Below are 105,690 nucleotides of genomic sequence, written 5' to 3'. Positions count from 1 at the left end.
CAGGAACTTTTCTTTGCATTTTTTGGATAGGTTTCCATTGTAATACATGTCTTTCTTTAGTATTGGGCTCTTTATCTTTAACTTTGGTGACAGTTGGTTTCTCCAGGACTATATTCTCTTGACTATCAGCACCAAGTTGTATTAACAATATAGCACAACTAGAAAACATCAAAATCATATAATATTCCTTTAAATCTAATTTAACATAATGTACAGAGTACTATACTATAACTGTTTATATAAGCTTAGTTTATATTATTATGTATTAATTATACACACACCAAGTCACAGAAAACTGTATGACATTCAGTTTATCCTTTGATATGAGTTGATATACATTAATTCTGTAAAATACTAGAGTATTTTTGCAGTAGGAGATGTATAAAAAGGGAAGAACTATGACCAGTCTTACCTTTCATGATTATTCATGACAGCTATTGATAATGGTGTGTTACCAATACCATCTCGTGCATGTAGATTAGCATTTCTCTGTAAAAAAAAATATAATCATAAATATAAAAATTCTCAAAAAACAGGAAACATTCATACTATAACTGCACAGCTTAGATTAATGTTGTGTTTTCTGATACTATATATTACATGTAGATCATATTGAAACAAATAAACAGTATATAAGATTGATAAGGTACCTCATACCCTTTACTAAGAGTTTAAAAAGCCCTTGAAACAGAGCTTCACTCTTGGGTATAATACTACTTTCCCTTCTCTATCTCAGGCTTTCTAAACTTGGTAAAATCTCATCATTAGTCATTATCCTATATTAAAATAATAAGAAGGGTCAGTTTACCTGTATAAGATGCATACAGCAGATTGTGGCTCCTCTACCAGCAGCTCTATGTAATGGTGTTTGATCAAATATGTCAGGTTCATCTAAATGAGCATCTTTCATTGCTGAGGTGATTAAACTCAACAGATCAATAGGATCTAAAGTACTGTTGTCTTTGTGACTGGAATAAAAAGACAAATAACTTGAGATACTTTTGGACAAGAGAAACATGTTGATTCAGACTCATTTAAAATATATCTTGTGATATCAAAGAATGACTACATGTATATAATGTAGACAACTTCTACACATAATCAGATCAAATAAAATAATATCAACATTATCTCAATATCACCAAGCAAATCATAAGCCCTCCAAAAAAGGCAATTTAACTAGATCCCTTTAACTTTTGAGAATAAAACGATAATAAAAATCATACCTCTTCATCTTAACAAATACATAGTGTAGTGGATATCTGCCTCGCAAATCTTTCAAAAATAAATTAGCACCCTTCTCCAAGAGGAACTCTTCCAAATCAGTGCTGGAATTAGCAGTACCATGATTGCCATTTATAGCTAAATGTAAAGCTGTTCTTTTACTATTATTGATAGAATTAATTTCGGCACCATGAGATAATAATAAAGTTACAAGACGGATTGTTCTACTTTCATTACCTAAAAATAAAATTCAGCTATTGATAAAAAAAACATAAGCTAGTCTTGTAAAGTATCTTTTGAAATGTGTCAGACCCTAGAGTAATTTTTATATTTTTATTGAATTCCTTTTAAATTTGGTAACCTCACTTTAATCTTCTAGTTCTAGTTCTGTTCATTGGAATTACAGTACTAATAAAGCTTTCAAAGGAAGTCAGAAGCCCAGCTCACATTTAAGCCATAGAATACTTTCAAATGAAGCTTGGAATATAGTCAATACACATTATGATATTAAATTACAGGACAATACTCACTGCGATCTTCAACAACCAGATGTAATGGTGTACTACCATCAGGATATGCAAATTTGACATCAGCTCCATTCTTTATCAATAATTCTGTCAAATCATGATATCTCTTACTAGAAATATACAAAATAAATTCAATTTATAACAATAGTTCGAATTCAAATGTAGAAATTGCAGAGATCATTTTAAAAAACATCATGGTACTTACCCAGCAGCTATCAATAGTGGTGTTGTTTCTGTTTTACCAGAAATATAGCTTATATTAGTTTTAGCTCCATTTTCAATCTATATATATATATAAAAAAAGAAATATCTTATTCTTAAGTAATCAATCATGTTGTTTCTCAGCAATGGAAATATAATTACTTGCTAAACATTATCATCTATTTATGGTAGACAAAAAATGCAATAATTATACTTAAAAGAGATGAGGCAACCCCATACAGTGTACAATAAAAAAAATATTTCCAGGGTCAGAGGTATTACCCTACTATTTTTCTATTTACAATTGTTAAAAGATCGTTTACGTGCACAGTCTGTAGCACAAGAACGACTAGATGCTTTTTCCATGGCATCCTTCAAACCTGCATCACTGACAAGGGTAAAGTGGGTTGAAGCCTTGATGCAGTTATTTAATGTGGTTGAATATCAAACTCACAAATTTGACAATTATTAATAAATTTATAAGATGTATACTCACCAGTAATTGAGCAAGAGGAACGTTATTATTATAGACAGCACACACTAATGGTGTTTCATTATTAACATCACTTAGTTCCAGATCTGGTTTATATTCTAATAATAACTTTAAATAGGAGAATAGATGGCTGGTATCTTTACAATTATTACCTGCTATCATTCTGACACTAGACCATTTACCTAATAATCATAATAATATTTGTATTATATAATGTAAAGAACTCTGATAGGTTTAGCTGAATGCAATATAATAATAATATTCAACCCTTTGATTATTCAAATCAATCAATAGAGTTATACTGTCCATACTAAATTTTAAATCACTATTCCTTTAGAAAAGTTTATAATATTAGGCTACTAACCAACTGAAGAGTAAACCTTTTCTCCTTTATCATTTATTATCATCTGTACTGTATCATTAATGTTAGCTTGTAAACAATCTAATAGTGCCATAGTAAAACTAACACAATTCTTATATTGTTCTTCTAATATTTCTTTAGTAGTGTATCGAGCATTCTAAATAGAAATAAACTGTAGTGTATAAATCTTACTGGTCAGCCCATTACAGAGTTAATACTTGAAGAGAAAATACAATGTATGGTTTCAAAAATGAAATGAAAGGGAGAATTGTATCCTAACATGCCACATAATACTGGGATAATGAAGCCCAGTTAAATGACACATAAACAGAGAAAAGGCAAGTAATTTCTTTAATATACACCGAACAATGCAATAATATCTTAACCGAGGTTAATGTGAGGCATAAAATTAAAACTAAACAATAATTCTAAACTTACCAAAGTACTGATAAAGCGGCTTACTGCAACTAGTAATGGTGTTTTACCAGAATGATCAACAATATGAATCATTTTACGTAACATTTCAAACGGGTCATCATCTTCATCTAATTTCCCATCAACCTCCATTTTCTCTTTCCCACCACTCTTCTATAATATAGTATACATTAAAACTTAACAAATGATTGAATACATGAATAAATTAATGAATGTGCTACCTTTATCAATAAGCACCTGAACTACTTTAATTTGCAAGGAAAAGAATACAATGGTATAGCTTTAGTTTGTAAAATATATATCAACTACTTTTCAATTTCTGTTTACAATTTCTAGCTACAACAGAAAATTTGCTTATCCAAAGATAACTGATATCAAAAAATATTTCTTTTCCTAGGGGGTTTTCAATGCCATAAAAATTCATATTGTTTAAATTCATTTGTTGTATTTGATATAGCAGTTGAAAAATCACTTACCCTTTTAGCTAATATCTGAATAAATGCACCCATATCAGAACTATCAGCATGCTGTGCCATGATATGTAATACATTCTTGCCTTCTTCATTAATCTCAGGTGATATAGTACCTCCTGATTCTACTAAATATTTCACTAACATTGTGTTTCCCTATAATAATTCAATAAAGTACACAAAATAATGTGAATTTATAATTCAATATACAGTGGTGTAACCTATTTTCAGGGATATAAGGATTCAACACCGAAGTTAAAAATACGAAATTTTTTTTTATGTCTTCGATATTCGATATTCTACAAAATAATAGAAATTGGTTTGTTTCGATTTTCTTTATGAATCCCATATTGACCCATATTTCATGAGCAACCAATTCGGCAACCGTGGCAGAATGCGTCACCTATTTTCGTGTACAATGTTTGATCTATAAATAAGTCGAGAAAAAACACGTATGGATACCGGGTGGTATAATTAACTTCTCTTAGTATTTATCTTTAATATCAATTCATTATAACTAGTGACAATTCCTTCAAAGAACCACAATTCAAAAAAAAAATAGTGACTGACAAAATAAGATACGTAGAGTGATTTATTGCTAAAAGTCACTGAAACAACATAAGAATATAGCCCACTTTGTGTTTCATAGAACTTTTCTGCTGATACAGAATCCGCTAGTTGATCACGTGACTTCATTCGTTGGACTACATTCTAAGAGACGACACTTGGAATTCCGATTACCACTTGGGATTATAAGGAAATTCGGCTGATAAAAATGGTGACGTTTGGTAATAACTGAAATCCGCCATTTTGTATTTGTCAAAGATACATTTATACATTTTACCTTGCTTGAAACTACTGGATTCATTCTACTAGCTGACATTGTAGAGATAACCCAGGTTTATCAAAACAAGCAAATGTGGAGGTCACACATGTAAATTATTAATCATTTCCGTAAATGCACGAAAAATAGGTTAGCATGAAATTAGGTTACTTGACTGTACTGCTAATATAAATTATAAAAAGATTTATTTTTTAGTAAACCTTCAAAAATTAGAAGGGATTGTAAAGAGGTTTTCTTAATTATCTATGTGTATCGGGGACACTGATAGCATCAGTTTATATTCAGGCGTCTGTGGGTCCTGCAATTCCACTTACGCAAAGAGTTTAATGATGTCACTAATAAAATATGCTATATGATGTAAGGCATTGACATTTTGTTCAGAAAACCTCTTTACATTCCCTTTAAGTAAATTCCTATTCATAGCACACACTCTTAAACATCTCCAATATAAACAGTTCACCTATGCCTATCATATGATATTCTTTAATGATTAATATTTATTATTTATTGAATTGTAAAATCATTTTCTGTAGCAATATGATGATATTTCATACAAAAGATAGTTACTACAAGACAAACGATATCAAAAATCAAACTCAAATTTGCAATTAATCTGGAAGTATGATCCTATTTACAACATATATTGTAAACTTAAAACTAAACATTATTCTTAGATCTTAATGGTCAATTCACATCAAAGAGTAGAAAACATACCTGATTGATAGCCAACATTATAGGTGTTTGTCCTAAAGTATTTTTAGTACTTGGATCACAACCAGATTTAACAAATATTTTAGCCAAATCTACTGTTAACCCCATTGTATCTTCTGATGCTTTATGTAAAGTCTGCAATGAGGAATAATATAATCAATGAGTTATTGCTAGGTATTTAAAATTATCAACTCATACAAGCAGCATAGACAATGCTGAGTAGGAAAGAGTTGGATACATAAATATTCTTACATGAATTACTGTAATTCATTCTTAAATAGAAAAATATATAGGCTGTAAAATGTCTGACACAAAACTTCTGGTTAAATCTTATCTTAAAGAATCACTTACCCTTCCTTGTAAATTTCGTTTGACAGTATTACTGCACACTCTATGCAACTAAAAAAAGGAATAAAAATCTTAGTAAGAAAACAAAGCCCATTCTTTTTTATTATCCCCAAAATACTTTTTACCCCAAAAATTAAGATCTTTTAACACAGCTATTGAACTTTCATTAATCTTTAGTGATATCAAAACTACAATCTGATTCCTCTAAGAGATTATAAGGTACATGACTTACAGCATTATTGCCATTTACATCAGCTATAGTTGGGTCAGCACCTTTCTTCTCTACTAAATACTGTATTTGTTGTAATAAACCTTCTATTAAACAACTACTGGCAGCTAGACATACTAATGTTTCACCTGGATAATACAAATTGTTAATATTAACAGTCAATCCAAATTTTCAGCTCTTGATCATTCTGATTACAGAACATTTAGATATACTTTAAATACTTTTGTACCTGGGAAATGTTTTCTTAACAAAATTACCCTTGAATCACATGTAAACATATTTAATGGCAAGGAATATAACCTTTATGTTTTAAATTCCAAAAACTGTGCCACTGAAGAAGCAAAAATAATTTCCTTAATTGTTTTATTTTCAAATAGGCAATTGCATTTTTTTCTCAAGTTAGCACCATCACACATTCCTGACAATGGAAATGGAAGTTTAGATAGTCTTTTACTAATGCCATATCTTAATAAGCACCAGCAATATAAAACAATATACTAACCAGTATCATTAGTAAAATTAATATCAGCACTGGTTTCTGATAATATAAAATCTACAATACCAGCATGACCCTTCAAAAACGCCAAACTCAAAGCTGTAGCCTACAATAAACATAGTTGATCATATATAACATATCATTGCATCAATTACAGAGTTGATGGATAGGTAGGGTCAGAATTAAATTAATATTATTAATGGCTAGTGTTTGTAATGCAGGTATATATTTCTATAAGCATACATGACATGCATTGATTGGTTAAAAAAAATGGCAATAAAATGTGACTGCAGTAAAAAAAACTTGTTGGATTGCAATGGAGATGAAAAATGTCATAAAAAAACGAAACGTAATCGTAATCTTATTCTAGTTTGATTGGTTAAGTAAGAGTCTTCTTGTAAGAGACGATCTAATAATGATCTAATCAGCTGTCCCAATTTGTTTTTCTAGTAGATACTCTCAAGATTTCTTGACAGTTTGTCAATTGTTTTAACAAAGCTAAGCTTGATTCTATGTTAATCTTACCTTCCAATGATTAGCTACAATAGCATCAGCTCCACACTCTTTAACTAAGAGTTTCATTAGGAAATACCAGCCAAATGCTGCTGCATAATGTACCAATGTATTGCCAGAAGAATCAGCTCTATTAGGATCAGCACCAAGATATAATAAATAGGAAGCTATGTGAGTGTTACCATTAATTACAGCATGGGTTAAAGCTGATCTTTTATGTTTATCTGTAATTAAAATGAGGGTTTATCATGCTTAATGTTTAAATTTGACTCAACATAGTTGTACATTCTGTAATATGGAAGGCAGTTGGTAAGATTGTATTTGCCAGTTATGTAAAATGAATCTCCAGTAGAAATTTTGGTCTTAGAGCCCTTCATACGAGCCAGTTTATGCAGGTTTTTAGGCAGTACTAGATATTTGCATTTCAATTTTCAACTTAATAACTTCTGAGAATATTGTATAAAAAATCACTTTTTAAATGTAAGAAAAAATATCCGTCAAAAAGTTAATGAGGTTCTTTTCTTTTTTCAGTTGGGTTCTGTAAGCAAAATATTCCAATGTAAAATTCACGATTTTAATACTAGTAATTAGAGACAAGAAAAACTTCTGCTAATGCTAGATCAGAGTAATCATGTTGTGAAAGAAAGTTATTTAGATAGTAAAGAAAGCTTACCTAGTAATTCTACAGTAGCTCCAGCTTGGACTAACATTCTTACAATATCTAATTGACCTCGACTAGCAGCCACCATCAATGGTGACATTTTAAATTTCCCAGCTGATAATTGTTTATTTAGATTAACACCATGTTTTACTAATACCCTTACAACTTCCTACAATGTACAGAAAATTATCATCACATTAAAACCATAAAAAAAATTTCACCATAGAATTCAAAACAGATCCTTTTTTCTATAAATTTCTGCAATTTTTTGTCAAGTAACATAACAGAAAAGTTCTTTTCATGTAAACAACCTTGCATTTAGTTGTTTCCTTTTATAAAATAATTTTAAAAAAAATTGCCTATTTATTGATATAACACACTCCATTCAACAGAAAAGGCTATGAATCAATTTTGCTAGTCAGATACAAGCCATCTCCTTAGCTCAAAACATAAAGTACTCAAACAAAAAACTTACAGGATGATAATATTTAATAGCCAAGTGTAAAGGTGTGAAAGACATTCTATCAGGTCTATCAATACCAGCTGTACCCCATTTAGTCATTACAATATCTCCTTCAAAACCAGATTCTATAATATAATAGGTTTAATTGATACCATTAACTCAAGAAATTAAGGTGCACATAAAATACATTTTCTCAATTAAATGTTGACAGGTGTGCCATTTTGTAGGGTTGTAGGGTTATATGTCAGTAGTCTTCAGAAATACTAGAAATGTTTGAAAATTGCACGATTCCTTCAAAATATCTCACACTAGGAATTTCATTTCTTATTTCTGTAGGTGTCTTTCTAACTTTCATATAGATAATTCTGGACACACACAGGTTTGAAGGCTCATATTTCGACAGTGAGCTTTGAACACTATTACTAATTAGTTTTAAAAAACTAACTTTAATGAGACTAAGGTATGATAACTTTATAAGTTGGACAGTATAAGGGAATTCATATAGCTTTAGTAATCATCTTATTGTACAAAATACATTACCTAGAGCCTTTCCTTTCTTCATTAGAACATCAACATTGGCAGCTCTACCAGCAATACATGCAATATGTAAAGCTGTTTGTCCTTCTTTTGATATTTCAAATGGACTGGCACCTCTAGATAAGGAAAAGATAAAGATCATACTAAGACATCAAAGCTTTCCATATTAACAGCTGACCTCTTTTCTTTTAGAAATTGAAATTGAAACGAAGATTTCTCATTCAATCTTATCACTCTAATCAACGCTGATTAACTTAAACAAGAGAGACTTACTTATTTAGGAGAAATTCAATAGGTCCAGTTCCATCACAAGCTGCAGCAAAATGTATGGGTCTTCTACTCTTCTGATCCATGACATTAATATCAGGTTCTATTGACAATAACCTGGATAAATATTTAATGTTAGGATTGATAGCTGCACAGTGAACAGGAGTTATCTGGAAGATAAAGCAAAGGTATTAGCAATTACTTATCTCGAAATACTGAGATCACAAGCAAAAAGTTCATAAAGAAATGAAGTTTAAAAAGAGGCTTTTCAAATGAGGGACTAAGGTATTCACTGAACAATGAGGAAATGCAAAGGAAGAACCATTTGCTTATTTTTTTTTAATTACCATCCAACAACATGTACATGGATTACTATACACAGGATCCTAAGAGTTTTTTTTGTTCGTTTCATCATACAAAAGTGTTTAGTCCATTTCAACCTCTCAACACATTTGGAAAACAGGTTAAATAGGTTCAAAGGTACCTATTCATCAACATGATCTGTCTGGATCAGCACTCTAGGTTAGCAAAGAAGTGGTGTAATTCAATCCTTAACTTATGTTCATTAACTAACAAGTTATCTACTTACGCCTTGATTTTCCATTGGTTTCTTTCTCACAGAAATAGCCATAACATTTTGTCTTAAATCTTCTTTATCAAAACTGAGTACTTCTTTATGGAGGAAATTAAAACCAAAACCACCTCTCTTTTCAGCTTCTTCTACTAGTCTAGCTGCTAACTTACGATGTCCTAATATAACTACTTTATTGATATCATCTATTAAATGACCAATCTACAACAAATAAACTTGTTAACAAATGACAAATAATCACCATCTTACTAATCATTAGTTTTCAAATACTTCAAATCCAAGTACCATGCAGTGTCGTAACTACAAATGCAGTATGCCGAGTTGAAGGAATAATTCAAACACACAGAAAATGGAAATTTTATTTAATAGTTAAAAATATAAATATAATATCTGCTAAATATGTGTCTTTTTTGAAGGAAGATGATGCGTTTTTAGAAAAGCGCTCATTGGGACCTTACACACCCCCAGATCCCTAGTCATGTTTGGAATTTCTACCTAATTGTCAACTCATGATAAAAAACAATGTAACTTACCATATGCTCTTTATCATAAGATCCACTACTATGTTTTATAACAGAGGCCATGACATTGTCAACAACAGACCAATCACAACCATATTGTATTGGTAGAAAACAATATTCCTCTACACCAGGATTGTACTCTCCATCCTATAATTCATAAAAAAGTTCATCCCACTTTCGTCAAATTTTTAAGGCTTTTCCAGCCTTAAGAATAATAAATCAAATTGAACAGAAATCTTCTTTCAAGCTTTCTAATGTAAATTTGCTCTCAAATCATGTAATAAATCTACTACACAGATATAGTATGTCACCTTGTCCTATAGAGAAATTTTATTCTTCAGATCCCAGCTCAAACCCAGAAAACCTTGATCATTAGACTCAAAGTACTCACATCTTTAAAGGCGTCATTCCCCTCACGACTACCTCGACTTACATTCAATTTACGCACATTTCTTACTCCTAAATTGACAGGATTATAACTGAAATTCAAAGTATTCATATGTTATCACCTTTAGACTAACAAAATTTCGTACAAATCAGTTAATTCTGGTCAGCTATGTTCTTGTTAGTCTTTTAACTTGTCAATTTCATTAATGAGATAGTCAATCACCAACTTGCAATCAGATATATTCTTACACTAGTCAACTCTCATCATAGTACCAGTAAAATTACTTACGTTCCAGTATCAATACTATGTAGTAATGGTGTGGGAGGGGTGTTTACTTTTCTTTTCTTACTACATATTATATCTTCTACCAATAATTCTATTATATTTTTATTACCATTTCTAATAGCATAATCTAACGCTGTATTCCTATTTTCTTTACTTCGCTTATAATTCACCTGAAATAGACAGTCATCAAATTAAAACATGTGCTTTTATACTATAGAATATTGTAAGCTGTCATCAAATTTCAAATAAATACTTTGACTGCAATTATGAGTGAAGATGTCTTATTCAAGGTCAATGGACCATCTAGATTGGAACCCACAGTCGCCATTTTTAACGACTGTGCTATAGAACCTCACAAAGGTCATGACATGTAAGCAAGTCGACAATGGTGTATTATTTAGTACAGTCCAAAGAACAATTACATACATAAAGAGGAGAGCATCAGTATGTTTTTGATAAGATAAGCTGATCAATCATCATTTGCTTTCCATTGCTTTACTTACACATTCACTTTTTGAAATATTTGTACAAAAGCAATTTAGCTTATGTGTCACCAAATAGCAATGGCAACAAACCCACTGGATAACCTTACCGTGATATGGCATCATTGATGAAAGAAGAATCTGAGAGTTAACCTATCCTGCCTGTGTGAATTCTGGACTCTGGACATTAAATATTTTGAGATAATGAGAAGACATACCTTATAAACATTAGGATCTGCTAATAAATCTTTTAACATAGATACATTATCTAATATTGCTGCTCTTATAACCAATTTACTCTGTATTGGTATTGAAACAAATGGTACTTTTTCTCTAAAATAATGATTGAAAGAGCCAGCATTAATTATAGTCAATTATTTTAAAAATTGGGAATTTTTTATTAATATGAATATTGTAATTATATTTTTTATAAATTCAAATTCATGAAATTCTGATTATTTATCTGTGAGATCTTTAATTCTAAATAAACAGACAAAATGATGCCAGTACACCTCTTTACAATCAAACACAATAAATAATGCTTCATCATTCAAAAAAATAATACAACTTACTTTGTCTCAAAGAAGGGGTCTTTTTCCAACACTTTGATTTTAGGATTTGGTTTTAACTTTCGGTCAGGACCTTTCTTCCTTTCTGTCTTTTCTTTAGGTTTTTTGGCTTTACCTTTAGCCTTTTGATTTTTTTTCTTTTCTGAAATATTGATATATAGGTTGGTATACAATTTCTCATGAGAATCTTGTGTTCATTTAATATTTTAACAATGTACTGAAGACAGCAGATGTATAGTTATATTTACTATGACAAATACTGAAATAAACCAACCTTTTTCTTTTTCAGCTTTTGTTTTTCCTCTAACTGTGCTCTTCTTCCCAGTTCCTTTCTTAGCTAGAATAGACATAAAACATTACATTACAAAGTTTAGGATTACTTTAGTTATTATTCCTGGTGAAATAAATATTTATTCATTATAAAGATTTTGATTTTTTTTTACTTGTATAGATTTACCTTTCACAGTTTCTCTTTTCCTTTTCTTAGCAGGGGATTTAACATCTTCCCAATCTGTAACAGAATATGAAAAAAATATTTATTCTATTAACTATTCTTCAAACATATCATATGTCTTCCTTGAGGTATAAGACAAGCTTTCTTCCATTTATAAAGATTTAAGAAGCCTTCTTCCCTTTGTATATTGTATGTGTATAGGGAACACTTTATCTCTAATTGCACCATCTGACTTCTGTAATTCAAGATATTACAGGAAAATGTGACCAGACTATGCTGTCACTTTAATCTAGTCAATTTTTTCTGGATTTACAAGGACTGTGGATGCCAGAAAAAAAACTATAAGTGGTCACATATATTAGGAAAGTCGAGAAAACATTACAAGTTTCTTACCCTCTTCCTCTTCGTCTTGATCATCATCATCCTCTACATCATCATTTTTAGTTAAATCATCATCTATAGGAATTCCATTCTCTACTTTAATTGCCTTTTCTAAGACTTTTTGAGCAGTAGCTTGTTCACTTGCTGGTAATTCGTATGTATCTTTAGCTACTCTTTCCATCCTCACATTAGTCAAAACACAAGCAAATTCTGTATGATCTAAATAATCCAGTTTGTAGATGTTGGGATCTTTCTCTAATGACAGCCATTGGATACGAAATCTCTTGGTTGTATTCTGTACATTTTGTAATGCACGGCATAAATAGAAAGTTTCTGAAAAATGAAAAAGATTTAAGTGAAAAAATAATTGTCTAAAACACATAGCTTGAAAAGATAATTCAAATTGGAAATCAACTGACATATTAATCATGTAAATATTGGAGTACAAATTGATAATTGACACGTTACATAATACTTAGCTTAATTCAGTGTTCATAAAATTAACAGCTAATGAGAAAGAAGAAAACAATAGAAACTAACCTTCGGCTCCACGAACGGCTATAAATGTCCCTTTTTTGTACAACACAGTTATCTCCTCCTTAATCATTTTTGGTTTGAGTAAATGTTCATCTATAATTGGTGATTGAAATCTCTCAATCTTAATTCTTTGTCTTTTTAATGGAGATCGTGGATCCATTTTATACACTTTACGTTTCTGAAAAAAAAATTTTGTAACAATCATTTAATATGCAAAATATGATAAACATTTGTTATTTACAGCTCTAAATTTTTTAACACAATTTCTTTTGTTCAAGTTCAATCCCTATAATGAGCAGTTAACGATTATCATGCTTTTGTATTCTCATAAAAATTCTAAATATATTTAGGAATTACCTTTGCAGAGCCTCTGCCCTTGCTGGTAGATTCTGTATCTTTCTCAGTATCATCACTATCCTTGCTAGTACCAGCACTATCTTTATCTTTATGATCCATCTTAATTTCTACCTGTTATCACGGTTATATAACTACAATGTAACATACAACTTGTCATTTAATATTAGGTACTGGTACCTGAAAATCATTACATTTACACTGTCCCAAATCCACATAAATTATAACAAGTGGTTGCCTAGCAAGATACGCCCACTTTCCTCATACATTTTCAGTATATCAAGGGCAGTCACCTATCTGTCAAATCATACCAAAAATCTAATTTGTGAAAGATATTGTTGATTTAAACAAAGACACATTATTTAATAAAATTCTGACATAAACTGTCACCTCTATCGCCAACAAATTTTGATGAGTTTTTACTAAGTCATGGGCAATAACTCAAATTCTGTTGATGGAAAAATTGTCAAATTCAATCTTTGACTAAGATCTCATCATTATAAATGATCATACCAAATTTCATTTAAATCGGATGAAAACTTTAGTCTCTATTGTGTTCACAAACAAATTTTGACACGTTTTTCATAAGTCAAGGGCAATAACTCAAAAACCGTTCATCGAAAAATTGTGAATATCAAACTTGTCCGAGATCTCATCAATATAAATGTTCCCACCAAATTTCATTCAAATCAGATGAAAACTGTAGTCTCTATCGCGTTTACAAGCCAATTTTGAAGGACAGACAAGGGTGACGACAATAGACGTCCACATTATAATGCGGGCGTATAAAAATCATACCTAGTTTCATCAAAATTGATAGAAACACTAGCTTCAATTGCGTTCATAAAGAGATTAAGTCACAGGCAATAACTCAAAATAGTTCATCAAAATCAGGCATAACATAGTAACACTTGACCTATCAAATTGATTCTAAATCACAAAGACTTGAAAGTCACGACTAGTGCTCAAATTAACAAAACGGTAATTTTGGCGTCTGCATATTATACAGATTCACTAATGTGGAATACAAAAAGATAACCTAATGAGTACCAATATTGCCTTAAAAACAATGGGACTTTAGAATATTTATCATTTGTTAATTGTGTTGGTGTTTGTTTAAATTCTGAGGGTTCAACCACTTTTTATGGTGTAAATTTCAGCATTCCAGCAATATCAAACCAAATGCTCATTAAACTGTACAATTATGCAAGATAGTAAAATGACACTTAATACAGATAAGAATATTTGAAGCAATTAATCAGATATTATTATATAGTATCCAACTGATTGGCTAAGGTATATTATGTGGCTTTTCTAAACCATAGGTATCTAAACTTATATTATCTAACTTATATTAAGTCACAAGCAATAACTCAAAAACTGGCATTGAAAAGTAGCCAAATTGCAAATTGTGTAAGACTATCAGAAATAATAAATTCTCCAAAATTTATTGAAAACTGTTGTTTACAAATAGATTTTGAAGAGTTTGAACTAAGTCATGGGCAATAACTCATCTGTTCATTGAAAAATCTTGAGATTTGACCTCATTTTAGATCTCCATCTGATTAATCACATGATTTCATTCAAAATAATCTGAAACATCTGCCTCTATTCCAGCCCCCGATAGCCAAAATTAGCAGGGTTGGCTAGTTGTCCGGCCAAAACCCAACCCTGAAATCAGCTTCCAGAGGCTGGAATAGAGGCAGATATTTTGGACTACATTCAAACAAGATAAAACTGAAGCTTCTGTTGTGCTCACAAGAAATTCTGATCAATTATGTACATGGAGGACGGCAATGTACTAAATAGATCCAGCTCCAGCTAGGGTGGGGTCCGAGGGTCTGGACCTGGGTAGCAGCAAGTAAAAATTAAGCCCCAGCAAAACCTTCTTCAATTCAGCAGATATTGATTCATTTGAAGTGTCTTAGTACAAAATCAAAGATTTAGATTTTGGTACGTTTTTGGCACATCCAAATTGTCAGAAATGAATTCTCTGGGCCATTATAAATTTTTCAAAATTGTCTGAGCACAAAATCTGAGCCCCAGCACCAATTCATTCCTGGCGATGGGGCCAACAGTAAGCAATTTAACAGTAAATTCTGCACCATTTGGGCTAATGAAGATGGGAATAAGAAATCCTAAGGTCACTGTACTATATTGTTGGTGCTAATATTTTAATTCATATAGAATTAGTCAGTGATATGCAATTTATAAACTTAAGACAATGTGACAATAAGAAATGTCATTACCTACACATGATCCACTAAGTGTCATGTAAGAATATTTCGGATTATATTGTGCAACATTTTAGATAAACAATCGCGTGTTCTTGCAGAAATTTAAAAGGATAGCAAGTCTGAGCAACAATGAAATGCATCATTAACGAAAACACAAGCAACTATAACTACTAATCGATATGCACATTTGCGAATCGTGTCTACAATCTACTATGAAACCAACTAATTACCGAAATCAGCCGGCGTCCACAATCACATGGTCGCCATTTTCAAAACTCTTCTGTTCTCCTCCCGATTATAATTATTAGACAATACAATTAAGAAATTTTCTCATTATTTTCACAAAACGCATTTGATAGAACATATGCACTGAGAAAATACTTTTCTGATTGTCTGAAAATTTTATAGGGCTGAATAAAATAAGAAAAATGACACCAGACAAAACATGTTCATCAAACTCAACAGCCATAACATAGTGACACGTGACCTATCAAATCGATTCTATATCACAGGGACTTGAAAGTCACAACCAGTACTCAAATTATTATAACAGTAATTTTGGTATAGTTTACAGGGACACGTGTATCTGCAGATTAAACAGATTCACTAATGTGGAATACAAAAAGATAACCTAATGAGTACCAATATTGCCTTAAAAGCAATGGGACTTTAGAAGATTAAATTTATCATTTGTTAATTGTGTGGGTGTTTGTGTTTTTTTAAATTCTGAGGGTTCAACCGCCACTTTTTATGGTGTGAAATTCAGCATTTTAGCAATATCAAACCAAATTCTCATTAAACTGTACAATTATGCAAGGTAGTAAAATGTCACTTAATACAGGTCAGATTAATTAAGCAATTAATCAGATATTACCTTAAATATAGTATGGGACTGACTGACTAAAGTATCTTATATGGCTTTTCTAATCCATAAGTATCAGACTGCTCGGCTTAAAGATGGGTTCCCTCATTTTCATTTATGAAAATCAGAATGCTAATACTTATATGAATAGAAAGTAGAAGTGTTTTAATGACTTGGAAAAATACCAGTTTGTCTATAATTAATTCATAATTAGCTAAATTAGAAGAGAATTAACAGCAGAATTCCAATGAGTGACTGATCAAAAAAGGTCATAAAGTCTTTTTTGGTTTATCCAGACTGTACATACAGGACATTATATGATTGGTTAAAACTTAAATTTTATGCAATATAAGAAAATTATGATATGATAAAGAATACATGCTAATTCATTAGAAACACCAATTAATCAAATAGTTTGCTTAATTTGACACTAAAAAATAAGGAAACCCATCTTTAAGCATATATTATTTGGCTTCCATCAGCTACAAATAGTGGCTCATCAAAAAAAGCTTGATTTATTCATAGATTTATTCAACAATTTACATTTTAACAATCACATTGTGTCAATAATATCACAGGTTTCTGACAACAGATAAATACTGTTTCCACTTCTAAAAAATTAACATTATTATATATCCTTAACAATCGACAAGTTGGCTTAAATAACTGTTGATCTCTCTAGATTCTTTGGTCAGTTACTGACTATTTTAATAACAAGTTTTACACCATGAAATGACATCGTACTGTATCACATACATAATTTTATAAAACATTTGAAAGGCACAAAACGACATTTCTCATGTTCTCCATATATTATATACACAAGTTAAGTATAAATAGATAAACTCTATCATCAATTTAATTTAGTTCAAATGCATATTTTCTTCTATTGAATCTAATATTTCTTGATTGACTGAAATCTGAGAAATATCAATATTGTTTCCAATTTAGTGTTGACTGACTGTAATATGCACTTAAAGGTTAATTCAGATATTTTAAGTTGAGATCACATAGTAGCCAAAAAAAACTAAGAGAAATAATATAAAATATTCACCACATTAAAAAAAAAACAAAGAAATAGCTGTTCAGAAATGCCCCTGAATGTTACAATATATTTTATACAAAACTAAATTGTAATCTAATTCTAATTAGACTGGTTATTGAACAGACAGGTTCCGAAATAATTTAATGGTACATGTAAACTTAGATTACATGGTTATTTATTTGATGTTCATTAATCTAGACCAGTTCTCTTATCAGTTTTTGAGTTATACTACTACTACCAGCTAATACTTGCTATAATGTGTAATCATATTGAATACACACCTCTTCTAACTAAATCTCTTGTAAATCTAGAATTCTCAGTAACTTATTTTTTTTCGTTTTTTAAATCTAGTAAAATTATTTGTAAATGTAAAATGCTTTAAAATATGTGCTTACATTTGAAAAGCAAATGGACGGAATGCAAAGACAATGGACGGATTTTGCAATATATTATAAATCTTGTAAAATATCTTTTCTCTTAAAAAAATAAAAGCTCTACAGATTTATACTGATCTAGCAGAGTAAATAAAAATAAAAATTTAAAATGGACGGAAAAAAATATTGAGCACTTAGCGCCTTTTAAGAGGTCTACCCTTTATATCTTTACATTTAGGAATATGACGCTCTGCAGCAGTGGAATTAAATCTCCTCTCACAGTGAGGACATTGAATATAATCAGGATTTTCAGCAGGAGGGAGTGGAGTGACTGTTCGAATATCACCACCTTTCTTTTCTATATCACCAACTTTTTTAGCATGCTGTATAGTTTTCCTAAATTCATCATGTTGTTTTCTCCAATCTTTCTTAGGCTTGGACTGAAATACAAAATAGTTACCTGTTAATGATAATAGTCACATTATAAAATGCATAACATTAACCGACATTTTAAGCTTTCCATTCTTTAAACCATGCCTATGCAACCAGGAAATGTGCTTTATGTAAATTGGCTGATAAGGAAATTGATGCAGTTAAAAGTTGCAAAAAGTTGTAACTTTAGTCCTACAACAGATGCCTGCCAAATTGCCTATAATGTTCAATTATAAAAATTTAGTTTGAATTGATAAGGTAGATAGAAAAACAGTGGGACACCATAGATTGCAATTTGTACATTCAGATGTATAAAGATGATCATTGAAAATTTTAAAAATATATCAAAGCGAGCTCTCATCTCTTTAAACTTCTATCATAATTTATTGGGTCAAATAGAGAGGTAAATTGTTCAAGCATATCTCATTAGATTTATCTTATAATGTCTCTGAAGTTGAACACAAATGAAGTTTAAGGATAATTGACTTTGACACTGGTTAGGATCAGTAGTTTCAACAGCCAAATTAATATATACCAATGTATTTGTTACTAAGCAACAAGTAAATAATAACTGATATTGTATCCCAATTAATCAATACTTAAATAACCTGCTAATTAACTGATAGCAAATATTCATCAAACTTCCTTTCCTATATTTTATTTTCATTATTTATCCATTTTTAATACACTATCAGGATTGCAATCTGTAGCTTTATCGTTGGACTTTGATGAAATAAAAAAGGAAAACTGTTGAAACAACTGGAATGCAAATACTAAGGAAAGGGAGATATTGTCAAGGAACGGAAAAATGTTACATGGATATGTAATCCATTGGGCTCATGCTGTTAAACTCTATAGAAATTAAACTTACTGGGGTTGATTTCTTCTCAGCTTTCCAATGAAACTGATTGGCTTCTGTTCCCTCTAATCTCATTTTTACAGGATCAAATATCTTTCGTTTTTTATTAGCTGTTTTACAAGCACCTTCATGTTTCTGAAGGCGTTCTTGTGCAAATCTTCTTCCACAGATTTTGCATTCCTTCAATTTGAATGATTGAGTATCATTCTGAGCTGCTTCCTCAGCTGCTTGTCTATAAAAATCCACATCAGGACCAGCAACTTCTTCGAGCTCCTCTGCATTATCTGCTGGTGGAGTGTATGTTCTAGGAGGAGGTCTCCTAGCATTTGTCCTTGGTTTAGCTGGTGGATGAGGAATAAAATTTTGAAGTTGAGATTCCTCTTCTTCGGCAGCTTCTTGTTCTGCCAGAGCCCTGGCACGTCTCTCTCGATCTTCTTTAGCACGACGATCAGTCTCTCTTTTATCCTGAATTCTTCTTTTTTCTTCTTCTCGCCTTGCTGCTTCTCGCTCTAACTTTGCAATTTTTTCACTTTCAATAGCTGCTCTCTTTTCTGATTCTTCTGCTTCTCGCCGTTCCTGAAAAATTGAATATTTTCTCCTGTAATATATAAGCTTATGAAGTGTGAAATTCAATGTTGGTACATTAAACAGTTCAACCATATTTCACTTACACTTATTAATAGCTTTTATATACAATTATACCTATAATATCAAAGTACATGAGTCCAGTTTCATATGCTTTCAAAGTGTAAAAAACTTACCTTTTCCAATCTCTGCTCTTGCATTTTATCCAGTTCACGTTGCCGTTCGGCAAGTTCAGCCAATAATTCATTTTGTTTCGATAACAACCTTTCTTCAACCTCTTCTCTTAAGCCATCATCTGATTCACTACTTAATCTCCTGGTTTTGAGAGCCTTTTTATAAAGTTTTTCTTCTTTCACTCTCATTTGTTCCAGCTTCCATTTATGAAAATCAGACAGTCCCTCTATTTCTTCAATTGGGACCCCCATGAATGAATGTTTTTCATCATTACCAGTATTAGAACCAGCATTGGAACCAAGTGAATCTCGTCTTCCATCATTACCAACGTCATTTTCAGTATCAGAGCCAAAGGAATCCCTTCTTTCACCACCATTATTAGAACGAAGTGAGCTTCTACGCTTTAGATTTTCTAATCCAGCTAAATCAGGTTGAGAATCACTATCATTGACAGGTGAGCTGCTACCTGCGGAACTTAATTCTCCATTTACATGTGAATCTACAGGTTTCTTTGAACCTGATGGAGCACTATATGACTTTATCTTATTGTTTTGCTGATCTTTAGCAATAGGGGGTATTAGAGGAACCCTCTTCGGAGGCATATTTGCTTCGTTTCCATTTTTCCTTGCCAGAGGTGGCAACAAGTTATTTCTGTCTTTTCCAGCACTACGTTTCATTAGGTTTTTTTCTACCATAGGAACAGAAGACCTTCTTGGAGCATTTACTTTGTATGATCTTTTATAAAAGGCCTGAATTTCAGCCATAGTTTTACGATCACCACCTTCAGAACCATCTCGAACAAATTTTCTCACAGGTGATTCAGGATCTTTTTTTATACCACCCATTGGTTTTTTCTTCGTGGGAATTCCTGTTGGCCTATTATTAGGTAGAGGCTTTGTTCTTGGAGCTACTTTTTCAAAAGTTTGTCTTTGTTTCACTTCGTACATCTCTATAATCACTCGTTCTTTATCTCGCATCATTTGCCTATGGAACTGTTCCTTCATCAGTTCAAGCCTTGTAGGCTTTTTACTAACCACAGCAGTCATACCTCTTTGTAAAAGGCGGGGCAGCTTAGAGAGTGGGATACTTCTTTTGTTCCCAGTCATAAGTTAATTCTATATATAGGCTTCTGAAATAAGAAATAAAAAAAAGATCAGATTTTGCATAGTCTTAAAGATAATTTTGCTTACAACAATTAACATATAAAAATTGATATCTGCTTGTTTTTACTGAAAAAAGTCATCACCATGAAACAAAATAGATAAGCTTTGAGAATCCTTACCAACCATGTTAGATTAGACATATCTGAAATTTATTGAATTTCAAGAGTCAAAAAATCAACAGAACAATTAATATTAGCTTACAGGTAGCATTCTCCATCACTGAGACCAAATTTCAACAAAATCAACCTCTATCGTACTAACAAGCTCTTTTGACAAATCTAGATAAAAGCAATTATTCAGAAATATGTGCTTTTTTAGAGTTTTCATCAATGTACATTTAGCCTATCGGTACCATGTTTACAATAATAATAATGATCACTTTATTAGGGTAAGAAATTAGGCTAAAAAGCCTTTTTTGCATTACGCCCAACACAAACCAATTGAAAGTTGAAGCAAACAAGATCACTAGATCAGGCAGTGTTATATAGTATTAGCTTTATAGCCCTTATCGTTTGAAAAATTTTGGGAAATGACATAACAATTTATTGGCATGTATTACAGACATTCATAACAATCAAAACATAACATAACATAATAGTAAAATAAGATCTAACTTGTATAAGATCTTTAAATATGAAATTGACAACAAAAAAAATCTCATGCCTTTAAAGCCTGCTTTCTTCAATTTCCTTTAAAATTAATTTGATACCGATCTCGGTATCTTTAATTTCAATCCTGGACAGTAAGCAACAAAGCTATTTGGAGCTTACTACTTGAATACTTAAAGAAACTTTCAGGAATATCTGTGTTTGCAACTGCAATGTGGTGCCATTGCGAAGTTACATCTTCTTTCCTCAAATTCTTTCAATATGTAATTAACAAGTGAAAAACGTCACAGAGAAAATAGTGACAATCGAAAAATTTCACAAAAATGTAACCATAATTACCTAGGAGACATTTCGAGGTTCATGCTATATCCAACTAGATATATGTTCAGTATCGCTAACTTACTACAAATTAACATAAATCGATAACTGATGGTATTTATTTACTTTCTGATCGTGAAGATTGTATTGGAATGTAATGTGTCGGCCATGTTGTTGACATGCGCCAATGCTTGGTTACGTGATTGTTTTTAGATCTAATTAACCAGACGGGATTGGTCCTGAGATTTTGACGACTGTTCACTGAGATAATCCGCGATAAATCAGTTGTCCAATTATGTCAACTAGTATATTTACACTATAAACTGATCAACATGTCATTAGAATTAATTATATTTATATTAAAAGGCCTTTAAGTGGTTTGTATGAATTCGACCAAAAAACTCGATTGTCCAGTACGAAATTATTAACGAATATTACGTATCCTATTATACTCATAATGGTCCGTACCCATTGATTAGTTGCAAAAGACATTCATAATTAAAATTAATAATAATTATAATTACAATATCAATCCTCTTTAATTTTATCATAGCATAACATTTGAATATTACCCATCTTTAGAGGCGTACTGAACAGACTTTTTTTTACACTTAAACGTGTTTTCCTAAGCTTAGAGTGTACATCGACATAGTTTAGTTTTTTATGGTATAATATTGATAATTTAATCAGGATCTTTTAAAATCTTAAGCACATATTTCTACCTCTTTACAAAGCTTTAAAGAAAGCACAAACCAACATTTGCAACAGTAGAGATGGCTTTAGTTTTTCATTCCTATTTGCTTCTACTTACATTTGAATGTCACCTATATATTGCTATTTGTGGTGTTGTCATACATTAGTGAGATGTATTTTATTACGAGCTAACAAAGTGCAAGCATGAAAATGTAACATGTAATTCTAGATGATAGGCCTACAAGGATATATCAGGTGTATTTCACCTCTTTAATTGAATATATGCTCAATCTGGCCACCGATTTCAGAACAAATTAATCAGACAATTTTTCCAAGGTAAAATATTTCCTTTCCAGTTTTGCCAAGTGGTACGTCATGTAAAATAAAGAGTTTAATATCATTTTATTTCTCTCTTATTTCTTCAAGCTATCTATCTTTTATTAGACAGAGAAATACATTGTAAATCATTGGATTAGTCAGGAGATTGGGGTGGCCATTTATCTTGTGTATGAATTACTCAAAATTTCGAAGAAAATATGCCATTGAAAAAGTGTTTTGGTGATTTTTGTTCACAATGGTGGTCAGATTGGGTATTTGATGAGTTATAGAGGTGAAATAACAATGGTATCTTTCGGAATTTTTTAACAAGACATGGAGCTGTAATTTGGTAACATGATGTCTAATAACTCTATAATATATGAACACAATTTTATGGATGATACTTTCGTCTTTAGCAAGCATTAGTAATTGTTATCCATAAAATTGGTTCATATATTCACACCTCAATTACTAAATGTCACTTAAGGAAACTCTATAATGATAATGTAGAAATATCATGGTCTTAAATTTGGTACTCTATGAATAATCTTGAAATAAAAAGTGTTAATGTTTTTTCTGGGCCACCCCATGTTCAAAAGCAGGCAACAAACCAATTTGTCAATTCAAACTACAAAAGTCGATTCCAAAGTCAACAACATACAATATAAAGAGAACAGTAGCCAACCTACAAAGGAATTATAAACACAGAGCTATATTGTAATACAGATTGAAAGAACAAAATCATAAAAATTGAATTGCTTTTGTGGAAGTTGGCTACACCATTATGTCACATCATATACACAATAATACAATTAACATGCCGTGATGAGTATAGCAATTGTACTAAATACCAAGGTCAACAGTAGTCTACAATTTGTTCAACTAGCTTGTATTTTTATGCATATTTTTTCATCTCAACACAAATATTACAACAATATTCTTTTAAAGAAATAATATATTTTTTTAATACCATAAATATATTTACATAGATATTCTTAAATGAAATAAATCTTCTTACTCGTATTTGATTAAGAACTTCCTTAGCAATTGTTAGGTTTTATAAGATAAAGATTAATGTAAATAACAACAAAATAAACATAATAGGGGAATAAATAGGCTAACTGGTTTACAGTTTCTATAAAAGGACTATATCTAAATTTATCAATAAACTTTTTACACTACCATAATAACACTTTATTTAAATGAGAGATATTAAGATAGTTACATAAATATCATGTCAATCCAATCTAAACTTCTAAATAGTTTCTGTGTGTGCTATAAACTATTTTCCACACCTTCCTCCTATTATTTGATGTATGAGGTATGTAGGACTTACAGTTTTGCATTATGAAAAACCTCCAACTTTAAAGGCATGCCACAGTTTTTGGTAGTTTTCTTGGTCAAAAAACAATTCTGATTTTTCATTACATTTATCAATGTCACAAATCTGGACAATTTGTGGAATCACCTAAATCTTTCAAAAGCTGAGAGCATCGTGGACTGAGGATATAAATAATAAGACATAAAATTACATATAATGTACATAATAGTTTTCCACTAAAGTAAAAGTAATTTTCTACACATTGTTTACAGTTGAAATTTATGAAAATGATAATATTAATGAGCATGTGATAATTAGGAATGTTTCATATATTGATGCACCATGGTTTAAGTTCCATGAAACAATACTTGACACAACAATAACAAGGTTATTCACTACTAAAACAGTGATCAATGCATTAGTTGCAGAGTTATATAGAAATATGAAAAAGAACATTTCTAATATTTAAAACATACAGAAATTCCCATCCAATGATAACAGCCAAAAAATCCAAAACAATACCTGGATCCTTGTCTTCCCTTAGTACTCGAAATAACTCAAATCAAGACAAGATCGTCAATTGCAAAAAAAAATAATACGTCACACAGTTTCCTAGTAAAATTCTAGATGTCCTATGCCCACACTATTTACATACCTAAAATGAGGATATTCAGAGCCAAATGACATGACAAACATGTCACTAGCTGAATCGACCAAGTTCTGAGTTGCACCCCTTTGCTAGAAATTTCAATGATAATTAGTTTCTTCAAGCAGTTTATACATAGTTTAACCTAACAGACTCTGTGTCTAGTCCTTTTAGTAAGTTATAAGTAAAACACTGTCCTCTTCTCCCCCAAGTTGTATTTTTGATCTTTATTTGGGTTGATCAACCATTATTCTTTCATTAATCCTAATGTTTGGATTAGCCATAGGATCTAGGGATGGGTCATCATCTGTCATTTGACGTCCTAATTTAGAAAATATTATCACAATCGTTATAAAAGAGATTATTCCAATTCCCAAAACAACTATAAATTTCTTCATAACAGCATTTGGATCTTTACGTTTGCCTTTTTCTGTAGATCTGAAAGTACAAAATATAAGGGAATTTAATGAAAATTTAAATAGAGTTTGGCATGCCTATTCTTTATTGAACTTTTTCGATTTCTAACTTTTGGGGATGGCCATCAGCACCTGAGTTTTACTTTTCAATTTAATCGACTACATGATCACAACTAAGTTGACAACCCAATGCTGTAATCTCAGTTTGACAGATTGCGAAAGCCAGAAAAATCCCAGCAAGTGTCCAATGAAGCACTCATGTAGTCACAGAAATTTGAATTCACAGAATAAATAATAGTAGCGCCAACTTAATTAATTTTTGTGTTTCTTCAAATGTCAGTACAGAGAGTAGTCCTTCGAGCTTTATTTGGTCATAATCTTTGCAATTATAGTTTTTTTCTCCAATAGCCTAATATCCCTCTCAGCTATATGAGTATTTCAAAATCCACTTCCACTTTAACAATGATATTTTCCGGGGGATCGTTTTAACCCAAAATTATAGACAGACAAAACTACTTACTTGAACCATTTAGCTAACCAGTTAAAAGCTGGTCTACGTTTATATTTATCTTCATCATGATCATGTGATGTATTAAACATGACATCTTCTTTTGTTGAATCAAATAATTTTCGGGGATCTATGAGACATAATAAGCATTACAGTTACAATTGTCATCATATTTTATAAACTTTCACATGAAATAAAAGTAATCACATTAATGCCAATGAATGGTGATGCATTGTCAGAATTTATTTAAGAATAAAAACAATACAATCTTTCTGCACCAATGACAGCTGATCATCAAGCAAAACCGACAAGTATCATCTTTGCATAGTAAGAAACCCACAAACAAAAATTGAAAAGAACTGCTAAAAATTTTGCCTTTAGTCAGAAAGTATGACGACAATGTACTTGGTGTGGACATTAAATTAAAACTGTGAATGAAAAATCAATTTATGCAAAATACCATTTTCATTAAACAACAAACAAATATCACATCCAGGACGGCATCATAATGTTGTATCATTACAGGTATGTAAACTAAATTTTGTATACACTTACTATTTGATAATAAGCTCTGAGATCTAGAACTGGCTCCAGCATCTACATTAATAACACTGTGAGCAGAAGTTGGTGTACTGCTGTATGGTGGAACCTGGGCACTGGGACGAGTCTGACTAGGTGTAGATAATGGTGTAGAGGATAATGGTCCTGTTTCACTTTTCTTTATTGGTGATGGTGCTTCTGGTTCATCAATCTTGAAAAGAAAAAGAAATTTTAGATACTGAATTCTATATAGAATACCATTAAAACTTTATCAGACCTCTTCTGGTAAAGTGAGCAAGCCCTGCCTCACAAATAACTTCCACTATAGTAATTATAGTAGTAAAGCTTACTGCACAAAATAACATTCATATGAAAAGGGTGCATAAGAGAATAAGAATAGCTCATAAGTGATATAATATTAGAAATTAAAGGGTTTAGATATAGTTGATTAGCGCAATTCTTCACGTTCAAAATAAACCGGTTTAACCCTTTAAAAAAACATATAATAATGTAAGAAAAACAACAATCTTTTCTGGCATCTTTGGTGGATCAGAGACCAAACCCAAAACAGAAATCTGTATCAATACTTAGGAAAGTGTGGTAAATATAATGTAGTAGACAAATATCACAATATTGAATGACAGTATAATTGATTCCTAGGTGTATTTGGAAAAATGATCATTTATATGAAAGTCATTTGATTTAAGAATTACTTACCAAAGGCATTCCTAGTCCTGCTCTGGCCCAATTAACTCTAGATAAGAATGTTTTAATAACATCAGCAATAGGTGAAGCCATATTAGCAGGAGGAAAGATACCAGTATTACATGATGGACAGGTGTAACCAGCAGGGGCTGTATTAGGTGGTAAACTTCTAGCATACTGGTCGAGGCATTTCCAATGAAAAATATCTGAAATGAACATCATAAATTCATTGTAAATTTACCTACAGGTCACATTATAATCATGTTCAGCTCTGAAGGGCCATTGAAATAAATCTTTTATCTAACCCTTCACGCAGCAGATCAATTTGGTCGGTTGCTCATTGACTGAATATGTGCTGACTTAGATGAAATCTAAAAATTAAGCTGAACAATGATAGGAATATAAGTCTGCTACTACAGGAAGGGTTCGATGGTAGATTCACTTCAATAGCCAGTAACTCTTGTGGGCTGAAGACACAGTAAAATTTGCCAAACAAAAAAAACAACAAAACGAAAGACCAAACACATAACAGATATGTATATAAACAGATAAATATTGATCTCATAGCTAAAATGTTGAAATTCCAGAAGCACGTACCATAACACACTAGGCGTACACATTCTCCCGCATTTTCTCCATTTAAACTTTGATTACATAATTTACAAATAGGATTGTAATCACTGTCTTGTAGCCATTGTAGATATGACTGTACAATACACTGGAATTGTAAAATTTTAAGAGATAAGTATATCAATAAAGTGAAATTAGGACAAAAACATAGGATATTAATCAATTATATAGATAGTTAAATTCATTTGCAAATTTATCTTCTAATTAAACTGTCAAATTGAAGTTACTGATCAAGTACATTTTCTATTTTGCAAGTAATAAGAGTTGAAGTTTTAGATGAACACATCACTTTGAATGAGGTTCATCTGCGATTAAATAAATCCAGAAATTTTAATCATACCTAAAAATGACATCTCTATTTAATAAAAAATAAGCTTACTGTTCATCAGCAAAAGTTACTTCAATTTGAAGAGACAACAATAATATAAGGGAACAACAAAACTGCTGCCACTTGCGTCACTTACTGCAAATCCTTTTTATTCAATTGCAGACAAATCTATTTTGAAAACATAAGATAACTATCCATTGCAGTATGATACTGGTCCCCGTGATTAATAAGGAGTTTATACAAACCTTTGGATGATTTGCAACTAAGCAGTGTTCACAAACATTCACTCTATGCTCAAAACAAAATAAATTGGTGACCTTCCTCTTAGGGCATTTACAAAGACCCATGTTGTTAGATAAAATTTAACTTAATTTGCAGATGTCTAATGAATCACAAAACAAGTGGCATCTTTCTTTAGTCACTTCCGTTTGACGTGCGGCAAGGCCACGTTGGCGTATCGTGTAAAGCGAATAGTTTATCAACGTTAAGGTCCAGATCGGATTTTCTGCTATTTTACAGAATGACCAATGTTGTAAAATGCAATTATAACGTATTGGTTAGTTTTGTCACTTCTGATCACAGAATAAGGCGAAAAAGTCAAAATAGTTTCAGCTGTCAATAAACTTCGTCTCCCTTGTTTTGATGTTGCAATTTCGTTTGATTGATAAATGTAGTTCAGTGACTAAGTCTCTTTTGTTCAAAACCATTCATTTGGATTAAATGTGTTAAAATTCCAATCATACGAGTGTTATATCTAAAAATTAGACTAAGGCACACAATCAAAGGTAAATTTGGTGACTTTGATTTTGTTCATTAAATCTTTAGTTCTACCCTCGAATAGTTTTGAAAAGTAATGTACACAGACCGAACAAGATATCAGTAAAGGGAAGCAACTCCGGAAACTTTACTAGAAACTAACTTCCGGTTCAATTGTAAACAACACGTCGATCCACGATAATACCAAAACTCCGATTTAAAGTAAAGTATATACCGCAAAAATGAAATGGTTTGATGGAACAATAACCCAAGCGGTTCAGACGTCAAAATCTCGAAAGTCTGTTTTCATCGTTTATATATCTGGTGAGTTGAAACAATTTGATGTTGAATATTTGATTCTCCTTCTCTCTCTTACTCGTTACTGTCTGTCGAAACTTAGTAGAGTGAGACTGAGGCATAGTGGTGAGGGTCTGATGACTGATGTGACAGTTAGGAGAAAAAAATGTAAATATATTATGTTTCAAACAGTTTACTGCTCCTAAAATTAACCTAAATGCCAATGCCTTAGATAGTTGTACAAATGCAAGCTATCATGTAGTCTAGTTTCTAAAGGAAATTCATAATTATTAGCTTTTATTTTCATATAGCCACTTCAGTTAGGGTTTAATGACAGCCCTCTCAAAGGCCTAACCTGATAAACACTGGGTCACAAAATGCCAGTATAGAGAGGGTAGAAATTTTATTCGTTAAAGCGAACGCCATTGAGTTGTTTGACGAATTTTCAAGAGGGCTGCCGTTAGACCTGAACTGAAGTGGTTATATAAGCTTATAAAAAAACGGAACGAAAGTTTGGTCTAATTTAAATTGGACTGATCATCATATGAAATAATAATTGAGCTTTATAGTTGGTATCTAAGCAGCTATAGTGGTCCTTTTTTAAATTTATGAAGGATTTACACTTTTTTACAGGTGATGACAAAGTTTCAACAGAAGTATCTAAGACTATAGAAGATAAGAAAATAGAAGAATTGCAAGATGAAAATCATTGTGTTGCCGTTAAAATGCAAGCCAACAGGTAAAGCTGATTTCACTGTCCACTGAAGCACACATCTAGTTGGGGGAATGGGGTTTATTTTTAGCACAAATTGATGAAGAAACATTTTAAATTCATTTAATAGGACGATGATGTAATGATGGACTATGTGCAAGCTCAAAATTATGAATGCTAATGTATAAAAGTTGGTATAAAATTAATATCGTATCATTGTTTCTTTTTGATTTGCCATTCGACACCATGTAAGTACAAATACAAAATCCTTTCAAGTTCTTCAACAGCCATTATGTTCTCTGTATACACAATTATGGCAGAAACTTTGTAAAAATAAATGAATGTGATTGTGATGTCAATATTACATTGTGTTTATGAAGAAAAATGGGTTTTACTTAAAAATAAATTGAATTCCTTTCTTTTTTCAGCGAAGACTGTGGATTCTTCTCCCAAATATGTATCCTTATCATATTAAATACAATACTAAAAGCACTTTTATTTGATTTTTTGATCGAGTTTTTCACTCCTTAACAATTTTCACTAGATCCAGTAGTTTTGGTACCATCTATATTTTTTATTGGTGAAAATGGAGTACCATTAGAAGTTGTTGGAGGGTCTATTACTGCCCATGACCTACTTTCAAAGATGGAGAACGTTATTGAGGTTTGATATAGCTATTAATTGTGGTGCTCAGTTGGAGAGTTCTGAACAGGTTCCCATTCTGGCTTCAATTTTTTCCCTTCTATTTCGTCTATTCCTATTCCGCCATTTTGAATTCTGTCTGCACATACAATTTTTTTGGCACACATGGAAAGCATTCTGAAGTCTTTTCCAAATTGTTTTATTGAACGTGCAGTTTATTCCATGAATCCTGAATGTGCAGAACTCTCGAGAGATTTGAATTGATTAGTTATTAATAGGATATAGTCCTTTATTTTATATTTTATGTTGAATTTCAACTATCTGTATCATTGTTAAAATGAGAGTCAAATGTTGGTTTGACTACAATTTAAATAAAACGTAATGGTGAAAGTTATGATATGCATAATATTTTACCTTGCTGATTTTATGGATGATGTCATTATTGATAGATGACATAATCACCATGAACTATATTTCTCTATTTCATAAAAAATAATTATTGTGTTGTGTCCACAATCAATAAGTTAATGGCTGTATTCCATTGATATTACAGCCTGCATAATCTATCTTTAAACACCATTATGTAATATGAATTATGGAAACGACAATTTATATAAGAGATTGTATTGTCTGTTATCTGTATGTCTGATATAGAGGAATTTATTGAAAACTGGTTCTCATTAATTACTCTCATATTCAATACATGGTTATTTTAGTGTTTATTGTATAGTGTTTAATATGCATAATTAATGTGTTAATATCTGTATATAATACAGGGTATTATGGCAATAATAGATCAATATGAGCAACTATAAATCAAATGCAAAATAAATTGATTTTAATAAAAGGATTGTTTATACAATCTGTACAATTGTCATAATATTGAATAAAATTTAGAATCTGACATATTTCAAACTTACATTTATTTGACAATTCTTTTTACCCTTTATACATTGACAGTAGCCGTCTGATTTCTGTGATACTGAGTAATTGTAATTAAAAGTAATTGTGACAAAATTCTTAATGCTTCCCAATATGAGAATTCTTTGTTTCATTCAGACCAATAAAGGAAAAATACCAGCTGAATCTGTACCTGGTTACAAACCACCACCAGTAACAGCTGCAACGACAGCATCAACATCGCAGGATGGTGCCAGTTCATCTGCTGCTACTAATACATCAACATCTACCACACCTAGTCCTACAAAAAGTGAAGATCTCTCCACAAAACTTTCAAAGTAAGTTGTTTGTAAACAACATACTTATCACAACTTCTATTCTGATGTCAATTAGTACAGCTAACCCAACAAATATGACCCTTTTCATTCTCAGATGTGATACATGTATATGGTATTCAGCATGGCAACACTCGAATTTTGCATAACCCTAGCTATCTACACAAAGCTCAACCATTAATGAGTGCATCAAATTATTTCAGAGCTGAAGAATTGATAGAAAAGAGGAGAGAAGAGAAACTGAGGAAAGAGTTTGAGGTTTGTATTCATTCTAGATACTTGATAATTCATAAAATAGACACTCATTTTGGGAGTTTCTTTACTCTTCTATACCAGGACAAGTACTATCAGATTCTGTTAAAGGGCATTCAGCCTAAAGAAAAAAACCAACTTGCCTATAAAATTACAGGAAAGAAAAAACAAAGAAGAAGAAAAGAGACAGCTAGGAAAAGATTTACAGAAATTAAAACAGTTTCAAAAAGAAAAGGAAATGCAAGAAGTACAAGAACAGTTAAGGAAAGATAAAGAAGCTGACAGAATTGCTCGACAAAAAGTGAAAGAACAAATTGCTAGAGATAGGTAAGTGTGGATTCTGACCATCTTGCTTTCTGAAGCATTCCGCTCGTAGATGTTAACAAGAAAATCATTTCTGCAAAATAATGAATTTTTGTTACCTATCCGTTGTTTTTGATAAATTACAGAGCTGAGAGGTCAGAGAAATTCAATAGGGAGAAGAAAGAAAAAGAAGAAAAGGCTAGTGAGGCTAAAAAAGCTAAATTACAAGAAGAACAGAAAGCTGCTGTTGAAGCCGAAGCAAGACGAAGGTAAGTCTCTGTAGTGTTTGGTTTAGGGGTACTTGTATGAGTTTGTCATCTTGTGATTGATGCATTACATGACATCTGATGTCATGTTAGCTGATTCAATAATTTCTATCGATCAACATTTCTTGTAAGCATGAGGCAGGCTAGAATTTTCATGGGAGCTGAATGAAATTTGGTATGCATATTTGAAATAATGAGGTTTGAGCAGCCCCGTTGTTAGGGTGGGGTCAGTGGGGGCTGGGCTCCAGCAAGTAAGAATTTAGCCCCAGCAAAACCTTGTCTAGTTCAGCAGAGAGATTGATTCTTTTTGTCTTTGTACAAAATCAAAAAGATATAGATTTTGTGTACGACTTTGAAATTGAATATTGTAATAAACAAGAACTTTCAGCTTTATTTCTATAAAATAAGATTTCCTATCTATTTTAGTGAAACAGCGAGAATTCAGTTCCGTTTACCTGATGGTTCTTCAATACCAAATAGTTTTCCATCTACAGATACATTACAATCAGTGTTAGATTTTATCACACAGGTATGTCTTTATGCTTGGGAATTTTAAGTTTAAAGGAAAAAAACACATCACTGAACTAGAAAATTGATGGGCAATATCTTATTTTAGACAGTACTTAGAACCTGGCTTAGGGCAAATTTCTCTCATTTTTTTTAATTTTTATAAAATGATTATTAATAATACAACTATTAAAGACATTGTCCATCGATTAGACAATTTGGCATGTTTATAGCTTTGCTGGCCTTTGAAAATAGTTGACATATTTTTTATGATGTTATTGATTATGTTGTAGAAATTGATCAATATATTAACAATATAGTCTATTTGTAGCATGTTGGTGGACCTGTAACATTATCAACTACATTCCCTAGAAGAACATTTGAAGACAGTGATATGAATAAAACATTGATAGATTTACAACTAGCACCTTCAGCTGTCTTAATAACTGTTCCTGTAAGTTTTTACACTAATGTTAAAAAGAGGAAATTCAGTTTTGGTGTTCCTTTAAAACAGTAAGATCATTCTGCAACTGTCAGCTACAGTGATGTAAATAGAATTTAAAAACAAGTACTTGATATTGGAAGGCAACTATCAGATCACACTCTATAGACATCATGTTCATAACATTAATATCAACTCAAGGAGGAAATAAAATTATGATGTGACTGAAATTTTTACCTTTCTTTATGGTAAGGTTGTTCAGAATAATTTGGATTCTAAAATAGGAATTGGTGTTTAAGTAAAATCTTTGAGTTAACAGCATTTAACATTCATTTCTTTTTTGTAGAAACGGTCATCTATTGTTCCAAAAACACCAGGAGGATCAGGAGATATTTTAACTCTATTGTTGGCGCCATTCATGTTCATATTAAATCTGATTCGGTCTCTATTTGGTGGGTCATCAGCTAGTTCTTCTGCTTCTTCTTCTACTCCTTCCTCTTCTTCTACACAATCTTCACAGTCAACAGCTAGTGGTGGTGATCGGAAACAAAATCAGTAAGTTTATATTATCTTTCTTTAAGGGATAAAAATCTTTTATTACATCATAATTTCAGTCCTGTACCTGTGAATATACATTATAACCTATTTTTAGTTTTTGAACTTTAAAGTAGGAAACTGCTGGCTTTGGTGTTGATATGTACTATTTTTTGAATAAGCTTATTTCACATTGATGATTTTGTTCAGCTGTTAATTGAAGATATTTCTTCATTTATTTCTTCAGAGCATTTAAACGACAGACAGACAGTAATATTAAAAGATTTCGTAATAGTCAAGATGATGATGATGAAAATGCCACTTGGAATGGAAATTCAACTCAGCAAATGTAAACAGAGTTGATAATATTTTATTATTTTGTATTACTGCAATATCAGCATGTTATTTGGTGAATCAGTGGAATATCTAGGGTTGTATCAATAAACAGTTTATATTGTACAGTCCTATTACTTTATGGACTAACTAATTATTGATTTCCTATTTCAATATTCTAATTAGCTGGAATTACTATTTGATATTAATGATATTAATAAAATACTGAGGCATAAATTGCTCATAATAATTGTTTTAATAACTAAACAACAGTAATAACAACTGTAATAGATATTAATTATTCTGGATATTGCCTCACTTTTGCAAAAAAAAAAATAACTGTTCAAGCCTTTTCCTTTCATGGTTACAAATTATTTGCCTTTTTACAATTTATTACATAAAATATCCTATCTTTATCTTCAATCTATTTTAAATTGGAATAATTTATTCTTTTCTTCTATTATTAATAGCTAAAGTAAATATATTTTCTTCGTATTTTTAAATATTGATAGAGTAGGTATTTTAATATTCATTCTCTATTTTTTGACAAACTGTTTTTTCAACAAGGCTGCCAAACCTTCTGCTTAACTTGAACTATTTTTTACTGCTAAACTTTTTTTGAATAATTAATCATCAGTTAGTTAGTAAATTTGACCTTTCTACCTTAATGATAATACTGTATGATTTATTTGAGTAAAATCTGCTTGAAGATATCAGATCTTTAGAATAAGGGATATGATGAAAATCTCTAGATAATGATTGAAGATTTATGGTAGAAAGTGTTTTGTGGCAAGAATCATTATACAAGTGAATTTTACAATCAAACAATTTTGACATTAGTTATATATCTTATATTTTCCCCAATTAATTAACAAGAAATGTTATTGAATTGTGTGTATATATGAACTGTTGATGTATATTTGTTTATTTTATTTAAGTATGTAATGAGAATTTTTTGGTGGCTGATGGGATTAGAAAATGTGGTGTATAACATACCTAAGATTAAAATTTCAGATATTAAGATTAGTAGCAAATACCAGAAAAATAGAATTGTTTAAAAAATAAAATTAGTATATCTGGTATATTTAACCGTTGCATAATTTATAGTTAGTCTTTATGTCGCCTAAAGAAATGTCATTTCTTTATTATGCTACAGAAACATTGAATACTTTAGTCATGTGCAATTACGGCAAATAAAGGCTTTTAAACCATTTTCAATTTGTTCTACTTCATTTGCCTAAGATGTTAGTTGAGAATTAACCAAATCCAGGTAAAGGATTAAACAGAATTCTATGTCCATAGTTTGGATGAGGGTGTGGCTGCTATAAACTATATTCGGTTGATCTTTATTCTTGTGCGAGGGAATAACATGGAAATTATCTAACTACTTAAGGGTAGTGTAAAGGACCATACAATTAGTGGTCTAGATAATAAATTTGTTCAGCTACCTTTGTCAATATCTAGAATTCTCTGCATGAATTTGCGTTTTGTGGTTAACCAAGAAAGAAGTGCTAAAGCAACATATGAATGTTACAGAGAATCTGTCTGGAATCAAATATGTTGTCCCTGTTAACTTAAGTTACATCAGACATGCCTGTGAACTGTATGTTCATTACATTATCATCTGTTATGAAAAAAAAAACAAAGAACTATTCAAACAAATCATGCTATTTTATTATCACATCCTGTTCATAATAATCATTAGTTACCATAGTAACCAATATAATCTCACAGCAACATTATAATAGTTGCACCAACAATACATAATACTTTGATTTCAATTATAGTACTGCTTGATTTCAAACAATTTACAACAATGGACCCATATTACAGGAATGATCTTTTTATTTCTCAAATTCAGACAATACTAGGGCTCATTTCATGGTCAATTTACTTATATAATTTTTTTTCAACCAATTACCATGCAAAATATAAATTAAATGTATTCAGTCCAAATATCTCCATTTAAGTTTCTTTATAAATGAGCTATAAATCAACTATGAATTTTGATTTACTTGCTTGTCAAAGGAATGGAAAAAAATATGAAAAGGTTTGCTTGAAATCAAGCAGTGTATCAGTTTATTTATAAGTTATAGGTTTCTTTGGTTCATTCAAGACAGTTATAAAATAGTGAATCTGTTCTCTTTTAAAGATACATTTAAGGAGTCAATTATTCCTTGATCACATAATTGTACAAAGGTTGTAATTTTCACCAAAAGATCAAAAAGGAGTGAGTTGCTATTCTTCAACCAGTGCATAATACATGATTAGGCTGATGAAAGTTTTCAATGAATCTGGGTCAGAGCCTTTAGGATTGCCAATAATAAATATGAATAAAATGTCTTCAGGAATATAATTTAAAGATTTGAGCTCCTTATAGGAGAATTGACTCTTGCAAATGAATATAGAGAACAGGTCAATAGCTCCAAGATCAGAAATATTGTAGGTTTAAGTATTATAAAATTCTCACTCCAAATCTTTCTGAATCCATCCGTCACTCTTATCAAAAAGCTTAATGATTTCACATAATAAATAAGAATTATTGCAAATCTGTGCACCACCATTTTGACACCAAACTATCTAAAATAACATTTGAAAGATTATATTAGCAATTCTAACAACTTGAAAAACTGGTCATAAATTCTAACAGTGTAACCACTAAATAAATAAATAATTCTTCATATAGAATGAATAAAATAGAATGAAGCTCAAGCGGTCTAACTACCGCAAAACAAATTAAGAAATATGTGAGTAACTAGGAATGAAATATCAAAGCTATATTATCAGTCAAACCACTATAAAATATTCTACCTTCACCAATATATACTACTTCTAACTACATCACATTCCTCCCAAAACAGTTTATATTCAATCTTTAACATTAATCTGTACTGGTTTTTTATTACACAATGCAAGTTTAAATCCATCATAAAGTATAGACACATGACAAATTAAAATGTGAACATGACATATTCTATCTAAAAATGAGATGTTTGAAAAATGCATACCAAAAAGTATTTAACAATTCAGAACAGTATTTTGGTTCTTTAACAGCTTGGTGTGTTATAATTTGAGATGAATTTTAAACTATAATTTCAGACTAAAAATACTAAACATATCTACTTTGGTACGTTACTAATATTAACTGTTGGGACTAATCTCTATCACAAAATGAATATATCCATAGTGTTTACTGTTCACTCTATTTCAAAAACAATTAGTAAATCTACTAATAATAAAACAATTAAAAATCTCACAAAACAAATTGTGCATCTTAAATATCAACATAATGCATAATTATTGCAAATTCTAATAATAAGCTTCTTTGATTTATAAATGACATCAGTATGGAATAATATTTAATGGAAGGTATAGAATAACCAATAACATTATATTCAAACAAAATATAATATATTCAATAACTGACTGTATAAACATGAATGTGACCACAAGTTTTATAAACATTGAACTTAATACAACAAAACACAAATATAACATAATTTTATTTTAAATAATAAAAATTCAGATTCAATTCTGTCCAATATATTGTAAGAGACATGGATTTTTGGTTTGAAATGATCAAAATAAATTCATAAATCAAACAAAAAAAATAATGATATCACAGTTACAATTTGATCAAAAGAAAACAATTTTCACCAAATTTAATATAAACATTCAAAACTTAGGAGATAATAGTTTCAATATTTTGAATGTCTGTCATTTTGAGTCTGAATGTTGTTATATATAGGGGGCACTTACTCCATAGCAATCACTAGTATTATGTATGTGTGTGGTTGCATATAAGAATAGCTGTCATAAGTTTCTTATGCAACTGGGTACTCAAGACCATTATTCGCAACCATACACAACTGATAATTGCTTTGGAGTGAAATGGTCATGTTTACGATATGGATTAGTATATAAATTATCTCATGACATTTATTCTGATGTCAAGTCTATAACTTCATCAAAATCATGAAATTGATGAGCTTGTGAAATATCACTTCCTACAGATCACACTATCAGTGTTAAAATGACAATTTAAACATTTAATGATTTCACAACCACTTATTCATTAGACAAATTTATCTTAAAAAAATTATTTGTCATTGAATTTTATCACAAACTTGAAAATTAACTCACAATGGATTTTACATAAAATTATTTGAAGACAGTATAACGTTAAATTTTGACTTAAATCAATGGAATGCTTCTTAATATTGGAATAAGTCAGTAACTGAAGATTAAAAAAAATAATAACAAATATCATAAACTGAGTGTCAAAACAAAAGGGAACACAACAATAAAACAACTCTTTATCAAATTGATATATTTGGTCTTTTATGGTTCTAATAGTCATTTTAGATGCATAGTTTAAGAGAAAAATACTGCCTTACATAAAATATACACTCAATTTATATGTTTGAGCAACATAAATCTGCTGTAATTTCATTTTCTTCATATAAAAATAATTTATTTGGTTATATACAATTATGAAAATAATCTGATTTTAAGCTACATTCCTGAATATTTTTATTCACAATGAAATGGTTGTCTCTATTGTGACTGTACAAAAACAGAATCAAAATTAAACGGTATTCATGAGCTTCTATTTTACGAAATTCAATGAAATTGTAAATTAATCTATTTCACGACGTAACAATTTTGTAAAATTCTTTAAAGCCAAGCTTTGTCTTTTCATTTCTTGAGGGTCAATCTTTAAAGAAGTGAATAATTAGGATTGAAAAATTGTACACAGCAATGTATGAAAAAATCAAATTACATTATGATCTTATTTGTTTTTTTTTAATTCACCTGTTCTTTATGTGCACATTCTACTTGAAAAACTTTGTCAAGAGCCAATTGTGTTAATCAAAACTTCAGGCTTTGACATGACATGAACAAAAACTGTGGAAATGTTAATTGTAAATAATGAACACCATAATAATACCTCTATAAATATTATCTAAACTATATTGTGAAATTTCTATTCTCTGTGCATTGATCAATTTTCAAAAAAAAATTATGTAAATTTTTAATGAAGGAACAAAAATAATGTTCTCTTGTAAGCTTGACAATTTTCGTTCAAGTTCTAAGTTTCATTACATTCAAGAAAAATAATGGTGATCACTAAAATTAACAACCATCAGCAGGTGATATGCATTGTAAAATGGAGTTTTCAAATAATTTCTGGTTCAAAATATACATACAACATAATTCAACAATGGCAAATATAAATTGAAAGGCAAATAGGAAAATAGAAGATCTTAATTACAATTAATGATTGTTATTAATTAAAGATTATTTCATGTGATCATGGTTTGTTTACAGTTATAAATCTACTTTCCCAGGATTGGCCACCAATTCCATTTCATTAAGCAATAATCAATTGATATTCCACTTGCGGAGGACTTTTAGCTTCATTCTTTGAAATGTTCCTGTACGTACACAATATTGACAGACTGAAACCTGCAGATTCAACCACCATGACACAGACACATAGAGTAAGTGAGTGAAAGAAACCACATTTCACAGTTGTATAAATATAGCTAGGTCCTCTACACTGGTATATATCCCTGTACCTAGATTATATTTACTAACTGGTTGTCATATGTGCTGTATGTATAAGTTATTATATACATCAAAATATAGAACTAACTAATCTCACATCTAATAAATATAAAATATCTAATTCTCAACTCTATCTATACAACTATCACTATTATATTAAACTAGCACTATCACCTTATAATCGCAAGGCTTCACAAGGATTTTCAAAACAAATTTTAACAACACAAAAAAATCTATTACCCTCACAACACATTAGATATTTGATAAATATTAACCTTTTTGTAAAAACAAACAAAATAATGAACAGGGAGGGATTGGGGTAGGTAATAACATTGTGTTTTCTCTGGCACTTTTTTCTGTGACAATATGATTTCTTTACAACATAAGGATATAAACCTTTAATTTTTTAAAATTTTAACAACCAAGAAGAATTTGCAAATGATAAATACTATCAATTCAAGAAAAATACTTACTAGTTTATTTCTGATGGTTAGATCAAAACCGGGTTTATTAAATATTATCTTGATAACATTATATCACATCAGGTTCAGAGACGAATCTCTTAATATGCTTTGACTTTCAAACTTATTATTGGATTTGATACACAATAGGTTTATAGTGAATAACACTATTAAATCCAGCATTTAAAGTAGACGATTACAAGAAAATTTTGAAATGGTATACTAAGCATAATATAAGAAGAATTAACTTTTATGAGTGACAATGTTACTAATAAATAAATTTGAACACAATATATTTCATTGCAAAGCTGAGTATGTAAGTTAATGATGGCAGAAGAATAATTAGTCAATTCAAATAACATATTTTATGAGCCTATTTTTCTAATGTTAAAATTAACAGGATTTTGAAGCTAGATTTTGTCTTTTGTTAATTTTTATTAATAAATCTAGACCTAAAATTTGTATAAAATGAGTAAAGCTTAAGATATGTGGACGATTATAAATAAATAAAATATATATAGTTGTTTACCTTCTGATTGTGTTAAATACTACCCCTGTCAAATACTAGATATAATATCATAACATATATATATATACTGTTAACATCTTTAGTTAATTTTATATTGATAACCGCTTGAATTCATACCATACAATCAAATAGATATAATCTTACATAGCAATTGCAATTTTAAACTCATTGAATATAACTTCATTATTATCATCATTATTTTTTAATTAGTATATTTTTAATCATTATTAATAGTGGATTGCAGACTAGACTCTTTACTAATAAAACTAATTTGATTGAATGGAGACAACATAACTTATTAATACTTTGTGTAAAATAAATAATTATACTGGGGCAACATGTTAGAATCATCATAACTTCTATAATATTCTATAATAAGTTTAAGAAATCTGATTGGTGTTTGTAATGATTGCACCAATATTGCCCAATCAGACATCTTAAAATATCATACAAAGAATGAAGAATGAATTCAAATTAATGTTTCTTACAATATATCCCTGACTATTAAACTACATTTCTTACTCTAACCTAATCTGTGATATATCTTTAAATGTCATTTGGTTAAATTATAATAATATATTATAACCCTCTTTTATTCTATTGTGATAGAAATATAGAAATTGGTGCATCGTTGTTAAGTGTAATTAAAAAAATAAGTTAATGATCCCTTGGACAATCTTTTTAGGCACTTTCCTTTCTCATATCATAAAGCTGTTCAAAGTACATATGGCACAGACAAATTGTTCAATTCAGAAGCATAATCCTCTTTTTTTGGCATTTTTCTTTTTTCCTAAACAATTATTTGAAATTAGAAACCATTTTGTCACTATCACTGACATACCACTTTTTTTTTTTTTGTTACAAGAGATTCTCAATCATAAATAAGAAACAGTATCCAGTATCACAACCAGTTTCTGCCAATATCATTAACAAATAACGGTTTCCATCATTATCACAACCGAAACAAATGCAAGAACAATCTTTACTGAAATTCAACCACCTGAGATTCATTGTTTTGATTAAAGACGACCAATTAATGACTAACAAATGATATGTGAAACTACCAACTTCTATATACAATTTGAACACTAATATTAACAAATTCATTAACAATTTTATAAAATTTCTTTACATCTTTCATGTTAAATCTTCACAAATTCTATTTCATTAATTTGGAAAAGTGGCCTGATCAGGGAGTATCTCATATTACCTAATTATGGTAAGTAAAACATCATATTGAAAATTACAGAACAAAACTACATCAAAACTAATTTTAATAAAACTACATTGTGCAACTACTGAAGATAAATTCTAATATCTAATTTAATCCAAGTCATATCTAAATCTATCTGCGTTGACATTGTTGATAAATTGTTGGAAAAGTATACATTCTTTTTTTTTATCAATCCTTATCAAAATTTTGAAGTTTAGAACACATTAGAATTTCCCTTGGCATGATAAAATCCTGTGGCTTTACCAATATAATAACAAAGTAAACTCTACATGTTACCCATCTAATGTTTTCAATATCCATTGAAATAGATTCATATTTAAGGCAAATTTTTCATCTATATGGAATAATTGGTTAAAACAGTTCATTAAATTTCAGTTCATTTCTGAAACTATCATTATATATAACAACTATTAAGTAAAAATATAAATCTAAGCATTGAGTCAGCATCACAAAACATGGAATTGTCGTAATCTCTTAACATATTCATTATTTCTAACAAAATTCTAATATAATATAACTTTATGGTAAATATAACTATTAATTTGTAGTTTCAGAGGTTGATTTTGAGACATCAGTACCCATTAATTCAACTGGATCTATAGTGTAAGGTTTAATATTAACAGGATTTTCCAAGTCTACACCATTTTCACGAATCAATGGATTTCTTTTATCTGCCATTTGTAAAGCTGCCCATTGAGCTGTTCTTGCTCGTTTAATATGAGCTGTAAGTTCACTGATACTTGTTGCTAAAGCTAGAACATCTGAAATTTAATTTTTGATGGTGGCTGAATATCTCACCTAATCTAGTAAGTTCAATTTTATAATCAATCTTAAGTTTATATATTACATTATTAAACTGTTACATTTGTACTTCATTAAATTGTTAACAAACTTAATTTCTACAAATGACAAGGCTTCATGGACATGGTCTAAAAGGCATTAATTCACACTCAGTCACCTCAGTTTTGAGTTTCGGTCGATAAAGCAATTAAAATGAAACTTTTGCAAGACTTTACTGTATAAAATGCTGAATAATTTCTGCTGCAACTTGACAACCTACCTTTATCTTCTTGTTGCCGTGGTATACCTGCTCGATGTCTATTAGCAGCATTCACAATTTCTTCTTTTCTCCTGGCTTGTACTTTACGTATACCTTCTAACCATTTCTCTAAACTAGACTGTATATTTGGATGGATAGTTATACTTCTTAATCTCTGCATTTTATCTATCAGTGTTATGATCTAAAATATCATCGGAAGTAAAATGAATCAAAGAAATAAAAATAGAATGTCTGAAGATCTCACAGCTGAAACTCTAAATACAAGATGATTCAAGTTCTGTTTTTACTATTTTCTATATCGCTCTATAATTGATGAACCAAGCACTATTTTAAGAGTGAAAATATTTTGTTATTTTTCCCCATGTCAGCCTCTGCATCTTGATTCCCTAGATTTGAGTCTAAAATGATACCTACTCTAGCATGTTCTCTGAAGGAATCTACAATCAATCTATCAACTCTAGAGGGATTAGATGGTAGTCTAGGTATAACAATATTATTAGCACTGGACACTTTCTTCCCTGGATTTTGTCTTGCTAACTCAGCTTCAGTCTTCTTTCTTTCTTTCTCCACCCCTTTAAATTGTTCATAACACTCCTCTAATTTAACATGCAATTCATTGGAAGGCCCACTTCTCCTGAAATAAAATTAACTTGTATGTATTTAAAAACAAACCTGCATTTTTGCTTAAACTAACATTGAAACCCTTGCTATGGAACCATATTTCAATAACCCAGTATTTGGAAGAAAGCAGCAACCTCATGGAACATGAACAGGAGCCATAAGTCAATGACTTAAATTCATTATGGCTCATTGTTGTTATTAGTCTCCAGATATAACTTACCTAAATTGTCGGATTCCAGGATAAAAATAAGGGAAATTAAGTACTTGTGGTGGAACATCATATAACAATTCTCCCATAATTGGTGCTACACGACCATATGGATCAACATGAACATAATCTAATCCATCCATAGACAAGGCACCGGGAGGATTGATATTAACCAGAGGTTGGTGTTGAAGATGGGGTGCTAATGGAAAATATGGATGAACTGGAATAACTTTACGAGGATCAACACGTCTTTCTGCTCTACTTTCTTCAAGATATAATGGCATTAATTCAGGTGGTAAAATATCAGTTGATGAATCAAGTCCAGCCGTATCAGCTGACCAACGATCACAATGTGGTGAACTGGTATAATTTGATGATCTGTAACGCTTGATATAACCCTGAGCTCTTAAATGAGCAGCAATTTTCTCTCTCATATGTTGTGGAGTTGATGTATCCATTGGTATTTGCATGGGCTCCTTTTTGATATATTTTCCAACATTTGGACTGCCTAGTTGAACACCAGCTAAATTCTGTTCAATTTGAGATAATTGATGAGGGAATGGACTTTTTTCTAAACCATTACCAGTGTTATCTGCTCCTGAACTAGGTGTACTAGGAGTTGACCAGCTGTTATTACACTGTTGTATTTGTAGTGATGGTGATTGGGTATTGACATGAATTGGATGCATAAAGTCACGATTATGAAGATTTGAATACATTTGACTTCTAACTTCATTCTGAGCCATCTGAGATTGTGAACTGAATGGACCACGATTAACCATGGGATTTGAACTGACAGGTTTCATTGGGTTAATAAATGACCGATTGTTCATATTCACATTTTTTGGGAAGTTTACGATGGAATGTGGAAGAGGAACTTCATTTTGTTGAGAAAACATGTCTTGAACAGTTGATTTCTTTTGTGCTGTTTGAAATTGATTATCCATAGGAAAATGAGACAAAGATCCAGAACGATTAAAATAATGGTCGGAGAAACTGGATTTATCACACTTATTTGTTGCTTGAGAGCTGGTCAGATTGTTAAAAGTTTCAAATGAATTGAAAGAAGAAGAAGTAAATCTCTCATTAAAATTGCTGGTATTTTGCTCGTTGAATAGTGAATGAGACGGAGGTTTGAATTCATCATGTGATGTTTGATCCTGTGATAAAATATTCTGGAATATATTAGAGTCCAATTGTGATTGAGAATTTGATGACAGATATGGTGAAAACGGAGATTCACGTGAATTTTCATCCCAAAATTGTGATAGATGACTTGATTGCTGTTCTAAGCTACCATATGAGACAGAATTACGGTCAGATTTTCCTGATGGGGTACCTTCACTTCCTGTTGACCATACACTGCCACCATTGAAACTTGGAGATCTGAAAGAAGAATGATATTTTGCTTAAAAGATGCCAATGTCTTTGTAATTGTATAGATTAAATCAAGAATGCATACCCAATCAGTTTGAGTAAAAGCTAAGATCATAAGAGTCAAAGTTGTCATCTACAGAAGTTAACGCCTTGATCTTGATCAACAGAAGTCAAACCATCAATCTGCAAAGGTCAAACCTGATTCTGATTTTCAGACAGAAAGAAATCAATGAAGATACAAGAAACATGCAAATACTAGCATTTATATCACTATTCCAACATTACTATAACAAGCACTTACTCATCTAAAGAAAACACATCTGATGTGGTTTGAGATGGAGATTCTTCACATCGTTCAAATAATGGTGAAAATGAAAGAAGGGAAGACTCCTCATCAACAATTTTATTCACAAATTCATTAAATGCTGCAAACTTTTCACTTGAACAACTTGAATTCAGTCCGAGATTAGATGATGACTCTCTATATGAAGAATAATCAGAGGTTGAGAAATCTGCCAATGATGGTGAATAAGGGTTATCCATTGTCCCATTTCCAGGTGGTTTTTGATCTTCTGTGAATTGTGAAGAGTACAATGATAATGTTGGTTGATGCCAGTCTATAAATGGTTCATTTTGTTTGCTGTTTGATGATTGTTCATTGAATTGACCCATTGTATCACTGCTTGTTGTCACGCTTTGGCCCTGTTGAGCAAAGAAAAGTTGTGGTAAATAACCAATCAAAAAATTCCTAATTATAAGTAATATTTAGCTACTTCTTTGCACTATAAGCTTATTTAATTCACTTGTGCAATGCATGAAAAATGCTTTCGTCAAGGCATTTTATTACATTGAAAGTATGATCTTTAATTTTCAGATTCAAATACATGCTGGTGTAAAAGCAATGAATAAGTATTAGAGCATAAAGTGTAAGCTTATATCTCAACACTATGGTTCAACAGTATCCACACTTATTTAACATCAATGTAATAATTTAAGTATGGAAAAAGATCTATATTACAATACATACGGAACACATAAATGTACATTGGACCAATTACAAATTCTTCTGGTACAAACAAATCAACATTTTAGTACAAACCTGTCTGTTTATGTAAGGGAATCTTGAAAAATCTTGAGCATTAATATCCCCTCTGCCATTATCTGACATCAATGTAATGTCTTGATTAGCTGATCTATTCTGTGATATCAAAGGGTTGGGGTTCAATCTGTACCTCTATAATATAAAGTATTTCACATTCAGTTTATGAAAGAATCTAAACATCCAAAAATACATGGCACAATTAAAGTCAATTGAAGTCCAGTTAAGACAGTAAGCAAATCACTGAGCTGAGCAATCCAGCTGACACTTTATTACCGAGCAAACAGTAAGCTAATTCAACAATTACTAGAAATGTACGAAAATTGCATAATTACTTCAAAAATATCTCTAACTAGGAATTTTAGTCACTATTTCTATATGTACGTCTTTTCTATATATCTCAGAGTATATTAAAATGAGTCGTCATTTTAAAATTCAAACACTGATAATTCTGGACAGACATGAATTTGAAGGCTCAAATTTTGACAGTGAGTGAACACTATTACTGATTGGCTCTGCTAAAAAATGCCTTTTTCTCAGACTAAAGTAGGATTGATCAAAACAAATGGTGCACCTATCCCTTTAAATGAGAAGGATGAATAAAGGCATGTGTAAACTTAATTACTTTTGAACTGTTTAATTTTCATGTATTCAAAGATACAAATAAGGGCTCAGGAGAAACTTAGACTATTCTACAACTACTGCCACATTGAGTTAAAAAAAATCTTTTTGTCATTATATAGGCTATAAATCGCAAGCCATTTGTCTCCAAATGACTGGGTGCATACAATATAATGTTTGATGATTTTAAACTTGAAATGAGCACGCTTTCATTCAAGAAAATTGCATGTGAAAATGACCCACAAAAAAGGGTATATAATACAGGTTTCCAAATATTCATATAATGTTTTCATTTGTTAAGTTTAGAATTTCCTTCACCCCAAAGAAAACCTTGAAACAAACTCATAAATTTTCTAATTCATAAGTTCTTAAAATAGGGTCTGATCACGCTTTCTGAAAAAATATCATCACTGCTTTATGGATGAACACTCAGAACAGGCAGGGCCAATTCAACTTTTGTCAGCCTTATTAAGTAAACTAGCCTTATAATTTATCAACCAGCAGATTGATTGCAGTAAGTGCGTAAGAAAGTCTATAGTGAAAAAAGAAAGTTTTTCCCATAGAGGATTAAAGACAAGAAATCCTTCTTTGAAGGATATGATCCAATGAAAAATCTTTCTTTTATAGTCCTGTCATCTCAATCAGATGGCCCGCCATTTCTACTTCCCTATCTCAGCTGTCTGATCTTACATTATGTCATCATTATTTTGTCAGTTGGTCAGGAAACGAGATCAAGTAAACAAAGATTATAACCATTGAATATAAAAAATAAATGAGGTACGACATCATTATCACATCCTAACAAGTCTTACTAATTGTTTGGTTTCAATAAAAAGTAGAAAAGTTATGTCGGGAAGATCAACATTTTTTGTCACCTGTAAACAAATCGTTTGTTTGAGTTGACGTATGGCAAAGAATGCGACTGTCCCAAACAGCTGAAATCATCTTGACACTTCTTCTAATTTTCATATGGTGGCATCAAGTCGGTGGAAAATTAAATAGGGAATTTGTGCATACCTTTTGCTCCAGTCGGTTACCCCCAACCGACTTCATGAACTCTACCTGGCTGTTTTCATAACTGCTCTCCGGATGGGCAACGAGCGCCATGGACGATCATCGTGTTTGTGAAGTATGCTAATGAAGGGCTGTTACATTTCACCCCCGACAAAGTTTCACTTCTAATCGGTCGTATTTGATTCATTTTAACCGTAGCGTAAGTGACAAGGCCACGGTTGAAAAAGATTGGCTTTGTGTTTATCATACGTGATGTTTCGTATGATACTGGTTGCTAATTTGCCATTTTCAAAGTTCTTCATTGATTTATAATATTTCAGATTAACAAGTGGTTTACAATGGTCTTTTTTGTCACATGAAAAAATAATTGAAGTAAATCAAACAGGCCCTTTTGGGTTTCAACTTTGCTATAGTCAAAGGGAAATAATCCAATTTATTGATCAAAATTATCACTGACCACATTCATTTACTCTACTGTCAAAACAGCACTGTTGTCATACTATGCCCAGAGGAAATAATTCATTTTTAAAACACTGCCTGTCAGGAAATTATTGTAAAGCAAATTTTTGATTTAAATATAATCTCTTTGATTTTTTTTCTGTTTTTGATGTAGATTTATTGATTTCACAATACTTTTACATTGTTTAGAATATTAATCTTTTGAAACCATGAATTTAAATAATTTGGAATAAAAGCCTTTTATACACGTAAATCAATGAAATATGATTCAGAACACTGTAAGACGTTAGTATTCTAATTTGACCATTGCATTGTGTTTTCAGTCACAGGTTTGGGGCTAGCACAATTTCTCAAGGGTGGTGGGGGGTGAAAGTGCTCAACTATTTGACATGACAGCTCAATCAAAAGAATATATCATCCGGCTTCTGCATAAAAGAGACATGTTTCATCATTTTCAGGGGTTGATTTGGGTCTGAAATATATGTGTATAATCTTCAAATGTACCAAAATCACATACTTCATATAAAAATACTTCAAACTGAGAATTTTACTTTCTATTTTAATGTCTTTGTTATCACAGAGTTTAAACTTGGATGATCCTAGACAAACATGGATTTGAAGGCTCAAATTTCGATTGTGAGCTGTGAACACCATTACTGCTTAGCTCATTTCAAAAATCCAATTTCTGTGACTATGATGATTTGTCAATAAAATGGCGCACCTATCCATTGAGGTGATTATGACAGGACGTTTCTTTACTTCACAGTCCAAAAACTTCCAAGTGGTGGCAGAGGAAGTGTAAATATTTCTTAGATGAGGCCTGATGAGGTCTGAGTCTGGGTCTGGTCAATCATTATTCAGTCATTTATGATTTTGGAAAGTGAATCACAAAGGGGCATATTTTTTTCAGCTTTTAAGAAATAAATAATAATTTCATTTGTCTAGAAATAAACAAAGTACTAACTATCCGAGTGGAAAAACTGAACCTGAAATCCAAACAACATATAGGCGAAACCTTAGTAGCAACTAACTTTTCACATGAGGAATTATATCAATCATAAGTGAGTAAGTATTTCATAATGAAAAGCAGTATCAGGTGTAAGATTCTCGTCATATTTCCTTTTATATATATGCAGATCCAAAATAATATTACTCCCATAGGCCTACAACCAAAGTTCAATGATGTGTGCACCAGTGACAGAGAGTCTTAGGCCAAATAGTAGTCATCAGAAATTCTGGACAGTTTCCCACTGATGCCATCAAATATTTTCCATTAAGATTTTTCATAAAACAAGCCATAGTCATCATATTTAATAAATAAAATAACAATCTGATAAAATCATTATAACAAATTCATGTACATGTATCCAGGCCAGTAACTAGTGAGAGTGGTCACCTCCTAGAACTTTATTCGAACAAATTCTCCATTGAAGCTGAAATCAGTCTCTTTCAGCTATTGCCCTCCCATGCAAACGTGGTCACTCCCCTTGGTAAAATGGGCTGGTTACGGGCCTGCATGTACTTTGTTTACTAAAAACTTTAAATCATTTAATAAATACCAAATACCGCCATCAATGTTACAAGTCTTTGTCAATTAATTAAGAAATTGGTAGATTTGGAAATAGCCATGAAAGAAGATGAGATCAAATACAAGATAATCAAATAATAACATTAAAATTTTGAACAAAATGTAACAGGGTTTTCAATTCATAGCAAAAATGAAAGATTAAATCAAGGCTAAATAAAATGAATGAAACAGCAATACAATGACAAGAGGGAACTTTGGGTTTTAAAGATATCATATAATGCACTCCTTTAGGCATTTTTTAAACATACATGTATTTTGTGTGATAATACAGATCTCAGCCTTCATGTCTTATTTAATACCAATAACAACTTTTTCTTGTTATCCCTTTTGTTCCATTTGGTTTTATGGGTATTGAACAATGTTAACAGCTTTCTTTAAGCACATCAAATAAATTGTCATTTAACGTTTACCTACACAGAAATTTCATCACAATCTTCCAAAATATTTTAAAAGAAACCCTTAATATAAGAATGTAACCAAAAAAAAAATGGTATTCCACGCTTTAAAGCACAAATGATGAATCAATCTAGAACAGAATAGTTCCAAATTATGAGTTTGAAATTTTCAATGTATCTACTAATTGATTTAAAATTCATCATCATCATCTGATAGTCTTTGTTTAGCTTTATCAACTTGGTCTTCAAGCCACTCTTTATGATCTTTATCTACAGTTATCTCTAAAGGAGGAACATCACTGGGATTTTTATAATTCTGAAAATCATGACTTTGTAAACTTTCAAACATGTGAGTGTCAGTAAAAGTATCGTTTTGGTTTACACTGGATTTTCTTGGCTTAACTCGAGGTTTTTCTGGAGATCTAGGACTTTCTTGAGTCTTTACCATTGTATCATTTTCTGCACGTGTACTTCTACTACTGGAGGGACGTTTATTTTTAGGTGGTGTATAATACTTGTATTGGCTTAGTTTGGATTGTCGATTGGATTTTAAGGTTCTTGGTGTAAATGGTTTATTTGGTTCAGTAAAACGATGTTGATGTTTATCAACTACATCTCCATCATATGTAGATTTTCTAGTAACTTCACTTAATCTTGAAACATTGCTAACACATGATCTTGCAGAACGACTTGAAATTGGTCTCATTGTAGTTGCCATGGCATTGGAATGATGCAGATCTTGATGATGTTGTAATGTTTTCTCCATATTTGGTTTGTTAGGATGGCTCATTGTTTGAGTTTGTAATGTTGTTCTCATGATACTTTGAACCAGTTCATCTTCCTCATCTTCTGGGTCATCCCACAAAGTTTCATCATACATATCCTCAGTATAACCATACTGCTGACCTGGTGTTGGTGTGTGCCTTGATAGACTTGTACATGATCTACTTCGCCCATATTTCTCGAATTCTTTCCTTCTTTGATTATCTCTTGCCTTTTGACTATTGACCATTGATTTGGGTGGTTTACTATCAATAGCTGACTTAGCTTTACTGATCTTTTTATAATGGTTTGACATATGATCTAACACAAGGTATTGTGTTGATAGCTTACTAGCAGTGGGTGATAATGGACTACTTCGCAAGCCCAAGTTGCCTTTTAAAGCTGCAACAGTATTCATATTTTGTTTTAAACGCATCACACAAGTATCCTGTCACTTAAAATAATACTTATACTAAAAAGTTTTTAAGTAAATCTGTACCTTATCACATATTTAAAAGTCAATGCATTTGAATGACAATGAAAACGTCAAGACATGTCTGAGCAAATAGGACAGGAAAGTCACTTTGCAGGATTAAATAGCAGGTTACAGTAAGTAAGTTGTTTATCTAGATCTATGCTAAAATCCAATTGAATAATTCCTTCAAATAAATCATCATGTGATAATATCGATTAGCGGTAACGTAACACAATATTTCAGTTACTTCAAAATAGCCTTTTCACAACACCTCCACTGTAAATGTTTTCAACTTGGTAACTATAAACAAATCTAGAAATGACACCTTTTCTATTGATACAAGCGACCAGCTACCGGTTGAACGACCTTGATCTTTATTGACAAAGTCAGAAGCGACCTTCACTAAACTTTCAGGTTTGACATGAAGCTGTGGGATTCAATAATTTTGAACCCATAATCTTGATTAGTAGCAATATATGTAGTTCAATACAAGTCTAGATAGGTTCCAGAACATGAACTACACCATATTCCATGCATTTACGGAGTTGGCATTGTTCTACCAGCCTATTCACTAACTCACTGACACTACCCGTACTGTCGTACTATCACTACTGCCTCACTACTCAGTACTCACAGTCACCACAGTGTCTCTAATCTACACTTTCTGACACAACTGTACTAACTCTTAGACTTAGGCTTAGCTATAAGATTATGCTAGCCTTGACCACCGGAAGATCAAAACAATAAAGCATGAACTCCTAGATCAATACAAGATTGATTTATTTTTCAATAACTTAAAACAATTTCAACAAACATTATAGATTGAGATTGAAATATATCGAAACTATTGTGCAAACTAGCAATCTGATTAAAATGGATCTGGATGTTCGATTTTGTGTTTGATTGGCAAGTGGCTCAGTCACCCACAGAAAATCAGGAATCAAATCATCCAGATTTATAGAAATAAAATTTCAAGCAAACAAAAACTGGAGCTAAGAAAATTTCACACATGGCAGCAGGCAATTTGATTGATGGTTGTGGAGATAACTTTGCTTCATATGACTGAATAAGTGAATAGCAATGATTTCTAACTACTCAACTGTTGACAAACACTAACAATAAAAATATTGATTACAAGAACAATTTTATGACTGTTTAATTTCATTTTAGAACTTAAAATCCAATATCCTTTCAACATGGCTTCAATTTTTAAAATAACTAGATCATCTGTTGGTACTTTTTGTCAGCTTAGAAATGGGGGATCAAGACAGTTTTCAAAATCATCTGTAAAACAGGTAAGTTGTAGAAATTAGGTTTCTAGTACCTACCTCTAAAGACTACATATTGTCAAGACTCAAACCAACCCCCGAAAATGGCGCATCTGTCCCTTAAACGTCAGCAATAAGCTTTTGTCAATTTACTCTAGAAACATGATATAGTTGGTTTTATTGGATTGGGTAATATGGGTAATCATATGGCAAGGAATTTATTGAAGAATGGTTATCCCTTGGTAGTATTTGATGTTAGTTCTGAATCTACTTCTGCTTTAAAAAGTGATGGTAAGTATATATAATCAAAATTAGCAAACACTAGACAATTATAATGGAATGAAGAACACTTCTTTAATAAAAAATAAAGCACAGAATGTTTTAACACCGTCATCAAATGAATTATTTTGTCTTGGATAGGCAATAATATGTTAATTAAAAGTTTCGTAAAAACATTATGCAGGCATTTTGAAAAGTGTTTATCATCACAGAAACTTTGATGAATTTGTTAACTATAGGGGCACAAGTGGCTAGCTCCCCGGCTGAAGTTGCCAGTGCTACCCATAGAATTGTTACAATGTTACCAGAAAGCTCTCATGTACAAGAAGTTTACACGGGCTCAAAAGGAATTTTCAGGTATGTTATTTTGAAATCATTTATAATTTATTATCCATTAGAGGACAAATGATTATCAATTGGTGGAATATTTGTTAATTATTTTGTGCAAAGAAGATTTAATCATAAAGAACCAAATAAAGATTATGCTTGCTTTTTGTTTACATAAATTACACACCTGTAAGTAGGACTGAGTAAGATAATCAAAATCATTGATTATCATGGCTAGGAATTTATTATTATGATTATCGATAATCGAAATACATAATCGATTAAATTTCAACATTATATTTTCTCCTGAGTGCCCGTTCACAAGTCACAATTTCTTGCACAGTTTCCACTCAGCAGATCATTACCCACATTAAACTATAATAATGGATCAACTCATCAAGGCAAAAATAATAATTCTATCACAGAAAGTTAACCCATGGAAATGATTTTTATTTCGTATTTAGAGGATTTCTCACTTAAAGATGGGTTCCCTTATTTTCATTGAAAATACTATTACTTATATGAATAGAAAGTAGAGGTGTTCTAATGATTTGGAAAAATACCAGTTTACCTCACATGTTCGTAATTAATTCATAAGTAGCTAAATTAGAAGAAAATTACCAGCAGAATTCCAATGAGTGACTGATCAAGAGAGGTCAAAAGGTCTTTTTTTGATTATCCAGACTGTACATACCAGGACATTTATGATTGGCTAAAACTCATGATAATTCATAAGAAACACCAATTAATCAAATAAGTCGCTGAATTTGACACTGAAAATAAGGAAACCTGTCTTTAAAATATTTCAATCGATTATACCTTGAAAGGGTATTCATTTTCACTTGTTTCTATATCACAGTGCTATTCAGGATAAAAGTTTATTAATCGATAGCAGTACTATAGATCCTAGTGTATCACAACATATAGCAGGGGAAGCACAGAAAGGTGACTCAGTTTATCTTGATGCACCAGTCTCAGGGGGTAAGATCTTTTATATTATTTAAAAAATAACTGTCAATTATCAAGTTTTTGCCTCCATTTTTTAGGATGACATAATAATGAGATCTTTTCTTCATGTGAAGCACATAGCAGAGAGGTGATATTTAGAAAGGTAATACCCATGAGAGAATATAGATTGGCAGATTTATGTAGTATTGGAAATTTTCTGATTAGACGAAAATATATCTATATCCACGTTCAAGTAATTGTACCAATAATTTAGAGTCCATATTTTCACAACAATGATTTTAATTTCTTTCCAGGTGTAAATGCAGCTAGAGATGCTTTACTCACATTCATGGTAGGGGGACCAGAAACACACTTTAATCAAGCAAAAGAATTATTATCCTTGATGGGTAAAAATGTTGTCCATTGTGGAGCGGTAGGAACAGGGCAGGTTTGTACATAATTTATTTCTATATTAGATCGCTCAACCTCAAAACAGCATGATAGTTGAGGTGTGAAGTTCACTGTATGCACACCATCTAAGGACTTAACCCTGACATTATTTATAATATGTTATATACATTGAAATGTTCATATCTGGTCATAACTTGCTATGAAAACTCAAGAGATAATGTCTTTTTAACATGTTTTCAGGCAGCAAAGATCTGTAATAACATGTTGCTGGGTATATCAATGATTGGAACATCAGAAACGATGAATCTGGGAATCAAGTAAGAAAAAATTACTAGTGAAGTTCACTTTTTATACACCCACATTATAATGTGGTCGTATATTGTCGTCACCCATGTCAGTCCTTCACTTTGTCTGTCCACTATTGGCTTGTGAACATAATAGAGACTACAGTTCTTATCTGATTTTCATGAAAGTTTGTGTGATCATTTATAATGATGAGATCTTGATTAAGTTCGAAGTTGACGATTTTTTCGATGAATGGTTTTTGAGTTATTGCCCTTGATGTGTAAAAACACATCAAAATTTGATTGTTAACACTATAGAAGCTACAGTTTTCATCGGATTTTAATGAAATTTGGTGTGATCATCTAAAACAATGAGATCTTGGTCAAGTTTGATTTATCGATATATAGTCTTTAAGTTATTACCCTTGACTTAGTAAAAAAAACTTCAAAACTCAATAGAAACTACGGTATTTATCTGATTTTAATTGAATTTGTTGTGATCATTTACATGTATATTAATAAGATCTTGTTGAAGTCAATTATTTGTTGAACAGATTTTTGGTTATCATGAATACTATAGAGACTATAAAGATTTCATCTGATTTAAATTTTATGTTAAATGTTAGTTGTGAATGGGATAGAGGTCAGAATTTTGTGTTTAAATCAACAATATCTTTGACAAATTTGATTTTTGGTATGATTGGACACAAACTGATGACTGCCCTTGATATACTGAAAGTTTATCAGGGAAGTGGCTTTATCTTGCTAGGCAACCACTTGTTACTTTTAAATTTGTTAGTTTATTTTCAAAAAAAGTGAATATGAAGGGGTGAAATGAATTGTTTCATTAATAGAAATAACTAGCAATATATCATGTTTCAATGGCAATATATCTGTAACTTAATGTTCATTCAATACATTGTTAGATTCACAATTCAATCAGAACTTCGTCCAAAATAGGCATAAGCTCTCATAAGATTCCATGGCATCTTTAGCTGTTGGAAAATTTTCATCAAAATTAACCTTAAAAAATACATTTAGATGCCCATCCTCCAGAAGATTACATCACATCACATAATATTATTTGTATTTCAGATTAGGACTGGATCCCAAATTATTAGCGTCAATATTAAATATGAGCTCTGGTAGATGTTGGTCTTCAGAAGTATATAATCCTGTACCTGGTGTTTTAGATGGGGTACCCTCTAGTAATCAGTATAAAGGTGGTTTTGGAACAGCTCTCATGACAAAGGTTTGTGCTATTTGCATTTTTATACGCACACATGGAAAAGTGGAAGTATATTGTTCGCCGTCCGTCCGCATTTCTTGTATGCACAATAGAGGCCATAGCTTTTATCTGATCTAGATGAAACTTGGTATGCATGTATATATTCATGATATCTCGGTCAAGTTCGAAATTGGTAATAATCCGTTAAACAGTTTCAGAGTTATTGTCCTTATCAGTCACTCATTGGAATTCTGCTGGTAATTTTCTTCTAATTTAGCTACTTATGAATTAATTACGAACATGTGAGGTAAACTGGTATTTTTCCAAATCATTAGAACACCTCTACTTTCTATTCATATAAGTAATAGTATTTTCAATGAAAATAAGGGAACCCATCTTTAAGTGAGAAATCCTCTAAATACGAAATAAAAATCATTTCCATGGGTTAACTTTCTGTGATAGAATTATTATTTTTGCCTTGATGAGTTGATCCATTATTATAGTTTAATGTGGGTAATGATCTGCTGAGTGGAAACTGTGCAAGAAATTGTGACTTGTGAACGGGCACTCAGGAGAAAATATAATGTTGAAATTTAATCGATTATGTATTTCGATGATCAATAATCATAATAATAAATTCCTAGCCATGATAATCAATGATTTCGATTATTTTACTCAGTCCTACTTACAGGTGTGTAATTTATGTAAACAAAAAGCAAGCATAATCTTTATTTGGTTCTTTATGATTAAATCTTCTTTGCACAAAATAATTAACAAATATTCCACCAATTGATAATCATTTGTCCTCTAATGGATAATAAATTATAAATGATTTCAAAATAACATACCAGAAAATTCTTTTTGAGCCAGTGTAAACATTTATTATTCATTATAAACCATTACAGACTTTATCATTTCTGACAGCTGGTATTTGGCATATGTTACCTTGCGTGGCAAGCTATCTTTATTTGTCTAGGACTGACTTGTAGGATAGCACTGATTACAAGTTTTAGTAACTTCATCTGGGTAATGGTGGTGCCGATAGTCTTATAGATGATTAAGTGCTGTAGTTATGAATAGCCCATTCTAAAAGGTCAAATATATATATGATATTGAAAATTTACCTGTAAATGTATGTATAGTTACCATATTCAATCTGTTTATTTTTTGATAGAAACAATCTTAATTCTTATTTTAAGGATTTGGGGTTGGCTCAATCAGCAGCAATAAACAACAAGATTCCTACACCATTGGGTTCCATGGCATTACAGATATATAGAACTTTGTGTAATAAAGGATATGGGGGTAAAGATTTCTCAGTGGCTTATCAGTTTCTACAGAATGAAGAGAAGAAAAAATAAACACAATACTATTCCAATATTCATGAATAACAACCTTCTTGACAACAACAAGGAAAACTAATACAGAAATTTTTATACACTTCGTCATCTGAGAACCAGACTGTTATATGTCCATTTTTTTGAAAAATTGAGTTAGCATATCAAATGTAGTTAAGAGACCCCAGGTTCTATGTTCATACCAAATTTTAGCCTCCTAGTATCATTTTAAATGGGTTTTTTTTTTTTCAACTTAAAAAATTGTTCTAATTCCAACTTAGAACCACTAAGGAGAGGGTATTATAGGCAAAAGCCTGTTCCCTAATCCTATTATGTAAATTAATATTGTTTATACAAAAAAAATACTTAGAACCATAGTGTTTTATGTCTTTTTTTATCCAATGGGATCATATGAAAAGAAGTTAGAAGTCAGTAGTTTTATACTACTTGTATTTCACTTTAATTTGGATTAGTTTATTTTTAAATGGATTGTAAGTACATTATATGAATTGAAATATATATTTTGAGCATTCACTTGACTTTAATCAATGTCAATTTATGGATATAGAACAGTCTGGTATTTTCTTAGAGGTAATTGTTCTACCTCCTACTCTAATAATGTAGTAAATTTAGACCAGAAAGGACAATTATGCAAAGTTTGGCTTCATTCAAATTAAATACGAAAAAAAAATCTGTTTTGAAACTTGGAACTCCATTTTCTCGAAAAACAACTTTTGTGGATATAGAATAGTATGGTGACGATTTATTATTTATTGTTTGAGATTATATTTGTTACTATTTTTGGTAAAATCACACAAAGATATTTGTGCAATTGAGCAAAGGTTATCTGATATTGAATAACTACCAGCAAACAATACTGTATATTTATTAAGAAAAAGGATTGCATTTATCTGAGATTATAATTCATCAATCTCTATATTGAAACTTTGTGTATGCCAGTAAATCAAAACATCTGATATCTATTTCAATATTTATAGTGTCATATTTTTTGTCTTGACGACATATTTTGTAAAAATTTAATAAACCTAGTTTACAAGAAAATTGTCAATAAACTATAATATAAAAACAGTGCATTTAATTCTAACAATTTATGCCTTCCATAATATATCTTTGAATAAGAAAAGGTTATATCTACAATGGTATCCTATAACATTTTGTTGCAGTTCTTATTTGTTCACAACCATGTGAAATAAATATACTAAGAGCATTTTGTGTTCATGATTGCAAAATAAGAGATGAAAGGTTATCTAATTTAGATCAATGAAAGATGATGTAACTACTTATTTCTGGCTACATTATATACCATAAAATCTTCAGCACATATAACAGATCCTGTACCTAATATAGCCTCTGCTTCATTTAGTAATGTCTGTACTGAATCATCACCCTCCTACAATATTCGAAACAATACAAATTGATCAATAAATTAAAATATAAAGTGTTGACTGATATACAATACTTTCTAATGATTGTCTTCATCACAATGTCAAGCTGATACGAACTTTGTTTCATACCTTGACTGCATTAGCTACCTTTCTTGCACCACAGAAGTTAGTAAATGCAGCGATATGTTCAAATTGTAGGTTAGCGAATACAGCCTATCAGAGTCTTCAACAACAAGTCTGTAATCAAAAAGCCATAATGTTTACAGTCCGTCTGTTAAGGGCTATGATAAGTTCTGTTATGTTGACTTGAAACAACTGATGCCACCATATTAAATTTTATTCTACCCGAAAAACAATAACTGACTTACTTTTAACTGACATGAAAGAGGTTTATATCTCTGACTAAAATGTGTTAATATTAGTTGTTTCACATTCAAGGATTTTGCTAACTTTGCCACCATTTCTATTAACAAAATGTTAAAATTGAATAAGGAAGTATTATACTCTTTGAGTGGCATTGTGGAGAAACCTACCTTGACAAACTAAAAAGTCTCTATCAGATATAAACACCCTAAGGCTACTTTTGGATATAATGTTCATGTTAAAAATCTCTTGGCTGGAATAAATTAAACTCTGGTACTGGTGTGTCAAGATAGTTAAGTTCATCAGACTATGATTGCAGATCCTTGTTTTTGGTCTGAATCCTTACACGAAAGTTTTTCATATGGAAACGTACCACTGTATTTGACACTCTAAATTCAATTGATACAAATTACAGGCATTATGCTTACCCGGTGTAGAATGTCCATTTTCTATACACTTTTCACTCAATGAATTTTCTAGAGTTGCTTCATGTATCAACACGTCAGCATCTTGTCCAATATGTTTGAGATTCCAGGAATCTGTGCTGTCTCCCATAATAATAACCTTTCTACCTTTAATTGGTGGACCAACAACATCTTCTGGTTTTATCTATGAATATTATATATATATCTATATAATGGTATCTTTGAAATTTCACACCCAGATATTTACACTTACAGCACAAGTATTTGTCATATCAGACTGTCTAAAATCACATCAGTTTTTTTCTACCAATTATAAGTTATGTCTGACAAATTAAAAAACTATATAACAAATGCATAATGAGCGTCATATATAAGCGTTTTTATTTAAGCAAATTGTGTCAACTCGCTTTGACCGCTGATTATCATCTTAAATAAATAACCATCGGCATAACCGAGTTGCATGTTTACTTCTCAATAACTCCAATACACACATTATTTAATAGTATGTTTTTAAAAAAAAAGCTGGTAAAAATATATTTTTAATTCCTATAACCTTAGAATGAGTTCTCGAAATGTTTTTACTTGTTATCAATATTGCCCACCATCTTGAATCTCAAACAAATCGCACCAAAGCGCTGTTAGCCATGATTTGGTCGATTTGGCAAATCGCTAAAATAAATGTGTATTGTAGGCAAATTGTTGTAGATGCTTCGTTTATATAAATGCACAATTAGATCTGTGTCAATACAATTTGCTTTAATATAAACGCCTTTCATTCATCGAAAGTTTGTCAAATTCTAACTAATATAAATGATCACACCAAATTTCATTAAAATCAGATAAAAACTGTAGCCTCTATTGGGTTCACAAGCCAATTGTGGACAGACGGACATCATAATGTGGGCGTAAAAAAAACCCAGTATTTTCATGAAAATGATCACATACTGAAAACCATTTTAAATTATCTTGTTATTGGTGCTATGATTATTATGAATGAACATGTTAAGTAATATCACATAATACCTACCACAGTTCCATTCTCTAATGTTATTGTTTCTCCTGACTTTATTTTACCATATAATGGCCCAATAGGAACACCCTTAGATACCAATATTGATACATCTAGTCTGAAATTTCAGAAAATTGTTAATAAAGTGAACTATGAAGTAATTGGAAAGAGTTTATATTTTTCTTTTATTTTAAAAACTATTGTAAATAATTCAAACTACACAAGATGGACAAATTGAGACAAGATGGAACCAACACTTTATACAGTAAATTATATTATTTTTTTATCTAATAAAAACTTAACTCACGTGCCTGGCCGAGACTTTTCTTCAATTATAAATCCATATGATGGTATTCTGTGTTTTGTCCATACAGATGTCACGATGAACTCATCATCTTCAAATCTAGAGACAAAATCCGAACAGTAACAGAGAGAAAAGAAATTATTTTTTTTATTGCACATATTCATAATCAGAAATGCAGATCAAGATGTTTTGTGTGTCGTGTCTTTTATATCCATGATCTAACTAAATTCTTCTATTACTGTGTTTTGTGAGATCCAGCTTTTGACCAATAGCAATATAAATTGTAATAATTTATGCTAACCATTCACAAACACTGTTAAAAGTGGTTAGATAATACAAGTCAATGTTTAACAATAAACATTCAAGAACTCCTCATGAAATTAAAATGTTTAGCTAGTCATTTGGTATTTTTCTACAACTGCTTGCATGTACTCTGCCTCTTGTGTAAATAAAAAAAAAATCAAGTAGAGACGGGCAGTTGGTGCCCATGTGGATACCAACCACTTTCTGATAAATGTTGCCACCAAATTCATCTTGAGAAGAAAAAGAAAATTAATAGTAACCAACTTACAGATGTAATATATTATTACTATCAGGTACTATAGTTGTACCAGGTGTTTCATTAGGATGTAAGTCTTCATCACTAATATGATTTACAGGCCATGACTAGAATAAATCAACAAATAACATCAAAGCATCAGTCTAAAGTCAATCATTCTAAAGTATCCAAATTATTTCCAGTAGAATTTGATATATATAAGAAATTTAAGTTTTGAGCTACCTTTGTGAGTAAAAAATCAACCAGAGAATATTTTACTGCAGAAAATTAACTTACCTGCCAATCTGCTGGGTATTCATGATCTAGCGTCTGTAGTTCATGAACTGTATAATCAAATTCCAGTTGAGTTCGAGAGAGCTGAAGATTTATTCTTAATAACTTACGTAAACCAACTGGACCATATATATCAACTGGTTTATTTCTGCGTTTATTCTGACTGATGGTACATAGTAATCCTGGTAAACCAAATACCTACAATAATCAGAATATCTATATTCACCTTGTCGGTATTGAAATACAATACAGGTAACAATGTATTGTAATATACCATGTTCCAGGTAAGGGTGTACAGATTACATTTTAAAGGAGAACAAGTAATCATAAATTATTTTCTTCATTTATTATCATAAAACAATATTTCTGTTTTCTTATTAATTATTCTCTAAATGTTATTGGCTGTTTTACTTACATGGTCTCCATGTAAATGTGATATGAATATTTTATATATTTTACTGGCTTTCAACTGACTTCTCATTAACTGAGTCTGTGAGCCTTCACCACAATCAAACAACCAACATACACTATCTGTGATAGTAAAGAAATATAGATAACATCTTTGAGGATAAATTCTGTTTGCAAGCTGTTTCTTAAAGCAGAATTATTTATTCTAGCAGAATATTGAAAAAATAGTAGGCTAATGGTGATGTACTGGAGCAATTTCTATCATTGCACACTTCTTCTTGTTGCTCATCTTCAATTGCTTTATCAGATTCAGAAAGGTATGACATAATTTATCAACTCCATTTTATTTTGATTCCCTTCATGTATGCTGTAATTTTACTACGTTAAAGAAATCCAATATAAAATTTCTCACCAGTTCTAAATACTGTACATGATACACCCCTAGTAGGTGTAGGATAGGCAGATGCTGTTCCTAGAAATGTGATATCCATTCTTCAGCTACCAGTAACTATAAGAGACAAATCATATGATCATGTGTTAGGCATGGTTTGAAAGGACATGTTCACCATCCTTTTGACCTCCATCAACTACCTAGTTTGCGATATCAGCATCCGCTGGAAGCGAATGTTAACTTGTCATCTACCAACCAACCAACCAACCGTCCTTTTGACCAATTGTACCTTAGTTTCAGAAACAGAAACTTTTTATTTAAGTTAATTAGTAGTAGTATTAACCGTCCATAATGTGTTCAGAATAGAAAAGATAAATATAGAATAAGAAAGTGAAATTTCTAGTTTGAAGTAAGCTTATATTTGAAGGGATTATATGATTTCCGTGCAGTTCTAGTACTTCTGAAGATTATTTACATATATTACACCAAAATCAACCCCCAAAAATGGCAAACAATAGTCTTTAACCTTTTGAACACTGAGTGTAAATGAGATAGAACTTGCTCAAAATATATACGATCTTCTTAACCATATTCTTTACTTTACCATCATTTCTCCCTATACCATTTATGTCATGCCTCTGGTTCCAAAAAAAATTTTTTTTAATGAAACTTATCTCACATCTTAAAGTCAAAAGTTCAAAGTTCAAAGGTCACAGAGTCAAGAGATGCTAACAAAACGAAACTTACGGTGATGTCCAACACAAATATACAATCATCGTAAAGCTAACTTAATATTATGAAAGAAAAAGCACATTTTTGAAAGTGTGGAAAATTTTGTCGGACTCTACGCCAACCAACAGCTTTGAAAATATCCATCAGAGGCTGGAATAGAGACAGATGTTTCGGACTATGTTTTAACTATCCATGTCTTTTGAATACAATCTGAAAACAGGTTCTTTCTTTGTACCGTAGGCATAGATTAAAATATTTTTTTGTATTTGGGTGATTTTGAGGTTTTACAGCAACCTCAATAATAAAACATTGAGGAATTAAATTGTTATCTTCATATACCAGATTTACTTTGACATGATTGTCCTTTTAAAGATCAAAGAATGATTAAATTTTTAAGCCGCTGCCTTAAATGAGGCCATTTTAAGGTTATTTCAAAGAATTTTTTACCAATATTAATATTCACATAAAATAAATGATCAACCTACTGTCAACTAAAGTCAATTGACTCTTCGTCATACGAAGTCCTAACTCACTAAAGTTGGCTTGAGTATGCTAAAAACATTTAGATTATTTTGATTGGATGCTATTTATAGATAACTAATCATGTATATCCCATGATAATAAGATATCTGTATTAGCCGAACCCAATTTTGAAATCGTTGAATCAAACAGGCACCTAGCAACATCTCCGTAAACAACATGGCGGAGAAAAGAACCTGAAAATTATTAAAGTTGTTGTTTTATGATAAGATCCAGGGAATAAGAAGAAATGGCAAAATTTGTAATTGCAGGTAGATATATGCGTTTATGTTATATAATTATTAAGACTATTTAGATAGGATAGGACAAACTTACAGTCTGGAACTAGGCCTAAGAGTTGATTGGGGTAATAAAAAGAAAAAGGCTGACAGTGAAGACAAAGGCCTACTGGGGCCGAGGATATTCGCCACCCTCATTTTTTTTTTTTGCCACCCGTTTTTAAAACTTTAATTTCTCTGAAGACTGACATTATTAGCTGTTAAGGCTATAGCGTTGCATGCATTATAATGTTTTTTTATGTTCATTAGAAACGCTTATTTGCAATTCCTTTCAAGAAAATGTACCAAAATAACACCTACTTATAATTGATAATCGCTGTCCCATTGGATGGCTATTTATAGTCAACCGGTGTTAAGTCAATTTGGCCACCACTTTTTTGAATCACTTCTATGAAAATTAGTCTCGCGTGGCTCTGCATTTTTTTTTTTTTTGAGGCCCCGAAGCGTTTTTTCTTGACATTTTCCGGCGGATTTAAGGATTTTTTATATAGCGTGTGGGAGATCCCACCCTTTGAAGATTTTTAGAATCGGATTCCTAAAAACACGAATTCCGACATTCCCTGTTAGTTAAAGAAAGCTGGAGCAAAAGCTGAGGGTGGTAAAAAAGACTTTAGGGTGGTTAACAAGAATTGTCGGTGGTACACAAGAATCGTCAGGGGTAAACAAGTATTGGGGGTGGTAAACAAGATGTGAGGGTGGTGAACAGGAACGGAGGGTGGTAAACTAGACCTACGAGTGGTAAAGAAAGACCGAGGGTGGTAAACAAGAGCTGAGAGTGGTTAACAAGATCCGAGAGTGGTTAACAACAACAAGAGCTTCGGCTGGTGAAGAAGAGCTTAAGGTGGTTAACAAAAGTTGAGGTTGGCAAACAAGAATTGTGAGTGGTAAACAAGTATTGGGGGTGGTAAACAAGAGCTGAGGGTGGTGAACAAGAGCTGGAAGTGGTAAACAAGATCTGCGGGTGGTAAACGGAACGGAGGGTGGCAAACTAGACCTGCTGGTGGTAAACAAAAACCGAGGGTTTGCGAACAAGAGCTGAGGGTGGTAAACAAGAGTAGGTTGGTAAACAAGAATTGTGGCTGTTAAACTAGACCTACGGGTGGTAAACAACAGCTAGGGTGGTAAAGATAACCCAGGGTGGTGAACAATAGCTGAGGGTGGTAAGCAAGAGCTGGGGATGGTGAACAACAACTAAGTAGGTGAACTAGAGCTTAGGGTGGCAAACAAGAGTTGTGGGTGTTGCACAAGTATTGTGGGTGGCAAACAAGACCTGGGGGTGGTGAACAACAGCTATGTTAATGGAACAAGAGCTGAGTGTGGTAAACAAGAATTATGAGTGGTAAACAAGTATTGAGGGTGGTAACAAGTATTGAGGGTGGTAAACAACAGCTAGGTTAATGAAACAAGAGCTGAGAGTGGTAAACAAGTATTGAGGGTGGTAAACAACAGCTAGGTTAATGAAAAACAAGTTGTGGTGGTAAACACGAACTAAAGGTGGTATACAAGAAATGATGGCGGTGAACAACAGGTAGGGTGGTGAACAAGAGCTGAGGGTGGTAACCAAGAACCCAGGGTGGTGAACAGGAGCTGGGTATGTTAAACAAGAACCGAGGGTAGTGAACAACAACTAGGACGGTGAACAAGAGCTTATGGTGGACAAGAGTTTAGGGTGGTAAATAAGAATTGTGGGTTGTTAACAGGAACAAGAACTGTGAGTTAACACATATTGTGGGTGGTAAACAAGAGCTGGGGGTGGTAAACAGGAATTGTTGGTGGTTAACAAGAACTTACTTCCTTCAGCTCTTGTTTACCATCCCCAATTCTTGTTTACCACCCTTACACATTACTTACCACCCGTTAGTATTGTGTATTACCGTACGCCTTATTACCACCCTTACACATTACTTACCACCTGTCAGTATGGTTTATTATCGTACGCCTTATTACCACCTTTACAAATTACTTACCACCCGTCAGTATTGTGTATTATCGTACGCCTTATTACCACCCGTACACATTACTTACCACTCGTCAGTATTGTGGATTATCGCACGCCTTATTATACCTTAAACCTTATTACTTCAAATACATATTTCCACCCACCCCAATGCATCGTATTTACCACCCACATACATTTCTTACACATTGGCGATGGCTCCAACCATGGATTGATATTCTTTGGATTTTTCAACTCGATTTCCCCTTGTCAATGTTTGAGATCGGAGGGGCTTACTTGGAAAATACGTCTAGGATAAATGTGACACAATTTGGACACGCGCCTGCTTTGTCTTTTTTTTTAACCATTTACAAATCTTCATCAACCTTTTTTTTACTTACGTAAAGATCCCCCTACAGTTGGAAATCAAAAAATAGGAGTAGGTTAATGTCGCTGTCCTGACAAAATTTCCCTCATTGCACACTGCATGGCGTTTGCCCATCCTCAGTAGTCCATACAGGTGCAGAAATAGGACGTAAAACTTTATTTTATTTCATTTTTTTTTCTACGGATTTCTTATACAAACGTATGATGCTAAATTTCATAGCAACACTAACAGGACCATTTGGGATGTATGCTAATTTGGTGTAAACAAAAAGATTTTTTCTGCCACCCGGATGGCGAATAGTCAAATGAATGGACGTGGACTATTCGCCACCCGGGTGGCGAATATCCACGGCCGCCTACTGGGGCCTATGATATTTATTATTTATCATTATTTATTCAGAAAGTGTAAGATTTATGTTTTTTTTTTCACCCATTAGTTTAAAGTCTGAAAGTTTGAATAATTTGCCAAATGTATCTATTTGTAGGTCGGGATGATTGCCCATATTATGCTAGGGCAGAACTTCTTGGTGATAGATTAGTCAAAAATTTGCCAGATTTCAAAATTCATAAAATTGTAAAAACAGAGTCAGAATGGGAGGTAGGTTTAAAAGTAGATCTATGAAAATGAGCTTATAGTAGCTCACTTAACCAAACTTTGCAAGGATATATCTAATAATTCATTCCGATATCAATGTCAAAAGATTGTGTATTTTTATGTAAAAAATAAAATGCTTTTTTGGCCTTTTGATAATTTAAAATCAGAAGTTGTAAGTTTTTCTGATACATTCAAAGGGTAGAAAACATCTGAAGATAGCATACCATGATTTTGTGTAGAAGAAAAGCAACAAAATTTGACAGGGAATCAAAGACCATAAAAATGACCATGCATAAAATAACATCATTTAAACTTATTACATGAGCTTATAAGTCTACTCTTTTATCTTTCCCAGGATTGGATGACAATCACCTGTTCCGAAAGAGGATGGGAAACAAGAAAATCACCATTGGTATGGAGGGAACTATTAGACAGAGGTGGAAAGGGAGTTTTAATTGGTGGTGCTAATGAATTCCAAGAATATGTCAAAGGTTACTACAGTATCAGCTCAGATTTGACAAGTGACGATATGCGTAAAATTAGCCAAGAAAATAAGAAAATGAAAGCAGAATTAGATAAAGAAGAAGCTGAATTTAAAGCCCAGAGTAAACCACTTCATGTCTGTATATCAAATGCTAGCAGTCCTATCGCTTATCATCTGATAAATTCCTTAGCATCTGGTGAAACATTTGGTCCCTCAACAGAAATAACCCTCAGATTATATGATGAAAATCTTGAACACTCAGAGTTATTGAGTGGTTTAAAGATGGAGGCTGAAGATCTGTGTCATGATTTATTGAGAGGGGTTACTGTTACATCTGATCCTTCAGAAGCTTTTACCAACTGTAGCGCTATCATACTTATTGACAATCTTTATCAACAAACTGATGAATCTCGGCAAGATTGGTTGAAGAGAAATGCTGAACATTATACAAACTATGCTAAAATCATCAACCAAGTAGCAAAGAAAAATGTGAAAATTTTGATAGCTGGAAATGGTCCAATTAACCTGTGTGCAACAATGATGATAAGGCATGCTCCAAATGTTCCTCGCCAAAATATTACTGCCATGTCAAGAATGATTGAAAATTATTCTAAATCTGTGATAGGTGGCAAGTTGAACTTGAACACATCAAATGTTTTGGATCTCATTATTTGGGGGAACATTAACAGCAAGAAATATATTGATTTAAGTCAATGTAAAGTTAGGAACTATGATGGAGCAATCTGGGGTCCACCATCATTTACTCTGCCTGCTGTAGAAATGTTGCACGATAATAAATGGATTGAGGGTGAATATTTGGAGATTGTTCAACAGAGAAAAACAAAAGTTAGAGAAGCTTTAAATCATTCTGCATCTGTGTCTTTCTCATCAGCAATAATAACAATGCTTCAACATTGGTGGAATGGTACTCCAAAAGGACAATTATTTTCTTTGGCAGTTTGTTCTGAAGGTATGTTCTTTTTATATGTTATTATTTTGAAAGTAATGCAGCGTAAATGAGTGAGAACTATGTTTTACTTTACCACTTTGCTGAACAGATTTATTTTCAGATTTAAAATCATATGAGTGATTACTGAGAATCGATAAACAAACACTGATATTGAATATTTGAATAGATTATTTGAGAGTATTTGTTATTGATTTATAATTTCCAGGTTGGTATGATGTACCTGAAGGATTAGTTTTCTCCTTTCCAATAACAATGCATCCTAAAGGTTATTGGAATGTTGTTCAAGACATTGAAGTACCTACTGATGTTAAAGCTATACTGTTAGAAATTGTTTCGGTAAGCTTTGTTTTGTTTGGCATTATGAATTTGTCATGTAATAACTACACCTACCTTCATTTATCTTTGAGCTCTGTCTCAACTCTGGATGTCTGCCATTGGCTGTTCATAGACCTATTCTTCAGAATTACAGTTTTGATTAATATTTTATGATGTTTATTCAGAGTTATTCTGAACAAAACAATTCAAAGGGAATTGAATGATCGTTATAATCTTGTTTTATATAAGATTATGTTTCTATTTTCCTTTGTAATAATAATTCTTATGTCGCTTATGAGGACAATCTAAAGATATATTTTAATTATTTATTTGAATTTTATATCTTTTTTACAGGAACTACAAAATGAAATTGAAGAATTGACAGCAGTACATCTACCAGAAACTAGTGAAAATGAACAACAAGCTGGTGACTCAGTCTTGATACAGGATGACAGTAACCAAAGTGGAGATTCAGAACAAGTTGATAAAGATCATGGTGGTGATTCAGTACAGGTTGAAAAAGAAAAGGATGGTCTTTTAGAAGAGGCTGATAAAGAGAAAACTAGTGATGTTGATAAAGCCAGTGATAATAATGGCGATGTTGATAATAAGGACAGTTCTGGTATTAATAATGAAGAACCTACTGAGAACAAGGGGAGTGATATTTTTAACAATCTGAATAATGAACCAAATGTTGAAAAGAAAGTATTTGGATTAGAATCTGAAGAAGATAAGGCTATAAACTAGTTTCAATAATTATGTTTTCTGTGATAAAATATGTATATATCATTAAATATAAAGTTTGAAAGTATTTTGTTTTATTCGTCCCAATTTATATTTCTAAATTTCTAAAAGTAATGCTGTGGACACCTATCTTTTATGCACATTAATTCTAAGAAAAATTCTGAATTTCTACATCTGGTAGGTTCAGTTGTTTTATCCAAGGGAAACTAGTATAAGATTCTTGAATTGATATTAAATAAAATGCAGCAGTTTTTTAATAAACATATATTTTCACAAGATCATTTAGATTCTAGAGGGATGTTTCAAAATGTACATACAGCATTGTTATATTGTCTTAGTCTTAGATAATCCTATTTTTTAAGCCCGGCAATTTCCATTGATGACAAAAGATTCATTAAAATCAAGAATCAAACTACAAATGTCCCAGCTTTCATTAAGAAATTATAATTTTGAAAAATGAAGAATGGAAATTCTTAACTACTTCCTTTTGAAAATTACATACATGTGCAGTTTTGGGGGAATTCTTCGCATTTTGTATGGGACAAAAAAAAATTAGCCACAAGATAGATACAGTCACAGAAATTGATTTACCGATAAGAATAAAATTATGAATGACATTAAATTACTGTGGTCTGAATATCTATTTCAATTTTGCATTACTTCCCATGTTGAAGTCTGGATGTTCGAGCACAAACCATGTGGTAAACATTCAAGATGGCAGTCAAAAATAAAGAAAAGAAAAAACAACCCGTAGTTATAGCCCTTGATGCTGAAAAACAGAAAGAGTTTACACATAAAGTCAAGAAATTAAAAGAGAAGGTGATAGTCTACTTAATTTAATTTTTTTTCGGTTGCTTTGATACTTATGAGAAAGTTAATTTTGGAGACGGGAGTACATCGTAGGCCTATGGCTGAGTCTTTTCATCATAGCCAAAGACGCTTCTAATTCAACAGTTAAAAGGACAGATTCGGCATTTTCTGGTGTCAATCCAACCTTGCTGACAATTCTTGTACTACTCCACCAAGAAAATCATGCAGAATAAGTTTGGCATTATAAGAACCCTTATTTTACAAAATAGGACACAAAATATTTATCTCATAAGTTATAAGTAAGTAATGGTCCCTAGGCCTAAAATTACTCTCTGATTTCAACCAAAATCATTGGTCAAAATGATCCCAGTTGTACAAATTATAAGTATAATTAGAAGGTTATATTATTGTGATTATCAAAGATTAATATGATGATTATAGTTTGTAGTTTATGTGAAGATTAATGAAAGAAAAAAGACAGTAGTTTGTATCTTATCAAAGTGATGATATAAAATATGACATATTCAGAAGATCATAATTATTAGACTTGAAAATTTAATTGACAATTGCTCGTGTATCTATTTAATATGTATTTAGTGCGTTTAATGTTCAAAAACTGATCTCTAATGCAGGAGAAATTAACATTTACTTATTTTGTCGTCCTACACTCTTCAACTTCACGATTAAAATCAGTAAAACTGCATTTTGTAGTTTTGGACAAAGGGTGATAATAGAACAAGAATGGGTCGTGGAATATCGGGTCAGCATTTCCGGTTCTCCATGTACCTCACTTCACCATATTGAATTTAATTTAAGTAATTCACAAAAATCTCTTTGAAGTAGGTTTGTTTGGATGTGAGACAAGATGGCGGCGTGACAAAAATGCCAAAATGACACCTAAAATCCAAACAACGTACTGGCAAAACACTGGTTTAAAGTTATTTAATGTTAAAGTTGTTCAATGAAATCAAATATTATTTTGGTACTGTTTTGACTATTTTGAAGGGCTATTTTGACCAAATTCAGGTCCATTTTGGTTAAGTGCCAAGTTGGCTATAACCCCAATAGGTAACATAAATCTTTCTTTTTTGTAAAGAATGTTCATGATCTATTAGGTCAGCATTTATTTGCATCTGCTTTAGTTTTTTAATCCTCGGGACACTGACATATTGCCGAGATCACAGACAAATTTGTACTTTAGTACATATTTATTTAGAAAAATAAGTCCTCCTATTTAAAATTTTATATTTCACACATTTTACGACATTGGTTTTATCGATAGTTTCCTTTCTTAGTGTTTCATATTAAGTTTCTGCTATTTCAGTATGGAGGTGATCTTAAAAGGGACAGAGGAGTTATATTTGTTGGGCACATTCCACATGGATTCTATGAAACAGAAATGAGAAGTTTTTTCTCACAATTTGGAAAGGTTACAAGAGTAAGGCTGTCAAGAAGTAAGAAGGTAAACAAATTTTATGATACTTGTTGCATAAAATTTTTTTTTTTTATTATGAAATGTGTAATACCATTTAAATAGTTTCATTGTATCAATGGTAAAGTCATCAACAGGCAATGATATCTAAATTTCAGTTTAGAGCTGTTTTTCACAGTAAATTCTTGTACTCAAACCTGACATTAGTCATGAAAGGCTTATACACACACAGGAAGATGAAGTACTATTTAATAAATTTATTTTTAGACAGGAAATTCTAAAGGATATGCCTATGTTGAGTTTGAAGATGTTGATGTTGCTGAAATTGCTGCTGAGACGATGAACAATTATCTGATGTTTGAAAGACTTCTGAAATGTAAGGCTATTATTATTTTTAACCAAAGTGACCTACTGTTGTACTTAAAGATGGGTTCCCTCATTTTAATTTATGAAAATAAAAATGCCATTACTTATATGAATAGAAAGTAGAGATGTTCTAATGACTTGTAAAAATACTAGTTGGTCTCACATGTCCATAATTAATTCATAATTAGCTAAATTAGAAGAGAATTACCTGCAAAATTCCAATGAGTGACCGATAAAGAAAGATCAAAAAGTCTTTTTTTGTCTATCCAGACTGTTCACACATGGATATTATGATTAAAATACATGATATTTCACTATTAACACCACTTAATCAATTAGTTTACTTAATTTGACACTAAAAATTGAGGAAACCCATCTTTAATGTTTTTAAGTCTTATCTCATGTATCCTTATGATAATTTTATTCTAGTAGATACTATTATAATCTCAATGTTGGTTTTGAGCCTCACTTTCGATTGGGTAATCTTTCATAATTTAATGAAAAATACAATTAACAGAACACCAATGGAATGACAACTCTTATCTCTTCCCAAAATCATTTAAACTGGTTGATATTTATTTTGTATTGATAACTATTTATTTCAGGTGAATTGTTGCCTTCTGATAAATTACATCCAGCCTTATTTCATGGTTCACACAGAAGTTTTTCTAAACCTAAAGCTTCATCATTATCCATTGATCGACATAATTCAGTGAAAAAAGATGTCAAGTTAAAAGAATATCAGACTAAAAAAGAACGAATACAGAAGAAAAAGCTTGCAAAACTGGCCAAATTAGGTGTAGATTTGGACATTGATAGCATTATTGTTGTAAGTCATTTTTATTTTGTTGTCAGTTAACTTCTCAAGATTTCTTTTAAAGGGACAGATGCACTGTTCTTTTTGACAAACCATACTTCAGTCTTAGAATTCGGAATTTTTTAGCTAAGCAAATAAGTGATAGTATTCACAGCTCACTGTCGCAATTTAAGCCTTCAAATCCATGTGTGTCCAGAATTATCTGCGTTTGAATGTTAAAATAAAGACTTGTCATTTTAACATACTCTGTGATATATAGAAAAGACATATATAGAAACAGTGAGTAAAATTCCTAGTTGGAGATATTTTTGAAGGAATTATGCCATCTGTCCCTTCAATTTGTCCTGATGAAGACAAGATTTCTCATGGATTTTAATATCTCCAATTATAAAGACCAATAATTTGCCTTTTAATTACTGAAGGAAATCTTCTTTAAGTGTTTGTGATGAATTTGATATCTAAAATGTTCTATTATTTATTTAGAAAAGCAAGATCAAATCAACTGGAACAGATTTGAAAGTTCTTGTTGAAGATGAGACTGAAAAAGAAATAAGTTTTAAGACACCACCAAATTCAATTAGATCATCAAAACTTACTGGTTCTGGTAAGCGTAAAAAGTCAGCTGATGATACTCCTAGAACAACTAAAACTGGTGATAAACCTTCCACTCCAAAAAGCATAGAAGTCAATTCTTCTAAGAAGGCGAAGAAGGGCGGAAAGCTGGATACTCCAAATTCAAGAAAGTTGACTCCCAGTTCTGCAGAAAAACCAAGAAGAATGACTACGAGATCTGCAGCAAAAAAATTGACATTGGGTTCCAAAGATAAACTGAAAACACCCCCATTAAGTGGTAGGAAAAAGAAATAGGTTACTGGTTTGTGTGAAAAATAAAATTTCAAATTTAATAACTATTTTTTTGTGATTAAACTGTTCGCGTCAGTTTGAAAGCAATTTAATCATAATTAGATTACTATTTAAATGGAGACGCAAAATATCCTGAAGAAAAAAGAAGGTTAATTTCATCAAATTGTAATAAAATTGCTTTAAAAGTAGTTTGCATTCACTTAGTTTGACAAACCCTATTTACAGACTCTCCGCAGGTTTGCAATGAATTATGGGAAAAGTTATGCTGAATCAAAAAAATATCTTTGGGATCACAATCATTGACTGTCTTGTATTTAGGAATTCCCATCCGGCATGACAATTTCAGATACATATATTAAGAATGAAATGAAAAACAAAAGAATATTTACTAATATTTTATAGAAGATAAAAACAATCCATAGATGTATTAAGAAACAATTATAGTTAATATATTATAAAATAGAAAACAAGGTTAAAAATCACTAACAATTTATTAAATAACAATAAACATGTTGAATCCATTGATCAATGAGATTCTAATAGACAATGCATAGAATATAATGCTTTGACAAGACATTTGTTACACTTAGACTCAAAGGAAATTAGTGCTTCAATAACACGCACTTGCCCTGGAATATGTTAATACTAGAAATTCACAAACTGCTGCTTGAAAATTCATTTTTTAATTTGTGCAAATGCATTTTGACTGGTCTCTTTGGATTTCATTATGATCAGATATGTCACTGAATCAATAGACCTCATTTAGGATTACAATATAATAGCACACTAAGAAAATTACTAGCTTGGTTATTATACTGTATCGGTCTATACATAAACTACTCTCTGACAACATTGGTTTCTAAATAGAATTCCATAATCTCATAATTAAATTGGCAACAAATTTTTAAATTCATGTAAATGTTTTTTACATTGATAAGGGTATGCTTTGTAATTAACAATTGAACATGTATGATAAAAACATTGTAGTTAGAAGTCGTATTTTATACACTAGAATTCCTATCAGCTAATAAATGATTTCATATAAAAATTGACTATTCAATTTAGAATCACAGGGTAAAATGTTTAATGCCCCAGTTTAACGATTCTATGATCTGAGGTTGTGGTTAATTTTACATGTGTTCTGGATGATTTCTTAAACAGCTTATAAACTCTTTAGTATCCATCTTTCTATCACAAATTAAATGAATTGCCACAAACAAAGGAAACCTGTAAGAAATAACACAATTAATATAAGGAACAAAACAACTACAAGCTTACCTAATCAATTGAGATGGAAGTATAAAGAGTGGAAAAGTTCACAAATCATCCAAATTAATATGTCAATTACTACGACAACCAACAACTACCTAGTTTGCGATATCAGCATCCATTTGAAGCGAACGTTTGTCATCTACCTACCTACATACAAATACTCCAGAAAAGCACAAGTAAAGAGATCTGCTAAAATATAGGGTGGAGTTAACATAGTCTGTATTTGGTTTTGAACGTAAAACACCTTATAAGATAGCACCTGTTTCATCCTAAAAGTGCTGTAATCATTTAGCTAAATAAAAAGGTAATTTTTCTTACCTGGATAGCATATCTTTATCTTTTAACATTCCATAGATTTCTTTGGCTACTAATGGTCCTTGAAAACTCTGACCCTTCAATATCTCTTTCTCTAATTCATGTATTGTCTACAATATAGGGCATCCTATACTGGCCACAGTAATGTTCTTTTAGATTTTATTGAACCAACTAGTAAGAGTTTCAGGGAATGTGTGTGCAATTATTACACCAAATTTACTAAAATCAATTCAGAAATATATTAGTACCTTATCTGATTTCACAACATTTTCTCCAAGTAATCGATTTCTACCACCGTGACATGTAGCTACTAAATCTGCTATTCCACAACTTTCAAAAAATGTTGATGTTTTGGACCCTAGAAATATATAAAGTGAATGTTTTATTATGCAGTAATTTTCAATATTTTTATGATAGATTAGATACAGCTTAAGATATGTATTATTCAAAGGAATTATTCTTGATTCTTAACATTCATTTCTTGTTATGTAATCAAAAGGCACAGTCTAGTGTAGGGTCTAATGGTGAAATGTGCAAGTCTTATGTGACGTTTAATGCATGTGTAGCTTTGGAAGAAATTGACTATTTATGATAAATGAGGTTTCTTTAGACTTATTACAAAAATAATAAAATATTATTCATCAATCATAATTTTACAAACCGAACTAACTGGAAACGAGTTACTTAGTTTTTCTCAAGTATTGATATTAAAACTAATATTTTTTTATTATATACCTGGAAAGAATATCTCTGCAAATTTGATCATTTCCATCAATCCCAATCTCTGAACAGCAGCTTTAGTATTGTCACCTGATCCCATTCCATCAACAATACCAGCTCCTATAGCTACCACATTCTAAAATATAAAACAGTAGAACTTGCCTCAGCAAAAGTGTCATATTCTTGGCATTGCCAAGTATTACTACAATCAGAAACAGCTTGCCCGGCAGCTTTGATTTTACAGTAAGTAGTATAAATTATTAACCCTTTAGTCGTACACTTCTTTTGAACTTTTTGGGGCGATACTGACCAATATTACCAAGTTTTGTCAAAATCTGGCAAGAATCTTGCCATTCAGTGTTTATGAGCTAAACCTTGAAAGCATTTTCAAGAACAATATTAATAACTCCTAGAAAACATTTGTTGATTTTCAAAATGAGTGATGATAAACACTTTCATTAAATTTTGACTTCAAGACTGTTTACGGGCTACAAATTAAATGCGTTTAACAATCATACCAAATATTTTTCGATTTTTTCTGATTTTCAATAGGGTCTTGTTCGAAGTTGACGAACGGTTTTTGAGTTACAGCCCATGACTTTGTAAAAGCGCATCAAAATTTGTTTGTGAACACAATAGAGACTACAGTTCCCAATTGATTTTTAATGAAATTTGTAGTGATCATTTATATTAATGAGATTTTAGTCAAGGTCAAATTTTTGCCATTTTTCTATAAACTTTTTCGAGTTATTGCCCTAGATGTAGGAAATAAGGGACAAATACAATACAGACTAGAGTTTTTATCTGATTTAAGTTTATGTCAGAATTTTATGAAATTTTGTGAGTTGGTTTAAAATTGAAATCAATAATATCTTTGACAAATTAGATTTTTGGTATGATTTGACACAGATTGACAACCGCCCTTGATTTACTGAAAATTTATCAGGGGATTGGGCGTATTTTGCTTGGCGCCCACTTGTTGTAGATTGTGAAAGCATAATGTAACTTACCTTTAATGCACCACAAACTTCTACTGTGTCAGTATCTTGTACAACTGCACATCTAAAATATGGTGTTTCAAATAACTGTCTTAACAATTCACCGGTGTCTTCATTTTTACTTCCTTCATGGTTAAAAATTCAAAAATATCATATTAAACCAAAACTATTATGATGGACTATGACTCATCTTGTTAAAAAGTTTAATAAGTATGGTAGCTGTTAAACTGACTAAATCCTTGCTAATCGAATCATGCATTACATGTTTTTGGATGAATTTACAGATACCTTTCCCAATCTGAAATCATAATTATAATAGGAAATTTCAATGGTTCAGACAGTAGCAAATTTAATTGACCTATGCAAAATGCAAGGTCAATTCAGTTGAAGGTGTCTTTCCTCAAAAAAAGTAAGGCTTATTCCTTATCCTACAGTTTTAAAAAGCCTGTTAGATATATCCTCTTATTACAAATTATTACTAAGCTAGAAATGCTTTGTAAATTTACAAGGAATACTGAAACAGAATTTAATTTTTTTCTTTATGTACCATCAAAAATATAAAAGGCATATTTTGAGTTTGTGGTCTGATTAACAGATTGATAAAACTTTCCAATTGGGGAAAAATAGATCAACAGCCCTGTTACTTACCTATGGTAGTTTCACAAAATTGTTCATTAGCAACTTCTCCAGCCAGATTGGCACCACTTAATACACAGCATGGTATAGACAAGATTTCACTTATTTGATGAGAGATCAATTGAATACCTTTTTCATTTATAGCAAAGCCCTAAAATATATTGACATGTATACAAGTTTTATGGTTCTGCTGTGCATTGAAAAAAAGATTGCCAGGACACTAATAAGCCATCTACTATCTACATGTATATCAATTTTTCATATATGACCTGAAGCACAAAAGGCCTGCATCTATTGAGTGTCACATATATAAATGACAGAAAAATGGAAGAGAATATATTAATTGTTCCAGCACAAATGGTACCTTCATTTAACTTGAAGCATCTACCAAACAAAATGGACAGATATAAAAAAAAACTTTTGTCAATTATGAAGACTAACACAAAAGAAAGAATATTGAACAAACCTTAATTAATGAAACAGCTATAGCACTAGATTTAATTTTACCCTTTAACTGTTCACATATTTTTTGAACAAATTGATGTGGAAGAACAAATATGAGGATATCAGCATTTGTAGTTGCTTCTAAAATATCTGGTACAGCTATCTGAAATATTCAGAAAACATAGATTAAAGATACACCATATTCATTTCATTTTGTGAGCTGTGATTTGTCCCTTTGCGTAAAATGCAATTTGAAGCCACAATAGTCAAATAAGCCCCATTCATATATACAATCAAAAGTACTCAAATCTAATAACAGCAAATTGGGCTTGTTCTCAACTGCCCAATAGAATTATAACTCTGATTTTCTGTGTGGTCTGGGTATCTTAGAAATTGGTTGTGTTACAAATATGTTGAAAGGACTAGCACTAGATAGAGATCATATCCTGTCATCTATAAAAGCAAGGCATTTCATTGAAGGTATCCCTTTTAACTACATATTACATACCACATTTTCAGGTAATTTGACTCCAGGTAAATACTTAATATTTTCATGTTGCATATTAACTATCTCTGTCAGTTTTTTACCGTCCACCATCTCTTCATACATATACATGTTAATAATGGTGGAAAATACATCATTTCTTTGCTGTACATTATTACCAACTATTTTCGCTATTGCTGAACCCCTAAAATATTTATATTCTATTGATTCAATTAACTAATATGTTATAACAAGGGCCTGGCACATAACATGAGAAAAGAGTCTATTATCACTCATTGCACACAATGTTTACCACAATACTACTTAAACATAACATGCAGTTTGGTATCTGTGCCAAATAGTGTAATTCCTCCTAGATCACTCTAGCAGCCAGTAGCCTAATAGCTAGCTGATGCTTATTAGTAGAACACAATACATGTATATACAATGTTAATTTGACCTAACTGATACAAGAGTTATATTACCTACAGCAGGAAAGCTTACTCTGTGACAGCTGAAGAAAACTGACACAATTGATAATGAATACCTAATGTTAATCAAATAAAACTACTTTAGTAACATGCCAATTTTTTATCAGATTTATATACTATTATTGACTGTTACGTTACTGTGGCATTGGATATCTAAAGTGGCCTGTAGGCCTACCTGAACTTCAGCAAAGCAAAAGCATTAGCACTCCTATTAATAATTATAAAGGAATCTCAATACAAAGCAGATTGTTAAATGAAATGCTAAAATTCATAAACACAGACTACCATAGACAAAATTATTACATGACTTTTTAAGACAAAACTTCATTATTATATAGGCTATTTATAGCCATGGTAATATTAAATATGCAATCATAAAATTATAGTATCTACTATAGCTTATGCCTACCAATTTCCAGAACCCACAATGCTCACAGTCTTAGGGGCCATCCCTATCTTGTCTACTTATGATTCGAAGTCATACAATTGCAAAAAATCCTAATTAACTCCAGAACTAATCATGGAACATTCACAGAGGGCAAATAACTTGTCTGTCTATTAGCAGAAATCAACTTCCGGTTGAAGTCTTGCGTCCTTGGCCTTGTGGCCTTGCCCGGTTAAGGCCATTGTAGCTCTATTTAGGTTATATTTATAGAATTATAGGGCCTACACTACACATTATAAGTACATGTGCGTGCTAAAATATATCTCCTGCCAACCATTCAATTAGGCCTTATAAAGAATGCCTCGCATTAGGCGAGTAATATGGGCCTAATTAAGAAACCAGGTCTGGAATTTGGAATGTGAAACCAGAGCCTATATAGTTTGTATTGGCTCTGGTGAAACTCGTGCATGCACACTTTTTCAACCCTAACCCTGCCTGGTTTGTTTTGCTTTCAGTTCACGTGAATCGCTTTAGCATAATCATCAGTAGGCCTTTATGTTTATCTTTGTTCTTGATATCCGTTCGATTATATGATCTGTCTGAATTAAAGCTCAGAGATCTCATTAACAAATAATATGTTAAACAATGACATGTACTTCCATCATGACTAACTGCAGAGTTATATCCCCTGGATAGCCTTGATGAATTCAGACCAAAATAAGATAATATTAATTATCCCCCTTTGACCACAAATGAAATAAGCTGTGTTACCTATGGATATGCCCATTATTAGATTTAAATATTCTTAGGCCTATACATGTGCAAAATATTAGTCCAGTTTTTCTTGAAAAAAGTATGTTAATTATTCTCTCATTTAGGCCTATATTAGCGAAATATCAATGATTAGACTTAGCTTATCACAAACTCTTTTAATAACTTGACCTTGAATCAATCTTTGTAACCTTGACACCCTCTGTTATCAGCAATCCTAACAATATTCAAACATGGTATAAAGTAAAGACACTAAATAGATATAGTAGTATTAGTTACAGGCCTGGTGAAAGATAGAAGATAGTGACAACATGTCGAACGGCAACCTATACCTAGGATTTGATTTTAGTACACAACAGGTTGGTCAGTAATATCGATTTGACCTAAATCACTTGCTCATGAATTTTGTTGGAAATTGAAGCTAAATGGTAAAAGATTTATGCCTGCATTTCATATAGACAATTCATATTATGATAATTATAATCATTATAATAGCAGTGTAATACCACTTTCAATTCCTTTATTAAACTAACATAACAGGTTGACATAAGTAGGCCTATGTATCAGTAAACATTTGTGTAATGTAGAATCAATAGATCATGCAAGTCTTTATTTTAGATAAAGGTTTTGGCTATTGATGATCAACTTAAAGTTCAATATGAATTTGCAGTTAAATTTGATGTTGACTTACCTGAATACAAGTAAGTTAATTTTCATTTTTTCTTCAAATTTACAAACAGCTGAAAACCTCATGAACCTGTTAAAACTAAATCAACTTTTGGCTGATCTTATATTAAAAATGTGTGACTCTAGTTACTGGAAGTTTTATACTCTACTTTGCTGAAAATTTCCAAACAGACCTTTGTCCCCACTGTTTGTGTAAAATGCATGATAATCTATTTTTCTGGTCATGGAAATTGATATTTGTTGACTTTATTACATAAGTTGTTTTTTTTTACTTTAAAGGACACAAGGAGGGGCTCATATTAGTTCAGATAAAAGTACCGTAACAACCCCTACCATAATGTGGGTTCAGGTAATATGACAGTGTAATAGACACTACCTTTAGGTGGGAATAGACAAAGTCCAGTGAGGTGTATGTTGGGGGATTATTGATAGAGTTGAAAATAGAAGAAGTGAACACCTGAGGTACATTCGTTTCTACTATTTTCTACTGTATTGAAAATCCCACACCATACTTTGCCTCTTTGCGGCTTAAGTACACCTAATTCAATAAAATTCACATGATTGCCAAAATTTCACAAAACAGGAATAATAGGAATCTGTAATAAGGAATTAAGGATTTCAATAAACCCAGTAATTGCATACAGAATCCGATAAAATACAATTTTAGACAAACTTTAGCATCATATTTTCATTCTGATAGCTCTTTAGTATCAATTTAGTTTAACATCATTCACCAATCAAGCAAAGTTTCCTTGAAAAATTGTCATTTGAATAACACTCAAAGCATCATGAATATAGCTTATTTTCAGGCATTTGACATGGTTCTAGATAAAATGAAGAATTCAGATTTTCCATTCAGTAATGTAGCTGGAATATCTGGCTCAGGACAGGTAATATAAATTCATTAAATTAAAGCAGGAAATCAGGAACTGTCATTGACAAAAAAACAAATTGATCTGTGAACCTCATTGCAAAGATATTGTTCGTTTGTTTTATAACTTTAAAATTTATTTTGAATCTGATAAAAATCTATTTCAGCAACATGGCAGTGTTTACTGGAAAAGGGGAGCCAAAGAAACGTTGCAAAATTTGAATCCCTCAATGACATTGAAAGAACAGTTAAAAGTAGGTCAATACTTCATCCTTTATCTTATTAGATTTATCTTTCATATGAAAATCTGTTTTTTTTATTTATGTATTTGCATAAAGAACATACCTAGTTCAATATAATCTGATAAAACACTAGGTTGGTTTCATTTTACTTGAATCATTTAAGATTATCATTCCATTCAATACTCCAAAACATTTCTTTGGACATTTAAAAGGATTCAAAGGAGGTTTTGCAACATTTGTATGTGTTACAAAGACACTTGTAGCCTCAAAGTCCTTTCAGACATCTGTGTTTCCGCAAAATCAACAAAAACTTCACCAAACTCATTCAAAATGCTGTATGGGATGATTTATTTTTGTCAAATTCTTAGTTAACATGTGAAAGTGCCTGAAAAGAGCTGATTATTTTTAAAATGTTTAGACCCACTGTTAACTTTATTTTATAATGATATCATATAGAACTGTTTTAGTATTGGTGATTCACCTATTTGGATGGATTCAAGTACTAGAAAACAATGTGATGATTTAGAGAAGGCTGTAGGGGGAACACAGGTAAACTGTATTGTTTATTATCCTTCTCATTGTCTCAAATCAAATATATTTTTTATTATTTTTATAGATTGACTAAATAAGATATCACCTACTGCTTCTAGTACTGAATGAATAGTTTTGCTGTCCTCTGATTACTTTTGTTTACGTTTTTGATGCTTTTGATAGTCATAGACATACTAAAATATTATAGATAAGATATTTATGAACTAATGGTGTACAAACTTGAAGATTGTCATTGTGAAGAGATGAAGCTAAGTTCCCTACCTGAAAATTTGCAGGCAAAAACATCAAATAAAGTATAATCTTTTTTTATGACAGAAATTATCAGATATAACTGGTTCTATAGCATTTGAGAGGTTTACCGGAAATCAAATAGCTAAGATCTACCAAACAAAATCTACAGAATACACAAATACAGAGGTAATGTGATTAATTCTTTTGATTTTTGTTGTACTGTGTAAAATACAATTGGCTAGAGATTACCTTTGTAACATTAATTTTTTAAGACCAATGCAGCTCTCTGTTTTTTTTTTTCCTTTTATTGGCAACTTAACGTATTTTAAGGATAGGGATCTTATTATATGCAAATTCAATTGTTTTACTCTGATTACAAGTTTGAACTTTGTATGATATACTAAAGATTTTTATAACATTTTTTTTACAGCGTATTTCATTAGTGAGTAGTTTTGCTGCAAGTCTGTTGATAGGATTGTATGCACCAATAGATGAAAGTGATGGATCAGGGATGAATTTAATGAATATTAAGACAAGAGATTGGTCTGAGGAGTGTTTAAAGGTAAGAGTTACATACAATATATATAGTCTACATTAGACTCCTTTCCCATGGTCACAAAAAATCATACAATCAAAACTTTTTTCACAAGAAACTTCATGTTAAAGATTACAATTTCAATAGCTATTGATTGCAAAAATTTATGAAAGGTAGTCTTGGGTATTTATTGGTATTTTGATATGTTTATGCAAATGATCAATCATAATATGCAATCGATAGCCAAATTATTTTGCAATGATGTATAATTTTATTCAGGCTTGTGGTAAAGATTTAAGAGAAAGACTGGGCTCTATTGTTCCATCTAGAACTGTAGTGGTAAGTATGTTATATTCTACATAAGGTTGGTTTTTTATGATACCTGGTGTTTGGAAATTAGAGCTCCATTCTCAGCAGCTTAAACTAAAATAGATATGGACAACTGGTATTTACTGAAGTTTCTCTTCGTATAATTGGTATTTTTTGTGGCTTACATATGCCTGTACCACAGCCTTCATTTTTTTGGACTATGATTTCCAAAATAACGTCCGAAGAGCCTTTGAAACATTGTGCCTTAGCACGCTAAACCTTAACAAATAACAAATTTAAGATCTCTAAGAACAGGAAATACTTTGAAAATCAGTGAACAGCAATGGTATACCAAGCGAAGAGAGTCGACCGAATGGCTCAGTCAAATCGGATTTTGATTCTCATCTGTTTTACAATTTTCTTAAACAATACCCCTCAAGATTGCCAATGCCAACTTAAACAACATCTAGATGTGAGGAGTACGGCTTTAATTAAAGAAGAGAAATACTAAAATAAATACTGTACAATTGTAATAAATGTCTTAAAGTGAAAAAATGTAATAATTTTTATCTTGACAGGGTAAAATCAGTAGATATTATGTTGATAGATATGGTTTTAATATTGATTGTTTAATAACAGCATTTACTGGTGATAATCCTTGTAAGCTATTTTAACTATTATTTGTGGTTTCAGTCAGATGTACATAAACTCAATGATATGGCATTCATTATGTTTAACATCTATATTCACCTTATACTTTGTTCATATATGGGTCATAAAGGTGAAAGCCTGTTCCCTAATCCATTTCCTATTACATGTAATAAAATGTTGTTTACAAAAAAAATATTATGCCAGTTCTCTAGATAATTCCACACCTAGACATATGTTATCTATGTTTACCTCAAAATAGAAGTATTGAAAAATTGTCAGAAGAATTTTAATTTTGTATATCTCAACTCTTATATATACCATCTCTCTGGTATTATACACCATATTGAAACAGGATAATACAGTTAAATTTTGGACTAATTGTAGCATCTTTGGCTGGTATTGCACCAAAACAAGGTGACATAATAGTAAGTGTATTATTTGTCATATAAATAACAGGTATTAATCAATACTTTAGATGCAAGCTCATAAATCAAAATGTTGGGCCATGGTCTTTAATCTGGAGTACTAGTACCCCATAAAGTTTAAGGCCTAAACTACTTAAAGGTATCTGCCAACACCACAAGAGGGCCCCACTGAAGCTGTAAGGCTTTCAAATTGTCAGAATTTAAATGACTCATACAGTTTCACTGAAGTATGTACCTCTTTCACTTTGCTTATTCTGTAGATGGAATACCAGGGGCTCACAACATGTGCAAGCACGTGGCGCAAAGAGTACAAAAGGTTTGGAACTAGGCTTGTTTCAGAATCTGGCTTCCATACATGAGGAATCTATTAAAACTAATTTTCCTTCGGATTTAAAGATATTTGGCAAACACTTGATCAAAAATCAAGCAGTATTTTTACTTCATATATGAATCCAGATCAAGTATTTCTAGTCTAATACTTATAGACTATGAAAAATATAGAAGCATCTTACCAATAAACACATTGTTACTTATTACATGTACTTTACAGTTAAGTTTAGGTACAAGTGATGTATTATTTTTATGGATAACTGATCCCAATCCAGGATTAGCTGGTCATATTTTTGTTAATCCAGTTGATACCAAAGCATATATGGCTTTATTATGGTGAGTTATACAAATAATAGATACATGCCTTCTCGTTCATGTTTGGAATTAGATATATTTTGTAACAGTCATTGTTTTATGAAGAGAAAATTTAGTTTTACATACTCAGGCATGTGAAGATGGAGAATAACATTGTGACACAAGAGACTTTATTATATTTAGCTTTGTATGTTTATACTGTCTTTTTCAGTTTTAAAAACAGTTCTTTAACCAGGGAAAGAATATGTAAAGAAGTTGCTGATGGATCATGGAGCCAGTTTTCTAACAGTCTGAAATCAACACCAATGGGTAATAATGGTAATATTGGTATATATTTTGATGTTATGGAAATACAACCATTAGCTGTTGGTGTTTACAGATATGATGATAAAGGTCAACAGGTATGACTAGTCGTAAGGAATTCATATGTATGATAAAGAAACATTGGAAAGGAAATATTTGTTTTGATTTTCACTGTTGGAAAATTTATTTATATGTTCTAGGTTTTTAAGAGGATGATCTTAAAATGCAGATAATTAAAAACATGTTTCTTACAGTATCTGGGTCCCTGTGTAGACAACTTTTAGGCATTATAGAATGTGTCTCATCAAGATGCCCAATAAAACGCTGAAAAATTGATAACAGTTAACATTTCGATCATTAGGTCTGTGATCATTACATGTAGTACATGGATCATTTATAGGTACCAAGTTTTGATAAAGATGTAGAAATAAGAGCTGTTTTAGAATCACAAATAATGGCCAGAAGAAATTATTCTGAAATGTTGGGTTTTAATATAAGTAAGTTAATTCTCTCTAAACATTGAAAAGAGACAGTAACCTTAGTGATAGTCAGACTATGATCTTGAATAGTGAAGTTGATATACATAAGGCCAGTTGTGGACAACAGCCTGGTATGTTTCTCTTTGTAAATGAAATGTTTTTGTTTATGTTCAGGTTCTGGCACAAGAGTAATTGCTACTGGTGGGGCATCATCTAATGTAGAAATACTGCAGGTATTAAATTTTTCTGTTCCAAAGATATTTCACCGTGAAGTTTGATATTAAGTTAAAGTTAGTTATCAGATATATTTAAATGTAATGTTTTATATTTTAGGTGATATCAGATATAATGTTTTGTATTTTAGGTGATATCAGATATATTTAACTGTAATGTTTTATATTGTAGGTGATATCAGATATATTTAACTGTAATGTGTATGTAAAAGATGTAGTAAATTCTGCTAGTCTAGGAGCTGCTATTCGAGCTAAACAAGGTACTTGACATTTTTTTAAAAGTTGTAAGCAAATGAAAGTTATAAAACAATAATTACTTCATCAATTTACATGGAAAACCAATACATCAAAATACGAGAAATTGAATATTAATGATCTCTTTACTCGTTTAATTGTATGGTTTTATTACTTCTTTTAATTCAATTTCATTTGTAGGATGTATGGGAAATAAAAGTAAGTTTGATGATATTGTAAAAAATATTGAAGAACCAGTGTGTGTGGCTAAACCAACTCCAGGCAGTGATAAGGTACCATTAATTAATTCAATTTAATTACATTGTAAATAACTAATAGTACATGATCATACATGCCATATTGTTTTAGCTGTTGTCTAGCAGTTTAAATATACTTTTTCCAGAGATCATTTCTCATCTTGAACGGCAAAATGATGATTGTATAAATATCCAGTCCATTATCGCATACATTTAATAATATGTGTTAGCTATATGTCCAATTGTTGTAATGTTTGATGGTGATTTAACTAAAGCTTTGTATCTTTCAGATTTACAATGATATGTGTAAGAGATACAAAAGACTGGAGGAGGAAATAGCTAAGAATTTTGTTTGAAAACTCTTAAAAAGTCTTCCACACAGAATATTCCATATGTAAAAAGATTGTATATTGTATAACTGCTCATATAATGTCTGACAATCATGTACTTGCATTCACCAATTTAAACTACTACATGGTTTCCTGGATGTGAATGAACATATTCGCACAAGTATAATTTTGTTCTTTGTTGGACAGCAACCATGTATCTGATTGTTTTTCGTCTCTGCATCGTATACTTATAATTAGGTTATTCCAGTTGCTTCAATGATCTGTAGATTCACTGGGGTAGACTTGGTCTGTCAAGCTAATGATTAGTCCTACAAGAGGTGATATGGTGACAGTTGGAACCAGACTAAGAAGGTCACATTTTATGGGATGGCCTACCAGTGACAATACCCCATTGTCACATCTAAGACGTATTTCGTCTGAAAAACGGGTAGTGCTAGATTTGTCAGGCTAATGGATTTGAAATTGGGTCAGATTAACAACTAGCTTGTCTGTATGTAATAGTCATAATAATGATATAGATCTATTCCAACCTGTGTTGAAACCTTGCCTCACCACTCTTAGAACTGGACATTTTAACCACCAAAGGAACAAATAGTCATAAATTTAACAAAAAAAATGTTTTATTGGCATTCAACAACATAAAATGTATTCAGACATGAATATGTCTCATGATATTTGTACATTGGTAACATATGTAGTACAAAATCAATTATATAGAAATATGAAATTCTTTAACAAATATGAAAATAACATGACAATCTATAGAAAAATGATGAAAATCTATAAAATATGAAATTGGTTAGAAAAAATCCTCTTTAGCACTACAATGACATTAGACAAAAACTCAAATAGAACACATAAAATAAAGTATAAATATTAATGATAATCATTTCATAAAGATGTAATAATGATTTGAAATAAATACATGTTTATCACCAAATTTCTTGCCCATTATGAAATTTGAAGGTTTAGTGGAGTACATTCATGTCAAGATCATCTAATTATTGAATTAAATTTACTAAACTGATTTATTACTTGTTTCAACCGTAGCATTCAGAATACAGCTCAAGCCAGCAGGTAATTTTGGTTTCATGTACATGTGTATTCAAAATAAATTAATTACATATAGTGTAAAAATACAAAATACAATGTGGTTTTATAAATATCACCGGATATATACAATATAATTCCATATACGTGTATTGAGCTCCATAAACTGGGCCATGGGTTAAGATGAAATGAAATTCAAATGAGTTAATAAAGGGCATTAAACCTCCTTTGTCCAAGTGAAATGATGAAAATGCAATAAATATTATTATGATCTATATACTTGATGCAAATATAACAACTTGTTTTTAGCTATTTCAACATTTTCTGAGTTTAATTATGTTTTTTTTTTTTTTTACATTTCATAGATATCTAACTTTTTTTGGATTTACTGTATCTCTAAAAGATATTGCAAAAAAAAAAATGATTAAGTTAATCCAACCATCCAAAATTTAAACAAAACTGTCTGAAAGATGTTATTATATCAAATTATTTTCCAGCAAGTCTAGCTACCAATGTAGCTTTCATTTCTTTAGCCAAAGCTTCTAAAACAATAATTCTATCACGCATAGCTTCATTTTCAACTTCAAACTTTTGAGCTTTTTCTTCCATTTCACTAAATTTGTTTTTCCTAATTTCCCGAGATCTCTTTGAAGCTATGTTATTTTTCTCGCGTCGTACTTTGTATTTGTCAACACGAGTTGATGTACTTGGTTGGTTGTTAGGTGATTCCGTTTCTAATGAAGAAGTCAACCGAGGCCGTTTTGTACTGTAATCATGGTCAGGACTGGTAGGATTTGGTTTTTCTTCCACAAAATCTACTATCTCTTCCCATGTCCTCTTGTTTGTAACAGACGAGCCCTCGTCCACTGATTTCAATATATCTGTGTCAGGCGTTACTTCTGTTACATCAAGAGGAGTTAAATCAACAGTTGGGGTTGACTTCTGAAATAACAAAATAATGAATTCATAAATAAACATTTCTTTATTTAAAAAAAGAACTATTTAGTTTTAATCCTTCATTATTTAGTAAATAAGCAGATATTTTATGTCTGCTAATTTAAAGTCAAATAAATGGAGAATCTCTATAATGCATAAGTAATTACAGGCAAAAAGACTCATCAGCTATTGTAGCCTGGATTTTATCTGCTTTATCTTAATAAAGCTAAGTTCAATTACTCAATATCAGTTGAATTATTTTCATTTTCCTTATATGCAAAAGTAAACAATGCAAACCTCCATCAGGTATTCAGATAAATCAACAAAGCTATCTAGACTAGCATCAGCAAATGGATCCATTTCAGCAAAAGGGTTGAAATAATCCACGTCCATGGTCAGAATATCTGAACCATTATCAATAGCTTTTAACAAATCAGTAGCCGAGTCGTTGCCAGTAACATTACGTTTGTCACTAGCAAAACCTGAAAAATATAAAAAAAAAAAAATGTTTTCTAGAAATTTGTTAATCAAGTGACAAGTAAAAATTTTATAAGTATGATATTTAATTAGGCCTACTTTTTTTCTTCATATTACAACCATACTTTCTATGTGTATCATTGTTTAGTTATGAATGTAGGTTAGGTTAATACCCCTTTTTGTATTGCACCACCATATTATAAATAGATCCTTACATTTTAGTTTACATGGTATTTCACGTCATGATGAAATTCTTATCAATAAATTTTTGCTGAACCTTCACATTTTGTCACGTGACACCATTGACAACTGATAAACACACCCAAATAAATACCTAAACAAATACCTTTAACATAATTATAGACCCGGTTATCACGTCATATCACACTCTACTAATTTCTTTAATTGACAATCACGACTTTGGGGAGTGATCTGAACTTAAAGAGGCAATGGGAATAATTTTATTCTGACCTACCTTCGTCAAATAGGCCACCGGTCTTCTGGTGTGAATGCGGTAGTCTGCTGTGTACCATGTCCAGATGTTTTTGTACCAAACTCTTTTTGTCCCTGTTCTTTAATGTCCAACCAATCGACGAGTTCGTTGAGATCTTTTGGAATTAAGTAATCCCCAGAGGGAACCAAACTAATTTCTTCACCCTGCATGGTCCAAATGTCGGCCGACAATTCTTCTTCTTCTAGCCTTTGTTGATTAGAAATCTTGTCTAATATATTATCAAAACAATCTAAAGCTGAGATATCTTCGCTAAACGTGTTGAAATCCAGTGCCAAGTCGGCTCTTTATAACTATAACCTGAAAGTTCAATTAATTAATTTTTAATCCTACTAAAAATGAATAAAATTAAATCATTCTTCTTCAAAAAACATACCGGAGTATGTTCTGATTAAAAGACTAATTTAGTACCTTATTCACACCTGCTTTCCCTCTGGTTACTGCAATCAGCGGTCTAACTAATGGTTGATCTTACGTGAGTATTCTATTTTATGGTGCAATACTAGAACGTATTTTTAGATACTTGCGTGGAATTGAACCAATCAGATGACGGAATTGAAAGATAGTTATAAAAATAGAATTAAAAAATACGTCATAACCAACCAATCAACGGGCACCTGCTCTTTATAGCTGTTCTATTGTTGACCTCCTCCCTTGTAACGGCATAACTAACACCTCGTAATTTAATCATAATTGGATGACACCTTTTAACCTACACTGACTAAATTGACAATGATCCGATTAAAGTATATTTTGGCTTATTTAACCACTGTAAACTGTTGGATAGATTGGAATTCTTATCTCTTTCAGTTCTTCCGTTAAGTATTTTTGTAACAGCCAGATATTGACCCTAAAATCATTATAATACAACCTTTACCATTGGTTGACAACAAAGGTCATAAAATTCACGAACACACATTCCTCCAAAAGTTAAACAGAGTGCCTTATCCTTGCAATAATTCTTGAACATCCTTGAGAAAATAAACAGATTCTTTAATTCTGTACAGCTCAATATCGATTATTTGAGTAAAAATCCTTTTAAGATAAACAATTTTTATCCAATCAAAGAGCTCTATACATGAAACACACTTCACATCCGGGTTATTCTTAAAGGGGAAAGGAGATTTCGGCCATTTTGTGAACAAGCAGTGTTTTTATTCTTCATGTTTTGCATGTTTGCAATGAACTTTCCATAATTATTCCGGGGAATTGCCCTGCAATGGCACACAACTCTTGCGGAACTTATAATACGTATTGCTACGATTAGCATCAACCAATTTGTTCAAAATGAATGTGTGTTTCGAAGTCAAGAATTTTGTGTTGTTGTTCCAGCTTGTTTTGTTTGGGGTTTTCTATTGGAGTGAGTGTTTTGTTTGTCAAATCATCAATTGTTCTATTCCAGCCAATTTCCCTATCGAAAAAAGTCTCCGTACTTGTTCAACAGTTTTATTTTGTGCTATAGCTTTATGACTGTAGCCTTTTTATCAGTTTAGTGATAAATTTAAAGAAAGATAAACACACGCTCTGTTCAAAAAAGGCTAACCTCCTACCCAGATAAGATGGAGTCATTTAGGAGCATGCCACATAAATGAAATAGGCATAGTATTCCTTAATTTAGTTGTCAGTGAGTGTGTCAATAGTAGTTGCACTTGTCACTAATGTCTATAGCTGAAATAACATTATTAGCTGGTCATCTCCAATGTTCCAAATAGAATATTATGTCACCACTATTCTTATTTAATGAAAAGCGAACCAAATATCTGCTTGTTGTCATTAGCAGGAATCCGATTGTATTGTTGTCCACAATATGTGCTTTGTATTCAAATAAATGTACTGGTATTTTTATTACAAGTCTACCAAATACATACCATTCTAGCTCTTTCCATGATGGACAATGGAAAGGATGTGTATGCTTAAAACTTTAATATATTAAGTAAACAATTCATTGTTATGTTGTTTAATTTTTCAGATATAAAATGTGAAACTCCAGCAATAGTCAAGCCATTTGTTTGTGAAAAGTATGATAAATCATGTGACCCAGCTGTACAGAATTGTGATACAGTTGAAGAATGTAAAACTTACACACCTGATGGAGCTGGAGCATGTTATGCATCATGGATCAATGGATCTGATGGTTTCCAAACTGTAAAGAAAGGATGTTGGCTGAATTTTGAAAACTGTCTTAATGAAACAGAATGCATTGAAGATGCTCCTAACAAGCAAGTTTACTTCTGTTGTTGTCGTAAGCCATTATGTAATGGTAATTTGAATTTAAGACCTTTGAGTCATCCACCTAGTACCACTACAAGTTCTACAACTATAGTGCGAGAGTCAGGAGAAAGACAATTGATGCACACCTTAATGTACTCTATTGTACCTATCCTAGCGGTAGCACTATTGATAGTGGTTATATTTGCTATGTGGAGGTGGTATCAGCGTCGATCAACAATATATCATCAGCAGCTTCCTACAGCAGATCCAGCCCTTCTTAATACACCAAATGACGAGGCGTTGAGACCACTACAGTTAATAGAATTGCGTGCAAGGGGCAGGTTTGGTGCAGTGTGGAAAGCCCAGCTTTTAAGTGAATTTGTTGCAGTCAAAATATTCCCACTACAGGACAAATTATCATGGGTGTCTGAACATGACATTTATGTTCTACCTCAGATGAAACATGAAAACATTTTGAAATATATTGCAGTAGAGAAAAGAGGTGAAAGTTTGAACACTGAGTTGTGGCTTATTACAGAATTTCATGAGCGTGGATCATTGAGTGATTATTTAAAATCACACACAATCACATGGAATGAATTATGCAAAATTGCTGAAAGCATGGCTCGAGGTCTTGCTTATCTTCATGATGAAATACCTGAAAGTAAAGACAGATTAGCTAAACCAGCAATAGCACATAGAGACTTTAAGAGTAAAAATGTATTATTAAAATCAGACTTAACTGCGTGTATAGGTGATTTTGGTTTAGCTTTAAAGTTTGAACCTGGTGTCAGTCCAGGTGAAACTCATGGCCTGGTAAGATATTCTTTTATGTCCTAGATAACTTTTTTTTTTCCTCAAACATGAACTTAAGATTTATTGAGAAAAATGTATTTCACGCTGATATATTGGTAAAGAAGCAATTTGACTTACTAACTGCCTTCCCTTGCTACTCATAATCTTTTCATTGTAATACATTGTTTTCTATCCAGTTAACTTTCTGTAGTTAATTTTCTGACGAAACATTCACTTGAAAGATGAAATAATCAGCAACTTGTTTCAAAAACTGGCATTCTATCATCAGTTGTTGAAAAGTCTTCGATTCTTTTCCTTTATCTTTCAGGTTGGAACCAGGCGATATATGGCCCCAGAAATATTAGAGGGAGCGATATGCTTTAACCGTGATGCATTTCTCAGGATTGATATGTATGCTTGTGGTTTAGTTATATGGGAGTTGATTAGCCGGTGCACAGCACATGATGGTAATGAAGAATATTATCTATAGCAAAATAGTAAATGTTGTGATAGTCCAACACACTCAATTATTGCTCTACTACCTAGACACAACTACTGGTTTTGGAAGTATTTGTCTCAAGGTTGATTAGCTGATAAAGTCTGATGGTTATCAGTAATGCAGATCAGGAGCCAATAGGGGGGCATTAACTAATCATTTGAATTGACGACATTGACACTGTTGAATTATAGGAAGAGGTTCAGGATTTGATTTGGGTTTTCAATATATACTAATTAGCTGAGAGTTAATAAATAAAGGTAATGAAGATATTGCTCTGTGACCTAGGCCAGTGCTTTCATTGAAAATCCTTTCAATACACTCTTAACACCAACTATGGTTGGTCTAACAGATGGCATACTTGTCTATTTTTAAAAAATTCTTTGCATTGTCATAACCTATTCATAAATTTTAATTATTTCAGGTCCCATTGATGATTATGTATTGCCATTTGAAGAAGAGATAGGTGCTCATCCTTCCTTAGAGGAAATGCAGGAAATGGTTGTAACCCAAAAAGTACGACCAACTGTGAAAGATCATTGGCTTTCTCATCCAGTAAGTATTGATATATCATTTACTTAGATTTACAGAGTTACCATGGATAACATTTTAAAATTGGTGTGAAGACCAAAAGGTCTAAAAGTCAGTTTTCAGGAAATGACAAATCTGTTTTTACAGATCAGTTTGCTGCACAACTTTACATATTTAAGATCTTCATTCTGTCTTGTTTAAAATAATCATTTTATTTCCCATTGTAATTATTTATGTGCTGTAGTGGAGTAAAAGTGTTGGTGTTATTATAATTGAATAATGTTTATTTTACAGGGTTTATCTGCATTGGTGTCAACAGTTGAAGAATGCTGGGATCAGGATGCTGAAGCCAGATTATCTGCAGGTTGCGTACAAGAACGTATATCTCAACTATCTCGAAATGTAAATATATCTACCTCTATTAATCAGATGCCCGATGTTGTTATACCTCTGGATATGGAACTTCCTTCAAAAGACATAAGTATATGAAATAGCAACAACGTAAAATTATTGCTGAATTTCTTTTTTCTCTAATAAGCATTTCACAAAAGTCAATAAATATACTATTTAAATTTAAACTTTGAGGCCTTTCAAAACTTTCAAAGATTGAACAGCATGTTTGCTCAGTTTATGACCATTGCAGCAAATTATCTGAACTAAAAGTATGGCTTAACATTTTTTACAAATAAGTGCTATATCAAAAAAATTAATAAGATGTAGACATTATAAGGTGGGAAATGATGAGGTATGGTGTCCAAGCAGCTTGTGATTGAAAATATGAATTATACAGTATAAAACAGGAGTTTAGATCTGGAAACGATGTGAAAATGATAGGATTCTATTTTCTGTTGTATTGACCATCTTGCACTGTTTACTGCACTGTCATCACACTTCATCTATTACCCCCTTGGGGCTCTTTTTTTCAAATGGCAATTAGATAATTAAGATACTGTTGATCAGTGAGGTTTATTTGAAGTTAGGCAGATAGGGTTTTTAATTATGTACATTGGTTTATTCACTAATTTAAAGGAGATACTGTACGTGTTATATTAGTTCCCACGTTATATTAGTTCCCGGTGAAATATATTTATTAACATAAATGTGTCAAAATATTTAGTACAAAATTAATTTGTGCCTATTTAATGAGTTAACATTTTGTATGCTACTTTTGATATGGTATTTTCTCACTAGCTGGTTTGAGCCATTATCAGGCATTACACAATATCAGTGCCATTATCATTCAAAAAATTGTCATATCATAATCAGGAACTACTTAGCAATTCTTGTCACCTCTTTGGCTCATACTGGTATACCATTCTATGCATGGAAATGAAATGAGTGCCTCAGTATATTCGGGTTCTCAATACTGGTACTATTTGTCAATGCTGCTAGTCTTGGTCATGATTTACAATATCTTTTTCACTTGTACCTCATGTTTGTAAATCAACGCTAAACTCTTAGTTTCCATCAGGTTACTTTGTACATAACAAATTTAATAACTATGTCATAGGAATAATTGTCAAAATTTAATACAAAAATGTTTTTCAGTTAATGTTTTTTTTTTTTTCTTTATCCAATTACTAAGTTCTTACTTCAACTTCCAGAAACTTACAGCTTATTTGATATAAACCTACAATTTAAAGAGTCATGTTAGTGTATATATTGTATATAAAGAGTTAACAATTTGTTTCTATATAATTGTATATTTATCATGTTATCATTCACTATCTATTTCATTGATAAACCAACTAACACAATATCATTCTATCATTTTGGGTTTATTTCTTTGTCTATATTAATTAGGTTGATCACTTTAACACTATACCTCCAAGTCCAAGGCTTGGATAAAAAGGGCTGTGCCACTGAGAACAGTTTTTAATACAATGCTTTTGTACGTTCAGTTATAAGAAATATAAAATTGAAATGGACAACCATTTGGTTAGTATAAGTTCTGCAGTATCATTGGATGAAAAAAATGTATATATTATTAATAGTTTGTCTTATCATTTGATTTTGTTAATACTCAAAATAGGACACAAATCTTTCTCTTCTGTATTGAAGTTAGAAAATAAATCAATAATATTCAGGGTTTTGAATTTGTAGATATAGAAAACAATAAGGGAATATCAAGACTTATTCTATATTGAACAGCTGATATCTTTAGCTTGGGATATTATGTCATCAATATCACTGTTAACTAAAACTAAAAAAAAATATTAACCCTTCAGAAAGCTGAAACAAACTTTTCTGATAGAATTGATCTTGGTATTCCCTGTGAATAAATACATGTATATGACAATTTGAATGGAATGGAGATGTACTGCTATTATTTTAAGTTTTGTTTGAAGATCAAAAGTTACAATTACAGGGAGAAACTGACTCCTATCGGAATAGAAAGAGTATTATGGATATGTATGGGTAGAAAACTCACTAAGGATGGAGACATTAAATATTTACAATTGTTTCTCTGGTGATTAGAAATCTATGAAACTAAATTCTTAAATTTGTCTTGCCAGTTTACTGTATGAACTGCCTTATGAAGTGAAAATTTTGAATCATGTTTGAGAAATGTAAAATTTAAATACAAGCAGTGTGATGTAGCTATTATAAGGAGTAGGAACAGGTTTGATGAGACAAGGGCCTCTTAGATAATTAAGACTATTTGTTTTCGAAGTGTTTAAAGCATTGTGTCTCCATCTCGAGTTAATCTTACAGGGAAAGTGTAAATATATCAAGCATGGACTGTGATTAGGAGTCAGTTATTGTATAATATGTACATAATTATTCTCTTAACTTCTATTTAAACTTTGTTTTTTTAAATCTTATTGCATGCTGATACCTGTATCTTTTTGACATTTCTCAAGGGATTTGTTAAATCAAGGCATTACATTATCATTTTTCATTTAGACTTGATCAATATGGCATGTAAGTTATGTTGCCAAAATCTGTAATCATTACCTCATTTTTTACACAGAAAATCTTTGTCGTGAACGGTTCTTATATCTTAACTTATTAATTCATTTAATTGAATATTATGGAAACGTCAATATTTGTTGTGAAGCTTTTAGGAAATCTGAAATGTTATTTAATATTGACAAAATTAACTTGTCTGGAATAAGGCCATTTCAATTTAATGAAATCAGTGTCAGAATTCTTAGTCTGGCCTGTTAGACGCATTTTTTACCTGCAGTCTGTTCACCATAGATTGCTAAGTTTTGAGAAATTCGAACTACCTTCCATTCAGGTAAATGAACCATTTTATACTGGTTTTAAGGGGTGATTATAGCTTTTATTGTTGACTATTTTATTTCAACTGGTCTATGGTGGCAATTTAAAGCAAACCTCATAATTAACTCAGTTCTAGATGATATTGCTTTAACAAATTTGATTTTTACATCATTTTTAGTGCTATATTTATAAAATAAAAAAAAAACACAACATTTTGAAGCATTTAAACTTCTTTTATAAATATCATTGTACTTTTATCATATATTATATATATTTTTTGTATAAAAAACACCACTTCTTCAAAATAATGGAAAGCTAAAGGTTATTCTACCTCTAAATATGACTATTTTATGTTTTTAGGATTTTAGTTTTTAATTTAAAAAAGTTGTTTGGTTAGTGGAATGAGTTAAGTAGTGTCTGATATAACAATGTCTAAATTACTTAATTTGAAAATGCTATTTATTACAATGAACCAGTCTTTGTGTATGTATATTTTTTTTTGTATCACTAGATAAAACAAATTGCACAGCTTTGGAATTTAAATGAAATATTGCTGCTGCTGCAGAACAAACCTTTTGATTCATAGTTATATATATATACCTCATTCAATTTCAGATATTGTTATATTTTAATTTTCAGTGTCCCCACCCCCTGCATGAAGACTTCAATATTTCAACAACATTGGTAGCTAATAATATATACAACCATACTGCTACCTGCCTTATAAGGAGATTTTTATTTTTGATATGTAAAGGTAGAGCAGTATGGACAATTTTTTTATTTTAATTTCATTAGTCTGTGTTCGTAATCTTATGACATTTAGAATTGTAATATAAATTAAACAAATTTTTGTGAAACTTGAACACAGTTAATGGAATTTTTAATGGCAATTTCGATCAACGGGTGATTTGTGCTTATGTATGTAATTTTGTGTAGACTACTACTGTCATTAATAAACTAAGTGGTTGTTAATTATGTGTTTATTTATTATTGATGTTAAATAATTTACCTAGTCAAAAGTAGTATTCTTTCTCCAATTTGCATATTTCCAATGAACATTGTAAGAAACCGAGCCACAATGAATTAGTTGCTTTATGGGTGGGTGAACAATAATCAAGCTGAATTTCGGATGCTTATGACATGTAATAGGATTATAAATTTTTATAAATGTAAAAGGGACAGGTTTGTCATTATTTGACCTATTGTACCTTAGTCTCAGAAACAGGAATTATTTTTAGTTAAGCTAATCAGTAGTAGGTTAACAGCTCACTATTGAAATTTGAGCCTTCAAATCCAAGTGTGTCAAGAATTTCTTAGTTTGAGTTATTTTTTAAGGAATTATGAGATTTTTGTACATTTCTAGTACTTCTGAAAACTATTTATGTATATTCAAGACACAAATCAACCCCCAAAATGGTGCATTGTCCCTTTAAATAATTCATTATTCCTGTCATTTGATACTAATAAAAAAATCTTTACAAAGACAATTCCGCAAAATTTAGAATGGAAGTGTAATAGTGAACTCCTCCAAAGAAAAGTACCATTAGGTGTTTTGAAAAGAGTAGGCATAGTCTGCTTTGCACACAAAACCCACAAAACCCACCACTACCACCATGGTAAAAATTATGAGATACAAATCAGCCATTCCTCTTTGAAGAGAATGATTATAAACCATTGTTCTGTTACAATCACATTCACTGTAAAAGTACTCTACAACAAGATTTAAGGATTTTATTTTCAAAAATGTAACTGAAATAACACCTTCAGTAGTTGACTAGACGGTCATTTTTCATTTTAATGGTCGAACAATGGTTTAGCCTGAACTAAAATGATTCGAAAATCAACCCAGCGGAAATGTAAAAGCTACGGTAGCTTGAGAGTGACTTCCAATCAAATGGATATACAGTTTATTGATTATTTTCCAATAAATAATCTACATGTATATAAATTACTGCTTATTCTACAGTCAAACTATATAAACCCTTAACCACATATATAAATAGTATTCACATCTTGCTCTACACTTAAAACCCTGTTTTAAATTACAGCTATGGATGTATAAGGTCAGATGGGATTATTAAAGGATTCCACATTCCACAAAACTCCATTACACTCTTCCATGCAAATAATTTGACATTCAGTATTTTACTGTTATTTGTGTTTTTGAAATATATTTGTAATATCTGAGAAGTAAGTTGCATATCTAACATTACTTGATACAAATATTCTATAGAAACTAAACATAAAAATCCAAATACAAACTTGTATATTATATTTCTACTGAATATACATGTAAAATGGAATTTCTTAAGATATGACAGAATATAGCGCATTACTTATGTACATGTATTGTGATAAAACATATAACACATTTTAAACATAACAAAATCATACCTCATACATACAAAATATCTTCATTCAATGAAAAAAAAGGAAATTATCATAAAATAAATCATGATATCTTTTTATAAATGCTACCATTTGTTTTATGGTAATATATTCTATAATTTAATAAGCTTTTGATTTGGTGAGACTGATTAATTTACTCACTAATTATTACTGTCCTACATAATAATTCACTATTTTATTTTAAGTGTCATCTATGTATGACATTCCAATATATCACATATTTATCATAATAACTGGAAATTATGAATTGTCCCACTAAGTTGAATATAATAAGCTATATCAGTATATGTATAATAATAGATCTATAAATATATTAATCCTAATCTAATCCTAATCTGTAAATAATAAATCTTCATCATAATCTTCTGCTAATAAATTAGAACTTTCAATGAATTGTCCAGCAGCTTTTTCTTCAGCTTTCTTATCTTCTTTTATTTTACGTAAAGCTTTCTTCTTTTCTTGCACTTTCTTCAACCTAAAAAGAAAATTACAAAGATATGTGTTCTGAAATTAACATGATAAATGAAGCATAAATAATATGTAATTAACATCAACTGATACCATGGACTATTTAATTAATTGTAGACACTTCTATAGCATATGTGTCTGAATGCTTGATGGATACTTGAAGAATGTCATCTAAATATCCGGCTTCATTCTTGTATCCACATCAGTTAACTAATTTGTTGAGAAAATCATGATATTATATAAGGAAGTTAAATCATCTGTTATTTGAAATAAAGAGGACAGAGTATAATTCAGGCAGTAAACCAGACAGCTCAAATCCACACTAAAACTGCAAACCTAACCTATGTTAATTGATAATTTCAAAGTTTATTTTGATCTTAGTAAAGAAGATAGTAAACCAACCTGTAAAATTCTTCTCTCTCTCTTTCATCTAACTCAGTACTAATGTAACTTAATGTTCTTTCTATTCTTGGTATAATAACTACAAAACAAGTCATACATTGAGATTTATGAAATGAGACAAGTTGTAAATATAATGAGTGTGCATCATTAAAGAGATGTGATTGTCTCAAAATTTGCTTTGCTTGAGAAATACATCCATCTATTCTTAGCTATATTCTGAATGAAAAGGCAAATGTCAAGTGAGTACGATAAAATAAATATTGACAAGGCAGTAATAATCATTCATCAAATGCAGTCCCCACTTAAAATCATATCCCTTTCAAACTTTGACGAATTTGAATCAAAAGAGTGCGACAACCATGGCTAGAATTCAGTTAAATCAGCTGGTAAGAAATAAACCACTTCAAACTCAGAAATATTTAGACAGTATACAAAAAACTATGCTGAATTCAAATGTCAGTCACAAGCTCAAGAGATTATTCCTAAAAGTACCTTTCTTTATTCTGGTCTACTTACCATGTTCAATAGCATTAACACGTCTGTTAGTTATCTTAATAACTTCATCTAATGTTACAAATGAGGTTTGTAAAGAAGCTAATTCAACTAATAACTGAATAGCTTTAGCATAGTTCTTTTTTAATCTATCAATTTGCTGTCCACCTCGAGATAATCCAGTTAGTTCATATGCTAAAAGAGAAATAAATGACTTTTAACACTGAATAAATCAGAATACTTCAGTCAATGGCACATAAAGAAACTAACAACCAATTTCATCAATTTACTGGTATATGAATTCTGAACTAATTTGCATCAATTTCATGTACTCAATAGTGAATTTTCACTTAGTCCCATTGCAAAATGACAATAATAACAATAAGCGTATAATTATTAATTCAAATACTTTGAGAAGCATGTTTTTAAGTCTGTGAAATGTTATAGATTACTTACTATCAGCCCCATCTTGATAATGTTCAAATATTGGTAAATTAACACCTGTAATAAAATAAATGTCAATAATTCAGCTTTTAACTAATGTAACTAATCAGAAATCTTTGTCTATGGATATGAGAAAAGATGATTGTGTTCCATAATATAAGTTCTATCTCGAGAGCCAGAGGAAAGAATGAACCAATAACCTTTAATCTAGTAAAATTCAGTATTATTTTACCTGCAACATTTTCTTTTTTACTCTTAACTTTAATTTGAGCTTTAGTAACATTCTGTAATATCATATGATTTAAGTCTCCTGTAGCAAATTTAGCCTCTGCTAGAGAAAATGATGCTGTTTTCATGACATCTCCCATTAACATTTTAGTCTAAAAAAAACAAAATAAGCATCAAGGCAATGTTAATGTTTATAATACCATACATATCATTCATTGAGTCTTTATTGTAATTAAAATAAGTACTGTGGTGAGTGTCAAATCAGAAACACCTTATCATGCCACCCTATGCCTGGTTTTGTCTACTACTACCTGGCATCTTTCGAAGTATGTTTTATCAAATGAACTACATAAAAGTAAAAGAACATTAAAGTAATTTCACTACCTCAATAATCTTCTTTAAAATATTTCTAAATCGAAGAGTTAAGGCATCTGCTTTTTTCTTCAATAAACTGTGACCTTTCTGAGCACCTTTTAATCTGGCCTTCATAATGGTCAAGGCCCTGGAAATAGATATCAAAATAGTTATCATCAAAAAAAAAAAACTAAACAAAAGACTCAGTTTGTAGCCAACTGAATGAGCATAACAAAGGTAATTATTTTATATACCAGTAATCAAAAATTAATGTGTAATATATATCAAAATTCACAAAGACAAGAAAATGCCTTAATTAGCTTATTGTTCACAGAGTTACTTTTAAAGGGAAGTTCTTTTTCTGTTAATAAATAGGCGGTCATGAGTCTCTTAGTGTCATATATAGGCCTAGGCCTACAAGGATATGTAAGACATGGGGATTTAATCCTAACGGGACCGTGATTATATAAATTATTATAGAGAGGAGATCAGGCCTATTTTTAAATTAAGACATAACACTGATTAAACATAGTTACTGAAGTATGTGTTGGAGAACTTAACAACCAAGGCATTTATCTATCTATGTCCTCTCTTCTTTAAAATGAGTGTCAGAAATGCAACTGCTGAGCAGTCTCCAACAGTGAATTGTACCATCTCAGAATTTGAAACGGTTTAATTGGAATGGAAATCATATGAACAGAAACTATTTCCCTGCTATCATTCCTAGAATGTTGGAATGAAAAAAATGGAGACACTGGGAGCGATAGTGACAGGCTCTTAATCTGTCAAGTAAACATGAAAATTCTCATCCCAGAAAAGAATCTCTGCACTAAAATACCTCGGATTAAAGAGGGTTTCATAAATCATTCCCTTTTCAAAAGAAAAGTCATATGGCCACATGAAATTGATAGAAATACTTACATTCGAGAGGGGAAAACGTTGATTTTGTCCGACATCTTGAACAGTTATTATTATTTTTTCTGTCATGTGATTTATCACGTGATAGAAGCTAGCGATAGTTACCTCCCTTCAATCAGATTTGCAAACTGGTATCTTATAAAAAAATTCTTTGATGGGTATCCTATAGTTATTGCAAATCTTCATATTTGCCATTGAAATAGTATCGTTATTAAATCAATGATTGTAAAATACAAATACATTGAATGATCTTATAAACAGAAACAAACAAAATTTAAATTAAACTTCATACAAAACTCCAGAGTGCCCAGCTTGAATGATTTCCACCCTGTAGATTGTAATAGGGGCCTGCGAATTGGCCCTGAAAATTGCCAATGCTTACCAAAACTGTCCTACATCAAATAATTATATTCCTTGGAGAGAATTGTGACAGACATGCTCTTACAGCTGTCGAATTTCAAATTAAGATATTCAACCTGGACAGTGACCTACTAGACTCACTCCTCTTATAGGCTAAGTCAGTCTAATTGTAATCCATGTCTTTACCTGGCGCCGCCCCTGTCACTCTCATCTTAGTGACCTGGCTCCACGACAGACATTTATGCCAACAGAGTTGACACTGAAGTAGATTATACCTGACTGGATGACTGACTAATTTCCAAATCTACTTAAATGGTAATTTTCATGTGTCGTTTTCCACAGAAATCAAAGTTTGCATTACTTGGAGCTGCTTCGCCAATGTTGCTGATGCAGAATTAACTGTTTTAGCCCAAGAGGAACGTAGCTCCTATAGCTCCCAGCTCCAGGCATCTGTAGCTAGCATTTATTGGACCTTCCAGTACCAAATACCTACAGGTTACACCATCCAGACTGATTTCTAGAAGTTAGTGATGGTGCAGCCATGTTGTTTGTTGCATTTAAAAGGCTGAGTGCTGGGTTTGTTTCTTTTGAGAGGCCAAGAACAGTTTGCAGAAAAATGACTGTGCTGAGTGGAAGGTGACTGATTTGATAGGCAAATGTAACTGTGGTGAGTTGAAGATGACTGGGGTGCGTGGGAAATGATTGTGGCTAATAATCATGATGGGTTAAAGGGACATTGGTAATTGTGGATAATGGGAAGTGGTGAATGGAATGTGAAAGTGATTGGTGGAAAATGACGGTGGTGATTGTGGTAAATGGAATGTGACAGAGGTGGTTTGAAAGTGACTGATTAAAAGTGAACGTGATGGGTGCAAAGTGACTGATGAAGGGAATTCATATTAATGTGGACTGGAAGTGACTGGTACATTGGAAGTGTCAAGCAGCTATCAAGGCCACGGGAATAATGTATGTGTTATTTGTTATTGAATGTTGTGGTTAAAACATTTTTTAATTAATATATATGTCGGTGTTTATCATCTCCGTTCTTTTAGAGTAGCTGGTAACCTATTATCGCACCCTACCCGTCAGTTTAACCTCATAGCTAGTTATATTTATACTATCGTGTAGGTATTGCGATTAAAGTAGGCCTAATATATTCCAGTATAGTGTTATAATTAGAAATCTACACTGTATATACATGTAGGATATTTGAATAAACGTTATTGATCGTCTTGTTTCTAAAACAGACATAATACTTGAACGTTAAATTCTGAAACTGAACATTATTCAGACTACTCATACTACGGAATTTGGTGCTACCAGTTATTCAGAACTAAATATGACATATATTTCTCCCGCCAAATAATTTTCTAGCTGGAAGAGAACGCGCGTGGTATAAAGAATAAAACCGGTAGCAGACGAGATCAGGTTGCTAGCAGTAATTCACGTTTGCTCTTTTATAACGGTTCTGTGAGCTCTAATAAAAGACCGTGTAGTGTAGTTTGTATCAGG

The 105,690-nt window shown here is 31.4% G+C and overlaps 14 protein-coding genes across 14 annotated transcripts; 6 read left to right on the top strand and 8 right to left on the bottom strand.

Annotated features, from left to right (window-relative positions):
* Positions 1 to 18,067: 18,067 nt before the first annotated feature.
* On the bottom strand, positions 18,068 to 19,341 carry LOTGIDRAFT_87677 (hypothetical protein; the record flags this gene model as incomplete). Its single annotated transcript, XM_009060870.1, has 2 exons — positions 18,068 to 18,301; positions 19,165 to 19,341. Coding segments are annotated over 2 exons (411 nt in total), but the record flags the coding sequence as incomplete, so codon positions are not given.
* A 5,897-nt stretch (positions 19,342 to 25,238) lies between these two features.
* LOTGIDRAFT_84186 (hypothetical protein) lies at positions 25,239 to 28,452 on the bottom strand (the record flags this gene model as incomplete). Its single annotated transcript, XM_009060867.1, has 6 exons — positions 25,239 to 25,416; positions 25,915 to 26,032; positions 26,458 to 26,653; positions 27,160 to 27,353; positions 27,745 to 27,865; positions 28,351 to 28,452. Coding segments are annotated over 6 exons (909 nt in total), but the record flags the coding sequence as incomplete, so codon positions are not given.
* A 118-nt stretch (positions 28,453 to 28,570) lies between these two features.
* On the top strand, positions 28,571 to 35,597 carry LOTGIDRAFT_192354 (hypothetical protein). Its single transcript, XM_009061005.1, has 12 exons — positions 28,571 to 29,185; positions 29,792 to 29,897; positions 30,299 to 30,327; positions 30,415 to 30,533; positions 31,572 to 31,750; positions 31,951 to 32,005; positions 32,157 to 32,326; positions 32,449 to 32,571; positions 32,995 to 33,097; positions 33,407 to 33,529; positions 33,864 to 34,072; positions 34,299 to 35,597. The coding sequence occupies exons 1-12, from the start codon at positions 29,104 to 29,106 to the stop codon at positions 34,402 to 34,404; spliced, it is 1,404 nt and encodes a 467-aa protein (XP_009059253.1). The 5' UTR covers positions 28,571 to 29,103; the 3' UTR covers positions 34,405 to 35,597.
* Positions 35,598 to 42,854: 7,257 nt separating this feature from the next.
* LOTGIDRAFT_86154 (hypothetical protein) lies at positions 42,855 to 43,872 on the bottom strand (the record flags this gene model as incomplete). The annotated part of the gene is made up of 3 exons (XM_009060869.1): positions 42,855 to 42,940; positions 43,240 to 43,420; positions 43,654 to 43,872. Coding segments are annotated over 3 exons (486 nt in total), but the record flags the coding sequence as incomplete, so codon positions are not given.
* Positions 43,873 to 49,934: 6,062 nt separating this feature from the next.
* Positions 49,935 to 52,146, bottom strand: LOTGIDRAFT_233972 (hypothetical protein). The gene has a single exon (XM_009061004.1). The coding sequence runs from the start codon at positions 51,817 to 51,819 to the stop codon at positions 50,812 to 50,814; it is 1,008 nt and encodes a 335-aa protein (XP_009059252.1). The 5' UTR covers positions 51,820 to 52,146; the 3' UTR covers positions 49,935 to 50,811.
* A 1,174-nt stretch (positions 52,147 to 53,320) lies between these two features.
* LOTGIDRAFT_164490 (hypothetical protein) lies at positions 53,321 to 57,964 on the top strand (the record flags this gene model as incomplete). The annotated part of the gene is made up of 7 exons (XM_009061003.1): positions 53,321 to 53,417; positions 53,645 to 53,762; positions 54,592 to 54,713; positions 54,995 to 55,128; positions 55,332 to 55,408; positions 56,471 to 56,627; positions 57,803 to 57,964. 7 exons carry the CDS (start codon positions 53,321 to 53,323, stop codon positions 57,962 to 57,964), a joined length of 867 nt encoding a protein of 288 aa, XP_009059251.1.
* A 167-nt stretch (positions 57,965 to 58,131) lies between these two features.
* Positions 58,132 to 63,178, bottom strand: LOTGIDRAFT_218281 (hypothetical protein; the record flags this gene model as incomplete). Its single annotated transcript, XM_009061002.1, has 9 exons — positions 58,132 to 59,351; positions 59,715 to 59,809; positions 60,138 to 60,318; positions 61,162 to 61,261; positions 61,451 to 61,546; positions 62,019 to 62,113; positions 62,283 to 62,477; positions 62,695 to 62,810; positions 63,100 to 63,178. 9 exons carry the CDS (start codon positions 63,176 to 63,178, stop codon positions 59,238 to 59,240), a joined length of 1,071 nt encoding a protein of 356 aa, XP_009059250.1. The 3' UTR covers positions 58,132 to 59,237.
* Positions 63,179 to 67,420: 4,242 nt separating this feature from the next.
* Positions 67,421 to 69,489, top strand: LOTGIDRAFT_123956 (hypothetical protein; the record flags this gene model as incomplete). The annotated part of the gene is made up of 3 exons (XM_009061001.1): positions 67,421 to 67,549; positions 67,902 to 69,000; positions 69,206 to 69,489. The coding sequence occupies 3 exons, from the start codon at positions 67,421 to 67,423 to the stop codon at positions 69,487 to 69,489; spliced, it is 1,512 nt and encodes a 503-aa protein (XP_009059249.1).
* A 2,731-nt stretch (positions 69,490 to 72,220) lies between these two features.
* Positions 72,221 to 73,385, top strand: LOTGIDRAFT_75658 (hypothetical protein; the record flags this gene model as incomplete). The annotated part of the gene is made up of 3 exons (XM_009060862.1): positions 72,221 to 72,331; positions 72,569 to 72,677; positions 73,273 to 73,385. Coding segments are annotated over 3 exons (333 nt in total), but the record flags the coding sequence as incomplete, so codon positions are not given.
* A 1,346-nt stretch (positions 73,386 to 74,731) lies between these two features.
* Positions 74,732 to 80,258, bottom strand: LOTGIDRAFT_192340 (hypothetical protein). Its single transcript, XM_009061000.1, has 9 exons — positions 80,118 to 80,258; positions 79,242 to 79,422; positions 78,756 to 78,896; positions 78,302 to 78,440; positions 77,666 to 77,778; positions 76,671 to 76,791; positions 76,184 to 76,293; positions 75,939 to 76,045; positions 74,732 to 75,575 (listed from the first exon to the last, which is right to left on the bottom strand). Exons 1-9 carry the CDS (start codon positions 80,156 to 80,158, stop codon positions 75,479 to 75,481), a joined length of 1,050 nt encoding a protein of 349 aa, XP_009059248.1. The 5' UTR covers positions 80,159 to 80,258; the 3' UTR covers positions 74,732 to 75,478.
* Positions 80,259 to 81,175: 917 nt separating this feature from the next.
* On the top strand, positions 81,176 to 87,874 carry LOTGIDRAFT_123862 (hypothetical protein; the record flags this gene model as incomplete). The annotated part of the gene is made up of 18 exons (XM_009060999.1): positions 81,176 to 81,223; positions 81,483 to 81,565; positions 81,831 to 81,900; positions 82,361 to 82,441; positions 82,590 to 82,676; positions 83,121 to 83,213; positions 83,532 to 83,633; positions 83,878 to 84,009; positions 84,262 to 84,321; positions 84,870 to 84,951; positions 85,327 to 85,367; positions 85,918 to 86,033; positions 86,224 to 86,413; positions 86,716 to 86,812; positions 86,969 to 87,027; positions 87,200 to 87,287; positions 87,463 to 87,554; positions 87,809 to 87,874. The coding sequence occupies 18 exons, from the start codon at positions 81,176 to 81,178 to the stop codon at positions 87,872 to 87,874; spliced, it is 1,587 nt and encodes a 528-aa protein (XP_009059247.1).
* A 596-nt stretch (positions 87,875 to 88,470) lies between these two features.
* On the bottom strand, positions 88,471 to 90,994 carry LOTGIDRAFT_233964 (hypothetical protein; the record flags this gene model as incomplete). The annotated part of the gene is made up of 3 exons (XM_009060998.1): positions 88,471 to 89,860; positions 90,152 to 90,336; positions 90,862 to 90,994. 3 exons carry the CDS (start codon positions 90,992 to 90,994, stop codon positions 89,405 to 89,407), a joined length of 774 nt encoding a protein of 257 aa, XP_009059246.1. The 3' UTR covers positions 88,471 to 89,404.
* A 1,798-nt stretch (positions 90,995 to 92,792) lies between these two features.
* LOTGIDRAFT_123928 (hypothetical protein) lies at positions 92,793 to 95,364 on the top strand (the record flags this gene model as incomplete). The annotated part of the gene is made up of 4 exons (XM_009060997.1): positions 92,793 to 93,869; positions 94,177 to 94,315; positions 94,769 to 94,899; positions 95,170 to 95,364. The coding sequence occupies 4 exons, from the start codon at positions 92,793 to 92,795 to the stop codon at positions 95,362 to 95,364; spliced, it is 1,542 nt and encodes a 513-aa protein (XP_009059245.1).
* Positions 95,365 to 99,820: 4,456 nt separating this feature from the next.
* Positions 99,821 to 103,861, bottom strand: LOTGIDRAFT_233963 (hypothetical protein). Its single transcript, XM_009060996.1, has 7 exons — positions 103,822 to 103,861; positions 102,931 to 103,048; positions 102,551 to 102,698; positions 102,331 to 102,375; positions 101,899 to 102,069; positions 101,383 to 101,461; positions 99,821 to 100,987 (listed from the first exon to the last, which is right to left on the bottom strand). Exons 1-7 carry the CDS (start codon positions 103,854 to 103,856, stop codon positions 100,843 to 100,845), a joined length of 741 nt encoding a protein of 246 aa, XP_009059244.1. The 5' UTR covers positions 103,857 to 103,861; the 3' UTR covers positions 99,821 to 100,842.
* Between the last annotated feature and the right edge of the window lie 1,829 nt (positions 103,862 to 105,690).

Source organism: Lottia gigantea, assembly GCF_000327385.1.
Source record: "Lottia gigantea unplaced genomic scaffold LOTGIsca_45, whole genome shotgun sequence".
NCBI lineage: Eukaryota > Metazoa > Mollusca > Gastropoda > Lottiidae > Lottia > Lottia gigantea.
The sequence above is the reverse complement of the archived record's forward strand: the minus strand, read 5'-3'. Positions and strand labels throughout refer to the sequence as shown.

Excerpts from the sequence above, each read along its gene's own strand:
- LOTGIDRAFT_233963 (XM_009060996.1), bottom strand. The coding sequence starts at position 103,856 with ATGTCGGACAAAATCAACGTTTTCCCCTCTCGAAT. Across the intron at positions 103,049-103,821 it reads AACGTTTTCCCCTCTCGAAT|GGCCTTGACCATTATGAAGG; the intron begins GTAAGTATTTCT and ends ATCTATTTCCAG. Across the intron at positions 102,699-102,930 it reads TTTTAAAGAAGATTATTGAG|ACTAAAATGTTAATGGGAGA; the intron begins GTAGTGAAATTA and ends TGTTTTTTTTAG.
- LOTGIDRAFT_192340 (XM_009061000.1), bottom strand. The coding sequence starts at position 80,158 with ATGGCCCCTAAGACTGTGAGCATTGTGGGTTCTGGAAATTG. Across the intron at positions 79,423-80,117 it reads ATTGTGGGTTCTGGAAATTG|GGGTTCAGCAATAGCGAAAA; the intron begins GTAGGCATAAGC and ends TAAATATTTTAG. Across the intron at positions 75,576-75,938 it reads GATAAAGATATGCTATCCAG|GTTTCCTTTGTTTGTGGCAA; the intron begins GTAAGAAAAATT and ends TATTTCTTACAG.
- LOTGIDRAFT_233972 (XM_009061004.1), bottom strand. The coding sequence starts at position 51,819 with ATGCGTTTAAAACAAAATATGAATACTGTTGCAGCTTTAAAAGGCAAC.
- LOTGIDRAFT_192354 (XM_009061005.1), top strand. The coding sequence starts at position 29,104 with ATGAAATGGTTTGATGGAACAATAACCCAAGCGGTTCAGACGTCAAAA. Across the intron at positions 30,534-31,571 it reads AGATGGAGAACGTTATTGAG|ACCAATAAAGGAAAAATACC; the intron begins GTTTGATATAGC and ends TGTTTCATTCAG. Across the intron at positions 32,572-32,994 it reads GAAGCCGAAGCAAGACGAAG|TGAAACAGCGAGAATTCAGT; the intron begins GTAAGTCTCTGT and ends TATCTATTTTAG.